Source organism: Miniopterus schreibersii (genome assembly GCF_964146895.1).
Source record: "Miniopterus schreibersii genome assembly, chromosome: 1".
NCBI lineage: Eukaryota > Metazoa > Chordata > Mammalia > Chiroptera > Miniopteridae > Miniopterus > Miniopterus schreibersii.
The window spans coordinates 195,605,052-195,746,300 of record NC_138101.1 but is presented as its reverse complement, the minus strand read 5'-3'; the positions used below and the strand labels follow the sequence as shown (position 1 = coordinate 195,746,300).

The window sequence follows — 141,249 nt, the reverse complement described above, 5'->3', positions numbered from 1 at the left end:
TCCTGAGCTACATGTGGCAGGTAAGAGCCCTCAGGGTGAGCAGTTCAGTACAGAGGGACACTCCACAATGGGGTAAACCGAGGGCAGTGATCAGGAATACAGGAAGAGCCCACTGTGGATAGGCCAATCAAGCAAGCAATGTCTCAGACCAGCAGGATGGGAGGGAGAAAAGGTATGTGTGTATAGGAAAAGCATAGTGTACATAGGGTTCAATACTATCCACAGTTTCAGGCATCCACTGGGGGTCTTGAACCATATCTCATGGATAAGGGGGACTACTGTAATCATTTTAAGTAGGGAAAACAATGCTCACTCTACCCATGACTAAGCTATTTGAAGAATCCATTCTTTTTCCACTGAACATGTTTTTATGCTTTGAAAAAACTTACTAAAAATATTGTGTCCAGGATTTTTTTGCATGCTTTATTTGGTGTAGGTATGGAAAAGACTTTTACTGTTCTCTATCAAAAATTTTCTGGATAACCTATTTCAAGATAGGTAGGAAATGTGTTTTATTGTTCGAATTGTTTGTGATGGCCTAAGTGGCACTTTTGATACCTGGGTAAGCTTTTATCAGGTCACATTGATAATTCTGGGTTAGCAGTGGGTCTGCTTCTATCACCTGCTTTTTCTCTTGGTTTTCAGTTACATAGTTTTTCTTCTTGGAGTAACTTTTAAAGAAATACCAAATATTGTGGTAAAAGCACAATAAAGGTTCTAGATAATGTTTTCTTTCCAGCCAGGTGGAGTTAACCCTTTCTTCTCCTGGGCAGATAGGGTGAAGTACTGCACAACTTAATTCCAATAAGGATAGGACTGAACCAAGGTTCAGTTGCAGTTCTGATAAGAACCAGGCTATCTCCTTCCTTGTCTGCCTTGTTTCTATAGTGTGGCTCTCACCCAAGAGCCTGGTAGGTCATTGTGTCAGCCCACAGAGGCTGCAGGAGATTCTGATCTGCCTTTTGGGGCTTTGGCTTTGCTCTTTAGCATCCTGCCCTGGGCTGCTTCCACTTGTAAAAAGCCCTTGGGGAAAGGGCCTTGTGTGTGAGGTCCCTCAAGTCTCCACATCTGTCCAGCTGCATCAGAATCAGCAGGTGTTCCCAGGAAAAAGCAGCTGCAGGTGGCAAAAGCTGGTGTCCCTTCACCAGTCCCTCCAGTGTCCTCAGCTCCTGCCAGTTCTCAGGAACTCCAATGCCTGGTGAGTCCTTGTCGTCTCAAGAGACACCAGAAAAGTCCACTCTGCTTTTCAGAGGTCTTCACCTCTCACATCATGTAGCTTTATGGTTTGACATAACTCAAGGTGGACCTGGCTGCAGCTCTGCCCATCAAGCCTCTAATTTTGTCACTTCACAACAGCCCTGTGACTGGACCCAGCCCAGATTGTGCCTCTAGCCTGTTCCCAGAGTCATCAATGACCCAAAGGGAAAAGCACCTGCAAATGTTCACCACTGAGCAGTCCTCCCTTCTCCAGAATTATAGTTCCTCTGGCCCTTATTACTTCCATAGCTCCCTGATGTTTTAGAAAATACAACTTTTATCCAGATTTTCCACCGCTTGTCTTACCCCAAGGAACAAAAGGTTTTTAAAGGTGGAAAGAATTAAACTATGTTTTTGTGCTGATGTAAATGATCCAGGAGGGAAGGAAGGAATGGTGACAAGTGAGGTGTAAAGGGAAGGGAGACCTTGAGGACGGCAGAGGGGTGAGTACCAGGTGACTGGCTTGTCCTGGAGGGGAGGAGGGGCTCTCTTTCCATTGTAGCTGGAGGGAGGAAGGGGAAGGGGGGTTCGGTGTATATAAGGGCTTCAGATCAGTGGGAGCAAGAGGAAATTTCCTCCCTCTACCCTTCACAAGATACAATTACAAATGGCTTAGAGACACCTAACCTTAGACAATAAATATAGGGGATTATTAAGAGGTAATTATAGAAAACATGTTTATGATCTCGGGCAGGGATGGTGCACAAAGCAAAAGGCAGTGGGAAGACTGGTTAATTTGCGATGCCCCAAAGTATAACTTCTTATGACAATACATTGAGTAAAAAAATAGTGACCAAAGTGGGAAAAAATGCTAACAATATATAGTATTCATTTTCAGAATATTCAAAGAACTCTTGAAAATCAGTAAGTTAAAAAGAACAACCCATTGAAAACATAGGGAAAGGCCCCAAAAATTTCACAGAAAAGAGGAATGTAAATGGCCCATTACCATATGAGAAAACAGCCTCCCAAGTAATCAAGAAAATGCACACTTTTAAAATGAGATACACTTTAAAAATCTATAATACTGGCCCAAAAAAGCACACTTGATAGTGTCAGATATTGACAAGTGGTGTAGTTTGCCTTACTGGCCAGGCCCCTTCTCTACCAGGATGGGGTGAGATGGAACCGGGTCACCCCACGTCAGTTTCCACAAAACTAGCTCACAGGCCAGGCAGGCAAACGCAGGTTTCTTTACTGAAGATCGGGTCAGTTTCAGAAGGAAAATTTTCATGCAGAATGAGATGAATGTTAGTGTTTAAGAGAGCGTTGCCTTTCCCTTGAGTTTTGCATCACAAGGAGAGATTCCCCAATGGACTGTGTCCCTCCAGCCCTTTATCCTACCTGCTCACCTGCAGGTAACCTTCTCACCTCGTAAGCATCCATTTAAGTCTCCCACTTGGATAGATTCCGCTCCTGACCACAGGTGAGCCCTCCCTTCCCACGGCCCTCTTACTCCCTCCAGGGTCTCTGTCTGGTCTGGCTATTGGCCTAGAGCAGGGTGCAGGCTTCAGCCAGCTGGGTGCCGTCCAGTCTTACAAGCCTGGAGAAAGGGGAAGGGGGGAGGCAAAGGGGGATGGGTGCAGTTGGGCTGATGGGCTCCAGTCTGTTGGCCCAGAGTAAGCTTGGCCTCTCCAATGTGAGTTTCCTCATAGACAAGAACTGTGAGCTGCCAGGTCTTTTATTAGCAGATCTATACAATTGGCATTTCTCCCCAGGACAGTTATTTTTTCCCCAAAGAGCAGGACGGTCTAAAGCCAAACTGAGGAGACAACACTTGCCCTGTTCGCACAGGGCCCAGCCTGCTCTTGCACACTGGTCTCCATTACTGATTTCCCCGCTCCGGTGGCAGAGTGTGGGGTGGCACAGCTGTGCTCATCCCTCAGGGCAGAGCTTTGCTGGAGAACAAGTGTTAAATTCATTTAGCCCAGCCATTCCCCTTCCTCCCCATAAAAACGGAGAGAGGGTGGCAAGGGTGCCCAGCCCTCCAGCCACACTAATATTTTCCATTTGCAGACGGGTAGGAAACCGGGAGCACACAGTGTCCAACCTGTGCCAGAGACTCTGGTCTCGCTTGGCCTTGACTTTCAGCATGTGGGCTTATGTTACCCAGCTGGACAGTATTTAAGGCTTTATATCTTTGTATCTACTTGACCCTGGGCCCTTGACAAAAAGGTAACTCGGAGTACGTGAGAAATATGGGGTTTGCTGTGAAACACCCCTGAATCTAAAGCTTAGTTCTAGCCCTCACTAGTTGCCTGACCTTGAGCTCACAACTTGACCTTTTTGAGCGTCCTGCCCCTCGCCTATAACACGAGGTGATATCCGCCTCATTAGGTTGTTGTAAGAATAAGAAGAACATTTATGAAGCCCCTGCCCTCTGTAGGGCCTCGGTCAATGGTAAGTTATTAACTAGAAGGTCAGATACCATTTCGTACAAATCTTTGCATTCCACTAGCAAACCCAGCGTGGGGAACATAGGAAGGGCCAGTGAATACTTGTAGAGCTGAAAAGCCCTTTAGTCAAATCATTTCTTGGTTCCAAACAGCTCCAGCTACATGCAACCTGCGCCCGGAGGTGTGCTGGAAATATAACTCATCCGGAGACTTTTCCTGCCTCGCCTGGGAGGAAATGCTCTTTGAATAGACGTGTTCACGGCCCAAGCAGGGGCCCTGGGTGTCGAGGGTTTGCAGTGAAATAAGAGGTCTGAGGGCGGCCCTGGGTCTCTGTAATTATCACGTCTAATTTGCAGGTCTGCTTTGTGCCTGGCCTAGTTAGCTTACAATTGCCCAGGTGGGTCCTGGGCCCCACAGGCGGGGGGGGGGGGGGCTGCTCTTGTGCGCCTGGAGCTCTGCCTGCCTTACAGAGCTTCCTGCACATGCACGGGGGCTCCACCTGCACCCCCCTCTGAAGCCTCCGCCTCTGGCTCCCAGGGCTGTGGTTTTAAATGGTTCCTCATTTACCCCATCAGAAGGACCCAGAAGGAAGCAATTGGCTGTAAGTGGGTCACTCCCTGAAGCCCCGTGGTAGCCTCCTTAGGATGAAAACGTTGGCTCTTTGCAAAGGGCAGACATCAAACCAAAGGCTGGGATGAGGGGAGGGGGGCGACCACGTGGTGAGCTCCCCGCGGAACTGAGCCGCCTGCGTTCTCAGCCTCATCTCAGAGATGGGGCGCCAACGCCGAGAGAGCTGCCATCGCTTGGCCAAGATCGCAGAGCTGGTCCCTAGAGGAGCTGGAACCCGCCCCCCAGTGCGTCTGATCCCACAGTCCGAACTCTCTTTCGCTATCCGCAGGGACACAGTGGGCACTCTGCAAACCATTCCTGGGCTGACGGAAACGCCGACACTCCCAAGCGGGCACGCCTGCCTCAGGAACTGGGCAAAGCTGTCGATCACGTTGCCAAACCCTACTCACTCCTGTATCCCCGCAGGGCGTGGGGCCCAGCCCCAGCTGCATCTATTTAAACTGCCCTGATAGCTCCCCCTTGTCCAGAACAGGTTCTGGGGGTGAAATGGAGGGGGCCCTTCAGCCTGAATTCCCATTCCCACACTTACTAGCTTTGGGCTGCTGAGCACGCTAATCAGCTTCTCCCTGCCTCAGTTTCCTCCAGTCACGCCTGCCCGGGGTTCTCCATAAATGGTGGTGTGGAAACAGAGTACTGTGACCTCCCCTTCCCACACCGCTTTGACAAGGGAAATAAATCAGAAATAGAAATTTTCTTTAGGAGATGAATTAACTGTAGTTTTTTTAAAAAACAACAATAACAAAAAACTAGGAACCAATCCCTTGGACCTTTGTTTATCCAGTGCAAAAAGTTGTCTGTGCTCTGAAGTATTTGCAGGACATTCTGGGTGACAAAACTTGTGAGTGGGGCCCTGGCCAGTGTGGCTCAGTTGGTTGAAATATCATCCTGTATACCAAAAGGTTGTGGGTTCGATTTCTGGTCAGGGCACGTATGGAAGGCAACCAACAGATGGTCTCTATCACATCAATCAATCTCTCTCTCTCTCTCTCTCTCTCTCTCCTGTCTCTAGAAACAATAAGTAATCATTTGGTGAGGGGAAAAAAAACACTTGTCAGCTGGACTATTGGGACTAAAATCAATAAAATCAAAGCCTCCACTCAGGTTGCACTACACTCCGCTCAGATCCTTCTGGGTGCTCGCTCTCCCTAAGCTGCCTGGCCCTTGGCCCAGGAATGCAGGCGGTTTCCCAGCGGTGTGCACCACCTGTCTGCATCTCTGGAAAATAGAGACCAGAGCCCTATATTCTGTAGACTTAAAGTTTTATGAACGCGTCTTACCTTGTGGCGCGTTCTAAAGTGTGGCAGGTGTGGATTACTGAGCCTGAACAGGTGAATCACTTATCATGGGAATGTTCAGGGTTTGTTTCAGCGTTGCCTTTTCCCCGTTTCCTTCCCTCTTGTCCCCGCGTGCTCTGCGTCCCGGCTTCCCCAGCACTCTGAGGGACTCCCCTGCCTTCGGGTCTCTGAGGGAGCAGCTTCCTTTGCTGGGTCTCCCCGTTGTAGTGCTTTGCAACCAGCCTCCATGGATAAATCGAGCAATTTCAGCACCTAAAACACAACCAAAACACAACAGTAGCAGTTGTTATTGTAATTACTATTGTTGGATCCCCAGATATTGGCTGTTCTCAGACAGTGGTCATCATACACCGGCTTAGGTGCCAAATTTGCCTCTTTGCTGGTCTTCCCTCGGCCTCCCACCACCTGCTTTTATTAATTCATTCAGTAAAGATGTATCAGGGCCCCTGCTTTGTGCCGGGCACAGCCCTGGGCGCTGTGGGTCCAGTGGTGAATCAAACAGTCACGTTTCTCTCTCCTCTCATCAACGTCCATCCTAGTGGGGACGGCAGATGACAGACAAAAGCCAACTGATGAAACTCTGCATGGTGGTCAGGGCCTAGGGGGAAATAAAGCGCAGTCGTGGACCAGAAAGCCATGGAGGGAGACACTAGGTGAGACCACGCGGCCAGGGACGATCTGTCTGCAGAGGGTAATTGAGCGACACACAGGAGCAGCTGTATGATCGGGGGAACGTCAGGACACAGTCAGCGTGAAGACCCCACGAGCAGGGTTAGCCTGGGGTGCTTGAGGAAGGGGGCATGAAGGCGACAGTGAGCTCCGAGGAGGCCAGGAGGCAGGGTGGGCAGCGGTTTACGGGAGCCCGCAGGTCAAGGCCCCCTTCCGAGGGCTGAGGAACCCAGGAGAAACGGGTTGGTTTGGATGAAGCTCCTGGGTGCTGTGTGGACGGCGAACCGTAGGGTTTGAGAGCAGAAGCCTGAGGCCACCTGGGAGGTTGCAGACATCCCGGCGGGGACACAGGGTCTGATTAGGGTGGCGGAGATGGAGGGCTCTTCTGGAAGTCAAGCTGATGGGACCGGCTGGTAGATGGAGGTGGGGGGTGGCGGGAAGAGAGGAAGGACAGCCGACCAGCACGTGCTCTGCCAGCCTCCTTCCGAGCCACTGAAACCAGCCATCATCTCCGCCCCAGCACCTTCTGGTTCTGATGCCCCCGAGGCTGGACATCCCGGGGCCCCCTCTCCCTCCACCCTCACCTCTCCGACTTCTCCTCTAGCTCACCCCAAGAAGGAGAAGTAGGGGAAAGAAGCGCGTGGCTAGATTGTGGGCAGCAGCCGCTCCTGCCCGCGCGAGCGAGCCTGGGATGTAAATCCAGCACCTCTCTGGCAACACAGGAAACAATTACTCATGCAGATGAAAAACTTTTATTCCTCTCCTTGACAGCTAGCAGCTCAAGGAGCCTCTCCTGTGTCAGTTCTCAGCTGAGATAGGAGCTAATATTTTCTAGCTGGAGTCTCTGGGAGATTACAGGCAGCTCCCGGGTTAATAATGAGCTTCCAATTTTTGGCAGGGCCAGGGAATTACAAGGCAGGGGGAGGAGGGAGGCACAGAACAGCGAGGGTGTCAGGAAAGTGCACCTGGGAACTGCGAGGGGAAAGTTATTTCAAAGTCAGGGGAAGTCAGACGCGGCACCAGCCTAGTTACGGAGGTGACATGGGGCTCGGGGACAGGCTATCCAGTAGACAGCCCTGGGCAGGGGACAGGGACCAGCGCTGGGAGTCGGGATCCTGGGTCACACGCTGGAGGTCACAGCTTCGTTTATTTACTCGCTCACCCGGCAGGTATTCAGCACCCACGATGTGCCAGGGCCTGTGTAGATTCACCATTGGCATGATGGGGTGGGGGGGGCGACAAGTAGATAGAAAAACTCCAATGCAGGCGAGAAGTGTTATGATAGAAGAAAGCAACACCGATTTGGGTGCTGCTGACAAGCCAAAGGAAATAATATCTAAGTAGAGACCTTAGCTGAGCAAAGGTAGAGGGGGTGGAATTCCAGGCAGGTGAACAGCATGTGCAACTCCCCGATTTCTGCAAGGCCCGGCCGGACACAAAGAGGCCTGCGCTCAGTCTCCACGCCAGAAGTCTTTGCCTAGTTGGAGCACTTCCAGATTTGGTAAAAGGCTTCTTTGGTGCTGAGCCCAAATATGGGACAGACGTTCTGATTCGATATTTTTTTTTTAATGAAAAGTTCTTGACCTGCTGTGTCTTTTAAAAAAAACCTGTGTCCCTTCCTCAGAATAGCACAACCTAATAAGGGGCTGGTACAGCTCCAAATTGCTGTCCACTTAAAATTCACCGGCAGTCCAAAAAGAGTGTGGTCGGAAATAAACCACAAAACACAAAACGTGCCCCCACCGGCGTCCCCCGTCCCCCGTCCCCGGCGCTCCGCACACTCAGGACGTCCCATTGCTGAGCTCCGGGGTGCAGCCAGAGAGTGAATGCACATAGAGGGTGGAAAGGGCGGCAGAAAGAGCACTGAAGCGGGAGCCCGGCTGCACTGGCATCACCTGGCTGCGTGACCTTGGACACATCGACCCCCTGTGTCATTTATAAAAGGGGAGTCGCAATACTCCTCTCTCAGTAATTAGAGAGGATGCATGTGGGATGGGAGCACACAGCGGGTGCTCCACGGCGCCCAGTCTGCTCCCACGTCGGTGGTTTTTGCTGTCCCGCCTTCCCCATCGCATGGCTGTAATGGAAGTCGGACGGGCACTGGCTAGAGGAAGGGCAGGTGGAGCTCCCGAGCTCGCGGGAATAAAGTACCTGGAACAGGAACAGAGACGGGACGCCCCGTATGCTGTAAGTCATTCTTGGCTGGAAATGGTACAGACCCGGGTCGGAAGTGTCGTTAGGAACTTGGACAGGAGGGGAGATGTTGGCACAGGAGGCCGGGCTGGCCTCCCAGCATGGCCCTCATGTCTTGTTAAATAGGAAAAGGCAGAGAGCATCGCCTCGCACCTGAGGTTTAAGTCAGCGCACATATTCTTTGTCCTGTCATAGAATTTCCCAGGCCACTTGCTAAGAGGGACAAGAGCTTTCCAGTAACATTGAAGGGTTTGTCGTAATAGCCTCCAAAGACTATTGACTTATAACCTGAGACTAGGATCTAGGTCGTAGGAACCACGCTTGTTAGAAATTTTATAGTAGAAAAACATGTTTGTGCACTTTAAGTGAAAAGCGTACTTTTTACAAGTGGTTGATTCCACCCAGTGTTCTTGGTGATAATTAACTCACCTTTACCTCCCACTGTCAGCTCTGATTAGTTCAACCTGCCAAAGAGGAGCCCACAGAAACATGGTAACGGCGGACCCAGAAAAGTGACCAGCAGGTAGCTTTCAAGTTCAGCTGCCGTGGCCACTGGGACTTTGTATAGCAGGACAGGGGACAACATCGGAGCCAGGCAGCTGCCCCTTTCCCCGGCCCCAAACCAGGCACGACTATGACTCTGTGTGGATCTATGCTGTGGCAACTCAACCAAGCTGGAAACGCATTTTCCAGGACTTTCTTTCCAGGTTAGAAACACTGGGCTTGAGGTTAGTGAGGCCCGAGCAGCAGCTGTGTTCTCCTCCTCAGAGGGTGGGTGCGGGCTGGAGGCGCTGAGCAGCCGGTGCTGGTTGTGGCTGCTTGCTGGTTCCCATGGGCATAGGGCAGCTTGTCCCGTGAGGCCCTGACCTGATCTGTCCTCATGAGCAACAATGGCTTCTGCCCAAACCCCACTGCCACTGGCTAGTGTCCAGGGGGGTGTTAGACTTAAAATTCTGGAACCATAGCCACTGTCTTATTTATGTCCTGCATTGGTCACTCTTATCAATCATATATTCATTTTATTTATTTCACAAACATCGTGGAGTCTACTCACAAGGCAAAACCCCTGTTCTGGGATCTGCAGGTGGAGGGGCCCAAGGTCAGGTCAGGTCACTGGCCAGGTCCTCAATACCTGCCGCCTGGTGGAGCAGTTGGCATGGGTGTGACCCCTGCAGCAAGCACACACAGGGGACAGCGTGGGAGGGGCTGAGGGCTGAGGTTGCACTCGCCAGTCAGTCAAATGGTTCCAAATTGGACCCCTGGGCTGGTGTGGGTGGCTGAATGTTCCCCCAAAGATATCAGTAATCTAGTCCCTGGGACCCGTGAGCCTCACCGTAGGTGGCAGAATAGACTCTGCAGATGTGATGCAGTTAGGGATGTGGAGATGGGAGATGGTCCGGATTACCCAGGCGAGCTCTAAATGCAATTACAGTCTTTATAAGAGGGAGACCTGGCTACAGAAGAGGGGAGCAGACAGACTGGAACATGCCACGCTGCTGGTCTGAGAGCTGGAGGAAGGGCCTGCGCCGGGGAATGCAGCTCCAGAAGCTGGAAGAGGCAGGGCAAGGGTTCTCCCCGGGAGTCCCCGGGGAGCACGGCCTTGCCTCGGTTTGCCACATTTATCCTTCTGACATTCAGAACCGCTGGAAAAGAAACATGTGCTGTTGGAAGGCACCAGCTTGCGTTATTTGTCACAGCGGCCGTAGGAAACTAACACGGTTGGTCGGGGTTCTGGCTTTTTGCAGATCGGGGTGGAGAGCAGACCCCATCACGGGGCTGCCTCAATCTGGCTCATTCACTTTCAGGAAATTCAAGGGATCAGTGTGGCAAAAGGGTGACCTCTAGATGCAAGACAATTCAGTGATGTAGCAGATGCCCATGTCGCAGGATTTTGTGCATGTGTTAAAAATGTCACAGAGCTTTGTGATGTAGACAAAGGCCTGCGATGTAACATCAAATAGAACAAAGGGTTTTTAGAAGTATATACAGTGTGAACTCTCCTGTGCATAAAACACCCAGGAGGGGGCAGCGGAAAGGAAACAAACTAAGATTGCAGCGTGCAAAGGATGGTGTCTTTGGGGGGAGGAGGGGTCTCCTGTGATTGCTGTTTCTTTCAGACTGTTTCACTTGGGAGGGTTCAGAGCTGTGCCACAGTGGTGACCAAGTGAACGAGCGACAGCCGGGTGGTTTTGAAGTATCAGCAGCTTCGGGGCTCCTGAGCGAAGCCAGGCCTGCCAGCTGCTCGGGGACCTTCGGGCAGATGGAGGCATGGAGGACAGGGACATCTGAGGAGGCAGATTGCGGACACTGAGGCGTCTCTGCTAAATTTCTCTGCTTGCCTGCATCGACTGTAGAGTCCCCTCTTGCACAGGGAAGGAGGAAACCCAAGGCTCCCTTTCCCGTTCTCACCCTAACTATTTGGAGACTCACCTAAGCCAGCAGCAGGCCCATCGCAGCAAGGCCACGTCTGGCTCCCCTGCCTCTCTAACACTGCTGCCACCTAGCCAGCCAGGGCCCAGAGGTGTGGCCGACTTCCTCCTGGCTCCACACCTCCCCTGGGACTCCTCCTGCCAGGGCTCCAGGCTGGAGGGTGGCTCTTGCCTCCAGAAAAGCGGCCCCTCTCCATGTTCAAGTGGCAGGAAGCCCAGGACCCAAGGAAGAGAGGGCAGCACCCGCAATCACTGGGTGCCGCTATGTGCCACCCTGGGCCACCTCCTGTGCCCAGAGGAGCTCCGGACAACAGGCTCAGATTGGGACCAGGACCAGGAAGGCTGGATCAGGGGCAGGGTCTCACCTGATGGTTAAGGAGAAGACGGGCTGCCTGGAGGCGCAGACTCGGGGAGAGGAGAGACCCAGGTGCTGGGAGGATGGGCTCTGGGCTGGGAATTGAGCTGGGAAAGGCCTTCCAATCCAGCAGAGCTGAGGCGGGAGGCCCAGAGCCGTGGAGCGGTCTTTTGGCACTAAAAATTAATAACGTGGAAAGCTGAAAAGAAAGACTGTGAGCCTGCCCACCAGGTGCAGATGCAGAAGTAGACATTTTCTATTTTTATCGAGAAGCGCCAGGTCCTATTACACTTCTCTAACGGAGATGCTCATTTTAACACGGCAGGGACCTGGGCAGCTCTGAAAGGAAAGGTCTGCGGTGCAGAATGTGTGTGTGCATAGCATGTGTGTGGGGGGGGTGTGCATGCATGTGTGTGCATACGAGTGTATGCATGTGCACGTGTGAGCACCCATGGAGCTGTTCAGAGAAGCCAGAAAATGCTTCCACAGCAATTTCTAGCCCCCGCACCAGGCTGGATCGGAGGCCTTCGCCTGCTGGTAATGTCTCCCAGCATCGGTCCCAGGGCCTGCACATCCGCTCCAAACTCCCCAGGAGCCCAGTCTAGTGCACCTTCCTCCCGGCCCCAGCCTGCCTCTGTGCCCTGCTCAGTCCTGCACAAGCCAGAGCACATCCCCGATGCTGGCTCCTCCTGCCGTGTGTCCAAACCTGAGCCAAGTCTTCTCAACCCCTCCTCACCTCCCTCTTCCAACCCAGCATCAAAATAAACAGGCTCCACTCCTGCCCACCCCCTTTCCTCATCCATCCCAGCCACACACCTGAGCACCCTCCTGCCTCCCCCGTCTGACACTCCCATGCCAGAGCGGCTCTCAGCTCTGCACGCCCCATACCCCACAAGTGGGGCAGACGCTGGGAAGCTGGTAGGACGACTGCCCACCCGACCCCAAGGAAATAACAGCAAGGGGGCGAGAGCAGGAGCTCAGGCAAGGGCAGACCAGGCCCCAACACACTGGGGAGCGGCCTTAGCAGGGTGGAGGGAGGTGTGTAATAGGGGGGAGGGGTATAGGGGAGCGAGGGGGTGGGATGAGAGTGAGCCCCAAGGGCAGAGGGTCCCAGAAAGACTCTGGGTTTGGAAGCACCAGGACCAAGAAGGCCAGGGCTGAAAGTGTGGGACTGGCTGCAAGTAGGTAAGACGTTACTAGGAAGAATCCGCCCACCCTAGCTGACCCCCCCTCTCCTGGGTCTCCGGGAGACTTGGCGATGGCGTGGAGACCCTGCACCTGCCCACCCCCGAGGGCGCCAGGTGCACCGGAGGAAAGGGATGGCTCCCAGCTGAACCTGGAGGGAGAACGTTCAGTGACAGTCCACCCCCTGAATGAACTGTGGAAGCCTCTGCTCCCTTCCCCCACAGGCCGATCATAAGCCCCGCGCAGGACAGAGACGGAAACTGGCTGCTAGAGAGGATCCTGCCCCCCGACTTCTGGGGCTACCCCTGCGAGAAGTTCTGCTTATCACCCAGCACCCTCCGATGAAGCTGCCCAGGTGACACCCGCGCACACGGAGAGCCTGCTCGTGAAACAGCCGTCCAGGGGGGGACTGAGGAAAACTTAGAGGAAAGGACAGCGAATTCGTCTCTCTTCCCCACTAGACTGTAAGCGTGTTGGGGACAGAGGCAGTGCCTTGCATTTATGCATCATGGGCACCTAGCCTAGATGGAAACATCAGGCATCGGGTGGAAACCTGCTAAAGGAATAATGAAATGACTGCACAGTGTCTCCAGGCTCCCCCTTTGGCCCACCCGCCCGAATTGTACCTTACCCTTCTCCTCCGACGCCCAACCTGTGGCCCCAGCGAAGATGCCCGCTGGCACCCCCTCTGATCTGTCTGGGTGCTCGGCTCTGCAGCCCCCTGGCAGCCATGACCCAGGACCTGCAGCTCAGTAGTTTTGCCCAGAGTCGGCTTGGTATGGCATTAATGCCCCAGGCATCACTTGATTTCTATGCAGAGCTTTGTAGGACCAAGTGCTCCACAGATTGATGTTAAAGGAGGGGTCCAGCCTGGGTGGTGAGTAAACTGCTATGGCTTTTCCACAAGGGCCAGGGCGATGCCTCCCCCGGGCTCCACTGCATCGGGCACACGCTGGATGCTCCCTCTCACACCTCAGAGAGGAAATCCTAAGGCCAAGAGGCCCTTTACCTATTCTAACAAAAAGGTCAGTCTCCCCATCCTTGTCTTCCCCCGGACTGTCTGCAGGTGTTGGCGGGAAGTAGAACTCTCTCCGGGCCTCCTGTGACCAGCCTGCTGGGAGGCCACCTTCCCGTCTCCCGGGCAGCTCACATGTCTGAAAACCAGCCCGGAGATGTTCTTTGCTTCTGCTGTGAGGTCAGGTGAACGCTGGGATGCATCCTTCGGAAAGCAACTCGAATTATGTATTATGAGCCTTAAGGTGTTTGTGTTTTTCGATCCTGTAATTTCACTTCCAGGAATCCACCCTAAGAAGATGACCTAATGCGAAGATTTATGTAAAAAGACATTCTAACAACATTATTTATAATAATGAAAAATTAGAAAAAAGCTAAATGAAAAACGTTACGGGCTGTTGAAGGAAATTATGGTAAATCCACTCAATGAAATACACTCCCCTTACAAAAAGAGTTTAACAATATGCAAAAAGCATATGATAGAGTAAGCTTTAAAAGCAGGATTTAAAGCCATGTGGTCATAACTAAGTGTAAATGTGAATAGGAAAATCACTCCACTATGAAAGAAATATGGCAAAATGTCAACAGCGATTTTCATTGGGTAATTGAACTATGAATTTTTTTCTGCTTTCTAATTTCTAACAGTTTTCCATTCCTATTTAATGACTTTTACTATTTTAATATTTTACATTATATTTAAAGAACCAGAATGTCATGATTTAAAATGGCATTGGTTAATAGTTCCAACGAATTCTCACCTAACTTCCTCCTAAAATGCCTCTGGAGACAATGCAAACATTGAAAACTCAAAATACCCTCCCAAAGTAAGACTGACACACGCTCTAATGCTGGGTATCTCTACGAATTTTAAGACACAAGGGGCTGGGTTAAGAATGACCTGCCCAGCCATTGCCTCATGACCCAGGAATCAGGCAGAAGATGTCTTACACACCTTTTCAGAGCCTTGGATGTGCCTTTTCCAGCCAGACGTGTCGGCCACTTCTCTCCTGCATGAGGACTACCTTTGGGAGATGCCGAGACCCTTCTCCAGCCCGTCTCTCCTCCCCCACACGTCCCTATGATCACTCAGGCCCGGCAGGTCCGGCAGTCAGCTGGGAGGAAGGGTGGGATGTCGCAGCCACAGCGGTCTGCATCCCGAGTGGGTAATCCCCAAGCAAAGTCCCAGAAGCTGGGGCAGAAACAAGGAGAACCCTGGTGGGCACTGTCACTGCCCACGGCCTCCCTCTGCACGGAACATCAGAGAAGCAGGGTGGTGTTTCCCCCAAACCTGAGTGACCAGTCGGTCCATGGGAGAAAGCCTTGGGTTTGACCCAAGGTGGGAGGCTTCGAAGACACGACTTCAACATCTGAGATGGTCCCTCACCTGAAAACAAAAGTCATCACATCTGCCTTGACAGGGCTGCCTCAGGAAGTCCAAAGGCTCACGCATGGCCCGGGAAATCGGCCTCACTAGTACTATAGTCAGCGAGGAAATGGGCAGGCAACTCTCAAGTAAAGGCTGGAGATGGCCAGTCCTTTCCAATGAGGAGGGAAGCTGCTGTCCTTCCTAGCGGGGCAACACTGGTTTTCACAAGCTAATGAGAATCTCCCAAGGACAGTCATGGGTGACTGAGCACCGCGACGGAGCAAATGAGCTGCTCCTACACCCTCACCCCCTGTCCCTGAGCAGATCCTCACACCTCACCAGAGCTCCAATCCCACAGCCTCTTGAGTGGTCCTGCAGACGTCTGCCCAGCAGCTTGTGCAGCCTGTCCCCACACCCACGACTACTGCATCTTTCGTGCATGCATTCAGGCATTCATCCATCCATCCATCCATCCATCCATCCATCCATCCATTCAAACATACGCTTTGACATCTCCTGTGTTTCAGGTTCTCTTGCAGGGGCTACAGGCACAGTGGTGGGCAGAGAGACCAGACCAGACCCAGAGATATCTGTTCATTTTCTCCTGCATCAGGGCGTGATGTCTGACCCCGAGTGGGCCTTAGTCAAGAGCCCAAGAACATGGTGCTAAAATGTTTGCTTCATTGCACTCCCATCACTGGAAACAAAACAGAGCAGAAGCTTCATGGCAGGGAGTGTCAGGTGTGGTGAGAGGGTCCAAGGCCTACAGGAACCTCCGCACAGGGGTCCACCCAGCCCCACACTGGAAGGCAAGACACAAGTCCTGCGAGCCATGGGGTCAATTTGCCTGCTAATTGGTACCAGGAATCACAGCTGCCCGCAAAGGTGCTACTTATACCCACAAGATGAATTGTTTTTCACAAATAATACAGTGTCTCTCTTAAATCAGCATTTTCTTCTCCAAAGAGCCTCCCAAACTCAGGGAAAAATTAAAGGTTTTTCCAGAGAATGTGGTTTATAAAAAAACTCCCAAATCCTGAGGAATGGATAAAGCTATAGCAAAGGTCTCAAAGACTGCAGCCACCTTTGCTGACCGGGGGGCTCAAGGCAGGTGCTGTCCATGGCCAGTGTATCAGATGGTGAAACCGAGTTTCATTTGCAAGACTGTTGTCAGGGAAACAAGACAATGGTGCACCGTGATGGGCGATCCCTCACTCACTTCCTCACTCCCAGTGAACTTCTTGCCTCTGGAAGGAGAATCCAGCTGTGTGACCTTGGATCGGTCACATACCTACCTTGTGGTGACCTTGAGTGCCCTGCTGGGTGCTTGGGCTTGGGTTGAAGGTAAATGGGGAGGGACCTCAGGAGGATTTAAGCAGGGAGATGACAGGTTAGCTAGCATAGCTTAAAGTTCCTCCTGGGAGGTTTTCTTTGGAACAAAATCTCATAAATGGCAAGAACTCTTGCTTTGGAGTCAGACAGACCTTGGTCCCCCTTGTAATACTGCCCTTCCCAGCTGGGTGACCTTGGGCAAGTCCTTCAAATTGGGGGAAATCTTAAAACACAGATTGGATTCAGCAGGTCTGGGCAAGGTCTGTGATTTTGCATTTCACACGAATTTGGCCTTTCCTCCCTGGTGATGCTTCTATAAGACCGCCTTCCCTGGGCATCCCCAAGCCACCCGTGAATCATGCCCACCCCTCTCGGGGCCACAGGCCGCACTTTGAGCAATGAGGCTTTACTATCTGAGCCTCAGTTTCTGCATCTATAAAATGGAATCCGTAAAACCCAGCTCATGGGGCTGAGCAGGGGCACAAATGGGGTCTGGTGGCGCCTGAGCTGGGCTGTGCAGAGCCCTTCTCGCACCCAGCTCCCTCTCCCCATGACCACCTCGTTCGGGATGATTAATGTCTATTCCAGGCTCAGCACCGCCTGCCTCATTTCCTCTCCTCCCTCCCCTCTTTTATAATTGGTGTACTCTGGAAGCTTGCTTGGCATTGGGCTTGCCTTTCAAATGCCCTAGAATTCTTCTTTTGGCTTCTCTCTCCTTTCTATTTAAATTCAAAACCCACAGCGCTCGGACGGAGCTCCTACCATCCCAGCACCATTAGGAGATTAAAATTTTTTTGCAGCACCTGTCTCTATGCTGCTCTCAGGGTCCCACTTTTCTCATCATGTGAAGCACAAGGCCACGCCATCTGCCACACACAGGCCATGTCCTCCTTCCAAGCCAGGAAGTAACTGTGGGGACAGGCTTTCTAATAATAAGGCTTATGTTCCCAAGGCACCTGGTTCCCTTCCCAGGCCCTGCAGGGGGCCTCGAAGAAATCCAGGGAGGAAGGGAGAGAGGGGGGCCATCCAGCACCCAGGACTCCAGCCTGGACTGTCCTGTGAACTCTGGACTCCCATATCCCCGCCGCCAAAACCACGTCTCCCCAGGGATGTCCCTGGGTGTCTCAGTGTGGCAGTGTCCCAGCTGCGCTCTTTTAATTTTTTTAATATGTTGTTATTGATTTCAGAGAGAGGAAGGGAGCCCGGCTAGGCCTGGCTCAGTGGTTGAGTGTCGGCCTGGGATCCAGGCGATCGGGGTTGGATTCCCGGTCAGGGCACATGCCCTGGTTGCGGGCTCAATCCCCAGTTGGGGGCGTGCAGGAGGCAGCCGATCAATGACTCTCTCGTCATTGATGTTTCTCTCTCTCTCTCCCTCTCCCTTCCTCTCTCTGAAATCAATAAAGATATATTTTTTAAAAAAAGAGAGAGAGGAAGGGAGAGGGAGAGAGAGAGAGAAAAACATCAATGATGAGAGTCATTGGTCAGCTGCCTCCTGCACGGCCCCCGACTGGGGATCGAGCGTCCAACTCGGGCGTGTGCCCTGACCCAGAATCGAACCTCCATCTCTTGGATCCTAGGCTGATGCTCAACCGCTGAGCCACGCTGGCCGGGCCCAGTTGTGCTTCAGATTGCCCTGCTCCAAATCTGCTCCCCTCGCATCTTCCCACCCCAGCTGCTCAAGACAGAAAGCCTGCAGTAGCCTGACACCCCTCTTTATCACGTCCCACCCGGTCCGTCCCTGCCCTGCGGGCTCTGCCTTCGTTGCAGACCCAGCACCCACTTCCTCCTCCAGGTCCCCTCTGCCCCACGCCTTCCACACTGCCACCCTCTGCCCGCTGGAGTCGCTCTCATCCCCTCACTGGCTTCCCAGCACTGGACTTAGTCCCTCCTCCGTTTAATTTCTGCACAGGAGCCAGAGCGATCCTGTTAGAGCTGAAGTCATACCCTATCATTTCTCTGCTCAAAACTTCTAATGGCTTCCCGTCTCTCTCGCACCAAAAGCCCAAGAAGTCATTACAGTGACCTCATGTGGTCTGCCCCTCCCCTCTCCTTTTCTCTCCTCAGTTCCCCTGCTTTTCCTCTGTCCCCTCGGCTTTACCCTCTGTGGCCTCCAGGCAAACCCTCAAACACTGCCAGCAGGTTTCCACCCCGGGCCTTTGCACTGCTGCTTCCTCGGCCCGGGCCCGGGGCCTGGGACTCTCTTCCCCTGGAAGCATTGCTCTTGCCCTCCCATCACCTCCTCTACATGCTCACCTCTTCTCTAAAGCTCTCCCTGATGTTCCTTCTTTAAGATGGACAAACCACCCCCCCATATCTGCCAGACTCTCCTTGTCCCGGTTTGTTTATTTAATTTTCTCTGTAACACTTAATTTCCCGTGACATACTTTACATTTATTTGTTTGCTGTCTGTGTCCCTCCACTCAATTTTAAATTCCATGAGAGCAGAAATTCTAGCTGTTTTGTTCACTGCTCTCTCTTCCCAGCATCTAGAGTAGTGTTTGGCACAGAGGCACTCAGTAAATATTTGAATGGATTATGTGATTGTGCCTCCAAATTGCTGCTATCAGAGTAATATGCCAAACAAACCAGCGCCCTCACCTAGCTACAGCCCTTCCATAGCTCCCCATCATCTCGAAGATGAAATGCAACCTCTTTCACCCTACACTTAAGGCCCTTTATGATCTGGCTCCTGCCTACCTCTGCAGTCCCAATTCTCACCGTTCCCTGCGTTGCACTTCACAACCCAGCAACGCCAAACCCCTTGAGTCATGTCACCGGGATGTGTCCCATCTCCTTGCCTTTGCCCTCGCTGTCCCCTCCTGCCTGGAATGCCTGCCCTGCCCTCTCTCTCCTGTCATTCCTTCTCATCTTTAGGATCCAGCTCAGCAGTCCCTTCCTCTAGGGACCTTCCTCGCCTGCCCTAGGCTGGATTGGGTCCCTTGGCTTGTTTCCTTGCCCGTTTTCTGTTCCTGTTTCCCCCCACTAGACTGCGGAAGATACAGAATAAAAAATGGCAGGAGCTTGTTGATTTAATGCATGACAAAGTCCAGGCATAAGGCTGGAAAAGGTCCGCTGCGTGGGTTACCTTGGATAAAATGGAGAGGAACTTGGAGTCAAATCTTGGTCCCTCATTTGGGGAAACTTGCCTTGATTCAAGACTGCTCTGAAGAACCTTCCAGAGCTCCCTCCACGGCAAATGCATCGCCCAGCAGCTCTCATCCCCGCCCCGCCCGCTCTGCTCCTTCCCCCAACACATGTCCTGCAGGGAAACCTCCCACCTGCCTGCTGGGGACAAGCCTAGGACATCCCCTCCCCCAAGCAGAGGAGATGCTCAGTGCCGAGCTCCCCCAGCACCTATCACACGCCTATGGACACTCTGGGAAGAAACGCAGCCCAAGTGACACCCTGACTTTAGCCCAGCGAGACCCACGTTGGGCTTCCAACCGACAGATGTGCGAGGTAAATGCGCAATGTTCCAAGTTGCCAACACAGCTGCCGAGACGGTTAGAAAAGTGACACAGCTTCCCAGATGGTCACATTCACGCTGTTGGCAGGAAACCCCAGTCCCTCTTCGTAAGGGCTCCCCCGTAGGCTGCCCGAGTGTCCTGACGACGCGGCCGCCGTCTTCCTCCAGAGCCCTTGATCCGAGAGCCAGGAGGAAGTCGCAAGGCCTCGGGGACCCGGAGTCGGAGGCCCAACACCGGCATTTCTACCACGTTCTCCGTAGAATCACCAAGTGCAGGCCACGCTCAAGGGGAGGGGACTCAGCTGCACCTCGGAAGGGAGGAGTGTTGAGGAACTTGTGGGCTTTTGTCGCACTATCCAAGACCACGCCAGATTAATTGGTAGGCTTGGAATTTAAAAAACAAAAACCCGCCCGGCTGGGCATGGCTCAGCGGTTGAGCATCGACCTAGGATCCAGGCGATCGGGGTTCGATTCCCGGTCAGGGCACATGCCCGGGTTGCGGGCTCAATCAATGACTCTCATCATTGATGTTTCTATCTCTCTCTCTCCCTCTCCTTTCCTTTCTCTGAAATCAATAAAGATATATTTTTTTAAAAAATAATAAAAAATAATAAAAAATAAAAAACAAAAACCCTCAAGTCTCTGACCCCAAAGTCTACAGTCTCTCCACTCCGCAGAATCTCAGAGCTGGTGCTAAGGGCCAGTTGCCCTGATCGTGCCACATCACCGGTGCTACTGGACTTGGGTCCCCAGGTGCGGTGATGGAGAGCCCAGGATGATTTCCAATATCTTTACATTCCAAAGGGAACATTGCACTCGCAGCCGAGACGGCCGCACCGGCATTTGCATGAAATGACATCAACCCAGCGTGCCAGACTGTGACCGGAAGCTCTGGGGGAAGTTATGGATGTCTTTAATAAGACACGGCGCACTGATGTTATGAAATGAGCGCTGACAGACAGCATCTTTCAAAAACGTGGCCCTCGGGGCATCCTGTGGGAGAGAGGTTGGGACTCGCTGCTCTGCGGCAGTCCTGTGGTTTTACCAATGGGGAAACTGAGGCTTGGAGAGTGGGAGGGCCTCAGCCAGCCACCCTGAGAGTTAAACAGAGCCAGGATTGGACCACGGCATCTTCATTTCCCAGTTCGTGCTCACAGCCTCCAAAAAGAAGGTTCTCCTTAATGAGCGAAGGAAGAGCAGGGAAGTTACTGAAGAATTTTCTAAGTGCTCCTCTGGGCAGACTTTGGCAGCTTTTAAGGTAAAATGCTGAGGAGGAGATGCCAGGAGTGCGTTTCCATGGGAACTAACGGGAGGGAGGTGATGCTTAATCTTGGAAGTGGGGCTGGGAAGGAAGAAGGGGGGCGGCTGCTGTCCAAACCCACCGAGCAGATCCTGGGAGAAGAGTCCAACAGGCAAGACCTGCCTCTGGGCTGCGTGTTCTTCTCTGTCCTGGCCAGTCCCAAAGGAAGGACTTCGCTGAGCTGGTGTTTTGGGTTCCTGGAGTGATTCCCAGGACCTGCTCCAGCACCTGCCCCCGGCCAGGCGCAGCCGGGCAGAGATCCAGGAAGAATCGGATCTCTGCGAAGACACTTGTGACCTTCCGTCCCTTCCGCCACCCACGCCACCTCCTGCCTGTCCCGGGTCAGCAGGGCCCACCTTCTGCTCAGCTGCCCAGGCCCAAAGCCTGGGGGTCACCGCTGACCCACCTCTCTCATCCCACACCGCCACCACCCTGTTGATTTACATCCCAGACAGGCAGGGCCGCAGAACCTGGTCTGGACCATTGAGAGGACATTGAGCTAAATGCAACGTGGGATCCTGGCTTCTATCCTAGTGTATAAAGTGGTGAAATCCAAACAAAGCTTAGCTAATAGTAATGTGCTGGTGTTGGTTCTCAGTTCTGTGTTAATGTAAGATGTCAGCCGTAGGGGACTGGGGGAAGGCATATACGGGACTCTCCACTATCTCTGCAACTTTCCTGAAAATCTAAAATTACTCCAAAACAAAAGGTTTATTTAAAAACTTAAGAAATGAATGAATGAATGAATAGTCCTGGCCGCTGTGGCTCAGTTTACTGGGCATCAGCCTGTGCACTGAAGGATTGCAGGTTTGATTCCTGGTCAGGGCACAGGCCTGGCTTGCAGGCTCGATTTCCAGTGGGGGTCATGCAGGAGGCAGCTGATCGATGTTTTTCTATCTCCCTCTCCCTTCCTCTCTCTCTAAGAGTCAAAAAATCTCAAAAAAAAAAAAGAATGAATGAGTGAATGGATAAACAGAATGTGGTCTATCCACACAGTGGAATATTACTCAGCCTTTAAAAGGAAGGACATTCTGTCACAGGTTACCCTACCCCATGGATGAGCCTTGAGGACTTTATGCAGAGTAAGATAACCCAGTCACAAAAGACAAATACTGTATGATTTCACTTAATGAGGGACCTAGAGCAGTCAGATTCATAGAGACAGAAAATAGAACTGGGGTGCCAGAGGTGGGGTGGGCGATGGGGAGTTAGTATTTACTGGAGACGGAGTTTCAGTTTGGGAAGGTAGAAAGGCTCTGCCCATGTCCCCCAGTTAAGGCTCAGGTCTCCATGGCCCAACCACAGAAACTGCCGGGGTGTCCGATGGTCCTGTTCCACCGCCTCCCTTCCTGCTCCCAGCCCCCCCCTTCCCTTTCCTTCTCACTGCTCCCGTCCCTTCCTCCCTGCTCCCCCGCCTTCTTTCTCTCCTCGCTCCCATCCCCAGGCATTTCCCAGAGCCATCCCACAGGGAGGAGATGGAGGGATCAGTGGATCCCAGGTGCCCACTCTTTCTGCCGCTGTGCTGGGCCTCCCGGCTGGTTTCCGCTCACAGCTTCTGATGGTGGGATTGTGACTCTGAGGAGGAAACTCCATTCATTTTCCAACCCTACTCAAGTCCCCTGGCCAGGGTTCAAGCCCTGCTCCAGAGGACACCCCCTTTTCCCACCTTCTCTACTCTGCCACTTTCTCCTACCCGAGGGCAGCCTGACCTTTCTGACCTTGAAGAGCTTTCAGCACCACAGTAGGGAGAGGCCCCTGGCCTCCAAAAGATTCAGACTCGGGAAGCTCAGAGGACAGGCACTCACTTCGCGCTGGGGGCTGGGGCTGGGCCTGGGCTTCCAGGGGGAAAGTTCAAGGGTAGGACAGGCAGGAAGGAGGGCTGAGCTACCAAACATGCAAACATGCCATCTCCAGGGCTCTGCCCTTGCGTCACTGGGAAGTGATACCCATCCCTGCAGACCACGGAGGGAATGGAAAGACTGGGCAATAATAAAAATAGCACCAGTAAGGTCGCCGACTTTTTTGGAACCACCTGGAAAGTGAGAGATGTTGCTGACACTCCACTGGGGAAGTTTCATTCAGATTGATCTTTACTCTTGCAGGGGGAGGTAGGGAGGCAGCGAGTGAACCCATCACTTCAGGTGGAGGGGAAAGCAAGGTCACCTTGGGTACCAAGGTATTTTCCCAAGTCACAGAGCCCAGCAATGCCTAAACCCCATCTTATAGCTTTAATAACTGGGGGCTAGCTGTCTGCAGTGAGGGTCCTTTAGGGAAACAGGGTCATTGTCTACACTCTAGGGATAGTAAAAAAAATTAATAATAATGAAAACCAAGCATGAGGACCCTGGAAGCCTCTTTGACAAATGATGACCTGCATATAGGGACCATACTCAGGACTGCACCAGCCCAGCCCAGGGTCCCCACCCCCGGGAAGCTGGACAGATGGGGGATGCATTTCCTGACTTACTACAGGTTTTGTCTTGTTTCTGAGTTTTCCTTACCAAAGTTCACTCTTTGTGGGGATGCTCACAATAAAAGAGTGACCTAGATTAACATGCTAATTACTCCTTGGTAATTAAATTAACTTTAACGGACTCCATAGGCTTCCACTTGTCAGAAAGGAAAGCTATCTGCCTGCCATGCCTTTCTCCTGTTGCTTTAGCAGCTAGCACTTAAAATCCAACCAGTGCCGCCTCCAAGAGCGCGCATCTGAGGGGCCTGGTAACGTAACAATAGTGCAGCAAAAATGAAAAGAACTAATACTGCGAAGCATTGTGTCCTGCCCGTAGCTGACCCTGGCTGTGGCTCTGTGTTCATTCCCTCTCACGTGATCCTCCAACAGCCCTGTACGTAGGTACCGCTCACAACCGGGGTGATGGGAGCACCAAGCCAAGGAACATCGAGGATCTCCGGGAGCCACCAGAAGCTGGCAAAGGCCCCAAGGATTCCTCCTGAGAGCCTTCAGAGGGAGCGGCGCCCTGCTGGCACCTGGATTTCAGACTTCTGGCTCCCTGAACTAGGAGACAATCCATTTCTGTTGCTTTAACCCCCCAGTTCACGCTAATTTGTTACAGCGGCCCTAAGAAACTAACACTGATTTCTAGGTCACACTTCCAGTTGAAAAGGAAAGAGACAGTGGAATGGAAGTGCGAGGAAATCAACAGCTAGAGAGGAAAGACAGGAGAGATCTAAAGGGCCGGGCTGCCCGGCCAGCATCCAGGCCCCGGGTGGGGTCACCGAGAGATGGGGGAGAGAGTTCAGAGCAAGCCCTCCCTCTGCCTTCTGTGTCTTATCAATGAGGGATTTTATAATAAATAAAATTTAAAAGAAATGCAAGGGCAAAATATTAACCTAGTAATAAGAAGTTTTACAAAGAAACCAGCATAAATGGCAGGAGACATAATCCACACTTTAAGAGAAGAAAAATGCCAGACCTCAGAAGTTTTACCTCCAGATCACCATGCCCAGTGAGCAGGCTCAGGAGGCCCGCCAGGTGCCCTCTTACAAAGGTGGCACCCCACGGGCTGCCACAGGCCTGCCAGGTTCCCCTCCGTCTGTGCTCCACCGTGGTAAATGACCCCCGTTTCCCAAGCACGCTCTTTAATGCCTCTTCATTCACCCGCCCCTCCTTTCCTAACACTGGAACCCCCTTGCTACTCTGCCCTCTGCCCTCTGCCCTCTGCCCTCTGCCCTCCCCTAACCCCGCTCACCCCTCACCATCTTTCGAGTGCACTCACTGTCCAGGTCACAGCCACGCTTCTTTGCCTCCACAAGCTGTCGCCATGGCTGTCCCCTGCCTCTTCGTGGGCCCACTGGCCCCGGATTCGTTGCTGTGGCCCCGTTTCTCACACGCACTGTAACTCGCGTTGCTGCATCTGTTCCTCCTTCTAAACCGAGCACTTCTTGGAGGAAAAACTTCCTCCTCCTCTGTCCCTTTATCTGCAGCCTCCTGCCCAGTGCTCGAGGCTATCTCAGCCCTGAGGGATAAATAAGCAGTATTTGGGGGCAGCTAAATTTTCCAGAGCTGAAAAAAAATGTTTGAGACCTGAAAAATAATAGCTCCAAATTTTGGGGGGGGGAAGTGCAAAATAAAAGTAATTAATGTTTGCTTATTAACCATGATGCTGAATCCATTTCATTAATCATTCACTTTAACATTCATAATGTCATTACAATTGAAAGATGTCCAGGGTGTGTTTTCTCTCTTTGCGAGAATCTCTCATACGCACAATGATCGCTGAGAAGCCAAAATCAATGAATCACTCACATCTAAATAATTTTAAAAGTGAAATTAAGGCTTTAAGGCCTTTCAAAATTTCTAAAACAAAAGAAAAATTGTAATGTAAGCTGTGTATCTTAACATATTTGATAAAAGGAGAGAAAGGGAATCCTGAGGTTCTACAGGAGAGTGTCTGAGGCCTATGAAGATCTTAAACATGCCTGATGGTAGAGATTCCATCAATGGGTATCGACTAAATAAACAGACACAACCCTCATTTCCTCCTAAACAAATCGCGGCCTGGGGGACACGATCCTTGCAAGGAGACTGTATGCCTACGCCAGGGGCCAGGAAAGGCCAAGTGCCAACGTGGGTCACATGCCCATGTATGTACCAGGAGGGAGCATGCTTTCCGCTCTCTGTTTCCATTTGGGGGGACACCCATTAGGGTGGCACTTTCGGGCCTCCTGCCAACCACTCACTTTGTGAATTCTGACTGGGGGGAGGGGGGTGAATTTCTCCAGCTTTGCCCCTTCTTCCTCCCTCCCTCCCTCCCTCTCCTCCTCAGGGGCCCAGGTTCCCACAGGAACTGTATATTTGGGGCTGCCCATCTCTGGCTGTTCTGTTTACTGGGGCAGGTCCCCGTATGCAAATGCCAGCAGTGGTCCAGCTGTGGCTGTGAGCGGTAGTGGATGGGACCTTCTGGTAAAGGATCCAATGTCTTTGTTTCCATGCACGCAAGCTACGTCCACATGTGGACAGTGTGGTTTCCTTCCTGTTCTTGGAAATATTCACTGTGGGTGAACCTGCTCCTCTGAGGCTGACCTTGGCCATGTGATTTGCTTTGGCCAATGGAATGTAGGTGACAGTGCCCGGTTCCAGGCCAAAGTGCCCAGTTCCAGGCATCATATGTGTCTACTGGGCCCTCGTGCAAATCTGCCACCTGCCATGAGAAGAGCATGGTCCCAGGACCAGAGACCCAGAGCAGAGAGGAACCCCCTGCCTGTAGCCTGAATTGGAGCTGCCCTAAGAGAGAGACCCACGAGTAAGAAAAATCAATGTTTTTTGTGGTAAGCAACTGAGCTCTTTAGGGTTGGTTGTTATGCAGCAGAGAACTAATAGCACTAGCTAATACACTCTGATGTTTAGAGGTGATAGTTTGTTCTCCATCCGCTGGACTCACCCTGAGGAAGAGAGGTATCGTTCATTGAGCCCCTCAGGCCAGAACAATATGTGGCACCACCGTGGAAAGGCCTGTGCGTGGGAGCCTCTTAGGATTAGATGGTCCCAAACCACTTGTCCACACCTTCAGGAGACTGTGGTTTGCCATGGCGGGTCCGTGAAGTGGGTAGAAATAAACTGATCTGGGACTATAACGCTGTTCTCAGAATGGAAGCTGGAGATGAAATCCAAAGCATCCTGCCACCCCGATAGGCCGTTTGGAGGAATGGATCAGAATCAGGGCTGCTGGGGGCACTTTCGAAGCTGCTGATTTTCTTAATTTTTGATTTCTCCCCTTGGAGTATCTGTCGAGGTGGGTCCCTGCCTGGATGGAACTGTGCCGCAGTGACCTTTTGGGAACTCCTAGAGGGTACCCACTGTGTGTGCCATCCATCATCGGGATTCCTCGAACCGAGCCAGCGCCTGGCTCCGGGCGGGTGCGTGAGTAATGGGAAGGCTGCCTGGCGTTGGCAGCGCGAGCTGGGCGCACGTGCCTGGTCTCGTAAGTGATGCCTCCCCCGGCATGAGCTCTCGCAGACTGTCACCGTCAAATGAGAGTGCTGACAGAGCACAGGTTCCCAGCTCCCCGCATCTGCTCCGCTCTGCGGGAGGTTCCCCGCTAAATGGATCAAGTTGAGCTCCCAGGGACCATTTCCACGGCTCCCCGAGAGCACGAGGCACAGCGATCGAAAATGAATAATTCTCTGCAGTAGGCACCCTGTTGGCGGCACGAAAGCAGTGTTTCTGAGACTGTGGCGTGCACTTTCTCAGGGGCAGGGGAGGCAGTGGGGAATGTCACCTCTGTCCCCACTAGCCCTGTGAGTGTAGAAGAGGAACATAATCTCCTTGAGAAGGACCAGCATGCCGCCTGCCCCAAAGGACTTAAATCACACACAAGAGATGCAAAATGTCCAGCTCCTAGCAGGCGCTCCTTACAACAGAGGGTCTTTTTTTTATAATGTTTTGGCAACGGCTGGGCTTTTAGCTGAGTGGGCTGGCTTTTTATAACCTCTTTGGCCCATAGGACTCGAAAGATAACTCTATTCTATTTCAGCACATCTTGGATCTGCCTTGTTTGAGGGGCTATGAAGCAGAGAAATGCTGATTGCTGACTATTTTAAGGATTTTTGAGAGCATGACACATCTTTCAATAGCATATATGAAAGCTTTGCAAATTGGAAATTAAAGTGGTAGCTTCGAACCTGAGTCTCAACTGGCGCCTGACCCCCATCTGCATTTCCAACCTTCCTGGCCACGACTGTCCTTCCCACGTGGCCTGGGCCCTACTCGCTGCTTCTGCCCTGCACAACACCCCCTCTGGGCTGGCAGCTCACCCTTTTCTCCATTGCAGATAGCAGTTCCTGCACTTTATCTCTGCTTATCCATCCTGTGTTCTGTCTTCAAGGGGGTGTGGATGCCACCTCCTCCAGGAAGTCGTCCCTGAAGCCCCGGTGCATTTGCTGTTCCTTTGCCTGTGCTATAATGCAAGTGGCTTCAGGGTAAGACAGCCCTGGTCTATAGCCTGGGTCTACCTCCCACCGGCTGGGTGACCTTAAGGCAAATATCTTAACCTCTCAGACAGCCATTTCCTTGTGTGAAAATAGACACATCACTTAACTTGTAGGGTCACTGTGGAGATTAAACGACAAAGATCTTTATATAAGGGCTCAGCCCACAGAGAGCACTCAATAAACCTGATTTCCTTCCCCTTCCTGCCACTGGCCTGTGTCACCATCTTCTCTGTCTTACCCTGACTGCTCAGGGCTTTTCTGACAAGTCCATAGCTTGTCATTCAGTCGATCGCCGGCTATTCGCCAGGCACCGTCCTGACATTTAGGTGCAGCTGTGAGCAAGGTAGTCAAAGGCCCTGGGTGAAGTGGGGCTTCACTTCTGGTAGGGGAAACAGAAAATAAACAGTAAGTGTAATAAATAAGTACATTATGTCGTCTGTTAGAAGGTGATAAGACCTGTGGCCAAAAAAACAAAAAGAAGGCAAGCAGGGGAAAGGGGATCAGAAGTGTTGGGGGGACCAGCTGCAGCATTAAACAGGCGGCTGGGGAAGCCTCGTGGAGAGGGTGAGATTTCAGCACAGACTTGAAAGAGGTGAGTAGATAACATCCATTTGTTGAATGAATGAATGAATCCAATCAATAAAGAACCACATTTTATTTATTTTCCAGGAAAAATGGCTCAACAGCAAGAAATTTTAAAAGATTTTTCCCAAACCCAGACTGTAGCTAATTAATAGAGGAAAGGAGAATTCTCAGGGTATTAGTCCCGGAAGCCACACACCCCTTTGTAAAGAGCCACATCCTGCTGGCAGCGGCGGGGGGCAGGGGCACAGAGGCCTGAGTCAGTCGGGAAAGTTTTAATTGACTTCCTTTTGTAAATGACACTTACAGTCGCCTCTGACAGGAGAAGTCTGTCTGTATAGTGAGGGCTCCTTCCAGCTGACCCTCCAGGAAGTCTGAGGCCTCTGAGCCGAGCGGTGAGGGGGCACAAAAACTCCAGCGCCAGCGGGGCACCTGAGGACCCAGCTGGAATGTCACCGTTTCCCTTCCTCCCACTGCCTCCGGACCACTGATAAAGGGGCTTTGGGTAGGTGGCATCTGTGTGCTGTGTGGCCTGCCCAGGAGCCACCTACGTATACACAGAGCCACTGACACTGTAGAAAGACCCTACAGATCAATCTTCACGTGGCCCTCCAGCAACACCAGAGGCTCAGAGAGGGAATGTGATTCCCCAACATCACACAGCCACACTGCCCAGCAGGGCTCGGCCTCACACTCAGGTCACCTGACGCCCCCTGCAGTGCTCTCTCTGACTCTGATCCACCCCAACTGGGGGGCTCTAGCCCATAGAGGGGGACAAGAGGAGAGGAGGGCTCTAGCTTATCCTGCTGTGAGCCTTTGCTTCTTCCTGGGCTGGGGAGTGGGCGTTCACAGGCTACCACAGAACAGCACCACGTTGCCCAGCTCCAGGAGGCCACGTGGAGCATCCACTGCGGTCCCCATGGGAGCCGGTCCATCTCAGGTGCCAAATGCCCCATAGGTGAGACTGTTAGGCAAAGAGGGGCAGGGAGGGCCTCAGCTATCCACCTTACCGCTCAGCTGGTTCAGCTCACAAATCTGCAGGGGCCAGGCATGGATGCAGATAAAACTGTCCGGCATCCCTGCTTTGCCCAGGTCCAGCCTCACCTGGAAAGTGAAAGACATTACTAAAACAGCTTTTGGACCTGAAGGGATCTCACTCTTTTCTTGATGGGACTTGATGTTTATTTGTTCGTTTATTCATTTGTTTACTCACCACAAACATCTGTTGAGTGCCAACTATGTGATAGCTCCTCTTGTGGGTGCCGGGTCCCAAAGATAACGAGATTCTCAGGCCGCCCTCACCTGTGGCCTTGCTTGAGGTACTAGGAGGGGTACACATTGAGAATTAAAGGAGCCCTAAGAGTAGTAGCTAGCTGTATCTGGGGTGGAAGCAAGTGGTCATGGAAGGCCTCCTGGAGGAGGTGAAGCCTGAGCAAGGCTGAAGGATATGGGCAGTTATCAAGGTGAAAGGAGGGAGAGTGAGAGCACAGCGTCAGAGGGCAGGAGCTAACACCCATAGGCCAGATAACTCTACAGGGGGTAGGGAGGATATTCGTATTATTGGAGTCCAAGGTTAGGATCCATCTCTGATGGAGTCAAGCCTTGAAGACCAAGAAATAAAGGCAAAGAGAGAGAGACAGGACCTTGGGAATCAGGCTGAAGGAGCTTGGACTTGATGTCCAAGGAAAGTAGAGAGAGCCAAAGAGGGGGTTAAGTGGGAAGGGGCCACATTTGCGTGTTAGGAAGGACAGGCTGGCACCCACAGGAAGGAGAGACAGGAGGCAGGAGGGAGGCAGGGAGACCCAAGGGGACTCTACGCCTTCCCAGGTCAGCCTCACGCACATTCTGGTGGTTTCCACCAACCCTCCCAAACTTTTGATGTAAACAACGGCCAAACCTGTTGAGAATTTTTGCGTTTATTTGTGTCAAACTGACGGCATAGGCCAGGAAGCAAAATCTCAATGGATCGAGGAGATGCTGCAGAGAACGGCCCTTTTGCTGATTTATACATTAGAGTCGAAGGGGGAGCCATAAGGAGGGTTACACGAAATCCACTGGTGGTAGGTTAAGGAGTGGGAGAAAGCAAAGAGGGGGCAACCTCCAGTTGGATTAAAAGCGAAACAGAAAGACACCCTTCTTTTACGTTGGTGGCTGCGGGACAGCTAACAATGAACAGTTACAGCGCGTGGAGATGGGAGGCTGGGAACAGGGAACAGTGGGTTCTGCGGCCTCCTCGTGGGAGGCTGTGCCCTGAGGGGTCTGGAAGAGATCACGCTGACCTTTCCAAGGTATCAAGCCCTAGATGCACAAAGACAATAGACAGGCTCACTTAAGATAAAGATTGACCTTTGCCAAAGGAGGGCAGGGCAGGAAGAGATTAACCAAAGAATTTACATGCGTATACGCCTTGCTCATGGACACAGACAATACAGTGGCGAAGGCCTGGGGCGGGGCGGGACCAGGCAGAGGGGCAATGAGGAAGGAAAGGGGGGACTTCTCTAACATTCTCAACAATGAAGATTAAACAAATAAAAAGGAAGCCACAGGCCTAGGACATAACTACCCGCCACGACCGGCTTTTAGTTAGGAATTTGTATGTTCAGACTCCTGTGTGGTTACTTTCAGTCTTTGAGTTTGTAAAGCCCACAGTGTGGGCCTCCCCCGAGCTTGTCAGGTTTGGTATGTGGCCCCTTTTTCACCCACAAAGTCCACAGGCAGGGGGGACCCCTGCGCAGAATCCATTCTGGGATCCTGGCAGCTGGGCCAGTAGGGAACCTCCTCCAGCACATCAGCTCTCTGCTGTCCCCCTCTGTCTATAGGAGGCAAACACACCCTTCCTGCAGGCCTGAAGGCTTTTTCTTAACCCCTTCCATCCTAGACCAGGAGTAACCAACTTTTTCTGTAAAAACGGAATAGTAAAATATGTAGGGTTTGCAAAACATACAGTCTCTGTCGCAAATACTCAACTCTGCCATTGTAGTGAAAGGGGGCCATAGACAAAACGTAAGCAAGTGAGTGGGCCTCTGTTCCAATGACATTTTAGTTATGGACATTAAAATCTGAATTGTATATAATTTTCACGAATCACAAAATATTCTTCTTTTGTTTTTTAACCATTTAAGAAAGGTATAAATCTTAACAACAACAAAAAACAATTTAAAAATGGGTAAGAGACTTGAATAGACATTTCTTCAAAAAAAGATATACAAATGGCCCATAAGCCCATGAAAAGATGCTCAATATCTCTGATCATTAGAGAAATGCAAATCAAAACCACAATGAGCTATCACCTCATAATGGCTACTATTAAAACAAACAACAACAAAAAACAAATTAACAAGTGTTGGCAAGGTCGTGCAGAAATCAGAACTCTTGCGCACTGCTGGTGGGAATGTAAAATGGTGCAGCCTCTATTGAAAACAGCATGGTGATTCATCAAAAAAATAAAAATAGAATCATGATAGAATCAGCAATTCCATTTCTGGGGAATACATCTGAAAGAACTGAAAGCTAGATTTCGAGGAGATAGTTTCATACTCATGTTCATAGCACACTAATCACAATAGCCAAGAGGTGGAAGCAGTCCAAGTGCCCATTAATAGATGAATGGATAAGCAAAATGGGGCCTATCCATACAATGAAATATTGTTCAGCCTTAAAACCAAAGGCAATTCTGCCCTGGCTGGTGTGGCCCAGTTGGTTGGGTGTCGTCCCATGCACCAAAAGGTTGCTGGTTCAATTCCCAGTCAGGGCACATGCCTAGGTTGCAGGTTTGATCTCTGGTAGGGGGTATGCAGAAGGCAGCTGATCGATGTTTCACTCTCAATTTGTTTCTCTCCCTCCCCCTCCGTTTCTCTCTCTCTATCAATAAAAAAAAAATAATTAAAAAAATTTTTTTAATGAAGGAAATTCTAACACCCACAATTTGGATGACTCTCATTGCAATTATGCTTAGTACAATAAGCCAGCCCCAGAATGACTAATACTGTCTAATTCTAGTGCTATGAGGCATCTACAGTAGTCAAACCCGCAGAGAGAGAAAGTAGACTGGGGGAACGGGGGCCCGACCAGCCGCTTCAGAGGGGTGGGCCACACAAAGGCAGAGTGTGGATGAGGAATGGATTTAACTTTGCTGAGCCCCAGAGATCTAGAAGCCTGTCTGTAACAGTGGCTCATGCTCCTGTAGGTGACATGTGGATGCAGGGGCACAGAGGAAAGCAAGCACAGCCTCACTTAGATGCTCACTTAGATAAAGAGGGACCCGGAGCAGAGGGCAGTGAGGAGGCACAAGCGCACCCAGCCCAGGCTCAGGTTGGGCTCAGATCTCAGATCTCCCACTTAGCACCCAAGTGGCCCAAGATATTAGTGTTCAGCCTCCATCCTGCTCATGCGTTCATTGATAGAAATATATACATAAAATAAACTGGTTACTATGCCCCTAAAATCTCTTTGCATCCAAAGCCCAACTTTTCAGAGAAACTTTCAACTCAGAGTAGGTCATGTCTGTATTTTTTTCGGCAGGACATCATCCTCCCGTGCCCCTTGACCACTGTGGCCACTGGGACCTTCTAGGTAGCCCCTGACTCCCATGCATAAGCAGGACAGCTGTGGCCAACGGCCACTTGGCTGATAGTGATGGTGTGTAGCACAGTGTTAAAAAATGCATTTTAAAGTAGGCCATTCATACGGGCCATTATGTGTCAGTGACTCCAAATTCACACTTCCAGCCCCAAGGCACCACTGGGCCCCGGACGCGTTTGCCTCGCTTGGCATCTCCACTGGGATGTCTAACAGGTCCTCAGGCCAAACATTTGATTCCTTGCCCCTCCACACACACACATACACACACACAAGCACGCACATATACATGCATGCACATGCACACACGTGTGCAGCACACACATACATATGCGCACACACATGTACACACTCCCATCCCACTGCCACTAATTCCCGACGAGACCTTAGAACAGCACCGTCTAATCGAGATGTAACGCAAGCCACACACATTTAAATTCTCCTAGGAAAAGAAAAAACAAGTGAAATTAAGTTGAATAATATAGTCTCTTTAACCTAAGATGTTTAAAATACCATTCCAACAGGTAATCAGTATTAAACACTCATTAATAACGTCCTATACCCCTTTTTTGTGCTCGGCTCTCCGATCCCTCCAGCGTGCACCTCACACTCAGGGCGCAGCTCAGCCCGGACACCGAGGTGGCCGCGCAGGAGCTCGGCCTCGGACAGGCCTGTTCCTCCTCTGAGCTTTGGGTCCTTCAGCCACACGTGCTGGGGGAGCGACAAGATCTCCTCTGACCTGCCCAGCCTGACCCTCGGTCCCCAGCGGCCGCCCGCGGCCCGCCTCTGCCTGCTTAGCGGGTCCCCGCTGTGGCCTTGCTGGGACCCGATGGGGCAGCCCTCCAGCCCCGGGCTAGCCATGGAAACACTGGGGAGCGCGCCAGGGGCACAGCGGCTGACAATGCGGCAGAGATGAAGGGACGAGCGAAAGCATAGAGCAGTCATTCTGGGCGGCAGCCCCTCAGGGGGACATGAGACACGAATTCTCCCTGTAACTGGTTTTAAAAAGAAAAAAAAAAGAGATACCTCACCAATGGCCAATACATATTTTTAAGAAAGTAAATCTGAATAGTCAGGGGAGGGCAGGCTGAGCTGCACAGTGTCCCGTCTTCCACGTACCAAGCTGGCAAGTCCCTTTTACAGTGACGGTGCCCAGCGTGGGTGAGAATGCGGTGAGATGCGCAGCCTCATGATTGCCAGCGGGGTGCACGGATGCGGCCTTGCTGAAGGGCCGCTTGGCCTCCAGGAGGCCTTTTGCTTCTCCCAGCCTCAGGAGTCAGCGCCCCTCCTCAAACCTGCACCGCGGTGTGTGGGGGTCTCTTCTCCAGCCCTTTCATTTGGCCTGGAGCTAAACTGTGTTTTTCTCTTGACCGCATCCTGACCTAATGGTTGTAAATGAATAAACAGTGGGGTCCCCGGGCTGGCGTTCGGCAGGACTGGTTGTGTATTTGCTGGGTTGCATTTGATGTCTTAGGCTCAGCACTGAGTCTTCCTCCCTCCACGGAGCTGGAAACCCTGCGCCAGCTCTGTAGAAAGGGATGGTGATGCCATCAGCTCCATGCAAACAGCAGGCGATCGATGGGCTCTCCGTGTCTGTCCAGTGTAGGTCTAATGGGGACGCTGACGGAAACTGAGCCCTGCTGTAAACCCGGCCAAGGCAGGTGCTCCTTTGTCACCAAGCCCCGAGGTGCTTCAAGACAGGGCCAACCCGAAAGCCTGCGGGTCCTGCCTGCATCCCACACGCGGCCCAGAGCTGCCAGGGCCGGTCCTCCAAGGAGCTGCAAGGTGTTGAGTTCTGGGGCCGGAGAGGCCGCCTGCCTTTCTACCACTGGACTCCTCTAATTTGATAATTGATTACTAGTCATTGATAAACAGTTTCTGAAAGATATGCTTTTTAAAAGGCCATTTTAAAGGTCTGACGTGAGCTCACCTCTGCACGCAGTGCGAGGCAGCTTGGTTAGGACTCTGGAGCTAACCTGGCTGATTCGAAGGGGCTTCATAGCCACAGAGCTCAGACCTGTTCCACGAGACTCCAGAAGGCAGAGTAGGGACTGAGGGCAGGAGAGGACTCACTCCAAGGCAGATTCGGCGCAGACCCGGGATGAATGCCACCAACCAACGCTTCTCACGCCATGAGTGGGCTGCCTACAGAGCGAGCAATCCCCCCACCGGCCCGCCACAAAGCTGGCAGAAGGTGACGCCACCAATCCTTTCGGCTTTGGAAGCTGCCAGTGTCAGCAAGTGCTCTGGGGTGTCCAGCAGTGCTCGTGCTGAGGGGAAACTGAGGCCCCGCCACCCTCCGGGCATCCTCATCAGCACTGTGATGCTCTAAGGGAGCACATGCAATTACTTCTGACCCTCTGCCATAGCAGCACATTTAGTAAACTCTGGGGGGACAGCCTCAAACTTTAAGTGCCCGGCCCCGGGGTCCAGACAATGGGAAAGCGGAGAAAACTGAGCGATGACCCCTGCCTTCGAGGAGCTCGCTGTCTAATACGGGCCCAGACGGGGGTGGAGAAAGGACATCGTGAGGGCCCGGGGTTCTCAGTGATGACTCTGCTGCCCTCTCTTGCCTCCTGAGAAACAGGAAACAGACAAAAGGAGATCAAACCATCAGCTCGATTAACGAACAGCTGGTTGAAGAAGGTGACCTAGGGCCAAATACAATCTGCTGCCTACGGAACTGACCACTGGCCCACCATCAGCTGCCTCTTCCTTCAGGGGACACAAGGGCTCCTCTGTGCCCGGCACACAGGGGGGATGGGAGCTCAGGGCCCTGCTGCTCCTGAGGGGAGGGGGCGCAGGCTGGCTGCACATGCCTGCTCTCTTCTCCCGAGTCCCCAACCTGAGCCGCGGCTCTCCACTTTCCCCAGGAGTTATATGTCAATTATATCTCAATTTTAAAAATGTTTAAAGAATATAGGCACCAAAGTACAGTAGCATTGTCAATAACTGAATTGATCATCAGTAGCAATCACAGATGTTTTCATGCCACATGACCGTGGTTGCAAATATCCCCAAATACCATATGCAATGAGCTATGGTTTGAAATTGCAGTCGTTTTTAGATTCCATGCAAGTCCTGGCTATTTAACGTGTTAATAAAGGAGCTCATACTAGTAATTATGTCATATATTTTTATACTTTGATGACTTTATTTCAATATGATTTTATAATTCAATGCACTTTATATTATGCACGTAAAACCTTGATTCTGAGAAGAGACCATAAGTTTCACCAGGTTGCCCTGGGAGATGGCGGCACAAATTAGGTTATCAGCCAAATTAGATTCATTTACTTAACTTCAGAGAGAGAGCCAGAGTTGACAACATCAGTGATGTCTGAAGACATGAAAAGGCAGGGATGCTGGCTGGATGCTAAGGTGTCTTAAATGTTTCATTGCTTTATGTATAAGCAGCCATTAGTCATCTAAAATAAATGTTTCCTTTCTAACATTTGTATAGAAAGCACATTATTGCCTAGGAGAATATACTCCTTTTCTTCCTCCCAACACCCCCTGATTTACATGGTTCTGGAAAGTGGGGCGGGGAGGAGACATAAGTCCTGATCTATAGTGTCACTAACGTCAGTGGCGTGAGTTCGCCCAGCACAGCTGATCTCCAGCTACCGAAGCGGCAGCGAGGACCACAGAGCCGGGGAGAGAGACACCGCAACACGCTGTTATAGAGTATTTCCGCCACGCGATACAACCGATGTACTCCCTTCCTGAGCATCGGTAACCGTAAAATGATATGAAATAATTAGGAAGCGATGAGTTTTGAATATATATATCTCATTTGCTTTTAAAATATTTTAAAACGAGGCACAGGGATGACAATAACTGACATGTGACATTTACCAACTTGTAAAACCTGACACCAACCTCAGTTTCCCCACAACTCCAGAGTATGGACAGAGCAAATAATACTTTCTCTTACCAAAGAGGATCAGAGAGGCTGAGCTACTTCTGCAGAGTAACCCAGCTGATGAATTCCAGGGCTGAGCTTCCAATTCAAAGATTCGTAGTCATTGGGGAGCGCCAGGACACCCCTGACCTACCTTCCGTGTAAGAACATCGAGCCCCGCCCCGCTTAAAGCAGGCAATAAACTGGATAGAGGGTGGAATTATAAACTGGGCCAGGCTGGCCTTGTTAAGTAACAAGGGGCAGTGATTGGAAAGCTGTGGGGTTTGCCAAGAGGTCGGTGGGGGAGGGTTGAGGAGGTTCAGGTGAGTGTGGCTGAGAGAAGCGCTGGAAGAAAACAAAGCCATTGGGGCTTCAAAGCCTCCAGCAAACCAACCGGTCCCCTCAGTCAGCAGCCTGTCCCGACCCACTCGGCCTGCAGGGGGCGCTCCGCCGATGAGTGTTCAATCAGCTCAGGGGACCAGGTCAGTGTCACACTGTTACGTGGTGGGTTATCTGACTTGGGGTTCCGAGCTCAGGCCACTATTACAGATCTAGAATTGGTTTCTCGGAGGTGATTCACTCCTCTGGTTAACAACTTGAGTAGTTGAGGGTTTCCATCTACCAACACTTAGATTGCCCCGGGAGACCAACCAGCCCTTCTCAAACCTACAGATTTTAAATGCCTGCAGCCAGTGTCCTTTGAGTGTCACCCCTGAGTGTCACCCTGCCTTACCCAGGACTGGCCCCTCTGGTGGTCCATTTAGCCTCTGTGCCCCTCAGGAGAAAGCTAAAACTTGGGGAGCCCCTTGGCTGACCCTCTTGGCACCTTTCTGACGAAGGGCACCAAGGAACAATCACCAGCCCCTCTCTGCCCTTCTGACAGCCTCACTGATCTAACACCTCCCCTCTCTCCCAGTCTTGGACCCAGGAACAAAGTAACAAAACATGCTTCTGATTCCTTTGCCTTCCAACCTCTCCCACCTCCTTTCTCCCCCACAATCTTCCAGGCCCCCCAACACAGCTGCTTTCTTTGCTTTTACTTCCCCAAATCCTCATGCTCCCTAACTCCATTCTCAGTGGTGACCTGGCCCCTCCAACAGACCTCTGGGGATCTGGAACAGCCTCTGGACTTTGCCCTTTATATGCTAAAGAGGGAGCTGAAGGAAGCCTGGCCCCTCCTCTCCTCTGAAGAGCTTTCAAAGCCAGGTCCTGCAAAGCCTCTCCTGCCTTGGAGCTGGAAAGCCCCCTAGCTCCCTGGAGGGAACAGCTGCTGGGAAACTGGATGGAAAAGGGGAACTGAAAATGCATTGGTTTAAATTTACAAAAAACTTATCCTAGGGACATTATGATAATTATGGCCCTTGAGTTGGGGTGAAGTCTCCGGAGCTCGAGAATGAACTTCAGGCAGATAATTTGCAAATCCATGGTCTTTGTTCACAAGGACAGCAAGATGGGAAGGGAAATCCACAACTGGGTCCAAGTCTTGAACTCTCAGGAGCTCGTGAGTCTCCTCTGTGAAATTCAGGGTTAGGAGAGGCCACCCCCAAGGGCTTTATACTCTGAGGCTCTCTGGCCAAAGGTCCTAGTTTCGTGTACTTCATATTTCTGATTGAAGCTGCCAAATACAATAAAAATCCAAGCCGTGTTAAAATGGGGTGGTGCTTAAGGAGCTGAGCTCCTGCATCCATTGACTAGGAGGAAGAGGGGTGGATCGGGGAGGGCTCATCAGCAGGAGGTTCTCTGGGGCAGATGGACAAGGGTGCAGAGCTCGCCTGCAGGGAGCCAACAGGGAGCAAGGAAATGCAGAGCAAGATGCCAAGATGTGAAGAACTGCCTGAGTTCATTCGAGAAAATCTAGCCGAGCAAGACCGAACCACCTACTTCTACCCATTTCCACCATGGGCAAGCCAAGAGCACAAGCCCTTAGCCGCCAAACAGCCTCTACAGGTCTTCCTGCCTCCACTCTGGGTCCCTCTAATCACTTTCTCATTCAACAGCCTGGGAGTCCACCACCCTCTGGATCTTCCCAGTGACCAGGGTAGAGACCATGGCTTCCCAGGACTCGAACGGCCTGGCCTGCTGGCTCTCAGCCCTGACTGCATATACTAATCCTTCCGGCTCAATCTCAAAAGATTCCGATTCAGCTAATCGAGGGTGAGGTCAGAGCACCATTTTCTTTAAACTCTCCCCAAGTAATTCTAACGTGCACTGAGGATTGAGAACCTCTGGTTTGGCTCTGCCACCTTCTTCAACTTCATCTCATGCAAACCCCCCCTCACGTTTTCTTTGTGGCACAACACATTGCCCAATTTTTCTCATGTGTCAATCCACCTTTCCCCTTGGACCACTTACACTTGCTTATCTCTGATATCCAGGAATCCTGCTCATTGATCAGCTCTCAGCTCAGAAGACCCTCCTCAGGGAATCCTTCCTGACTTGCTAGTCTGGACCATGCGGTACCACCCAAAGTTCCATTAGAAAAACACTGCAGGTGTTTCAAAGAGAGGGAATTTAAGTGTGGGAATTGGCTGCACAGGTGATGGAAATGGTGAGCTTACTGGGGAATGGTGTGTCGGCAGAGGGAGCCGCGACCTCCCCTGTCGCCAGAAGGGTAACATGCTCACTGGAAGTCAGAAGCTGGGGGCGACTGCTAGGAGCTCGAATGCAGTGAGGGCGGCCTACTGGGGGCTGAAACCACGGAGGGAGGGGCTCTGACAAGACATAGCACGAAGGAAGAGATGCAGCCATTGCAGGAGGAGCCACCCAGAGCAGAGAGAGGGCAAGAAAACGCCTGGCTTCTCTCCTCCTTCCCCCTCCCAGTCTCCCACCAGTGCCTTCTATTGGCCCAAACTGCTGAGAACCCAGAGAACAAGGTGCCTAGGAAGCTTAATTCTCCACGATACCAAGCAAAGCAGATGTTCTGGTTATTGACTGCTGCGTCAAACCACCAAAATGTAGTGACTGGATCACCCACGGGTCTGTGGGGTGACTGGACTCAGCTGGGCAGTTCCCGCTTGACGTGGGACCCCTCCTGCAGTTTCAGTTAGACGGTAGCGGGTCTGCAGCTGTCGGAAGGCCCAGCTAGGCTAGATGTCCAAGGAGGGGCACTCACAGGGCTGCCAGTGGTGCTGGCTATCAGCTGCAGCGGTCCACTGGGTCTCTGAAAGCCTTTCCATGGGCTCGGGGCTTTCTCACAGCATGAGGGCTGGGTTCCCACAGGGAATATATGAAGAGCAAGCTTTCCAGGAGACTCGGGCAACAGCCGTAAGGTTTCTTATGCCCTGGCCTTGGGGATCATCTCTAGTGTATCCATTGGTCAAAGCACAAGTTGAACTCAAGGGGTTAGAAGAATAGACTCTACTTCTCAATGGGAAAACAGTAAGTGTGCACAGGGAGAAAAAAGACTCGATGGTGGCCACCTTGTCTAGAGCCACAACAAGTCACAGCCCTTTCATACACAAAGCTCACTTACTCCCCTGCCAGGACACCCAAATTCTCATACTATTATGGCATCAGGTTCAGGTTCAAGATGTAGGACCCCATTGTATAAATCAAGTCCAGGTGTGGATGAGGCTTACTATGGTCTGAATGTTTGTGTCCTGGCAAAACGCATATGTTGACATCTTAACCACACTGAAGATGATAGTATTTGGAGGTGGGGCCTTTGGGAAATGCCTCAGTCATAAATATGGAGCCCTCATGAATGGGATTAGTGCTGTTATAAAAGAGGCTCCAGAGAGCTCCCTCGCCCTTTCCATCCTGTGAGAGCACAGCAAAAAGGTGCTAGCTGTGAACCTGGAAAAGGGCTGTTACCAGGATGTGGCCATACAGGTGCATGACCTTGGACTTTCCAGCCCCTGTAACTGTGAGGAATAAATTTCTGTTGTTCATAATCCACACAGTCTGTGGAGTTTTGTTATAGCAGCTCTTCAACACACTTCCTCACCATCTAAAGGCCTGAAAATTAAAGAAACAATGACATCCCCCCTTCATATTCCCACTCCCAGCACACAGTGGTGAGACAGGCAAAGGATAAATACAGTAACACTCCCAATAAAAGAAGGGGTGGGTGGGCTAAGGAGTGGGGGAAATGGGAAGTCCATAGGAGTCCTTGGTCTATAGTAATTCTGAAATTCAGCAGAGTGCATCATTAGTTCCTTGATTAAAGCCCAGTCTTAGTCCCCGGGAGTGCTTCTCTATGACTTGCCTTCTGGGTCATACTTCCTTTTTCTAAAAAATGTCTTATGTGTGCAGTCAAATAGCTTTCTCAGCCTGCCTCCTGCTTGTATTGTGTTCAGGGCCAAAAAGTATCTTGTGGTTTTGAACTATGTCCCTCCAGTCTAAGCTGATACATTTCCTTTGAAATTTGTATGGGTTTCCTATTATCAAATTGTAAACCACACATCTGAGGTGTGCCCTTCCTTATTTTGGGCTGCCTGTGAGGCTGCTGTGGTAGAGCTTTTAGGTTCTTGAAGATCCATTTGTCTAGCAGAGAGTTCTGGGGGAGGAAGAGAAGCATCTGATGGAGTTTGAGAGGGGGGTCGGGGAGGCTGGAGGGCACCGGGGCAGGGAGACCTAGAGGAAGGATGTTAAGAAGGCAGCGGGGCCCATGGCACACAGAGCTGCCTGGGGACATGCGCGGGCAGTTAGGGCCTCTGAGTGCGCAGGTCTAAACCAGCGCAAACAATGGCTGAGGACCCCGTGCGGCTCGCTGCCTGCATTTTTACATTCCACAAGCTAAGAGCATGTTCACATTTTTTAATGTTGTAAAGAAATTTTCAAGAATGACAGTTCATGACAAATGAAAATGTCCTAAAATTCAAATTCCACTGTCCAAAACAAAGATTTACAGGAGCACAGCCATATCTGTTTATCCATTCAGCATTGTGGGTGGCGACAGAGGCCATCTGACCACAGAACCTACAGTGTTGACTCTCTGGCCCTTTGAGGAGTTTTGCTGACCCTGTCTGAACCGTTCGTGGGAGTCTTTGGAGAACAACCCAGGTCTACATTTACTGCGAAATGTTAGAGACCAATGGAAGCATATGATCCCTTTGAAATCCAGAGTCCAAGTGTCGCGGACCTGGGCCCGTGTTTTCCTGTCTCCCCGGTTCAGATCCTGCTCTCAGTGGAGAGCAGTAAGCCCTGAGCCAAGAGGAAGGCTGCCTGCCTTTGCACCTGCCTGGAGGGATGTCACCGTGTGTCAGCAGTTCTCCACACCAGCTAATTAAGGTCACTTCCAGCAGCTACTGGGATGCACGGTGCTGGGCTCCTGCTCAGGGTGCCAGCCCTACCCTGCCATCGCTGGGCTCAGCCCGCCCCCTGGCCTTCCCCTGACCCCAGTGTGCACGGGGTGCCAGCTGGGGCTGCCCAGAGTCTCCTTGCTCTGCCTCACCCCTGCCCTCCTGCATCCATCCCAGCCGCCCTTCGTGACTGGCCTCGGGCCTTGGCACTGGTCCGTGAAGAAGTCTGCACGAGGCCAGCTCTCTGGGGAGCCAAGTGGGCCTGTTGCCCATCTGTAGCAAAGGAAGAGGGGGAAAATCAAACGCAATGATGTCCAAGTAGTCACTGCTATTTGCACATCCCTTAGTATTTCATGTTTGTTTTCCATTAGTTGTCCCTGTACCCCTGGGGACCCTGAACAGCCTTCCTCCTTGCTCAGGCACGCGGAGGGTGCTCAGAAAGGAGCAGACACAGGACAGTCCCCCCGGTCCAGGCTCCTGACACTTACTGCCTCATGAAACCCTACAGTGGCCTAGAGGGAAGTGTGTATGGCCTCTGCCTTTCACCCACGATCACGCAGCTGAGAAGTGACAAAGCCTGGATTTGACTCTCAGCCCTGCTCTTTCCACAGCAAACTTACGGGACAAATAAAGACGGGCAGCAATGGCAGACCGTGGATTGGAACACGGGCTTCGGAATCGGCGGGTCCTGGAGTCCAATCCTGGCTCTGCAGTTCGTTGTGGTAGAGGCTGCTGCTTGTCTAGAAGACTCCGCGCTCCCAGCGCCCTTGCCTCTGTGCGTGCCCATGCAAGTCCAAGGCGGCTGAGAGGCAGGCAGTGCTGAGTGCGACGTCCATCAAGCCTTTCACGACTGTGTACCTTCCTCCGTCCTGTGGGAAAGTGGATGTGATGACGGGAGCTTTGGCAGACACCTTGGACCACGAGGAGCGGGATTACACCAAGAGATTGTGGAGCGGAGAGCTTTGGGGGGCCTCCCACATAAGCCCTGGACTTTTTGACACAAGGGAAAAATAAACTTCTGTCTTAAGCCACTGCTTGTGTATATTTCTTTTTAAAGCGGAGGAATATCACCCTAACTGTCATACTTACAGTCCCTGAACCCAGTCTAACCCGGAGTCATTATGGGGTAACTGCATAGCAGCTAACACTTACGGAGTGCCTACTGCTTACCAAGCACTTTTCTAAGCGTTTTTTATGTGCCAACTCATTAAATCCTCAAAACAAGGGAGGTGCTATAGGTATAATCATTTACAGACAGGATGCTGAGGCTCAGAGAACGCATTAGTTAATTTGGGTTCCGCTGGGAGTGACACAGACCCCAGGTTAACATTGGCAATTGTCTTTCTCTCACATAACAGGCCAGCAGTGAGCTGGAGGCTGACAGAGGCTCTGCTCCACAAAGCCCGCGGAGCCCCATCTCCTTGTTGTCCGGGGGTGGCCCTCGCCCTCAGGGCCCACGTTGCAGCACCACAGCACCGGCAGCATGAGAGAGAGGCCATAAAAAACAGGGAGAGGGGCTGTCTCTGAGGGAAGACTCCCCAGAAGCTAACACAAGGTGTTCGGGCTTGGATCCCATGAGCCAGAACGAGGACACGTGGCCACACGTAGCCAGAAGCGGAGTCTTCACTCTGCGCCTGCTGTGGAAAGGGGCAGGGTGGGTGCTGGGGGACTATGTTAATCAGGATCCTTCAGAGAAACAGAATCAACAGGATGGATGGATGGATGGATGGATGGATGGATGGACGGACAAACGGGATTTGTTATAGGAATTGGCTCACAGGGTTATGGAGGGTGAGAAGTTCCACGATCATCAGCGGTCCGTAGGCTAGAGACCGGGAAAGCCGGTGCCGTAATTCATCCTGAGCCTGAAGGCCTGGGAACCAGGCGGCCATAGAATAAGACCCGCTCCGAGTCTAAGCCCGAGGACAAGCCACCCTGACGTCTGAGGGCAGGAGAAGAGGGACGTCTCAGCTCCAGCAGAGAATGAATTTGTCCCTCCTCGGTCTTTTCATTCTATTCAGGCCCTTAAAGGATTGGGCGGTGCCCGCCCACATTGCCGAGGGTGGGTCTTCTTGACTCGGTCTGCCAACCCCAATGCTCATCTTTCCCAAAGCGCCCTTGCAGACGCGGGCAGGACTAACGCCTCCCAGGCTGGCTGCGCGTCCCTTAGCCCGGTCAATGCGCATCCCTTAGCCCGGTCAAGCTGCATATAAAATGAACCCTCCTGGGAACTTGGGCACAGAGGTGAAATAACTGACCCAGGGCTACAGAGACAAATAGCGGCAGAGCTTGGATCAACCCCAAGCAGCCTGGTGCAGGAGCTGCCCTCTGAACCGTCCACTATCCCAGGGTGGCCCAAATCCAGCCCGCCCTGTGCTTTTAAAAACGACGCTTACCTGGCACCCAGCCACGCCCACGTGTGTCCATATTGCCTGTGGCTGCTCTCACACAACAGCAGGGTGGAGGGGTTGCAATCAGAACCATGTGGCCAGAGCCAAAAAAACTTACCCTTTTACAGAAAAAGGCCACAACCCTTGCACTTCCAAAGGAGAAGCAGGAGCCCCAGAGCCACGCCGAGGCTGGTGCGGAGGTGAGCAAACGCTCCCCGGTCCCCAGGAGGAGCCTGCGCAGGTGCCTGCAGCCTGAGGTCAGCGACCCCAGGACTTGTTCGGCCACACGGAGCCTGTTTTGCGGGGCTGGGGACAGTGTGAAATTACAGCTATTTTTCAATGCCTTGAATCTGTGCAGGGGAGCAAACGTTAACAGGAGAACCTGTTGACAGAATGATTCTCAAGTTCACGAGGGAAAGAATGCTGGAAAGAATATCCGAGAAAAGTTTGAGGAGCGTGAAAGGTGAGAGTCACTCTGCCCAGAATTTGAGGCTAGAACGTCTCCCTGGCCCCTCGCAGTGGCTGCATGAGGCAGGGACCCATTAGGCTATTAACCCATTTTGGAGATGAGTAAGCTGGGTTCGGAGTCGACAAAGGATCTCCGAGGGTGGTAGACTGAGGCCTATTTGTATCCACACACATCCCTGTACCTCAGTTCATGTTTGGGAAGGAATGTAAGTGAAAGTCTTTTCAGCCAGACCCTGGGAGTTTCATCCACGCAGGTTACCGGCGTGTGGCTCTCTCAGCGTGGAGAGTGGGCGGGCGGGGGAGTTAGGCAATGGGGACATGGTAGCAGGGTGGAGAGAAGAGAACCGACCCAAGGGATACCCGGGGCAGATGCCAACAGGGCCGTTTGGATTGGGAGAGAGGAGGGTGAATGATTTGAGCAACTGGTTGCAGGTGGGTTTAGACAAGACTAATTGTCATAGCATGTCATACATGCGTGACACCGTCACGCCTGGGAGGAAGGGCATGGGCACTGCTGAAGGACGTGTGCCAACCTGGAACATGGGAGATGGGCTACCAGGCACCCGGACAGACGCAGGCACAGCCCTCCCTGAACATGGTAGAGAGACCCCCCCGCCCCAGTTTTTGGAGACCCATGAACTCTAACTGCTCTCTGTGACAGCCCATCTGTGCACCAAGGGCTGCAGCCTTACCTCAGGAAGGAGAAAGAAGCTGACTCTCTCCAGATGCCCAGGGCCTCTCCCTCCCCCTCCCCTGTCTCAGATAGAAACCCTATCTCTGCCTTTGCTACTGTTGGTTTCCCGGTTTCTCACCTAGAGAAGCAAATCAACACCTAATTACTACCTGTGTCTGACTCCTTCTTTGACGGGAGACCCTGTGACTACCCCATTTGGCAGATAAAGACACTGAGGCTCAGAGAGCTGGCTTGTCCAAGGTACGTGGCAACCAGGATCCTGGTCCTGGGCTTCTGCCTCCCAAGTCCCTCCTTTCCAACCTCCCCCGGACCCCGACAGAACCACCCAAGTCTAGCCCGTTAAAGGAGGCGTTCCCAGCGGGAAGAAAAGGGCTTGACTTAAAACACTCTGATGACTGCTGCCTGGTGACAAATACTCCCCTGAACCCCTGCCGTGCCAGGGAAGGGTGAGACCCACTCCAGTGGGAGGAACTGTGGCATGTGGGGGAAGCAGGGCTCTACCTGGGGACATATAAACCTCCCTAATTTTCTTTTTCACGTAGAGGATACATCAGGGAGGATCCGAAGGTCTCAGTGTGGCCGAGTCCAAATTTTGAAACAGGGAGGGAGCCTGTCCAAGGCCCCCCTCAAGGGGGGGGCTCAGTCCCAGAGACACAGCGCCACCTGCTGGCCGGCCATGGTGCGACGCGCTCTGTGAGCAAAACCAAAGCAACTGGAACACAGCACCACAGAGACAGGGAAAAACCTAACCTGATGTCTTACTGCTTGGAGTTATACTGAAGATATGCAAAGGCTTTATCCACTTAGCATTGAAAACAATTAAATGGTTGTTAACTGTGCAATAAATATGTATTAAGCACCTATTAAGACAGTTTCTGTTGCTTTTGGCAAAGGGTACCTATAACACTTCCCTCTCTCTCTCTCTCGCACACCTACATACAGACGTATATGTACACACACACACACACACACACACACACACACACACAAGCTCATTTTAGGTGTACTCCTAAATAGATGTTTTATAATCTATATATGTAACTAAATTAATAGGTAGCAGTTCAGATTGTGGTGGGCCTTGGAGCCACTGCCTGGGCTTGTATTCCAATTCTTTTGCTTTTTTTTTAGCTGTGTGTCCCTGGACAACTCACTCAACTTCTCTCTGCCTCTGTGCTCCCATTGGTAAAATTTTAAATTAACAATAAAATATAATTAAGATAGCTGTACTGTATAGTTACTGTATTTGAGTGTCCCATATGTATAAAACTTCTTAAAAATTAAAACTTTTCAAAAGTCCTCTCATTGGGAAACATGAAAAAAGGTGGCTCGCCTCACACTTTGGAACACGAGTGACTCCGTTTGAGCAAGGGTTGTACCAGCCAATGTGGTTCATGTCAGGTCTCAGTTCTTAGGTGAATTCAGCCCAGGTCCCTGTTTTGCAGCAGAGTTTCTATTGAGCAACCTCAGTGTCAACACAGTGAAGCCTTCAAATGTAAACATCTGGTTAAACAAATATGATCCTGAAGAGGAGTGGTTTGCCCAGCCTCACTCTACATGGTCTCCCCGCCTCTGCAGTGCCCTGTCCTGTGTGTGGGTAACAGAGGAGGTGACCCCATGGTACAGGGGTCAGAGTCTGTCCCAGGGATATTAGTGCCAGAAGGAGGGTGGAATCCAGACAGGAAATCCCAGCAAATCCCAGCTCAGAGGTTGGCTCCAGGTAGGTGAGAGAGGGGCTTACAGCTGTCTCTCTCTGAAGTGTAGACCCAGGTGTGGGTATCCGGGGGTGGGGTGACAGGGGTTTGAGGAAGGCAGGTTCTGCCAGGAACAATGTGACATGTGCCAAGTACCGCCAGCCAGGGGAGCTCATCTGAGCCTTGGAGTGCAGGGCTGTTATTGGAAGCCAGTTGTGTGGGTGCTTATTACTCAGCCCCTCAGAGGTCAAACTGCTATAATGTGACCAGGGCCTGACAGGCAGGACATTCCAGAGGCTCAGGGCATCTCCCAGGACAAGGCCAAAGGCCAGGCCTCTCTGTGCAACGTGTAGGGTCTGAGCTCTCCAAGCTTTTACTGCACATGCCAAACTCAGAGGTTCCCCTTTTCAACTCAAGAGGACGGTGGCTGGTGACTGCTTACCGGCCAGGGGCTGGTTAGTGTGGCCGACACCCAGTCGGTGCTCCAGCCCGGAGGTCAGCCTGCGGAGCCCTGCAGATACACACGCCGAAGTTGGACCCATCCGAACGTGGAGGCTTTACTAAGGAATTGTGGATAAAATTAAAAACACAAAAAACCAGAATGATGGGTTTGTGATGCTGGGCTCCCAGGATTAGAGCCTGCAGATACAGGAATTGAACAACTGCTGAAGTTGCCCTTCAGATTCCAAGTACCCTGACGCCTGTTTCTGACCCAGCCCCTGCCCGTCCCCCAGGGGAAGGCTCAGCCCAGACCAGCCTGGGTCCAGAGCAGGAAGAGGTCCCATCACAGGGTCCAGGGCCTGGTGTGGACTCATGGCCAGCTCAGGACTGGCGACAGTCACACCAATGACCTGGAAATTCATTCCACATTTCATCACCTAACCTCCTGTCAATCGGGGGACACGTCTACCTTCTTCCCTGGCAAAATGCCTCCTGTGAACTTGTTAATGAGGTACAGTGGAACCCAGGACCACAGTCCTTGCTCCTGATAAATGGGAACTAAGCCAAAGTTAAACAGGGCTCTTTCAAACGTAACTCCGCACAGTAAAAGCCTAACTTCTCAGTTCTGTCAAGACTTCCCACTGGGCGAAACTGAAGTAATACTTAAAAAATAGAACTCAGTGGTATTAAGTCACCTGCAGTCTTAGGAGAGTAATCGTGGGGACTTCTGCCCGAGCGGCTGGGTAGTGGTACACGCACTCCGCCGAGACCATCGCGAGTATCCCATCTCGTCACCTCCCCTCGGGGGTGAGGCTCCGCGCTCCAGGGGCAACCAAACACTAGCAATGGTCTGTCAGTAACTACGGGCTTATCTCCACTCCAGCGAGCTTTAGAGTGATGGTGAGTGACACACGACAGTGCCCGGGTGAAGTCCAAGGCAACCGAGAGGTTAACTTATCCCGAGAGCTCGTGGGCCAGGATCCTGACGGACTCTCACGTCTGAGCGTCATGAGCCTGATGCAGGTCAGTGACGCTGGCCTTTCCCGGGCAATCCAGTAGGAAAGGAGGCTGTTGCCTGCGGCCGGTCACACAGCCGGGAAGCCGGGTGGGACCCCAGGAAGTCTGGTCCAGGTCCACGCTCTCGGCCGCTGCCCTGTGCTGTTAGCCTGCTAACCTGGGGCCTACCCGAGAGGAATGAAGGCAGGGGACTCCTCGCTCGTTTTGTGCATCTGTCTGTGAGCACTACGGGTGCCAGCCACAGGGGTGCCCGAGTGAAGCCAAGAAAAAGGCAAATGCAACCTGTGTGATGGCCAAAGGGAGGTCAGAGGTGGCCACCCCGGGGTTTGAGTGGGGCGTGATGGCCAGCGAGGTGTGTGCCGGAGGCCACTCTGCGGAGTCGGGAAGAGGTCTGTGAAGCCAGGCGCCTGTTCTGTACGGTCTCCCGACTCAGGTGGGATCTGCTCCCAGTTCAACCTCACCTGGCCCACAACTGCCACCACGAACAGTAAGGGTGCAACTCTCAGGACACAGGATGGGGACGTGACTTCCTCTATGTTCCCCCTCGGTCACCCTGCCTATCTTTGTACCTGGGCTTAAAACAGCTCTTCCCTCTTTCACCATCTTTCCGGCCCCCTCAAGTTGGCCACCAGAGTTCTTGGGCATCACTTAGAGTCATTTTTGAGATTTATTAACCAATTCTTAAGTGGAAAATGCAATTTTTTTAAACCTATCAAATCAACTACTTTTTCTGTAGTTGATCCACCAAAATCTATTTTTCCCTGTCAGTGACTCTCAAGGACAAACTTGGAAGACTGCTCACCTCTGGTTTAAATTCACTTCAACAAAACCCTGTGGCACAAAGGTCGTTCCTGTCACAAGTAACAAGGTATCCAACCCTCAGGATACAACTTCTCTAAATGGCTAACGGAGCTATTTATTAAATTCACAAGAATTCTCTCTCAAGCCAGCTGTTGTGGCTTTGATGATTACTGGAAAGCTTGATGTCCCAGACTGTACATGAGTGAATGTGACAGGGGCAATAACAGACCCAAGAGACTTCCTACAAGTTACCTCTGCTCTAGAGTATTCCCCAACTCAGAGCTTATGTGACATGTGATGACATTTATGTAACTATCGCTTGTGAAACAAAAACTCTCTGAAATCATACAGATGTTTCATCTCCCAAAATAACTTCACCTATTTCTAAGGGTCTAACAACAGAGCATTTTGAAGTTGTGACGAAGGCCCGATCTGTCACAATGTTGGGTCCTGGGAGGCAGGGAGGCAGACCCTGCATTTTTAAACAGACCGTGTGAGACACTGTTTGTACAAGGGACTCTGGTGCGGCTGCTCTCGCTATCCGGGTGAGTCCCAATTACGCACATCATTGCCCAGACTGACATCTGAGAGCATCAACGATATTCCGCTTGGTGAGGACTTGTCAGGCACACGGATGAAAGTATTAATTAACTTGTGGAAAGAGCACCTCCACTCCCTGTAGGGCTCAGAGATTCCTTAAACTTCTAGCTCTCTGTGGCTGATAGGATCTCTGACTCACCAGCTTCTGAGTCCAGTGAGTCACTTGGCCATTCTGCCCAAGTCCTGACATTATAGGGGGGTTTCTGACACTCATGTTCCCCTGCTGGTAACCTCCTCCTGTCTCATTTTTCAGATGAACCCTAGGGGTATAAAGGTAGATCTAAGAAAAAGCCAAAAGCAGCAAAATTATGGAAAAGTACGGGAAGGCGAGGGACGATTCTGTAGCCCTGTGTGCGTGCCCCGGCCTGGCATTTACGCAGGGACAGTGGCGAGCGATTTATTAACGGTATTCTTTGCAAAGGGCAAGGTTGCAATCTTGTCTGGGCTCCAAGTGGCAACAGCACAGGCGAGATCCTGAGCCCGTGGCCTTCCTCCCAGTGCCCACTTTCCCTTGTAAAACACAGTGACTCAGACGGGTGAGTCCCCGCCTCCCCCAGGTCCATGCAAGCGCTTAGCTAACAACAGACACAGAAGGTACTGATGGGATGCGGTGTGCAATGAATTCATGTAATGAAAATTCTTCTTGAGAGAATAAGCTGCTTTTCTTTGCCCTGAGGCGGTGAGCTCTGGGATTCCAAGGGCAGTCCTCTAATCTGAGAGGAATGTCCCCAGTGAAGTGGGGGTGGGGCTACCACTTTCCTCTCTTTTGGGAATCCCAAAACCTCCCGGGAAGGGATGGTGGCAGGAGCAGCAAGGTAGGAAAGGACCAGCGCAGGTCAATCCTACCTGTAATCAGGCTGTTTTCAGAGCTCTTCCCAGCAGCACTCAGGTGGGCTCAGACAGAACAGGCCTCGAGAAGCGCTCTGGGGGCATGAGCTGGCCTTTTCGCGTCATCTGCCCTTTCCATGGAAAAATGTGCCCCCTTCCCAGCTCTGCCACTGTGAAGACGCAATTCTAAACAGAGGCCCAGCTTAAGCCCCTGGAGAAGAAGGTTTCTGGGGATCCCAAGGCACACCCTACTAAGGGGGGCTCCCCTCCCCCTGCCCCAGACCCATGTAACCTCGCGTCCAGTCCCAGCGGTAGCACAGGGACGGAGACGCACTGGGCATCTTAGAAAAACGTACTGACGCGGCGCTGCTGTGACTCCAACTAGTCCTTCTTTTAGAAAGGCCTCTTTAAGAAATAAAATGCTCAGCGGACCCCATCTTCAAGGACTGTTGATGACTTCTCCTGATCTAACCGCCGTCAGCTTGCCCAGCACGGGTCTCAGAGGTGGGCAGGCGGGCTGCCTCCTCCAGCCTCGCCCCTCAATTCTTGCCAGCCGCCCAAGCCTCCACCAGGACCTTCGACACCACTCAGCATTTACAACTCTTCCTTCCCTGAAAGATCAGAGCACAGCTTGATAGCAATTTTGGTGGCAAATTTAATAGAAGACGGTGAAAATCATCTTAATGTCTAAAATCAAAACGTCACAGGAACTAAAAATCCTTAGACTGCTATAAACTGAATGTCTGTGTACCCCCAGAATGTCTATGTTGACAGCTAACCCCCAGTGATGGTTGTTAGGATGTGGGGTCTTTGGGAGGTGATCAGGGCATGAAGGTGGAGCCCCTGTGAGTGGGATTAGCGCCCTAACAAAAGGGACCCCAGAGAGCTTCCTAGTGAGGACACGGAGAAGACAGCCATCTGCGGACCAGGAGTGGGTCCTTGCCAGACACTCAATCTGCCAGAGCCTTGATCTTGGACTCCAGCCTCCAGAACTGTGAGAAATAAACGTCTGTGGTTTATAAGCCACCCAGCCTATGGGATTTAGTTACAGCAGCAGGAACAGACTGAAAACAGGCTTCTTGCTATTCAAATTAACAGCACACACCCCATATCCCTGGCAGTTTATTTAAAAACACCCCCCAGTTTTCATGTTGTCTTCCTTGCCCATCTTTTTTTCTTAACAGAACAAGGTACAAAAAGTTGGGGGATATATTATGTTTGCAGACCGACACACCGGCAGCGGACTCACGGATGGTAGTGATGACTCACAAGCTCCTACTTTCCCTCCGGAATCAGGCAAAGGGCAAGTGACTATCTACGACAGATTCTGTTTACAGCGATGTGATAATGCGACGCTCAATGACGACAGCGCAGTGGTTATAATTAAGTTCACAATTCTTAGCCCAAACACCAGACACACTAAAATCACCTGGCTGCTTACAAACTGGAAGGATCAGTGCCAGCAGCTGTCTGAGCAGCGAAAACCAAACTCAGTAAGGCTTCTCTGGCAGTGCGAGTCCGACCCCCGCGGTTCCCTCTCCCATCGGACGGATGATGGTGGGGTCTCTGCTCAGGGAGGACCCACACCTTCACTTTGAGTCCTGGTCTTTTGTTTCGTCTAAAAGGGCGGAGCGGATGCCCAGCTTTTTCAGTTCTTCCACCAGGTCCCCGTTCTGGTGCATCTGCAGGAGAATGTCACAGCCCCCCACAAACTCGCCGTTGAGGTACACCTGCGGGATGGTGGGCCAGTTGGAGTAGTCTTTAATGCCTGTGGGGAAAAAACACCTAAGTATCACTTAAATGGTCAGAGCTGAACTTTTCACAGCAAAATGCTTTTTACCCACCCCTAGCAGAAGGTCAAGTGTTCCTTCCTTGCTTCCCCCATCCTTAGGGAGCAAGGTGTTTGCTACAAAGAGCATTAGCTTGAGAGCCAAATGGACCGCTGTTTAAACCCCAACTCTTCCAATTACAAACTTCAGACAAGTTTACTACTGAATCTCTCATCCTGTGTCCACCCTTCTCACAAGGTTCTGATGAGAATCAGGTGAGTAAAGCTCCACTGGGCACTGAATTAAGAGCAGAGAATCTGATCGGCTATGGAAATCACACAAGATACCAGAGCCACATTCTCCATGTGTCTGCCAGGCATGTTTTCAGTAAAACAAAACCTAAAAGAAATGCCACAACTGCATTTCCAAGTGGATCACTTACCGGAGATCCATCACGGTGACACTGCCAAGTGAGGCCATCCTCACCCATGCCTGTCTGGGGTAATGAATGTCACCAGTCACTTATGCTCAAGAAGTTAGGCATTGGTTCTATCTTTAATAATTCTCTGACCCAGAGAAAACTCCCTTTCCTATGTCTACAGATGAGAGCCCTCATCCTGTTCACCCTCGATGGGCGCTCCAGGGGTCGGGGGATCTGGATCAGCACAGAGCTCACAGTGACTGAGTTAATGCAGGGAGGTCCAGGCGCAGGACCACTGGGTGAGTAAGACCCACCCCTGCTCTCAAGAGCTCACAGCAGACAAGAGACCATCCAGCATGCTTGAGACAGTGCAGCCATGCAATTATTCTGTTTTGTTCTGAGCCACAGGATGATGGTTATAACAATAGTAAAAAGGAAATAGGGTTTCAATCCTAAGACATAAAAATGACTCTTTTCTAACCTTCATCTTCACCATTCTACTCATATGTTGAGATGAAATATCCTTTTAAAAACATACCTAGCCAATAAACATTGGTTGGTTATGTTAAAATAGGATGGTCAAAAGCATGACCTATAATAAATCGCTATAGATTATTATTTTTATACTTATATAGATAGGCAGTTATTTTTAAATGGCCAAAATGAGCACAAAATAAAACAGAAAAGTCAACAGATTCTGCAAACAAACTACATTATACAAATTACAAAGATGGTCAAGTGGTGGTTTTTATGTAAACAAACAAAATATAAGAACTGGCTCTTGATACCCTATCACTTATTATCAAACATTTATTTTCCAAACAAAATTACTAATTTGAGTTATATCACAAATAACCATCCAAGACACAATGTGTTTTTCTCATTTAAAAGTCACTGCCTTCTAGCCTGGCCAGTGTGGCTCAGCGGTTGAGCACCGACCTATGCTCCAGGAGATCACGGTTCGATTCCCGGTCAGGGCACATGCCCAGGTTGCGGGCTCGATCCCCAGCGGGGGGCGTGCAGGAGGCAGCCGATCAGGGACTCTCTCATCACTGATGTTTCTCTCTCTCTCCCTGCCTCTCTGAAATCAATAAAGATATATTTAAATAAATAAATAAGTCACTCCCTTCTAAAAAACAGCCACGTTGCTCTAAATGACGGCACTAGAGAAGGCCCCAGGGCGGGCGAGCTGAAGGCTTTATCTTTCTCCTCCAGACCTCACACGTGAAGAAATGGTTACGATGTCACAGCCTCTCTCTGAAAGCACACTTCTCCTTTTTCTTAACCCCTTTTCAGAGGTGTACTTGACATGAGATATTAATTTCAGGTGTACCACATGATGTTTGCATATACTGCAAAATGGTCACCACAAGTCTAACATCTGTCACCCACAGTTACAAATTTTGTGCGTGTGTGTGTGTGTGATGAGAAATTCTATAATCTACCCTCTTAGCAACTGTAAAGTATATTTTTAAGTCGCTCTGAGTGTCCAAAAAAAACCACCAAAAAACCTGTGGTGTGGGGGTAACCAAATAAGGGGCAAATTCCATTAGGCATGAGAGTGTCCGTACAGTACCGCATCCAGGTACACTGGGAAACCCTGATGGAGTCTAGCTCTTCCACATTCTGACGCCGGTGCTACACGATGACTTAGCAGACAAGCTGTGTTTTTGTTTTTGTTTTTAACTCTATCCTCAAATACTATCTATCAGAACTTATTTTTACAATGATGTCAGTTACAAATCTTTTTTCACTTTTATGATGACTCAGAGTGGGTTGTGGGAATTAAGAAATGTTTAAAGTAAATATGAACTTCTTTTTAATTCTTAACTTTCTTAAATGTCTAGTACACTTATGTATGTGAACCATTTATGTGCATGATATTATGTTTGGGTTTTTCTAGTTAATAAATATTATAGGCAATGCTGCAAAGAACATCCTTACATATGTCTCCTAGTTTACATGCAGGGTCTGTCTCTAGACCACGAGGTGACATATCAGTTGTGTTTTTAATAACAACACACTACGTAGGGCCTTTGGGCCAAATCAGGTCCACTTCCCGCTGTGGTAAAGTCTCACTGGAACTTAGCCACGCTTACTCATTTATGAATTATCCCTGACTACCTTCACCCAGAACAGCCAACGTGAATAGCTGCAACAGAGACTGTGTGGCCAACAAAGACTGAAGTATTTACTCTCCGGCCCTTTACAATGGAAGTTTGTCAATCCTGCTCTAGACTGCGCAGGAGTGAAGCAGCTGGGTCCTCCGCTATGTTCACCTTCAACTCTCCTAGGTACTGACAGCTATTCCTCCAAAGTGCTGGAAACTATTTTATACTCTCATCTTCAGCGTACAACGTGTCCACCACACAAACACATGCCAACAACTCGTTATCCGCCTTCTAAAGTTTGTGTGTCACAGGTATTGTTCTCTTGCCCTAAGTTCCCTGACACCAAAAAGGGTGAACATATTTTCAAATGCTTAATGAACACTTGACAATAGGGGTACTGAGAATTCCTTCAAAAGACACTGCTCCCAAAGCAAGAAATACAATGGTGACCTGAACAGGCAGAAATTTAAGTGTTTATAATGTTTTTAAGAACATGGAAGAGGGTTTACGATATGATAAATAAAAGCAGCATTTACTTATTAGGACAGTCACTGAAATCTTGCTCTGCATAAGCAATATACACAGCACCAGGCAGTGGCACAAGACATGCTCCCTTCTCTCAAGAGGGCAAAATACTATGTATATCTACAAGGTACCCCCCCTCCCCAAGGTAGACACACTTTAACAGCTGGTAACTCAATTCTGAGAATAAAATGTATTTTAATAAACTTTATAATTACTCAAAGCGGGTGTATACATTTTGGGGGACACCCTATAGATATGCATGATACCAGCTGTGTTTTTAACAACAACAAAACTTTTAGAAACCAGATCCAAGAGTTGGCCACAGAAGGATTCCAACCCAAAGCTTTTCCAGGACACTGGCCTGTCTCATCAATGTAAGAATGACATGATCGATCATTTCAGAAGCAGGACAACGTCATAAACACAGAACAACAGAATGAAGAATTCTACGTGTCAGTGAACAGAACCCGGTGCTTTAAGACTACTTTAGAACACCGTAACCAAACAGCACTAGGCTCAGGGAGATGCCAGAACTCAGTCATCACAAACTTCTAACTGGAATGCAGGGGACCTAAGCCACCCTCCCTGCTTCTCCACCAAGCCATCCTCCCCCTTTCTCCACCAACCCCACCAACCTTAGCCAAGAAGCAGACCCATGGAGACCCCTAGAAAGGTTCCCAGCCTGGTGCTCAGCAAAAAAAAAATGCTAATTGGTAGTCAGGGCCTCTGCCTCCCTCCACTCCCCTGGGCCACTGAAAAGCCACAGGTCCTGCCAGGCGCCTGGCTCCTCAAGCTCCAAGCGTGAGTTAGCGAGGGACCCGGAGCGGTCCCCTGCCCCTCTCCGGACAAGCCTCTCCAAGCCCTAGCCCCACAAGTTCTCCCCTGCCCTTGACTTCATGCCTTTTTCTTGCACACCACCAGATCCCAACTCAGACCGATGCGAAAGCTGCGCCAACCACTCCCTGGAGCAACAACAGGGGATGGCCTCTGACGCCCTGCGCCTTGAAGCTCCAGGCCAGCCTCCGACCCCACCAGCCTCAGGCAGCAAACTCGGCCCCACCGCTCCCAGCACCAGCTCCTAATCGATCCTCGAGACAGGCCAACGCCCTCAAAGTACCCCCAAAGGTGCCTACCCCCTAGGTTCTTACGATACCTCTCCCCACTTCCCCAGCCCTGCTGCGCGGGGAGCCGGGCTGCTGACCGCTGACCCCGGACGCAGCCCGAGGGTCGGCCAGCCGCTGGGGCTCGCCCACTGCCCGAGCTGACAAGGGTGCCAGAGCCCAGACCCTCGGACCCTGCTCAGGTCACCCACGTCCCCGGTCCCAGGCCCTCTGACGCGGCAGAACCCCGTGCCCTGCCCCGGCTCGAACCCCAGACACAGCCCCGGCCCCGCCGAGCGGCCTGGCCCGCCGCCCCGGCCCCGCACCCGGCGGGCCTGACCTTGCCGCAGCTGGGGGTCGTCCAGCACGTTGTAGGCCGCGTAGTCGCTGACGCCGTGCAGCCGCAGGATCTGCACCACCGCGTTGCTGAAGCCGCACTGGGGCTGCTCGGGCGTGCCCTTGAGGAAGACCACCACCTTGTCCTTCTTCACCAGCGCGTCCAGCTGCTCCGCAGAGCCGCCGCCGCCGCCCGAGCCCGCCGCCCGCACGCCCGGGCCCCGCAGGCCGCCGCCCGCACCGCGCCCCCAGCGGAGCAGAGCCGCCGCCGCCCGGCCCAGGGACCCACTCATCCCGCACGCTCGCCGGAACCCTCGACGGCCGGGTGCCTCGGCCGGCCCCAGGGAGCCTTTCCCCGCCCCGCAGCCGTCCGGCCCGCCCTCCTGGGTCCCCCATTGGGCAGGCTCCAACCTGCTCCCCGTGATTGGAGAAGGCTGGCTCACAATTACTCGAGTCTTCCAATCCGGTTACTCGCCCCGCCCCAACAGGTTGAAGGTGGTCTTACGCCGGAGTCGCATCTTACAGCCTTACCATTGGCCCTGGGCAACCGCTTTGTCAGTTGATTGGAGAGAGCGGATGTCCATCAGGGTCACGCTCCGCGGCGCCTAGAGAGGCGAAACGCCGGGGCAGGCGACTTACCTCCGGCGGAAGACGGGCGGCCGGGATAATCCGGCCGACTGGGTAAGGCACTGGGCGGGGCCCCCTGTGCCGCTCCGCGGAACGCCGGGAAGGGGTCACGTCCAAAGGAAGGTTCCGGTTCCGGTGTAGGTGGCGGTAGAGTTTCCGTGGCAACGCGGGTGGCGGGCGCCTGGTTCCCCGCGTGGCGAGCGGTAACTGGGCTGGAGGAGGCGCGGGTGCGTCCTTCCCAGCTTAGGTGAGCGGCTGCGGTGCCTCCCTGAGGCCCCGGCCGAATGCGGCGGTTCGCGGCGGAAGCGGGCCGGGCGCTGGCCCACAGGCCTGCCCGGGGCTGCGCCATCGAGCCCGGGCCGCGTATCCCGCCCCTGCGTCGGCCGCGCCGCCCACGTGGGAGCGGAGAGCGCCGGGCCCGGCCTGTGGCTCCGGCCTCTGGCGCGCGGGTCTTTCTCCTAATCACCTTTTCTTGTAAAAGTTTCTTAAAGCGCTCTCGACTGTGTGACCCCGTCGGGGTGTGGGGTTCGCTGGCTTTCCACCCCCACTTAAGCCCTTGGGTGACTAAGATGTAAATTGGTTCGTTGGACAAGCGTTTGGTGCGCAGGCGCCGCGCGCTCGGCACCGAGCGGGCGCGGGGGCCCCGGGGGACCCGACGACCGAGGCTGGTGGTCGGCGCGAGAAGCGAGAAGCAGGTACAGAGCAGCGCGTGGGGCCCTGAGCTCAGAACGAAGGGCCCGTCGCTGTCTCTAGTCTCCACCTTAACGCGCGTCATTAGATGTTGATTGAATGCGCACCCGCGCCCAGGCGCTCGGCTTCATTCTCTGTGCTTTGGAGCGGGGCCGGCGCTCCTGTTGGTCGCACGAATGGTTTGGGAAGGGGGGGCCTCGGTGGGATCGCCGCCTGCTCTGTGGTCTGGAACCCGCGCCGGGTTGGCGGTACCCTGGAGCACACCAGACTTGCAGAAAGAGCATACTCCAGAGGGAGCTGAGGCATGACTGCTCGAGGGCCAGCCTTCCGTGTGCAATTTTCCTCTGATAGTTCCCGCGTGCTGTTGCCACGGTGATGATGACTGCCCCGTGTCATTTTCTATCCACCAACAGTAAGAGCAGCTTTGCAGTCGAGATATTGTTTAACAGATGGAGCGGTTTCTGTTGGACACTTAAGTACTGCTACACGTTATTATTATTATTTTTTTAAGTATTTTTGAAATGGTTTCTGGGGATGACCTGTTTTGTGCTTTGGAGGTGCCCAAATTTAAAATGAGAAAATTAGTACACGCCCTGTCAGCAAGCGAATCTTCCAGGTAATCCTTTGGCGTAAAACTTGAGCTGAACAAACTGAAAATGAACTCAAGATGTTACTCAGAAGTGCTCCCCAGAAACGTGTTTCATCCAGTCGATGGTACTGATGTTTGGGAGTCTTCTAACGTGGCACCCAAAATTGACAAGCTTCTGAAAGAATCTCTTTCCTCCCCAGATTCGTTGATTCCAGGTAAATCAGAGGAACAAGCCTCAGAAATAGACAGGAAGCGCTGTGATGCAGAAGCAGACCTGTTCCAGAAGTCCAGCCTGCGGTGCACTTAGCAGAGAATGTATTATTTCCAAAATCACCCTTTACTCATGCTTATGTTATAGTAAGTTGTGTTTTTAAAATAAATATTGGTGATTTGTTCTTGAAAATGTAAGTTGCTTATTGCCTACTCCAAACTGTCTAATTGGGCCTCTGTGTTGAGTGGAAGAGGGAGAATTTGCACACTGGGGTTCTGAGGATGGGAGACGGGGACAGTAATGCTACCTCTTACCGAGAGTAATGTTGGCTTCGGAAATGTACTTGCTTTTCCAGTCGTGAGGTGTTTTGTTAAGTTGAGAACACAGCTGTCACTAAAGATTAGGAGTAATCCTTGAGCAGGAAGATACAAAGCCTGTGTTTCTCAAACGTATTAAGTGGAACTGCTGTGCACAGAGTCAGATAAGAACCCAAGTGAAATGTACGCTGTGGGAAAGCATGTCCATGCTCTTCAGGGAGCTAAACGGGTGGCTTTGGTAGCGTGATCAAGGGAAGAAAACAAACCACAGATCTAAACCGAAGAAATTGAGACAATACACCTAAGTTTAAGTTTTTAATAAAGGAATCAAAATGATAAAATGTTGTATATGTTGAACATAGTAATTTCTGTCTTTGAGTTAAAACCACGCTTGGAGTATAGGCTCCAAATGTCGGTGATTTAAAGAAGCAGAGAAAATAGTATTCAAAATAAAGATTTCTTCCCATGCAGCCAACCCTTATATATGATTTGGCATTTTAGTTTTGAGGTTTCTCTTTAGTAATTCTATAACGAAAGCATGACACAAGCATACTCTTTAAATAAACACTTGTCGGAAATCTGCATTTATACTCAAATAAGTTTGGGTGTTTTGAACCCAAGTCAATAATCTTGATCAATTTCTGATCTTTCCCCTGTGGACATTAATGGAGAAGTAAGGGAGGGAAGTACACAGAAACCTGCGAGAATCCTGGCATTTTGGTCACAAGAGATAATTAGACCCCTATAAACATGCTGACTCAGGCATTCTGACAATGTTTCTTTCCTGCACTTATTTATAGATAAGGCTTTACTATATTTGGAAAATTTTTCCTTTCCATCCACTGCTCCAAAAGTAAACTCATGTGGAAACATAGTTAAAAACCTTCCAAATTTGCCTGGCTGGGCATGGCTCAGCAGTTGAGCATCAACCTAGGATCCAGGAGATTGCAGTTCAATTCTTAGTCAGGGCACATGCCCAGGTTGCAGGCTCAATCCCCAGTCGGGGGCTTGCAGGAGGCAGCCGGTCAATGATTCTCTCATTGTTGATGTTTCTCTCTCTCCCTCCTCCCTTCCTCTCTCTGAAATCAATAAAGATTTATTTAAAAAACAATAAAAACAAAAAACCTTCCAAATTTGAGATCGGGCCTTCCGATGCATTAGCCCTAAATGAAGAGTCGATTGTGGAGCCAATATGATGCTTTCTTTGAACTCAGCTTTTGTGTTTCTGTGCCTTGACTTCCATGTTGGAGTCAGTGGTGCGTTCTGACAGAGGGCGTGTTTCTGTGCACAGGGCTTGCGATACAGAAGTGGCAAGGTCCAGGCTGGTCAGAGCATTCTGTGAGTGTCATTTTAAGAGAAGAGTGGCTGCCTGGGTTGCACAAGGGGTTGAGCCAGCAAACATTCCTGAGTTAAAATAAAATAGCATTTGCGACCCAGAGTTCCGGCTGGAAGCTGAAACCTCTCTCTGGTGCATTTAGCTATTATCCGGTAATTTTAGAGTGTCACTGAGACCCTAGAATGAACTTGATTCCCCAACTGCCCTAAAAATAATGTAATGTGTGAGAAGCCAAGGCAGTGCCCTGCCCCCCCAGGAGAATCTTTGCTAATCCCTAATGCAAAGATAGAAATGCCTTCTGGATTTTACCACCTCTGTCTGACAGAGACAGCTGTTTTTATAAGCACTCCTCTGGCTAGGGGAGTGGCCGCAGTTTTGCTAGTTGAGGTTTCCAGTGGGCTCAGCCTGGAGACAGGAAGGAAGGCCTTGCTAGGGCTGCTCTTGCTGGATCCTAGGTCCTGCTTGCCTCTCTGTAAAGTGAAGAGAAATGGTGTGGTGCGCTGTAAAGTGGGTTAGCTCAGTCTAGACCCAGCTATGGGAGAGGCTGTGAGAACGTAGTCTCCAGAGAAGCATTTATGAAAGGCCCGGAGGCCACAGCAGAACCCGAGCCTGTTCTGGGAGGTGAATTGTAGATGGGTGGTGTGAGCCCTGGGTTCTCGTCCCGAGCATCCCTAAATACTTGGGAGTTCTTGATTCTCCGGGGAGTTTTCCACCCCTCCTGCCTTCCTGGGTTTGTGAAAAATGTGTGATGTCTGCAAACGGTTATTGTTATTTCAGGAAGTCTCTATACAGGGGCTGCAGAGCCTAAGGGACTGATTTGTACTCTCCTCTGCTCCTGAACATCTGCCCCCAAACAATAGCGTCTTGTGTTTGGTTTTGTGTACACGCGTTCATTTGGACCTTACCGCTAAGTCTAAGGTAATGCTTCTCAGATATTTCGGTCCCCGAATTAGGTTCTCTGTCCAGTGTTTGTGTGTAAGGTCTTTTTGACAGACTTGAGCGTGTTGAGTCCCTCCAGGAGTTTTGTTGCCTTCATAAGCACTCTTTGAAATTGTACTGCTGAGTCATAACATCGCCAGCAAGTCCCACAGAAAGTTCAATATTCCTGAATCTTTTTTTTGGCTCTGCATGTGAGTATATTAGGTACAGATGTGATGTTTATGCTTTGTGGAACTAAAATGACACTTTAAATCTAAAACCCAATGAGAAAAACGGAAACCATAGATTCCATTTCTGGAAGTTTTATTTTCCTTCGTCCCCATGTGTCCTTTTTTGCGTTGAGGCCCAACTCCAGACTTCTGCTGGACTCTGTTCTGTTTGAGAACCTTATTTTATTCTGAGGAAAATAGCCCAGGTCACATTTCATACAAGGTTAGATATTAAGGATTAAGTGGTAATCATAAAACATGCTCAGACTTGGTTATAGGTGATAGGAGAATAGTTGGCTTTCCCCAAACTGTCTGTTCAATGAAAGGTTTCAATGTTTTGCATTATGTGTTTCTTTTTCCTACCAGCGATAGTTTCTGTAACTCATACTTATTATAGTTCAACAACTGTTGAGAAAGTGCCTAGACCACAGAGTATAAAAAGCCAGGAGCCAATGCTGTTGTGGGTCAGACCTGTGAGGGAGATTTATCTGTTAGCAGAAGTTTATGGCTCCCTCTGATAATCACTGGCTTTGCAGCCAGATGAACAGTTAGGCAGTTTTATTATTTTCTGTGAATGAGTGCTAAGATGTATTGCCAAGGCCCTAAATACTCTTTATGATGAGTCAGAATTCCACTGGGTGCCTCCACCATTGAGCCTTAGTAATTTACTGCCTTCAGAATTAACCTTGCTAGCGTCAGGACCCATTGCTCCACATTGTTCAACGATCCACCTGGGAAAGGAAGTGAAATCCACCGATTTCATGGAGGCGAGGGAGGCTGGAACTGGGATGAGACATAGTGTTCACTGGAGGATTTTTAATAGTTTTCTGCTTTTATGGCCTGAAAAATTCCATTTGTTAATTCTAACTTGAAACTTTTTGAAAGTGTAGCCCACTGAGATATTTTAGTTAACTGTTACCAAATTTCAATGAGCCAGAGTTTCAAAGCTTTAGTAAAAGACCGTTATAAACTATCCTCTAATTAAAAAGCAAAAGTAAGGGGGGTCATTTGCATAACCTCACTTGCTAAATTAGGTGACCAAGAGAATTCGGTATTGAAAGCCTTGAAGAGAAGGTGCCGCCTTGGCAGGCCCCCCCTGCGGATAGTGCAGTGGCAGTCCTCCTCCGACGGGGCCGATGCCACCGATGCCACGCCGGCCGCCCGAGTGTGTCAGCCCAGTCGGCCCCACCTTCCCATTGGTTCGTCTGCATCCCGCGGCTGCAGCTCTGACGGTTCACACGTCCCGCTGGCTGGCCCTGGCCAGTAACATCCTCTTACTTGAAGGGATTTTTGCTTATGTTAAAAATCAACACGTCATATTTCAAAATCATTCTGTCCTGAGGATCTTGGAGCATTTCCTCATGAGCCTCTGCCTTACTCTGCAAGGCAGGTAGGGGGCACTAGTCTCTTTTACTTAAGAAGCAGGGTCAGGGACAGCCAGCACATGCTGTCCCCGTCATGGCAGTGTCTGGGAGCAAGACTCTCAGTTCTCATCCAAGTCCTGTTCTTACTTTAGGGAATGGCCAAGGCTTAGTTTTCTAATGTTACAGTCATTAGTGTTAAACAGTTTAACACTAAAAGCAGGAGGAAGCAATGGCTAACAGATTAAGGGGAGATTTTAAAAATTAAGACATTCTGGGGATTTTTGTTTGTTTGTTTGGAAAGCAGCATTCTGGGAGCATTTGTAATAAGCAGGGGCCACCAGCCCTCACAAGACACTATTCTGTGAGCTTAGAGCCTTGTATCATAATATCAAGTCACCAGGAAAGGAAATTACATTCCACGTGCCCTGGCTAAGAAGTAAGGGAAATGTCGTATATATCACATTGCCAACAAAAATTACACACATGCATGGCTCAAAGAGGTTATGTCACAAAAAGTAATCCTGAGGGACACACTCTTCCTCATTATGCCTGATAAGCAGTTTTTTCCTGCTTGTTATGGACTTCATATCAGTCCATGGTGAGGGACTGGACAACATTGGCATGAAGTTCATTTTTTTCTAAGCTGCATGAGCTAAATGTTGGGCTTGAGAGAGCGTGGCTGACGTCAGGCAAGAGATGGCCGCCCAGAAAGCTGTCCTCTGAGTGCTGACGTCCTGCTCACCCGGGACGGGCAGTCAGAGGCACTGAAGAATAGAGCCAGCCTGTTTCACGGCTGTTGGGGACCAAACCTTTCAGGGGCCTGTATGTATCATAGTTTCATTTTTTATGTTCCCCCTCCCCCACTGCTAGACCGGCAGCCAGTAGCCCAACTGAATTCTTTTTTGCCGCTGGTCCTTAGCACTATACCCAGCACTTTGTATGTACTCAATGCATAATTCCTTTTTTAATCCACACCTGAGGATATGTTTATTGAGTTGAGAGAGAGAGAGAAACATCGATCGGTTGCCTCCCATACAGGTCCCTACCAGGGATGGAACCTGCAACCTTTTGGTGTATGGGGACGAAGCTCCAACTAACTGAGCCACCCCGCCGGGGCTTGATGTGTTATTAATTCTTGAATGGAGATCACATAGCATGGTGACAGTGTAGGCGACAGCTCAGAAATCCCAAAATGGGTGAAACTCATAGGCCTGTGCCGTGGGGGGGAGGAAACATTCGCCCATGGGGCACCCACCAGCTCTGGGCCGAGTGAGTAAGCCAGCCCCCCCCTCACCCACGGACCCTCAAGTCATGACTGAGACTGACAAATGCGAGACTGTCAGAGCACTGGAGTAGGGTGGGGGTGGGGCCAGTACAGCAGTCAGCACCACCCGGCAGGGAAAGCACAGTAGAGGGGGCGGCGCTTTAACTGGATGTTGCAAAAAGGGTAGAGCTGCTGCTTAAAAGGGGAGTACTTGGAGCAGGAGGAAACAGCCAGGCAGAGGCCCGTGAGGACTCAGACGCATGGACAGTGCTGGGGGCCCTAGGATTTCTCCCGTGGGATGAGAGGAGGTCACAGAAAGCGTGTAAGCTGCAAGTCCTTGAGAGAGGAGCCTGGGAGGATGGTTGAAGATGGACTGGGGGCAATGAGACCAACAGGCAGGTCTGGCTGGCGGGGTGCAGGTGTTCCAGACCTCGGAGGTAGGATTGACGACATTTGGCAACTGGCTGGATGTGGGGAGGGGCCCAGGAAGAAGAGGGAGGGGTTCGGGCGGGTCCCAGGTGCCCAGCCTAGCCGCTGGTGGCTCCTACATGCTGAGGCAGGGCAGGCGGGAAGGAGGCTGGAAGGGGTGAGTCAGTTACTTTTGGACATTCTGAGTTTTGAGGAATTGGCGGCATCTAAGTGACCAGATGGTATCTGAAACATAGGGGGGTTGTATTCAGATAATTGCATCTACAGGTCTGGACCTAATGAGAGAGGTTTGGGCAGGAAGAGCAAGGAAAAGAAGACAACAGGGAAGACCCCCAGGAAGGTGCACAGCTGGGGGAGGACTGGCCAGAAGACTGAAGAGGCAGGGCGGGGGGCAGAAGCACGAGCTCCCAGGAGAGGGCCTGGCCACGGCGGCAGGAGCCACACAGGGGCCGGGAAAGGCCTGAGTGTCTCCTGGATTTGGCCGTGCAGGTGAACACGGCTGGGGGGTGACCCAGTCAGGGCTCCCGGAACCTCTCAGGGTCTCTGGAGCGGGGAGGAGCGGCGCAGTGAATTTGTAAAGTGTGTTCTGGCTGGCGCGTGTGCATGTGTGCATGGGCGTGTAGGTGTGTGTGTGCATGTGTGCATGGGCGTGTAGGTGTGTGTGTGTGCATGTGTGTGTGTGTGTGTACCTTTGCTTTAGGGCGTCATCGAGTTTTAAACTGAGTAGACAGGGCCCAGTCCTCTTGCCCAGGTTCACCAGTGACACAAACGTTTCCGTTTGGGTGATGAAGCAGCCTGGATCGGGAAGTGGAGAACTAACCCCCGGGCACAGTACCGGCAAGGACCTTCCAGACACCGAGGGCACAGGCTGTGTGTGCTGCCTCCCTCCTGCCTGCCTGGGGGCTGCGTCTGTCTGCTGAACCTGGCTCTCTAACTAGCCACGAGGTGCCTCCATGGCACCTGCCTGCCGTTTTTCTGGGCACACCAACTCTGCAATATCCAAAAAGACACCTAGGATTCACGTTCTTTAAAATCTCAGTCCAGGGGCTGTGGCTCCAGCAAGGACCTAGCAGGCACTCTGGAAAGCATTTGGTCTCCGTGTGTCTGGGGCCCGCTGTTTGCAGCGAGAGTCTACGGTTTTGTCCATGAGGCTCCAGCAGTGAAGGGTCCTTCTCTGCTCCAGAAGCATCTTCACCATCAAGACTTGTCACCCAGAGCAATGGTGCATACAGACGCGGGGACCTACTGGACACAAGCCCCTGCCCCTCCAATAAAGGGGTCAGCTGTACCCCAAGTGTGGGCTTCCCCAAAGAGCAGAGCCTGCCCGCCTGCAAGGCGATGGTGGGGGTGACACTCATGGCCGGCCTGGGTCCTGCTGCCCCAGCCTGGGTGGCAAGGCCCGGCCTCTGCCAGCCTGCCAGGCGGGGCCCTGGCCTCCCCCGGCTTTCTGGGCGCACTGCCTATCACAGCGCTGCTAATATTATCACATGGGCAGGACGGCGTGTCCGCTCAGAGCAGGCGAGAACACTCCTGCGGATTTCAAACCACGTCTCCAGGGAGCACAGGGAGACAGGGTTTCTCTCCTCCCAGGGAAGCAAGCCTTCCTTACTCAGCCTCGGGCTGAGGGGGTGTCTGCTGCGGAGTTTTGTTCGGAAGTAGTAATCGGAGGCTTTCTCTTCCCACGGCAGCTCACATCAGCACAGAACTGCAAGCTTGTCTGGCATGTTGCCCTTCTCTGATCCTCATGGCAGCTCCTCCAGGGGAGACAGGGCAGGAAGTGGCCCCATCTAGACCTGGGGAGGGGATAGGGCTCACCCAGCTCAGCCAGCTGGGGAACCCACGCTGGACAGAGAGAGACCACCAGCTTTCCATTCAGTGAGCCTCTCGCTCTGCCAGCCCCCAGCAGGGCTGGCAACACTGACATTATCAAGGCTGCATTTAGGTTTCAGAACAAAAATAAGCCAGGTTCCTAAAATGCTACTGTTTAAACCCAAATGGTGAAGCTGGAAGGGCGAGCAGCAGTCAAGGCTGTGGCTGGAGGGTAATCGCACAGCTCGAGTGTTTGGTAACCAAGGAAATAGCTGATGCGACTTCCCTGGTACAGTGCACAGCAGTTCAGAGAACACGAAACCGCACTCGCCCTCTGAAGTGGCCCAGCAGCCCTAGCCCCTTACAGCTGTGCAGCTCTGACGCTCTCTCCGCCTGCAGCAGACGCAGGGCACAGGCATAGCTGGAGCCCTGCTGCGCGCACACACACACGCACACACACACACCCCCCCACACACACCAGGCATCTCGCCCGTCACTAAAGATGGGGCTGTTCTTTGCAAAGAACTTATTTTTCATCGTAACCTTGACCACAAAGAACTCATCACGTGAATGAAGCCAGGGCCTAACATTTTGGGTTCAGTGTAGCTCTGTGTAAAAATATAACCTAAGAAACAGACTGGACTTTCATCGTGACCAGAAAATGGCCCTTCACTGTTGCTCCCAGACAGGATGCACAGTGATTAAGAGTGTGGGCTGAGGCCAGAGTGCCTGGATTTGTACCCTCGGTCAGTCACGTGATAGCTGTGTGACAGTGGGCCAGTGATTACCTTCTCCCTTTCATCATTTGTAAAATTAGATGATAATTATACTCAACCTGAAGGTGGATGGAATGAGTTAATATAAGTAAAGGTTTAGGACAGTACTTGGCACTAGTCACCCTTTAATAAAAGCTAAATATCATTATTATGCTCCATCATCCAACACGTAGCTCACATCTTGCCTTGTCCAGAACACCTTTCCCCAAACACTTGAACCTTCCCCCCTTTCCCCCCCCCATTTCTGGACTCCTCTAGGAGTCACTCTGTCCCATGCAGTCTTGCATCCGATGACCTGCAGTATTATCTTGTCATTTCTGTCTTAATGTTACTTCCCCTTAGATTGCAGGTTCCTGATGGTAGGAACCACATACTTTGCTTTTGTTGGACTTCCGAGCTCATGGCCCAATATCCTGGGCAGTCACTGGACACTTACATATCCCTGGGATGTGTTCATCACTGTGAGTAAGTAGGTAAAGATCTGGCGGTGTGGTATTGTATATGTGTACTCGAGCTAACAGTTAACACTTACAGTGCGAAAACTCGCATCGACACAAAAGCCTGTACCGAATGTTTATAGCAGCTTGATTCAAAGTAGCCCCGAGCTGGGGACAACCCAGGTGTCCTTCAACGCGTGAAACTGTGATTGGTCCATACTGTGAACTCTTGATAAAATAATGTGGTGGAATCTCCAGTGAATTATGCTGGGTGGAAACAGCCAGTCCCCAAAGAGTACATACTTATGATCCCAATTATATAACTTTCTTGAAATGGCAAAAGTATAGAAATGAGAACAAATTAATGGTTCAGGAAGGGATGAGGGCAGGAGGGAGGAACAGCCTGAGGGATTTGGAGTGATGGAGGTGCTCTGTATCCTGATGGTGTCCGTGTCCCTGTCCTCACTGGGACTTTGTTTATATAGTTTTACAAGACTGGAGAAAACTGGGTAAAGGGTACAGAGGATCTCTCTGTATCATTGGTTACACCTGCACAATCTACAGTTATCTCAAAATCAAATGTTTGGTTAAAAAGAAGCCACGTAAGGTGTTCCCGGCAGAAACAGAAAGAGGAGACTGGGCTGCCCGCCTGCAGGAGAAATAGGGCATGCCCCTTTTACAAGGGCTTTACTTTTTAGGAATAAAGTTTTCCATTGTGCTTTAACATTTTGGGGTTTATTGTACTTATTCCTTGGCATATAACGATAGCAGTGTTTAGTCATACTAAATGACATCATCGTCCAATGCATTAAGATTCACATTGTTTTTTTTTAAATTGGGAGAAGTAACTCAGAGGCGATTTTTTCCAGTTATCTGATTTCACAGATCCAGGAACCCAGAGGTTACCCGAAGTTACACAGCTAACAAATAGCGTTAACAAACGCTGGGACCCGGTCACCCCAGGACCCAGTCCTGTGCCTCTGACACACTTTATACTCTTATTTTTAAAAGCAGCATCATAAGTGTATCCGGAGGAATATCCTGAATTCCTCTGGTTCCCAAGCTGAGTGCTTGAGCTGACTCATCGCCATCCAGCAGGGGTGGCCCGGCTCAGTTACTGGGTGGCAGATGCTGGCGGGGAAGGCGACCCATCCAGAGAGGCTCATGAGCCAGGCTGGCTCATGGGTTCATCCTACAAGCACATCACAGGACCCGAGTGGGAAAGGACAGACTAACACTTGGAGAATTGGCAAAAAAGAAAACAAAGAAGCCCAGAGCGGAGCCAGGGTGTGAACCAGCTCTCCAGCTCAAACCAGGACTTCTCTGACGGGGCACCCCAGAAACGGCCACCACAGGGTGAGATTTTCATTTCCGGCTAGCCAATGGCACTTATTTCATCACTAGGGGAAAGTCAGTCTAAGAGAGAGAAGTGGGAGCATAACTTCCCAGAACACCAATTACTACCCTGGGGCTCTGGGCAGGGTCCCTCCTTCCTGCCCTCTTGCCTCAGTTTACCCATTCACACAGCACGAGGTTGGATTCCAGTTGAGCCAATCCAGTTTTTGCTCTCATCTTTCTGTAGAGACTGAGCACACAAACGACTAAAATCAGGCTTACAAAATACAATTTCTACGAAACCACCGTTGAAGCCAGTTAACCAACTGCAAATGTGAAACAGACCTGAATAATTTCCCCGGGCTTATTAAATTGGCCCGTGCTTCCCCGTGAGTGGTGGTGGAGATGCTGGCTGCAGGGAAAAACGTGGGGAAAGCGCAGTAAAAATTCTGCTTTTTGGGAGACCTTTGTACACTGCACAAACATCTCCCACTGCCAAATGAGTCAGAATTTCCAAATAGCATAATTTTAGGGCTTCTTGTGGTTCCCTCTCTGGGCCACTTCTGAAAGGGAGGCCTTGGGGTGGGGTTTCCTGTTCTCAATTCCAGAGATGATAAAGGGGCTCTCCCCCCACCCTTTGCCAGAATTTTCTTCTAGATAAGTTTTCATTTCCCCTTCTTTCTGCAGCAGCGGGTAACGCTGAAGACGAGCTGAAGTTTTTATGGTCTTGCTAGTTGCGAACTCCCCCGTTCTGCATTGCTTCCTTAGCTTTTATCCCTTCTGAATGGACTATTTTCGAGTGGCAAAAGGCCGCCATGTAATTGAGAAAATAATAAGGTCCTATTTTTATGTCAGCCTTAAGAAAAACAACAGGAAAGTTCTGAAAAGCATCAAGCCTTGTAAAAATAACAATAACAATAAAGCTTTTAATATCTGCATGCCATTTTGCAGTTTATAAAGTATTTTTATCACATATATTCTCACCTATGAGATATTATTGCTATCGCCATTTAGTGGATGAGAAAACCTCTTAGAAAGGTTCTAAGAGATCGTGTGGCTTCGATTCATGCAGTCAAGTAGCAGAGCTGGGCCTGGAATTCGGGTCTCTCAGCTCTGAAACGGGTGCTGCTCTGGGTGGCATGAGCAGTGAGAGTGACGGTTCATCTCCATGGGCCAACACTACCCTTGGACACAGAATCATTGCACTATGACCTCCATGGGGATGGCAGTCTATGCCACATTCTCCTCTGTATAGTAGGTGCTCAGGAAATGTTTGATGGAAGACCGAATAGCTAGCCGTATGCCAGAATCTGTGGTGATCACACTGTACCCAGGACAGCTCACAACACCAGGAACAAAAACCATTCAAGGGAGGTTCCTATTAGACCCATTTAACAGAAGAGGAAACTGAGGATAATAAATGAGCTCAAAGTTGCAAACTCCAGCAGTTTGACACCAGAGCTTGAGCTCTTTACTCCGAACGACACCGAACCTAGAGCCCGTTGAGAGCAAGGATGGGAGAGGCCCTTTGTGTATATCACCTATGACCCTGTGAGCAATTATAACTTAAATAAATGGGTTCTGGCTGACACTGGCATTTTAACTCAAGCTAGATCTACCCAGTGTTAACTCTGGGCTTTGGCACCTGTCTACCTTCCCCCAGCGTGGAAAACACACACACACACACACACACACACACACACACACACACACACACCCATCTCTATCTGGTCTTGTTTTACAATTTAACCTTTCTTTTAGGACACTGATTTCTACTCTGATTGATTCAACACGCCTTGGTAGAGGGCCAGCCAGCCTCGCTAACAGCCTCTGGGAAGCATCAGATCTGGGCCAGCGGCTGAACTCAAGGCCAGTCCCCTTCTCCCCGCCTGCAGGATGGGCGCAGCCACACCTGAAGTGTGATGACAAGTCCACCTGGTACATAGTTCGACGCGCAGTTTCTCTCCTTGGCGGCTGCCAGCCTGTCCAAAGGAGGCGGGACAAATCCCGCAAAGGAGTCCTTGCGGGGATAAAGATGGGGCGGGGCAGAGGGCAGTGCAAAGGGCTTGACCCGGCTGGGCGCGCCAAGGCCCAGGGCAGATAAGGTTTAGATCTCCTGCGACGAGGCTGGGAGCTGGCGGAGCCTGGGTCACTGGTCGGAGCTGGCGGCCTGATGGGAGCCCCTGTCTGCTGCGGGGAGGCGCGCGGGGAGGGGCTCGGGGAGGCGCGTGGGGAGGCGCTCCCGTGGGCCTCAGGTTTGTGGGAGGTTCGGATCAAGCGTAGTGTTCACATTCCTTGTGGCTCATTCCCAGTCGCCCCCGTTCCTCGGCATCCTGGGGACTCCCACCCGAGCCTGGGGCCCAGAGATCCCGTGCGTGGTGGCACCGAGGACTGTGGGGTGAGAGGGGCCGGAGGGCGCGCCCCCACGGCCAGGCTGGCTGATAGGTGTCGCTTCCTTCTTGGATTTCGCGCCCCCGGGAGGGGTGCCCCCTGCCTTTGCCTCCCCCGGGCTCCGAGAGGGCGACCCCGCCAGCCCCCAGCCTCCTCCCCAAGTCCGGAGGCGCGGAGGAGCTCCCTCCCCAGGCTCAACGTCCCGGGGCGGGAGGGAGGCAGCTCCGCGCCAGCCCGAGGGCGAGACCCGGGCCGGGCCGGGGCGAGGCTGGGACGAGCGGCCCCCGCGCTCCCCCGCCCCGAGAGCCTGAGGGCGCCCGCCGGGCCGGGCCCGCGCCCCCGGGTCTCCGCGGGGCGCAGGGCGTCGCGCGCGTCCCCTCGCGCCAGCGCGGCTGGCGGGGCCCCGGGGCGGCTCCCGCGTCTGTTCTCCACGGGACTGGGCGGGGCCGGGCGACAGCGCGCGCCCCGCCCCGCCCCGGCCCCGCCCCGGCCCGGCCCGCGCCGGAGACGCCCGGGACGCAGGGAGGAGGCGGCGGCTCCGCGCGAACTGCCCGCGGCGCCCGGCGCCCGGCTCCCGGCTCCTGCGCGCTCTGCGCCCGGTAAGTGGGGCGGCCGGGAGGCCCGGCGGGGGGCCGGCGGTCGGGGCCCCAGCCCCCGTCCCAGCCGGGACGCGTCCCCCGGGGATCAGGTCGCTGAAAGTCGAGGGGACCTGGGGGAGCGCGCCCGGCGCGGGGGCGGGGGCCCGGGCGTGACAGCTGCGGGCGGGCGGATATTTTTAGTTTAAACCCCGCGGTTCTGTGCCGCCTGCGAAATCCCCGGGTCTTCCGCTCCCCAACCCTGGAGGCTTGGCCCCCAAGAAAAAGCCCCTGAACCCCGGGCTGCGCGCCCGAGGCTGGCCGGGCGCCGCCTCCAGCGCGCGCTCTGCCTCCGCGCGGGGCGGTCGGACCTGTCACCGCGGCCCGCGCCCCGAGCCGCGCGCCGTCGGAGGGGAAGTGGCATCGGCAGGCTCGGTTTCATTCACACGCTCCTGGCTGTGCAGCTTTGGGCAAGCCGCTCACCTCCTCTGAGCCTCATCCCACAGTTCTAACGGATGGGGTGGCGAGGCCAGAGACCTGCCGTGCGGCCGAAGGAGCCCCGAGTGGGTGCTGACGCCCTTAGGTCTTCACATCTTGACTCCAAACGGTGGACCTGGTGATGTGGCCCAGCCCTCAGTCCAGGAGCAGGGAGGGCACCCAGGGCGGCCCAGCTTACCTCTGCTTCAGAACTCCAACCGGGGGACTTGAGTGATAATGAACGTTGTTATTTTATCACGTTGGCCCTGGAGCTCTGGCCCAAGGCTGCCTGGGGACCCTCTCCCAGGCTCCTGGTCTCTTTCGCCTCTGAAGGGTTAACTTACTTCAGGCACAGTTAGGGCAGCCAGTGGGGGAGCCTGAAGTGCCCAGGGGACATGCCCCAGTCCCACCTGAATGAGGGCAAGAGGAGGCAGTGGGGAAAAGTGACTGCCCTCCCAGAAAAAGGGAGCATGCCACAAAATCCCTGGACTTCTAGACTTGGCGGGACAGTCTCCACAAATCGCTGGGAGGAGAGGAGACTGGCCCAGAGAGGGGATGTGATTTGCCCAGAGCCACACAGCCAAGAAAGAAACCCGACTCTCTTGAGGGGCCGGGCCCTGCCTCCTACGCAGCCAACAGGCCCCAGGGTTCAGGAGCTGGCAGGCGGGAGGGGCGTGATGGTGCCAACAGGCTGTTTTGCTCCGTTTCCTGTAACTGTGCCCCACGGGGCTCTCTGACAGCGTGGGTCTGTGCATTCCTCTGGCGGGACTGACGGGGCAGCCAACGGCCACAGCTGTGCCAAGCCTGCTGGCCCCGGAGCTGCTTGCTCTCAGCCCAAGAGGCCCCCCTAAGGGCAGCTGGAGCAGGGAGTGGGCTGGGAAGGCTTATTTCAGGAACTCGTGTCTTGCTGGAGGTCCTAAGGAGAAGTCCTGAGTGTTTACTGGTGGCACCGAGGGGACCGATGAGGGGAGTGGTGAGAATCCCAGTGCAGGTTTCTGCCTCAGGGTGCAGGCTGGCCTGGGCCCCTGCAGGCATCCCTCAGGGTGAGTTAGAGCACCTTCCATCTCCATGGGAACATCTCTCTAGCCCAGGTGCTTTGCATGTTCTCCCCAAGCTGTGGACTTGTCCCTGCCTGGGCAGTCCCTCCACCTCCTGACGCAGAAACCTGGGGCGGGGTTGTTGGGGATCCTGGCTTGGCTGCAGGGTGACCTCCCCTCTGGGGAGGCAAGACTGGGAGGGTCAGCCCAATGTCCAAAGCCCCTGGGAGCCCCTGGGAGCCCCGAGGGCAGCAGGCCTCCCTAGCCACCAGCTATTGGGTGGAGATGGCCAGGGAAGAATACCTGGTCCAGTCCTGCAGTAGCCCTTTCCCAGCTGTGTGACCCTGGGCAAGTGGCTTCACCTGTCAGAGCTTCAGTCTCCCCGCCCCCAGGGGGAAAAACCGTGGCACCTGCTTCATAGGGCACATTAAATGGGACGTTCCACCAGCAGCGTGTGTATGGTGTCAGACATAGCACGTGCAAGCAGTTGTCACAGTTTGGGGTGATGGAGTCTGGTGGGGACACCTGAGTTCCCTCCCTTTCCCTCTCTGCCTTGATGTTCCCCTGTCTGTCAAAAGGTGGTGGCCTTGCCTCGCCAGTGTGTCTCAGTGGTTAGAGGGTCAGCCCGAACACTAAAGGGTCTCGGGTTCGATTCCCTGTCAAGGGCATGTACCTGGGTTGCAGGTCTGATCCCCAGCCCCGGTCAGGGTGTGGGTGGGAGGCAATCAATCCATCTCCCTCTCTCTGCTCTCTTTCCCTCTCTCCCCTTCCCTCTCTTCCTTCCACTCTCTAAAAATCAATGGAAAACATATCCTCCGGCCAGGATTAACAAAACAAACAAACAAAAAGGTTGTGGCTTATCCTGGTCAGTGTGGCTCAGTTGGCTGGAGTGTCCTTCAGGGCACTGAGGAGTGGTGGGATCAATTCCCAGTCAGGGCACACGCCCAGGTTGTGGGTTCCATCCTGGTCGGGGCACATGGGGGAGGCAGCCAATTGATGTTTCTCTCTCACATTGATGTTTCTCTCTCTCCCTCTCCTTTCCTCTCTCTAAAAATCAATATAAATTTTTTTTTAAAAAAAGGTGGGTGGCCTTGAGTCACCTCCCTCAGAGCCCTTCTAGCACTGAAGGCTGGTCCTTGACCCAGGCAGAGAGACCTGAGGGGCTGCAGGGGGCCTCCGTGCGTCTGCGGGCTCCTTCGCAGCCTTTCCCGTCTCGCCTCCTGTGATTCCGACAGCAGGCAGGGCTGCCATCTCAGCCCATTTACAGATAGAACAGTTCAGAGGCAGGAGTGGTGGAAGCAGCATTTGAACTCCCCTCTTCATTGCACAACACAGGCCGCCCCAAACAGTGCAAGGACGGTGTTATACGTTAATCATCGGGAGAAGAGTACGGATGAGGCAGGGTCCCGGTCATCACTAACACATTGACATTTGCTGGAAAACATGGGTTCCAAACAGTTTTCTTCCTGTAACATCTGAAAGTAGCTGAGGATTCACCAAGAGGAGGACCTGGGTGGAGCCGATGGAAGTTGGGGAAGTGTCTGCGGGCCCCTCCCCCCGCCCCTGTCCTGAGGATCTTTGCTTCAGGACCTAGAGATGATGTTCCTGGGGGTGAGCAGCTAGGAAGCAGCTAGGGGACAGTCCTGGCAGCCGAAGCCTCGGTTTTGTCATCTCTAAAATAGAGATAAGAGGCCCCAACACCTCCCTGTGTGTTGGGAGGATAAGTGAGACAATTGGGGACAGCGCCCAGCAGAATGCCCAGTGTGGCGGGGACACGCCGTAGAAGGCGTCATCGTGGTTTTTATCAACACCAGTCCTAGTGGACCTGTAACACGTGGTGCAGCCCGAGCCTCTGGCCTGCACTGCCAGGCTCCAGGTTGTCCAAGGGAGTCCCAGCATCTCCCAGATGCTTGGAAAGAGACACAGCACAGAGCTGCTAGGGAAATGATGAAGCTCAGAGCATCACTACTGAGCTGTTTAGTGAGACGTACATGAGGAGTAAAACGATGGCAAAAAGCAAGGAGGGGGTTGTGTTAAATAAAAGTCAAATTTCACTGTGGTGGGGGGAGGAGATTGGGATTGGGAGCGTCATGGGGGGCGGTTACTAAGGAATTCACCTTGTAATTATTCATAAGTACACCTATGTTCTGTGCACAACCCTACAGATAGATCCTGTTTCACAAATTTAAGCAGGTTAAAAAAAGCGCAAGGGAGTGATTATGCAAAATCCGCACGGTTATCTTTGGTGGGTGGGAGGGTGCAAGCCTGGGGGGAGGCCTGGCCCCCGTCAGTGGGCTCCATTATGCTCTGTTTCTTTGAGTGGTGGGCTTGTGGACCTTATTTTAAAATGTCTTTATGCTTCATCATTTAAAAATAGGAAATATATATACACATTATATACTATATATAAACATTGTATATATTCTATTCTATGTAATATATAAACATTGTATATACTCCATTATATATGTCAAATCTTACATACAAATAAAATTAAAAGATAATAGGGACCATTTTCACAAAGCTCTCTTAGGAAATCAGACTCTATCCACAGATTCAAGTGTTAATCTGGCTGGATTTAAAAACTCAAACAAATCCTGTTGTATGACAGACACCCGATTTTTCATTCAGGAGACATAATCTCCCTCTTCCGAAGTCATACAAAGAGAAGATAGTAACACTCGAGAGCGCTGGTGCCCAACAGGATTGTTTAAAGTTCTAGCCTAATGATTTATGCTTCTGGATCAGAAAATTCTGGCATGTTTGAGTTGGGAGGGACTCAGGTCTCCTGGACCAATCTGGCGGTTTCAGGGCGAGGAAGTGCCCTGACCAAGGCCAACAGTAGGGAGGACAGTGTCTTCTGGCTGCCACACCTGCGTGATTCTCGTCAGGACACTGCCCACCACACCTGCGCCACCGCTGTGACGAGGGCCACGGCCGCCTCCTTGGGACAGGCAGGGAAATGGGTGAGATACCCGAGATTAGACTGATGTGATCATTTTAAAAAGTCAGAAGAGAGCCACAGCCTCTGGTGACTGCACACTTCTGGAATGTACTTGAGCAGAAACACCGTGAAGGGAAGCATAGGACAGAGCCTAGGATCCCCTTTCCTACACGGAGCCCCCAGGACAGTGGCTGGCACTCCTCCTACTCTTTGCCGGGCAGGCTCGATGCATTTATAAGTCATCCAAGGGATGCAGTGCCCTGGGGATGGTTATACCTGTTTTTCAGTTGGGGAAACAGGTTCAGAGAGGTTCAATGCCTTGCCCCAGGTCACACAGCAGGTAAGTGATGGAGCAGGACTTTTACCCAGAGCAGGAACCGGAAAATGAGCAGCTGTTTTTAAGCGAGCTGTGCTGGGAACACATCCTTCCCGGCCCAGCGTTGGGGCCATGGGGACCTGCCGAAGTTGAGGGTAATAGGGTGGGGTCCTCCCAGCTGTCAGATCCTAGGAGACTCTTATGACTGATGGCTCCAAGGTCCATGCTTCCCTCCTGACCGTGACCGAACTTGCTCTGTGACAAGGGCAGGGGTGCATGGAGAAGGGGCCGGCGAGGGGGGGTGGAGTGGGGGCAGAAATCTATCCCATTTGGGGCTCTGGTGCTTTCAGGGCTCTGTTTGATTTCTGGCCCCCTTCTCTTTGCCCAAATCTGCCTTCTCGTTGCCCAAATTTGAAGTGTCCTTCAGGCCTTCTCTCCGCAGAGGCGCCTGTCACCGGGCTCAGACCGCGGGTGTCCCAGGACTGACGCTTCAGGTGGCGGTTTTGCTGATGGGAGGTGGGCACGGAGGCAGCCGTGGTCCCTGGCGCACGTGCTCACCTGGGCAGTGGAGCCCTGGGGCCAGGTCCCAGCCCTGCTCTGTGTCCTGTGGTCGGTCACAGCACTGTGAACCGTCTCCCATCTGTCTGATGGGGCTGTGATACCTACGACAGGGCCGTGGCTGAGAGAACTTTCCACAAGTAGGGAGCTTCCAGAGACTAGGAATCAAACTTTCACTGCGTGTAGGGGGTGGGACTGCGAGCGCCTGGCGGGCTTGCGTGGGCCGTGTCCAAGAGGTGTTTAGGAGCAGTAGCTGCCGTGGCAGATAGGCATGCTGGAGCCATTCGGAACCTTCGCGATGATCTTGCCCGAGCCTATAGCTTCCCCTGTGGGGAGACAGCCTTCACAAGCAGAAATGACTGGCCACAGTCTCTCGGGTGTCTCTGGGCCCCCCTGGGATTTGAGACCATGCCTCTGGTCCCTGTACCAGCATCTTTTCCCTTACAGCCACCTCCCTAAAAGTCTGCCATCAGCATTGATGGTATTGCACTACTCGGGATGGTCACCCGGTGACTACAGGGAGGTTGATCCAGGCTCAGGCCCACCTGTCTGCACCAGGGCATGGATGGGGCAGGGTGGGCCACCGTCGCTGGTTAAACTCTAATGAAGCCAAGCGTTTTATTGAGATCTGAGAAGGGATGAGCCCCTCCCAAGTGGCATTTGCTGGAAATAATACAGCAGCTGACTCACTGGGTAGCCTCTTTCCTTATTGTTTCCTTCTGCGGTGATGGGAGGAGCTCGCAGTTTCACTGCCGCCTCTGACCTTCACCTGGGCCGGTCTCTGTTTCCTGCCCTTTAAAATCGGGGGGTTGAAATGAGATCTCCAAGGTGCCTTGAAGTCTGATGTCCTCTAGCCCCAGGACAACAGCCTCGAAATAGGTGCAACCCGCCCAGGCCCCCAGGAGGAGCCAGGTCACTTAAGCAGGTGACTCCCTGCCTGTCTGTCCCCAGCGGCTCCCCCTTGCTTTGAGGATTCAGTCCCAAGCCACCTGCCTGCCCAGTGGGCATCTCATGCTTTTTACCACCTGGTCTACCTCCTGGTCCCCCATCCCCTGGCCCCAAACTCATCCTGATCTTTGCCACCTCCAGACCTGCTTTCCAGCTCTTACCTCTGCCATGTCCTCCCTGTTGCTCCTCCCTACACCTGGCTGCACAGCACCTCCTCCTGGAAGCCTTCCTCGGGTTGGTGATTAGTGTTTTCACGTTCCCGCTGCACTTGGCACATGATATTTAATTTCCACTCTCAGTGTTTGAGTCCCCACGAGACTGAGACCTTGAGGGTGGAGATACAGGGTTATGCATTCTCCCACCCCAGCCGAGAGCAGTGGTTATTATTACCACCATCATTATTGTTTCATTCAGAGGCTTTACACTGTAAAGTAGGATTTTATGAACTTTAGGGTCGCTGTGCTCACAGCACCCCGAAGGTAGTGGACAGAGCAGATCCCAGGGCACAGAGGAGAGAAGTGGGCTCCAGGGGCTGAGAGAGAAGGTGGGACACACGTCACCTCCCTCTGGGGCCTTCCGGAGAACTATCCATTTTCCTGGGCTCTCCTGGGGCTGGCCCTGGAACCTGGAACACACCTCTCAGCCTTCTCGGGGACTTGTGTCTGCCATTCCTTCTCTTTCCAGAGCGCCTCCCTTGTTTTCCCCACTCGGGTGTTCCTCGTGGCTCTCCTCTCTGCCTAGAGAGTGCCCCAACCCCAGGCCTGCCCACAGCTGCTCCTTCCGTTACCCAGATCTCAGCTCACAGTCAGCCTCCAGGGAACCTTCCTGCCCACAGAGCGGCCCCGATCCCATCCCTGCCACTGTGCCCTGTCCTATCCCCCAGCTTCATTGTCTGTCTAGCCTTCATCACTACCTGAAATTATATTATTTATTTTCAATTGAGTGTATAGTCTGTCTTCTCTACTAGAACATAAACTCCATGAGGGCAGGGATTTTTTTCTGTCCCCAGAGCCTAGCCATAGTCACTACTCACTCAATACATATTTATAGAATGAAAGAATGAATGAGTGAGCAGGTGAATGAGTGTATAAACAGATGGGGCGGGCAAGGCGCCACCTAAGATTTCTTGCCCAGTGTATCTTAACAGCTGGCATCTGTTTGGCATTTACCAAACGCCAGCATCACTCTTAAGAGCTCCTTGCGTTTTCTCTGTTCTCCCAACTGCTCAGTGAGGTACGTGCTGATATTCCCATTTGACAGCTTGGGTAACCTGCCCTCGGCTGCTTAGCAGTGGAGTTAGGAACTGCGCTCAGATGTCTGACCCGGAGCCCATGCCAGTAGTACCAGCTTACACCAGCCTTTCCAAGCTGGGCGTGCGCTGGGCAGGATGTGGTGAGTCAGACCTAGAAACTCCGCCCCCTCACCAGGCATCTAGTTTTTTCTTTGCAACCCCCAGTGGCCATTCCTCAAAGGAAATTCTTTCTGTGTGGCCAGTGTCACATGGGCTCAGGAATGCCACCGGTTTTTAGAGCCAGGCCCACCCTGGAGCACCCCACCCCGTCCACACCGTTTCTCACTGGGTCCCCAAGAGCCCCGCCTGTGGCTTGCTCACTGGCTGTGGAGAGCGTGGTGACCACAGGCCGGCGGTTGCAGGTTGGAAGTGAGCCAGGTGGGGTTGCCAGGTTAAATTCCTTTCCTCAGCACCAGGCAGATGGGACCTGGCCTGCTTAATTTGCCTATGTATCTGTTTGCTGATTTCAAACTCAACTTTGCTCAGAAATAACTTCAGAAAATCGATTTAAAAAAATTCCCATCTCGTGGTGTCTCTTGTCCCCACTTCCTTCTGGGTAAAACCACCCGAATGCCTGGGGGTGGGGGTGGCTCGCCAGGTGCCCCTGGCGCAGGCTTTGCCCGTGGATGAGCTCCTTAGAGGAGGCTGGGGGGCGGCCCCGTAAGTTCCTACATTTGTCCCCTACAGGAAGCAGTGGGGTCAGTCACACAGCTCCTGGCTGGAGCCGACTTTGGTTTGGGAGCCAGGGAGGCTCATGTTTGCGGCCGGGACCTGGGCCCTTCCGCCTTAGAAGCTGCCAGCCTTGGGCAACCACATTCCTTCCCCAGCTGGCAGTGACCGAGATAGACAGGAAGGAGGACATCAGAGGCTCGTCCCTGCCCGGCAGGTGGGAGGAGCCTGGTGGGCAAGGTGGGCCTTTCAACAGACTGATCCATCCTGGGGACAAAGAGGGGAGCTCGGGGGGCGGGGGAGGGGCTGGGAGGGGACCCAGGAAGGACTCTTGAGTTTTGTCAGCGGGCAGTTTTTCTGGGCCTCAGCCCCTTCTGTAAGGTGCGGGGACTGTGCTGCACCCCTCGCCAAGCCATGGGAGCATGCACACTACACACCCACCGGGAGCTAAGGGGTCACTAGTATTGCTAGGTCAGCCCACAGAGCAGGTGTCACTTGTTTTCCTTGCAAAGGACGGTTAGACCGTCTAGTTAGGCTGAGTTCCTCTCTGCTCCCGGTGTGGGGCCGCCAGCCTCGAGTGGTGGGATCACACAGATGTGGCTGGGACCCTGGTTCTGTCACCTGTGCTGCGATCTGGGCAGTCACATAACCTCCGTGTGCCCGGCCACCTGACCTGTTCAGTGGGGCTGGTCACGGCTTCCCTGCAGTCACTGTGAGGAGCAGGTGTACAAGGAGCTCCCAGCGGGTGCTTGGTCTAGAAGTCTGGCTCCTCCATTCCCAGCTTCTCTGAGCACTCCCCATTTTCCTGGGCGCCCGCCCCCCCCCCCAGCTGGGGAGGTGAGTTTGGTGACAGTGTGGGTCACTTGGAGCTCTTGGCATTTCCGCCTGCCTCTGCCCTCAGTGCTCCCAGGAGCTGAATCCGGCACAGCTGTGGGTGAGTCAGCCTTGGCTCAGGTGTTCTTGGTGGAGGCCTATGCTCCGGCAGGTCCAGGGGTGATGGGCCAGAGTCAACCCAGCCAGGCCTGTCCCCTTTAAAATATGTCTTTATTGATTTCAGACAGAAAGGGAGAGAGAGAGAGAAATATCGATCGGCTGCCTCCTGCACGCCCCTTACCAGGGTTCAGGCCCATAACCGGGGCATGTGCACTGACCGGGAATCGAAGCAGCAGCCTCTCAGTGCGTGGGATGGTGCTCAACCAACTGAGCCACGCTGGCCAGGGTCAGGCCGGTCCCCTTTAGAGGACTCTTCTATTGGGGTGCACAGGGTATAGACCACACACCTAGATTACTCATTTCCCTGGCCCAGCCATCCCTAGTGACTAATGCGACTTTCTTCTTTTACAGACGACTATGGAAAGTCCCTGTCATCCCACCAGGCCCTTTTGTCTTACTCCCAGCCCTGACCCACGGGGCCCTCCTCCATACAGTGCGGGGCTTGAGCAAGGTCACATCTCTGTGTTTGGACCGGGGCTACTAGTAATTGACAGGATGAATGTGCCAGCACAAGCTCAAGGTCTGGAGGGACAGGGACTCCTTCCCTCTGTCTTCCTCTCCATTGTCTTTTTCATTTTCCTTCTAATCCTCCCGATTAGGCGATGTTCTCATAGCCGCTGGGCTTCACCCTAGGGCCTGCACCTGGGGCGCTTAGCTGCAGCTTTTAAAGCTTCCCCGGGGTCATGCACAGGGCTGGCTGGGGACCACTGGGTTCTTCCAGGAGCGCGGCTCTGTGGGCCCCGTCCGGTTCTGACAGCTCTCGGCCACTTCCCGTCTTTAACGATGAGAGGCCTCGGGTGCGAGCCAGCAACAGCACCAGGTAGCGTTCAGTGAATGGTATTGTGTTTATTTCTGGTGATGTTCTGCACATGGCCATTGAGCCTTACCCTGGTTTTCTGTGTAAGGTAAAGATAAAAAATTTTCTTTTAAAATAGATTCAAGCTTAAATGATCGATTTAAAAAAGTAAAACTAATGAGAAAAAGTAATAGTGCAGGTGTCCGCACATGTGGCCAAAATCACAGGGATACACAAATGGCCTAAGCGTGTTGAAAGCATGGAACTAGATGACCTCTAAGGGCCCCTCCAGGCCCCATATCCTTCCTGGTGGACCCAAGGGGCACTCACCATGGGATGCCTAACAGGATGGACAAATAACCCAGGACTGTTCATACCGACCAAGGAACCCCCGGGGTGAGCCAGGGCTGGTCAGGACTGTGCATGGCAGAGGTTTCCCAGACTTGCTTTCCTCAGCTGGTCCTCTGTTGCGAGGCACCTGCCTGTTTCCATCCTTCTGATCACATCAAGCGGCAGCCCAGGAGGCGCCCTGTCCAGTATTCAGGGCTATTTTTCTGGAGACATTGCTGCAGAAACTCATGGAATGCAAAGTCACAGGATCTCAGCATCCAGGGCCCCAGCACCCCCACTGGCACATGACAAACCGGGCCGCAGAGGGGAGTGAGGAGCCTGCTGTCGAGGGTGCTGGCTCGGAGCATTGCCATCTCAGATTGAGAAGGGCCCCCATCCCCTGCCCCAGACCTTAACTCTCCAGAAGGGAAGTGGAAACACAGTTTTAGGTGATCAGACCCTGCCTGGTCCAGGCTGGCATTTTCTGCTTGTGTCCGTCAGCACTGACCTGGCATCACTGGAGAGATGGCCCGGGTGCCTGCTTTCTGAGTGGTTGTTGGAGATTCCTATTACTTTTTCCCTGGAGATGTCTTTTCACTCAGGATTCACACCACGGCCCACTGGGGAGGGCGGAACCCAACCCAGGATCCAGATACTGTCTCGGAGGCCATGGGTAGGTGGCTCTGAGAGTCCTGACAGTGTGCAGAAGACCTCACTTTCAGGCCAACGCCACCTAAATGTCTGTAAGTAAGGCACACTCCAGGGGGCAAACCAGATGGATGAAGGAAGACACAGCTCTCAGCATTTGGAAAACTGCCTGCTCAGCCCATTCTGCGTATCAGGGATTGTGTACTATTTGCAGAAGGACTAGCATGGAATCTTCTGGATTCCCAGACCTGGAGGAGTGCTGTGCTGATAGGCAGGGTTGGGGCGAGGTATGTCCCTTTGGTCCCTAGCACCTCTAGAACAGAGGTCAGCAATTTTTTTTCTGTAAAGAGAAAGTAAATATTTTTGGCTTTACAGGTGGTATGGTCTGTGCTGCAATAATTCGGTTCTTCCATGGTGTGTAGCAGGCAGCCAGGGACACTATGGAAATGAGTGGGTGTGGCTTGTTCCAGTGGACATTGCAATTTGAATTTCATGCCATTTTCGTAAGTGGTTTGTGGCCCCTGTTCTAGAAGCACCCTCTGTGGTGGAGGGCGGGCCTTGCAGATTCCAGCAGGTCACTGTTCTTACCATTTCAGTTTTTAAAAATGTAGTTCTGGAAGGTCTCAGCCTGTGGCTGCTGGTTACACTAGAACCTAGAGTTAATTAGTTCATTCGTTCAGCAAACAGTAATAGTCTAGAGGCAAAGAGGGGAGGAAACGGGAGGGAGAAATCTGGTCCCATGCCGGCTGGGGAACCTCGGGCAGGTGGTTCACCCTCTCTGAGCCTCAGTTCTTTCATCTGTAGAGGCAGTAAGCCTGGCACCTACCACATCAATGCGGCACTTAGCCCAGTCCGGGCATGAGCATGCGCTCCACGAAGGTTAGCTGTTTCCTCTCCCCTCTGTGTGCAGGGAGTTCTAGAGTGAAGACAGAGGGCAATGGGTTATCCCCTTATCTGAGGCCCCTGCACAGATCTTATTTGGCATTTTAGACAAGGAGCCCCAGAAGTTGTGGAGCTTGTCCAAGGTTACAAGTTAATGATAAATGGCAGAGCTGGGAGACTGTCTGACTCGAAGGACCCAGCTCTTTCTATGTGGTGCCCTTGCAGGGGACCTGAGGGGAGATGGTACCTGGTTTATCTCGGTGTTTGCAGGGCTGGGAGTGGGGGGTGTTAATTTAATCATCAGCATCTTTCCCGTTGGATCCAGCTTCTTGAAATTACTCCATAATTTGCCTCAAATTCTTGGGGAGACCAGCACCGTTGGGGGGACCTCACAGATCTCTAACAGCTTGGGGAGTCTGGGCTGAGGGTTTTCTGTGAACAGCTTAGTGGAAACTTTGTTGCTCCACATAGAACTGTGGTTAGAAACCCCAACCTAGAAACAGCCACCTGGGGAAGACTTTTCCAGAGTCCCTTTGGGGGAGAATGTCTGTGGTATCAGTCTCTGCAGTGCTACTGGGGAAGGCTCTAGATGGTTCTAGAAAATAGGGTTCAGGTTAGCTGCTTTTGAGGAATGAAATCCTCAGGGTCTTGGCCAACAAATACTGCAGGCGAGTTCCTGACCAGTTTTATGCCTCGGTTTTCCCTTCGGTAAAACAGGAATGAAATGTCATAATTCATCGCCTGTTGCTTGAGCCCAGCGCATGCTAGTTTGGTGCCTTCGATGGGCCTCCCTGTGAATGTACAAAGCGAGGCTGGGGAGGAAGGCTGACCTTGGACCGTGGAGGCCCCAGGAGATAAAGCTCAGACCAGGGACACAGAGGAGGGACCGGAGCCTGCAGCCACTGCGATCGGGAGCAAGCAGGGAAGGTGGGCCGAGCCAGCGTGTCCTGCGCCCCTGCACTTGTGTGGAGACTCAAGCAGAGCAGGGAAGACACGCAGGCTTTGGACTCACCCGTCTGCTGTCCCGTCTGTGACCTGCAGTGTCTCCCTCGGTCACCTGGGGAAAAGCTGCTCTCGACACAGGCTGCTGGGCTCCCAGCCCCTACCTGTGAGTAGCTGAGAGGTTGGGGCTGGGTTTGGGAGTGTCAGGAGTGGGGGGCAGAGGACATGCAGGTGGAAGTGGGTGTGGCCAACTGTCCCCAGTTTGCTCTCGACTGAGGGATTTCCTGGAACATGGGGCTTTCGGGGCTAAAACCAGTAAAGTCCTGGGCAAACCAGGACAAGTTGGTCACCGTAGATCAGTCAGTCATACCCCTGCGACCATGGCCTTGGGTGGTCTGGGTCATGGGTGGGCAGTGTAACGGGTCCGCTGTCTCCAGCTCCTTCAGACCTGACTGCCTGTCCTCCTTCCTCCCAGAGCCCCTGTGCTGTCCCCCAAGTCCGTCAGCACCCCGAGGCAGAAGCCGTGCTTGTCCTTGGGCCAACCTCCCCCTGTCCCAGAGCATTTAATGAACGCTGTTGGAGGAGCGGATGAGGGTTGGGGGTACCTTCATCTCCATCCTGGAGCAAATTACCCAGATGCTCTTTGTGTTTTGCCACTTTGCACATGCTGTTCCTTCTCATACATGCCCTTCCCTCCCATGGTCACCACCAAGGTGACTCTTCCCTTGACTGTCCCTCCAGACAAGCAGAGGGCTCCCACCCTGCTGTGTCCCTCTGAGGTGATGGCACTCAGCTCCCTGACGGGGCTTCTTTGTTCATGTATCTTTCTCCCCCACACACTGTGAGCTCCCCAAGGGAGGTCGTCAGCTCAGTATTTTCTCTGCTGCATGTGGCCCCTGGAGTCCCCACAAAGGTTCTTGAAGGAATGAATGACTGAACCCACAGAGGAGAGATTCACTCATTCACTGACCAGCTCCTAGCCGAGGCCCTACTGTGCTCCAGGCCATGGGATGGGAGCAGTGACCGCGCCTGGCAAAGTCTTTGCTCTGGGGGAACTTACATCCTGGAAGGATCTAGAATCATCTAAGGTCAATAAGAAAGTGAAAAGTAAACCAGACCTTATCAGAGGGTCTCCTGTGCTCTGAAGAGAATGTAAAGAAGGCAGTGGCTCCGTTGCTTGCAGGCTGGGGGTGGGGGTGAGGGAGGGCTGACCCCCGTGGAGGGGACATGGCTCAGGCACCTCCTATGGCGTCTGAGAAGAGGCACCTCCCCTGGGCGGTGGCAGCCCCGCTGGAGTGTGATCAGCGCAGGGACGGGGCCTTTGCCTCCCATGCCCAGCCTGTGAGCCATCGGTCCCTTCGGGGACACCCATCAAAGCCAGCATTGTGTGCGAGGAGAAAACACGTGTTAGAGAGTCCAGCGTGTTCCGTGCCTGGTGTGGGAAGCCGAGTGTGTGTCTGCCTCCCACGCCGCCCCCCCCCCCGGGGTACAAAGGACAGACTCACGTGCCGGCCGCCCCTCTTCCCAGCTGGTGGGCGACCGCTCCGGGGGAGCTGCAGTAAGGGACATGGGCTCTACTAACGGACTGGTGGGGAGACCCAGGAACCCAGAGTCCCCCAGTGGGAATGGGCTTAAGCTCTCTCCTGGCCCTGGCGGGGGCACTGTCACCAAGAGGGTCCAGGGGTTAATGAGGGTGACAGTGCTTGGTCAGCCTTCAAGCGCTGCACACAACAGTGGAGTATTGTCCACGGGGACTGACGGGGAGCTCAGCCCCGCACACAGGCCCCTCCTGCAGGGAGGAAGCACCTTGTGCTTGGGAAACACACCCCAGAGCCCCAGGGCTGCTTCACCCTGCCGCCTGGTGCCACCTGGGGCCGGCTGCCCGCCTGCTGCCGCTGGCCCTGCGGCTGGGAGGTTAGGGCACCACCTCTGAGTCTACAAAGATATCACTCACCTGTGTTGGCAACACCCTCCTGTTTCCACCCCAGAGAGCAGAGGGCAAAAGTCAGCCCCAGGCCGGGTGCCCTTGTCTCCACACAGATACCTCGTAAAGCTGGCGTTGCCAAGCCCTGGCAGGAGCGGGCATGTGCTAATTATAATCCGCACAGCCTGCTGACGCGAGGCCTTGGACTCCAGGGAGGCGAAAGTTCCCAGAGGGAAGGTCCCGGGGGTGCTCTACGGCTTCCAGGTACATGGATGTAAAGCAGGGTCAGTGATCCAGAGCACAGACTTTCTAGATCGCTCGGGGGATGTCACCTTGCACTCCAGCAAAATGGGGATGATTTTAAATAAAATCATCCTGGGCTCATCCTGGGCTCTGCTGGGATTGCTTGCTGTGTGACCTTGGGCAATTTACTTAACCACTCTGAACCTTGATGTCTTTATCTGTAAACAGAAGACAATCATTCCTACTTCACAGTGGCTGCAGACCTCAATTAGCTGGTGTGTGTAAACTCCTAACACAATGCCTGACACCTGTAGGTACTCAGCAACGTTAGTCCCCAGGGGTTACCCCCTGAAAAATCCTGAGGGGCTTCCTGGAGGCAGTGATGCCAAAGCTGATGGAGAATGTAGCCAGGCAAAGAAGAGCATGTAGGGGGAAGAGCCCCGGGGAGCTCCTGCTGCAGGGAGAGGAGGTGGGAAATGTTGGGGGGCGGAGCTGCAGAGATGGATGGGGGACTTCAGAGATCCCAGTAAGCATCGTGGGCTTTCTTGGGTGGGGGCTGTGGGACACTGGAGGGTTTCTGTCAGAAGGCTCTTGGCCCTCATCTCTTAAATGCCCCTTTCTGCCAAGAGGATTTTGGTCCCTCTGGCTCCTGCAAGGTTGGCAGATTTCCTGGGGAAGGAGTCAAAGAGCCCTGGTTCCTGGGCCTCGGAGCCAGGCATGGATGTGGCTCTGCAGGGCTGTGGGTCGTCCCAAGAGTTCAGCGAGTCCAGCCACAAGGACTTGCTGCGACCGAGGACTCCTGCGTGGAATGCACCTTGTCTTCCTTGGGCTGGAGTGCCTTTATTAATTGAAGAGCCAGGTTCGAATTGTTCTGTGTCATTTTATAAACCAAACCTGAAAACCCTGAAAACCTCGCGAGGGCACTGTTCTTAGCTGTAAAGTAAAGCATGCTGGGTTTTCTAGTCTGTCGGGTTCCTGGTGGTGATGTTGGCCTGGTGTCAGCAGGATCGGCCCATGTGGGTTCATGTGGGTCTGAGAGGCCGCTTCTTTGCACTGAGGGCCTGCTGTGCCCCAGGCTCAGTGTCCGGCCTTCGTGTGCTTGTTGGAGCCATTGCTATTCTCATTTTACAAACAAGGAAACTGAGGAACAGAGAGGGTAATAAACTGTCGCCAGGTTGCACAGCTAGTAGATGGAGAAGCCAGATTTAGTTCCAGACGAGCCATACTTCAAATTCTTTACTTTTTCTATACAGCGTACTATGAGCACTGGATGTTATTAATACTAATTATATTCATTTTAACTTATTTTGAAAGTCTAATAGAACTGAGAAATCTCTTAATTTGTTATTAGAATGTATGTAATGTTAAAGTCCTTTAATTTTTAAAGAACTGTTACTACCACCTTAAGGAAATTGAAATGTTAAAAATGTACCTATGATGCTACTGCTCTAAGAGAACTGTTTCCCAGATTCCCTTCAATCATTATCTTTTTGACAGTTTTTATATAATTTGTACAGGAGGGTTTGGCAAACTAGAGCCCTATGGCCAAACGCCCCATGTTTTTGTAAATAAAGTTTTTGGAGCACAGCCATGCTCATTTACATATTGTCTCTGTTTTCACACCACATCTGCGGATCCGAGTAGCTGTGACAGAGACCATAAGGCTTGCACAGCCTAAAACACTCTCCAGTCCTTTCCAGGAAAAGTCTGCGCGTGGACTTTTACATGTTTTTATTTTTTTCTCGTAGCCACAGCATTAGTCTGTGGTGTTAAATGTCACATTTCTCACGGTAAAAGGCCCAGAATATTTCGTGGACTGGATATCACCAGCTTTTCTTAACGTTTCTTTTTTGCTGGATGTCATACCACATCTTCATTTTCTCAGAACTGTCACATTTGCAAGTTTGTTATTTATTTAAAACACTCAATGACGCCTACTTTGAACACCTTACTGATAGACCTCACTTAACGCTCAGATCAGCGGTAAGGAGGTCATGTTATTACGACCCCATTTTACAGATGAGAAAGTGAAGTCAGAGGAGTCATATCCGCGTGGCTAAGGCCTCAGAGATATTCAGCAGTGGAGTTGCTCTGAACCTGCTCAGCGGGCTGGCTCCGGAGTCTCAGCAGCTCTTAGCCAGAGTCAGGCCTCTGTGACTCTGGGTGAGGGTCGGGGTCCAGGGCAGTGACCCCCCAAGGAGTGAGCCCTGCCCTGCCTGGTCCAGCCCAGCTGAGCCCAGCCGAGCTGCCCCACATTCCTCAGATCTGGTTCATTCTCTGGTCCTCCTTAGTACAAGCCAGGCAGTGAGGGCCAGATGACCACAAACTTGATTTCTTTGTGGGAAACGGCCCGGAGAGGAAGGCCGGCTGCTGATACTGAAGGGAACACGAGAGGCCTAAGAAAATGATGTCTCCTGGTCAGAAGATACCATTTGGGCGTAATAATACAAGAGTGGATCAGGGCCAGAGGGGTCCAAGCTTGTAAATAAATGATACATTCGCCAGTGTTCTAGTTGGGCCAAGAAAACAACAGTGATAAAAATGCAACATTACTGTCCAGCAAACTGGAAGTAGCTAAGGAAAGCTTGTAACATCCACCTCATGGAATATTCTGGGTCATTTACAATGAGCAATGTTAATGATTCACACCATGGCTCGCCCGTGGCGAGTTTGTGTTCAGTCTTCCCCGAGTCAGGGGCCTCTGGGAAGCTGATGAGACCCACAGGCCTGCCCGGGAGACCGAGCACACACAGATTTCTGGGGTTCGTGGGGCCCTCGTGCCCATTTAGGCCATGCACATGTTGTCAGAGGAGACAGGTCGAAATCCCCAGTCCATAGACACATTTTGAAAAGTGAATTTAGTGAGTGCTGCCCACGGGACATTGTGAACTGGTGCGTTCTAGGAGGTCTCAGGTGAGAAGTGCCGTCTTGCGGAGATTGGGGGTGGCAGGGAGACAGCTCTTGTTGAGCATGCTCGGAACGCTGGGCCCATCTCCCAGAAAGGGGCAGGGAGACTGAGGTGCCAAGTCACCCAAGAGCTCGGGACCTGGCCCGTGTTCATTCATTGCTATGATCTCCAGCTCTGACCACAGCATCTGGTGCAGAGTAGGTGTCGAAACAGTATTTGTAAGAAAGAAATTAAGCGTCTCCCACGCTCTGGTCTGGAAGGAAACCGGGCCTGGTGTGGTTCTCAGTGAGAAGATGAGAGGAGGCCATCCTGACTCTCCGCCTGTTCACTCTGTCTTTGGAGGACACACCCTTCATCTGGGCGGATTGAGTGGACACAAAGGGGATAAGTCCAAGGCAGCTGGGTTTTTCTCAGCAGTTGGTTTCTAGGACCCCAGGCCCAGGGCCCCCCCTGCAGCTGGGCTGGGGGCCACTGTCCGGCCTAATTCATTCTGAGCCACACACCGGAGAGACCTACTGGGGAGGCGTCACCAGGCCCATCAGCAGAAACCCCAAGCCACGCCTGCCTCTTGGGCTTGTCCCCATCTTGGGCATGCTCACCCTGGAGGGGCTGCCTGGGCCCGGCTCCTGTCAGTCTGAGCCACTGGGGTTCACTCCCCCACCTCTGCAGGCAGCCGGGTGTGTGATGGGAAATCCTGTTCTGACTCAGAAAGGAACCCCCCTTCCTTCGCCTTCCTGACTCACTTCCTCATTTTACTGGCCATTCTGCAGTCTGGCTCAGGGCTGGAGCCCCACGGGCCCGAGCTTGTTCCTGACCCTGTGCCCCAGCAGCTGTCTGACCTGGGCAGGGGAGTGGGCCCCTCCAAGCCTCAGTTTCCCCACCTGCAAGGTGGTGCCATCACCTCTGCCTTGGTGGGTGGTGGGTGGTGGATGGTGGGTGGTGGGTCAGGGATGCACAGCACCTGCCTGGTGCCTGGCACGTGGGACCTCACGTGTAAGAGTTTTGGTGACATTTTCTTCAAACCACAGGAGTCTCCTTTGGTGTCCAAAGGTCAAGACCCATAGTGACCTTCACACCCATCGGGGTCAGATGAGCCTGGGGTGGGGACAGAGTAGGAGCAGGCAGGACACTTGTTACCCACCGAACAGCACTGACCCCGGTGCTGGCTGGGTGTTTGCTGGGAGAGGGCCCCTGAGGACAGGCTTCAAGGGCAGACGCCCGTGGGAGGATGGTCTGCTCTGCACAGCTCATCAAGTGTCTGCATGTTCAATCAGCTGATGAGAAAAGATCCTTCTTTTTGACCCCCTGGCCTCTTTTTGAAGAGCAGGTTTCCAAGTAGAAGGATGCCTTTGGGATCAATGGCACTTTTTGAGGCATTTCCTAGCATGTGACCTAAGGTGTCCGGTTGCCAGGAGCCTGCTGGTCCAACCTTGTTCCCAGAAGGTTGATCGGTTGCTGCCCGGCTGCCTGTGGGTCTGTCACTGACCAGAGCACACCACTCCCTTGCTCCCAGACTCTCACTTTATAACTGGGTTATTTATCTTTCTAGACACAAGTGCTTTATTATATCATTTTTCAAAACTTTTCTTCCATTCTATGGGTTGTCTATTCACTTTCTTGTGTCCTTAGAAACACAAATATCTTAAATTTGATGAGGTCCATTTCCTCTGTTGTTTCTTTGGTTGCTTATGCTTTTGGTGTCACAGCTAAGAAATCATTGCCTAACCCCAGGTCAGGAAGATTTATACCTCTGTGTTCTTCGAAGAGTTTTATAGTTTTGGCTCTTACGATTTGGCTTGGTCTGTTTTGAGTGAATTTGTTTGTTTGGTGTGAGGTAGGGGGTCCACCCTCATTCTTGCGCATGTGGGTGTCCTGTTGTCCCAGCACCGCTTGTTGAAAAGACTGTTCTTTTCCCATTAAACTGTCTTGGCACCCTTGTTGAAAATGAATTGTCTGTAAATAAGAGAGCTCATCGTTTTTTTATCTATGGGACATTTTGAAGAAATATATTGCTCCCCATTAGAGGCCCAGAACGTCTTTATACCAAGATGAGTCTTGGCCACAGGCCTGGCACTGAGCTGCTGCAAGGCCCTGGGGGGGCCTCTTTCCTTCTCTAAGCCCCAGTCTCCCCATCTATAAAATGGCACAGCTAGATAAAAGGATTCCTAAGAAGTGGTCCAATTGTGACGTGCTGAGACTCGACTCAGGGAGGTTTCTGCAAAACCTTTCGTTGGTTCCTTGGGGTGTCCCATCATCCGTGAGGCCTCGCCCGGCAGCCCAAGACCGGGAGCCAGTCTCAAAGCTGGGGGCAGTTCTGGCAACTCCCTACCCTGGCCTGGCCCCGTGAGAGCCAGCCCTGCCGCTCCAAGAACATCAGTGCTGTGCTCATTTAGTGAGCAGCACTGTCCCCCAGCTAGCTGTGCTCCAGGCCGAGGTTTCCTGACAGATGAGACGCGGCCTCCGCCCTGCGGGCAACAGTGTAATGGAAAACAAACACATCAACAATAGTCATGGAGCTGAGTGGGGCGTGCTGGCTGGTGCTGGGTGCCCAGGGCTGCAGGTGCGAGTGGGCGGGTGGCAAAACACAGCTGTGCGGACAGGGCCCACTGTCCCGAATGTCAGCATTTGCTCTGAGCAGTATCTGAAGACTGTCAGGTTGAGCTGTGGGGGACAGCCACTGAAGAGAGCCCTTCCAGCTCCTGCATCTGCCCCCCGGCAGTGGCCATGACCTCACTCACTCCTTTAGCCCCTCAACCAGCCCCAACACGCTCACCGGGAGGGCGCTGTGGTCAAGGGGAGGCCTCTGGAGTCAGGCTGCCCGAGTTTCGCTCCCAGCTCTGCACGCTTTGGGGAAAGGTATTTAACGTCCCTGTGCTTTGCTTCCATATTTATAATACCCACTTAATAATGGCACCTACCTTGTAGGACAGTTGTTTCCAAAGTACTAGGATGCTGGAATTACAGCTCGGAACAATGTAGCATTTACTCCAGCATGCCGTGTGCCCACTGTTGGTTATTATAGCCCAGGGCTCTTACATGTTGTAACATGGTAACACGGCCCATTTGCCTTTAAGTTGCCAGGCCAGAGGGTGATCATTACAGCCCTGTACATGTGATGGAGCAGGGCTCCTTGGCAGAGTACGTTTTTCTTGCCAACAGCCCCCCCCCAGGAGGGACTCCATTCATTTATCTGTTTTTACAGGCTCTTGGCTTTTGGTTCAGGGTGCCTGGTTTTGTCCTCAGAGAACCAAGGCATTCTCTGGCAGCTCCCTTGGAGTTGGGGCAGGTTCTTGTCACTGGCACGTCTCCTTGTCGCTCAACTCCCACTCCCATCGCCACCAGCCAGCAGGCTGGCGCCAAGCACACCCATAGCCTTAAAGTGGGAGGGGCCTGGGAAGCGCCCGTCGCAGAGCCTGGGCGCCAGTCAGGGTGGCCAGTACACCTGCAAGTGTCAGTCAGACGGTCACCATCTGGGACTGCCAGTTAAAACCACCGCGAGGTATCGCCGCCCGCTGGTTCGAAGGGCTGAGATAAGCAGGCTGACCACAGGAGGGTGTGCGGGGGTGGAGCTCCCACGCTGCTGGTGGGAATGTAAGCGGTGTGACCGCTTTGGAAGACAGCCTGGCAGCTTCTTAAAAATGTAAACAGACTCCTCCGGCTGATCCGGCCACGCCGCCCCTAGATGCTTCTGTGAGAGAAGTGAAAGCACGTGTCCGCACACAGTGTTCAGAGCAGCTCTCCGTGGTACCTCCAAGAGCTGTCAGTGGGTGAGTGACAGGCGGAGGGGTATCCCTTGGCAACAGAAAGGAAAGAGCCGCGATACAGGCAATGGCATGGCCACGTCTCAAAGTCACCTTGATGAATGAATGAAGCCAGACCAACATGGGTACAAACTGTACCATCCCATTCACGCTCAAACCTCCAGAAAATTCAGACTCGTCTCTAGCGACAGTGAGCCGTCGCCGGTGCCTGGGACGGGGCGTGGGCAGGCGGGAGGGACTCGAAATGGGGTGAGGGAGCTATTGGGGTGATGGGTGTGTTCTTCGTCTTGACTGGGGCGATGCTTTCAGGGGTGTGTGTATATATGTGAAGCCTGACAACTTGTACAGTTTAAGTGTGCTGCTTGTTCCTCAGTTTACCCCCAATACAGCTGTTAAGAGTAGAGGCAACCCCGTCTCTGGTGCTCCGGTCCCCGAGATGACCCGACTGTGCCCCCTCTCAGGGAGCTCGCTTGTCTGTGCCGGCAGATCAGAGGGTGCAGTCCAGGCAGTGCAGTCAAGGTGCTGGGCCCACCCCACTGCCTCCCTCACGCCCGTTTTTTCACTGGGAGGTGGGACCAGGGATTGTACCTGCCTCCTGTGGCTGTGGAGAGAAGGTGGGGGCATCCACGTGAAACACTGAGGAAGCGTGCGGGGCATACTAAACCACTGGCAGCTACGCGGGGCCCGCGGGGACCCAAGGGACGGAGGGGCTGTTTCTGCTGGTGGTGGGAGCTGGAAGCTTCCCCCTTGAGTGGCTGTGAGCTGACTCTTGAAAGGGGAGCAGGGAAGCATCTTCTGGAAGGAGGGGTGGAGGGGTGGGGTGGGGGAGGGCTTAGCAGGCTGACCTAAGCTGGGGGGCGGCACCCAGACCCCAAGCTTCTAGAAACATCGGCAGTGTGGTGCCGCTGGGGCGTGGGGACCAGGAGCACCCGCCGAGCTAGGGCTGTAGGATTAGGTGGCCCCGTCCTCGAGGGTCCCAGGAGCTCCGGCTTCACCCCCCGGGCCAGGGTTTCTCCAGTTGGGGCCTGAGGAAGATTTCTCCGGAGAACACGAGTTCTGTGAGAAGTTTTGAAATTTTTGTCTAATAAAAACCAACCAAACATTACACGCACTATACTTTGGTGCTGTGCTTTTGGAAGGAAAGCCGTGACATCCAGTAGACAGCTCTCATTTCTGAGGTCCTCAAGAAGAGTGGATTCTGAGAATATGTTATTCCTTTTCAAAGGTCTGTTCACACGTTATTTGGATCCAGGGGCCACAGGAGGAGTGTGGTGAGGTGTGTGTGGTCAAACCTGCTCCCCTGGGCTGTGGCCCAGTCAGTGCAGGGAGGGGGTGCTGGTTCCGGGGAGATGCTGATGGAGGTGAGGCCGGTGGCCAGGCAGGTCTGGTGGGTTCAGGGATGGCTGCCTTTCAGGGATAGCTGACTGTGCCTGTGGGGACAATTCCTACCTGAGCCAAGGTGTGAGGCATGAGGCCTGGCATGTGGCTCTGATACTTGGGGCCAGTGAGAGGCACTTGCTGTTGTGGACACCTGGGAAGGAAGGTGAGGACAGGTGCAGGGACAAAGTGATAACATTCTGGAGGCTCAACCACATGGGGCCAGATTGTCTAGGGAGGGGCCTTGGGAGCTGGAGTAGGACTGAGATGGGCCTTGTCACAGGCCACATGGAGCAGTCAGCACAGGTACCTGAGAGTGCAGGTGGGGTTGGGCCACAACCCACAGTGCGAGAGCCCAGCACTGTCCCAATGCTCGCTTTTCTGGCGGGGGGCGGGGGGGGGGGCTGACTGGCCTGCCCAGCCTCATGCCTGTGGTCTGAGGCTCTCAGTGTCCCCCAGGCCCAGTCTGGTTCCCTGATGTCCTGCCCAGTGCTCTCTGACCTGCAGCTGACGGCCAGCCCCTGCCTCCCAGACTCTGATCGCCCCCACCCACACTGCCAGCAGCCGGCTGTGACTGTGGCCAGGGCCCCCGTCAGAACCGCAGCCAGGAGCCCTAGAGCTAAGGCCCCACCCTTTGGTTGCCTGTCTTTTCTGGGCAGTCTAGCCTTCTGCTCCCCCAGGGTCTCACCCCCTTCTCTCTTAGTTGTACTGTGCCCCCTCTGCCCTCCCAGACATTCATATTTGAGCATGCATTGCCAAGGACGGCATTTCCAGGGTAGAAATCTTGTCTTCCAGACTCTGCCTTTTGATGGAGAGCTTGGGTTTAGCAGATTTCAGACCAATTGGAAATGCTGTTTTATAGCCAAGGTACCCGGGGAAGTCACTGGGCCAGAGAGCAGCTGGTTTTCACCGCCAGATACCATTTATCGGTGATGGAGAGCTGACGGCAATTCACTCTCAGACACTCGAAGGCAGTTGCTGGCCTGTCCCCTTTGTGGCTGGATTGTAGAGTGGCCCTTACAATCCTGTTACTAAGCAGGTCTCTTGCGTAACCGTTTGCAAGCCAGTGGACAGAGGGTGGGCTGTGGCGCCCTGCAGTCGGTGTGGCTTTGGTGCAGCCTGTGGTTACCTCAGATGGGATGCAGCCCCGTAACTGTTCCCAAGTCTGGATTCAGCTACCTTGGAGGGATGTTGTCAGATTTAATGCGATGGTGTGAGATCCTGGTCCAGTGGCCAACTTGGATGCTGCTGCCAAGAGTTCTTGCCTTTTCTTTTTACACACTTTGCTCTCAGAATCCCCTTCTGTAAACACCATGTAACAGAGACTCACCCAGGACCGTCCTGTGGTCTGAGCGATGCTCTGAGTGGTTGCCTCTCCCAAACACTGTTATAAGTAAACAGCGGCGAGTGGTCCCAGAACACACTTGGATCAAGTGCCAGGATTAAATCCAGCTGCCTGCTGGGTTCCTGGAATTCCATCCTCGTGTATACGAGCCGTTGGAACTGGTGTGGGTGGAAACTGTGTGTGGCAGGGCAGGAGGGAGTCACGGGAAAGCCGAGTGAGTCACCCTGGGCCTGGCCTTGGGCTCAGTTTGTGGTGAGGGCCCCTGGCCAGGTTGGCAGAGCAGGCTTGCCAGGCTGTCACTGCCTATAAGCCTACTGTGGGAGCTGGAGTTTACTCAGGTCTGAATCCTGAAGCGTTCTGGGTCCCAGAACAAAATACCATTGGGCAGCAGGGTTGGCACAGGGCCGGAGTGGCCAGGCCTCGTGTGACTGAGGCTGCCTGGCAGCTGGGGCCTCAGTTCTTGTCTCCAACTCTAGATTCGTGAGCTAAGGCCCCAGATTTATGCCCTGGAGACAGCTTGCTGGAACTTCGATGCTAATGGATGGGAGATGACCCCTGGAGGGCTGGCTGCTCCAGGCTCCCTGCACTTGTGAGCAGCTCTCAGTGGGTTCTGGGGGGTACAGGCCGGGGTGTGGAAGCCAGATCCTGCTATGATATTTAAAAGCTAAAAATAAATAAGTAAAAGCTAAGCCTCTGGACTCGGACTACCCTGAGTTCAAGTCCTGCCCTTGCCACTCAACATCCCTCTGGCTGCAGTGTTCTTGTGTCATTGATCCTCAGCTCCCTCAGCACTAAAGTAGGGGTAAGAATTCAAGTCTCGCTGGGTCTTTGCAGGATAAATCAGTTAAGCCTTTATCATAGAGTCAGGCGCACACAGGATGCTGGATGCACGGTGGCTGTTACAAGAATTACGGTTAATCCTGGATCCACCACTTCTGGCTGGATGTTGGCTTAGCTGAGTCTGTTTCCACCTTTATGACGTGGTACCGACAATACTAACTACGTAACAGCCACTCTGTGAACCTGACTTTGACCCTCTCCCTGCTTAGAAGGGTTTTTGGTGTCATGTTTTAGGGGCGTTCCCTCATGGGGTTTGGTTAGGTCCTACACAGGATTCTTGGAGAGTCTGGCTCACTGGATGGCAGTGGTGTCCCGATATTTCCACATTCCCTGAGAACATGTTGGAGGGATTGCTGTGGGCCCTTGCTGGCCCCTACGGGGTGTCTGCCCCTTCCCGGCGGCACCGCGGAGCTGGTAGGGACCTCCACCTGCAGCCTCAGCTTCATAGGCTCAGATGGAGAAGGCAGGGAGAGGGGTCCATGCAGGCTGACCCCCAGGACACAGGGTTTTGAGCCCCGGTTGGCAATCGTGGCTGATCCGGCTGGCGGTCAGTGGCAGGGGATTTCTGTTGGTGCCAGTCCCTGTTGTTTTTCCAGCAAGGCTGGTTCCCCAGAGACTGAACTGCAGCTCAGCCAGTTGCTCAGGGGGCCGGGAATCAGGGCAAAAGGAGCTGCGTCCTTTGAAATTTCCAGATGGACGGCCTGTGCTGTCCTTGCGCAGGGGCCTCACATCCACTCCTCCTGTTCTTTGCTCTGCTCCAGGTCGCAGGAGGGTCAGCCCCTGTGGTCTGCAGAGCCTAGGCTCCCAGCCACAGCCTCTCCACCCTGGCTGGGGCTGTGTCTTCTTTGAGGCCCCAGGTCGAGCTGCTCAGCGGCTCCCAGCCCGGGTCTGGTAATAACACCTCCTCCTGTCATCCCTCCAGCCTAGGGAAGGGGCCAACCTCTGGGTCCCTTTTCCTGCCTCCTGGCTGCTTCTCAGTCCCTCTGGTTCCCAGCTGGACTCAGAGAGGATTCACTCAGCCTGGTCGGACTCTGACCATGTCTTCCCAGGTCTGCCGGGTGCGGAGTAACAGGCCAGGGGACACAGTGACACCGTGGCAGCATTATGATCTAAACCTGGTTCCGTCAGATTCCAAAGCCTGTGTTTGTCTCACTGACCACACTGGCGTCAAAACCAAATCCAACTTGCGAGCACATTTTTTTCTTTTTGCCCAAGTGGTTGGGCTGGGACCACCAGGACCAATTCCAGGTCCTTCTGGCCTCAACGCTTGCCCTTTCCTGGGACACACGCCTGTGAGTCACTGAGCCAGCTAGCTCTGCCTGCTGGCCGCTGCAGCTCCCTGAAGCTGCTGGTTATGGCCTTGGACCATCTAAAGCAGGGGTGGGGAACCTTTTTCCTGCCAAGGGCCATTTGGATATTTGTAATACCATTCGAGGGCCATTCAGAATTATCAATTTAAAAATTAGCCTGCTATATTTGGCCCAGCATTTAATGAACTCACCCCTAATGTGATGGCTGGAACTGCTTCTCTTTGGTGAGGCCCTGGCAGAGCCAGACCAAATGATTTCTTGGGCCCCATACAGTCCACGAGCTATATGTTCCCCACCCCAGATCTAAAGCCAGGGCAGCAAACTATAGCCCACTGGCCACGCTTGGCTAGCAGTCTATTTTACTACAGCCTGTGAATATAGAATGGTTTTTGCATTTTTAAAGGGTTCTAAAACCAAAGAAGAATCACAACAGAGACTGTATGTGACCTGCGAAGTCTAAAAATAGTTTCTATCTCACTCTTAACAAAAGCCACCATCACCCTCGGAAGGCCCCTGGACCTGCCTTAGAAGGGCCTCGGAGCTGGAAGCAGTGATCTGAGCTGGCTGAGGAGGGGCTCCCTGGGGAGAGAGGGGCCAGAGCCAGATCAGGCTGACAGTCCAAGCGCCACTCCCTAGGCCCAGCTCAGGGCCTGGCTCACAGATCTCAGCTCACAACCTCAGAGTTCCCTCGGATATGCTCTGTGCAACACTCAGAGGGTACAGATGGGGAAACTGAGGCCCAGAGAGGCAGAGGCACTTGCTCCAAGTCCAGGGCGCCCTCCTCTCACCCTGTCTGATTTTGGAAGGCCCCTCGGCCTCCCTCACCCCGGCACTGCATGTAGTTTGCTTTGCTCATTTGTTTCTTTAGTCGATGTTCACGAAGGGCTGGTCACTTTGCCCACTAGCTCTGGGTGCCGAGCGAGGAAGGCACATCAGGGCACAGAAAAGGGTGCTGGTGGTCCCAGGTGCTCTGGGGACCCTCATCGGATGGCAATGCTTTGGGGAGGGAGCGTGCTTCTAGCAGAGGGGACAGAGGTCATGCATGGTGCTGGCTCTGCAGGCGAGGATGCTGCTCACTAAGATCCACACGTCTGCCGTGGGCTTGGTTGTGAGGGGCTGGAAACAGGGTCACTCTGGGGGCTTGGGGCCAGTGGACAGGCCACACTGCCACGGACCACTGTGTTAGGGCCCCGGCCGGCTGGTTTGCATTTTAGAAAGCCCCGGCTGGCTGCTGCCAGGAAGAGGCGTGGGAACAGGGCCAGAAGCTGGCGGCAGTTCATTGAGGACCGAGCTCCTTTCATCAGAGAAGGTGCTGGCTGCCTCCCTCTGAGGGAGGGCCTGGCACCACCCAGCTCACGTGGCCACGTGGTCATCTGTCTCCCTGAGGCCTTCTCTGCCCCACCACCCGGCTCCCACAAAGCTCCCAAGTTCCCTGGCGAGTTTCCTGAAGGGACCCTGGGAGGTGTCTTCCTCTGTGCGTAAGGAAACAGGCTCTCCTTTTACTGGCTGGTAGGAGGCTGAGAGCAAGGTTCCTGCTGGGGCCCCTGGACGGACAGGGAGCCATGGATAGGATTTAGGGGCCCATGAACTTGGGCAGGAAACTAACTATGTCCTTACAGCTTCTAACATTTAATTGTTAGCAATTCCTTCACTTGTGCACCAGACAAGACCAAAACAAAGCGCACTCTGGCCTCATCAGTGCTTTGGCTCCTTCACGTGTATTTTTATGTCACCTTGCAGTCGTAGGTTTCCTGAAATGTCTTTGATGCCCATCACTCTTTCAAAATTAGTAGACCCACTGTTAGACCTTGTGATTTATGTGTTAATAAAGGAGTGTGTATGTGTGTATGGGGGGGTTCTCATGAATTTGGTTTTCAGTATTTTTTTTTTCATTTTTCAAGTATGATTTACTTTATAAACACTAATTGACAACTGTTTTTATCTTTGGAGGTAACCTTAACATTTTCAAACCTAATGACCTAATTTTCCCCCCAGTATTTTGATTTTCAGGTCGTCAGTTTCCTCTGTAACCCTTTGCATTTCAAGCCTTTAATCCGAGGCTTGAAGAAGCAGAAAAAGTGCAGAGCCCATCCCGCCCCCCTCAGAGCCCCCACTGGCGTGCAGCCCATTCACCTGCAGCCCCCAGGTGTGTTCAGGGCGCACTTTCTCCCCTGGGAGCTTCTCAGCGCAGGGGTGGCGCCCGCATTTGCTGTCGTGGCCGTAGCATCAAGCGGAGCTGGGAGCACGTGCTTAATTCCTGTGTTGAGCTGGGAGGAAATGTGTTGTCAGGAAAGGACAGGAAACCCGATCTCTTGAACTCTGCCCGTAGCCTCACCAAGCCCACGGTTAGTGGGCATGTCAGCTGGGGCGGATCCGCGGGTCCGAGGCCCACCCAAGCCCCCTGCACCCGCCGGATCCTGTGTTGTTTGATGCACTTCTCGAGGCCCACAGTCTCCCCCGCCTCCCAGGCCCTGGCCCGTCCCGCTGGGAGGGCTGTCCAAACCCTCACTGCCTTTGGGAATAGAGCTCCCCCACTGCAGTGCCTTCTGAAGCTCTGCGAGCCTTGTTCCCTCCACTCCCATTTCGTGCTTTATAAAAATAAAAGCCGAGTTTTTGGAAGCCAATCAAGTCACACACTGGACAAAAGATTAAAGCCACAATGAACCAATTTAGACGCCTGCACATTCTAATGCGCTTTTCAAACAAAGCATTCAAAGCCTGGGAGTGGCTATGGGGAGCATATTAAATTGTTAGAAGAAATTAAAATAGCTCAGAAAGGAAAACAACACGTTGGGAGACTGGGCCCCGAAGGGTGGCTGGGCCCAGGGTGGGCAGGCCTGGTCCCAGAGCGAAGCCCATGAGCTGCGGGCATCCCTCCTCGCAGGGCCAGTGGCAGAGCCCGCCCAGAGCAGGCCCCAGGAGGGTGCCCAGGCTCCCGTCAGTGCTTGTTGGACAACCCACCGGTGATTGAAAAGAAAGGGCTGGCGAACAAGGCAGCCAGTGTTAAGAGCTGTTTGTTTGTTTGAAGTGATGATTGCCCTTTCTGGAAAATTCACAAAGTTCCTAAGAGGAGAAATGAGGAAACAGAAAAAGTTCCACGTGTGGTTCCACCAACCACAGACAATTGTCCTCAACCAAGTGGCCTGCCAGGGAAAGAGAGGCTGAGGTCACGTGGCGTGTGTCATTCTGCCCACATCCACCAACCACAGACAACTGTCCTCAGCCAAGTGGCCTCCCGGGACACCGTGCCAGGGAGAGAGGCTGAGGTCACGTGGGGCGTGGCATCCTGCCCACAGCCCCTCACTCCGGTTACCATGTGAACACTGTAATGACAACACCTCCCAGCCTTTTTCTACGAGCATAGCTTTCTGTGTTGGTTGTTTGGTTTTGCTTTTATTGGTTGTAAAGTTGTGACTACTAAATATACAATTTTGTCTCATTTTTTTTTGGCATTATCATTATAGTCTAAGAATTCTCCATCACAAATTCATTTGAAGGATCTTTTTGTTGGCTGCATAATATTCTGGAGTGTAAATGTAGCGTACTTCATTTAAGTAACCCCCTATTATCAGGCATTTGGATAGTTTCTGGTTTTGTTTTGCCATTTTAACTAACACTGTGGTCAGTTTGGGATGCATTAAACTTCACGCCAGTTTTGGGCTGTTTCAGCGACATTTGCTTACTCTGTGCAAAGTGTTGTGGGAAACTGGAGGGTGAGCTAGACACAATCCTTCACACAAGATGCAGATATAAATAACTCTAATCCAAAGTAGCTTAGCGTTCCCATGAACAGACAGCAAGGCCTGGCGTACAGAAGAGTTTCGCCTATGCTTAAAGGGGTTTTGAGAACGTTACGGGAGAAAATCTGAGACTCTGGTAAGGGTAAGGAGGGGTGGGCAGCATAGCAGAGGGGCTGGTTTAGGCGGGAGACCTACCAGCGGGCGGGCGCAGCCTAAAGCGGGTCCTCAGTGCTCTTTGGCAAACACGATCACCCCTGACTGTGTCGCCCAGTCTGAGCACAGAGGCGGAGGAGGGACCTGTCCGCAGTGTCAGTCCAGTCCGCACCTCCTGGCCCCCCATCAACCTGCCCCCGGGGCCCCCTGCATTCTCTCCCACCCGCCTGATCTCACGTGCCCTGCCTTCAGCCCCTGCAGGTGCCATGACTCAGCAGCCCCAGGAGGGCTTCGACAGGAGCGTGGAGGACGCCTGGGAGTGGATGAAGGCCGTGCAGGATCAGCTGCAGATCAACGACAACACCCAGGGGCCCCGTGCCGCCCTGGAGGCCAGGCTTCGGGAGACCGAGGTATGCAGAGGCCATGGCCTTAGTGCCCTGTGGCCTGAGTCGGGTCTCTCCCGCTCAGGCCTCGGATTTCTGGACTGTTAAATGGCAGGGGTGGACTGGACCAGTGTTTCTCAAACTCCCGTGTCTTTAATCTCCCAGGGATTTTTGGGCTAAGTGCAGATTCTAATCCTGAAGGTCAGGATAGGCCCGAGATGTGGCATTTCTGACACTCTCCAGGTTATACCATTGCTTCCAGCCCTTGGACCACTTTCATAGTAAGGGTCTAGAGCCCCTACTGGCCCTCCTGTCCTGGTAGGGCCACCATGCAGCCGGGTGGGTCCCTGGCCCAGTTGGCCCAGGCCTGTCTCCCCGCTTCCCTCCCAGGCCTGGGAGGTCCCAGGTTGGCCTTCAGGGGAATGGGGAGGGGATGTGTCCAGTGAGGAGTGACTCCTTTGGCTCCTCCAGGGCTGTGATCCAGCTTTACCCTCCGCCTGGCACAAAGCAGGGCTCAGTGCATATGGAGCTATGCTGACCTGGCCAGAGAGGTGGGCGGGGGTCAGAGGGTGACAGCCTGGAGCACTGAGCCAAAGAGCTTGGAACTCTCTTCTGCAACAGAGGGGTCATGGGCTGGAAATGTGGAAGGTTGGGCATTGAAGGGGCTGGGCAAGCCTGGAGGCAGAAAGGAGTTGGCAGCCCAAAGCCCGTTCCCTTGTCAGACACGTAGCGTCATTATCGATCAAAAGATTATTCCACCCAGGTCCCTGGGAGAGGGGACTGGCATTCATTCCACACCCATTGTGTGCTCAGGGCTGCACTATCGGCTTTCATGTTTCCTTTCACAGAAGCCCTATGAGTGTGGTCTTATTGTCCCCGCTTTTCAACAGTGAAATGCATTCCTAGACACAGTGACGGGCCAAAATTCAAGTAATCGATCTGCTTAAGGCTTGAATCCCGGGCTGAGTTCAGAAGGCCCCTGGCCATCCCCGTGAGGGGACCTGGGCAGTGGAGGTAGATGAACCCTGCTTTCGGGTTCACAGGGTAACGGGAGACAGGTCTGCACATAGTCCAGGTGGCCCACAAGCATGTATTGAGGCTCATCTGTAGCGTGGACCTCACGATGTCATTCTCGTCTAAAAGTTTGCATGACTCCCTATTGCCCAGCAAAGGAATGCCAAACTTCGCCTGGCATCAGAAGGCATTCACTATCTGCACAGCCCTGTGTTCCAGGCTCATTCCCCAGCCCCACCCCTGTAATCCCACCTTCCCAGTGCATATTCTTCCTATTGGCAGAACCTGCCTAGATTTTCTATCACTAGGCCTTTGTCAGTGCCATTGCCCCTACTTGGAATGCCCTTTTGTTTCAGTCTGGGGGTGTGACTGAAATGAAACACTGCCTTGTCCCTGAGTCTCTGCCGACCCATCCCAGCCACAGCTCCTGGCATTCTCTGCCTGGCAACACCTCCACCCTGCTCGTGTCTTTGCTGTCTCAGGGCTCGAATCCCTTTGGAACTTGCCCCCTTTGCTGGCAGGTCTTTACCCTTGGCTGGTGGGTCTGGTTTAAGCGAAGGCAAGGGTGGTCCTTAGGAAGAGCCATTGATGAGGCCAGGGGGAGTGGGCCCTGGAAGCCGGAGGGAGCACATCCAACAGGTGAGCCCTCAGGAACTTGACCTGGAGCCTCAGAGAGGGGACTCATGGCCTGGGTGCTCCACCGCTGTGCTCTCCCACGGGGCTCAGGCACGCTTGTTTTCTATGTGCTTTCACATTTCAAAACCGATTTCACAATTAGAAAAATTTCACTCCTGTCTGGTGTAAGGGAGGGGCTGGTGCCTTTTGGGGACTCACCCTGGGGTCTGGCGTCTCCCTTGTGGTCTCTCCACCAGCTCGGTGGCTCACATCCCAAATGCCTGCTTGCTGGGTGACCGGGAGATGAGTTTCCATCCACGCCCTCTCAAGACCTCATTTTCATCAGTAAAACGGGAGAAGGACCCCCTCACCCCTCCTATGCCGAGGCTCAAGGACCCTCATGTAGGTGGAAGTGTCTGTGAAGGGAGACTGGAGAGGGCGCTGCCCCTGGGAAGCAGGACTCACAGAGGCTGAGCGCTCGGGCCTGGGCCACAGGCCTGGGTTTGGTCAATTCCCCGCTGTGGCCGTGGCACTTTGGAGGAGCTTCCTGACCTCCAGAGCTTCAGCCGGCTCCGGGGAAGGAGAGAGTTGCCGCCTTGCAAGAAGGAGGGAGGATCTCGGAGAAGAATTTACTGGCGTGCTTGGCACAGCGCAGGCACCGCTGGCAGAGCTGGCCCAGCGGAGGGGGTTGCCTGTGGCTTTGATGCAGGGATACGGGCGTGCCCGCTGTCCTGCCCATGCCCGGGGCCTCGGGAGCTGCTCTCCTGAGTGCAGCGTCCCAGCTCTTGGTCCTCTGCTTCCCAGCCTCCTTGGCCCCGCACATGGGGCCCGGCCGCAGCTGGGCCGCCTCCTAACTGGCTTCCAGCCCCTCGTGGTCAGGGGACTGGCAGCGTTTCCTGGAAGCTGACTCACTGTCCCTAAGTACGCTGAGCCTCGCCTTTGTTCACACCTCCTCTCAAACCTGCCCATCACCGAGGCTCGGGGCCAGTCTGCCTACTCAGGAAGCCTTCTTGGGTTTCCCCACATCCCTCCTTGGAGCTCCTACAATACTCTGTGGCCTTGTGGCTCTTCTGCAGTCATCGGTGCTCTTGTCTGCTGACCCCCCCACAGCCTGCAAACACCTGGCCGTGTTTGTTCATCCTGGAGTCAGTGCCCAGACCTGTACCCAGCACAGTGCCCAGACCTGTACCCAGCACAGTGCCCTGACCTGTACCCAGCACAGTACCCAGAACTGTACTCAGCACAGTGCCCAGCACAGTGCCCAGCACAGTGCCCGCCAGGTCTGGCCGTGTTGAGGGAAGCCCTGACTAGCCCATTCCCCCAGCTATCCCGGCCCGTTGCTCCCTGCAGAGGTTCCTACTGTTGCTGTCGTCGGCTCCTTCACAGAAGGAATCGTATCGTAGCTGCGGTTCCAGCTCCCTCCCAGCTGGCTGGCGTCCTTGCCAGTGATGTGCCGTAAAAGAGCCTCGCACCAGCCGAAGGGTGCAGTCACCAGGGCAACGAGGAAGGATGGGATCTGCTTCTGAAAGGGTGACTCTGCCAGCCCAGTCACAGCCTCTGTGCCCTGGGCCCGTGCCCACGCTCACACTGGCTGGTGTTTCCAGGCACATGCGCAGGTCAGGTCTTGGGTCTTCTGTGCCTCTCAGTTCAGCCCGACTCTCCCTGACCTGCAGTCAGGAGGGCAAAACCTAGAAGCCTGGAGGGGGCCACACGATTGGGACACTGGGCTTTGGGGAAGGGCCACCCCCCACCCCCCGGGGACTTTCCAGGCCTGGCGGGCTCTTTCTGGGTGTGGCAGAGAGAGACTGAACTTTTTGGAATCTGTTTACTTTATGGAACTGGATTCCACCTGAGCTTCATTATGGCCGCAGGTGGGAGAAGGCTGGCTGGCTGCTGCAGAGAATCGTTCTGTGAAGCTCAGGGTTTCCGGGGGTCCCCAGCACCCTCATTTGTAAAACGGAATTACCGTGGTGCCCGTCTCACTAGCTGGCAGTGGACATGCACTCCACAACTCGGTGTCAGGAATAGCAGGTCCTTATTATTCTGATTTCTGATCCAGTGAAATCTCACTTGACGGCAGGAAATTCATCCTTGGACACGTGGTGGGACCCCTGCTCCTGAGTGGCGTGAAGTGTCCTGGGCCGGGGGCGGGTGATAGTTCTGTCTCGAACGTTCCGCGGGGGCCTCCCATCTTCAGTCCACACTCGTCACTGCAGTACCGTTGTTGTCTACGTTGCCTCTGGCTGCTGAACAGGACGCGGGGTCCCTGCTGGGTGCCTGCTGCAGCCGTGACCTGGGTGGCCCTGCCACATCCTGCTGCCTGGCCCACCCCGAAACCCAAACGGAGCCTCTTCTCCTGTCTGGGGAATCCCCCCGATCTTCACCCTACCCTCTCCCGCTCCCCCACCCACCCACAGCTCAGAGACGGCCATCGAGAGGAGCCTGTTCCGGGGAAGCCCCCCTGTCCTGTCTGTCATCATCGGTGTTAACTATTCTCACATGAAGTAACGACGGGGATTGGGGCCGCTGCCATTTGCACCTTTGGGGGGAGAGTCTACATAATTGCTCATTTCCAAGCTGTATTAACTGATATCAATGTTTTAATTAACAGTATTTATAAAAATTAATATTATGTCCCTATGAGGTAGACAAAGCAGAGAGTGTTATCACTATCTCAGGGTGAGAAAGGGAGGCCCAGAGTGGTCGAGTGACCTTCCTGGGGTCACACAGCTGTCCATGGGACAGCATTTGACATGGCAGGGACCCCTGTCCTATCCCACACACAGAGAAGGGTCAGAGACAGCCAGCCCACTGGGGACATCAGTCTGTGAATGTGACTGCCACCCCCTTCACACACACAGGCTGGGAGGGAGCGGGAGCTGTAGGCAAATGCTGTGCTGTCAGTAAATGCAGATTAGAAGGTAAGGAGATAATGAGAGTGAACAGTTAGCCTTGAGAATGCCCTGTGAGCCAGGCCCAGGGGGATGGCTCTCCCTGCACCTCTCATTGCTCACGGGGCCCCCGAGGGCATAACTGTTATTTCCCCTTTCTCACAGGCCTGGAGAATCTGAACCATGACAGCTAGCAGGGAGTGGCCTTGGACTTGGACCAAGCTTTTGTTGCCAGAGAACTGGAATAATCACAGTTAATAATGACAACAGCTAACACATTGTCTATGAGTCTTGGTCCTTCAAGCAGCCAAAGCCAAGGGGAGATTAACTGTGCAAGATGTTTATTAGGGAAACACCTATGAGAGAATGGGGCCGGAGCCTGGAGAGGCTGGGAGGGAGGAGGTTCGTCCAATGGAGGCCCAACCCCGAGTCCAGAGGAGCGGAGAGCATCTCAGACTGCTTACAGTTCTGAGGGAGTTTGGCAAGGCCATGGGTCAGCCTGGACCAGTCACCCCTCACTGGAGCCCAGTGTCCCCCAGGAACGGGCCTGCCTTAGCGTTCCTGCTTGGTCACTGGTGGGAGCAGCTGAGGGGGCAAGGCCTTGGTGCAAACTGCAAACTCAGAGATAATTCTGGAGCTTTGGCTGGGTTCCCGGGTCAATCCTGCTCCCTGCATAGACCCGGGAGGCAGATTCTGATGGCCCCACACTGTGACACGTACTTTATGTGCATTTTCTCATTTAATTCTGAAAAAGGAACTTGAGAGCTAAGTACTATTAACATCCTCATTTTACAGATGATAAAAACCAAGTCCAGGGAGATCATGAAACTTGCCTGAGCTCACACATCGAGAAACGGGCTACATGGGGAAGGGAGGGAACTAAAGTCATCAGACAGCTCTGGTCCTTTTGCGCTGGTCCGTCACTCCATGCCCACCCTCAGAGCCATAGCAGGCTGCTGAGGTCACCGGAGAAGGGTGTGGTGGCCACTCTTCGAACCCCAGCACCTCTGCTCTCAAAATCCTGGCTCTGTCCATCACGCACTGTCTGTGGCTCTGCCCATTCTCACTTTGTCTAACTCCCAGAAACCGGCTTTTGTGCCCACTACAGAAAATATGCCAGCTAGAGCCAGAGGGGCGCATGAAGGTGGACCTGGTGTTGCAGGCGGCCGAGGCGCTCCTGGCATGCTGCGACGAATCCCAGAAGCCTGCCATCCTGGCCCAGCTCAGGGACATCAAGGCCCAGTGGGAGGAGACAGTCACCTACATGACTCATTGTCACAGGTAGGGCTGCTGGGGACCTTCCCGGGGCTTTGTCCGCAGTTACCCCTGACCCTGCTTGTCCACCACCAAGCTGGCCTGGGGCCTCCACCCAAGGGCCACTTCTCCAGTGCTGGGATTGCTGGGAACAGCGTGTTCTCTTGGCCTCTCAGCCAGCCCTGCCTGCCTCTTTCTAATTATAATCAAGCTTAATGATGATAATAGACAGTGGGAGCCCATCTTGTTTTGCCAACAATTAATTCTTGGTAGACTTGCCCCGCGCACATCCGCTAGCAGGATGGGAGGGTGGGAGGAAGAAGGCCTCTTTCCTGCATGTTAGCCCAGATTCCCTGCCGGTACTGGGGAGCCACGCAGAGGAGGGATGGGCATTAGACAGAGGGGTGCCTCTTGCTCTGATGGCTACTTGCCATGTGGCCTTGAGAAAGTTACTTGACCTCGCTAAGCCTCGGGCTTCTCATCTCGACAGTGAGTATAATCAAATGTTCCTTGAAGGCTGTTAGGAGGCCGGGAGGGGGAGATCGCCAATATAAAGAGCAAGGCACACAGTAGGCCCTCAGTAAACAGCAGCTGCCCGCCTCCTCTCCATCTTGATAGAACCAGCATGTTGAGTGGGCTGGGCGCACTTTGCACAGTGCTTTTCAAACCTTTTCGCTTGGAATTCCAAAGCAGCTGATGTGGCTGGACAGAGAGGGCGTGTCCACGTTACAGATGGGGAAACTGAGGCAAGTGAGGAGGCAGGGTTATGCAGCGAATTTATGGCACCCCTGGATCCCACACACAGGCCCTCAGCCTTCTGTGCCCACTGCGCAGTGCAAATCCACAGACACTACTGTTCTTGGCAAATTATTAGACACACTCCAGTGACATTTCTGGAGGCTATTAGTGGGCATGCATGTGGCAAGAGTCTGAGTGACTGTGCCTGTCCCACCACTAGCGAGAAATGACTGGGTTCCCTGTATATTGACAAAGGGCATTTAGGGCGAGAACTGGGGGTGCTGGTAGCTAAGTCTCCACAAGCTACATCAGCAAGGCTGGTGGTTCTCAGAGCAGGTCTGGGGTCTGAGCCACCCTGATCCTTAGCCCCACCCATGGGTCTCATCCAGCAGGTCTGAGGTAGGGCCCAGAATCCAAGTGTCAGCAGCTGCCCAGGTGACTCTGAGGCCCAGAGAGGACGGGATGGTCTTGCCCTCCCACAGCCCCGTGGTCCCAGGAGCCAGACGGTGGCTCGTTCACTCCCCGTGGTCTCTGTGCCCACAGCCGCATCGAGTGGGTGTGGCTGCACTGGAGCGAATACCTGCTGGCCCGAGATGAGTTCTACCGCTGGTTCCAGAAGATGATGGTGGTGCTGGAGCCCCCGGCGGAGCTGCAGCTGGGCCTGAAGGAGAAGCAGTGGCAGCTGAGCCACGCCCAGGTGCTGCTGCAGAACGTGGACAACCAGGCCGTGCTCCTGGACCGGCTGCTGGAGGAGGCGGCCTCCCTGTTCAACAGGATCGGGGACCCCAGCGTGGATGAAGATGCCCAGAAGAGGATGAAGGCCGAGTACGACGCCGTGAAGGCCAGAGCCCGGGTGCGTGAGCCGCGGTGGGCTGTTTTCACCCATCCATCCATTTTCCCGCCTCGTCTCCCCATCCAGCCACCCGTTTGCTAACTAATCATCTATCCATCCGTCTGCTGTCCACCCACCCAACACGCACCCACCAGCATTCATCCGTCTACCTGCCTCCCTACCCGCTCACCCATTTATGCCCCCACTAAACTACCAAATCTCCCGCCTCTCCATCCATTCACCGCCGCAGTCCTCCGCTTACCTACCCAGCCATCTGTCCAACTACCCACCCTCCCTTACATCTGTCTACCCCCTGCTGGCCCATCCGCCTTCCCACAACCTAACTAACCTCCTATCCATCTAGACAGCCACCACTTAATCACCCACCCAGCCCCCATCTACTCGTCCACCTACCCATCAACCAGCCCGCCTCTACCGACTCACTACCTAACTACCCATCAATTTTCCATCTACCCATCGACCTACCCCTCCACCACCCACCCTTTACATACTATCCATACACCCAGGTCCCTCAGCGCTGTGTACACAGTGGGCGCTTAATGCCTGTGTGGTTGACACCCCCAGAGGGAGATTCTGGAATAGGACACCTGCCCCAGCCGGTGGGGGAGCGGGGTGCGAGCAAGAGCTCACCGTGGAACCAAAGCATTTGAAAGTCAAGAAGAGACGGAGCGGGCTGGCAGCCTTGCTTACTTTGCTTGAGCCGTTTCCGTCCAGCGATCCCGTTCCCTGAAGGGCGGGGGATAGGAGCGCCCTCTTTGCCCCGCTTCCCCTCGAAGGGGGCGCGTGTGTCCCGCCTCTGGGCATGCGTCAAAGCCGCCCTGCAGCCCGGGCCAGCGCATATCCTCGCCACCCCTGTGAGTCGGTCGGGTTTTGACATTCCCAACAACTCCGCCGGCCACAGATGGTTTAATTGTTTGGTCTAAGGAGGGAGGTTGTGCACTCTCCCATTTGTCACCCCTGTCACCCGCCGTCGCAGCCACAGCCCGGCAGCGGCTGGACCATGCTCTGTGATCGCTATGCCTGGCACGGAGCTTGTCTGGATGGCTGCCCTGCTTGGCCACGGGCCTGTCCGGCGCCTGCTCCCTATCACCGAGCTTTATTTACTCTGGGTGTCCCCGGTGCCAGCACCTCATCGCTCACACACACGGAGCCACCGGCTGGCCCGCTCATTGGAGAGGTTGCTTTACTACAACATCTGTAACCATCAGAGTTGCCCGGAGCACTTACTCTCTGCTCGGTGCTCCTGACCCACTTTGTTTCATAAATGAGCCTTTCCTGTGGGTGGAGGAAGCCGTGGATGGATGCAGATAATCCCGTAGGAAGGGGGAGCCAGCCAGGGCAGCATGGAGGAGTGGCCACTGTCCCTTGGTCCACTTTTGGAATTGAAACAGGCGTGTTTTCGTCCGCTGTGTGCTCCTGTTGAAGTCCCGAGCTTCACTTCCACCAGTGAGAGGGTTCTTGGCTCTTCCTGAAGGACTTGGTCCTGGACCTCAGTTTCCCAGTCTCTAAAATGGGGATATTTTCTCCTACCCACAGTGGTTGTAGCAAGGGCGTAAATTAATTAATGAGTGTTTCTAGATTTGGCGAGGAGCTTCTCAAATGGTGGGGCAGGTGTATACAAATAGCACGGAAGTGTTTGAGCCTGGGTCTGCCCACGTTTTCCAGTTGAGAACGTCCGACTTTGTTTCCTACGTGCTCCTGGACAGGGCCAGCTCCACGCTGAGAGGCGAAGTCGGCAAACTGCGGCCCACGGGCCAAATCCTGCCACCTCTTGATTTTACATGGCCTGTGAGCTAAAAATGGTTTTTATATATTTGACTGATTGTGGGGAAGATACAACCAGACTATTCCATGACGTGTGAAAATATGAAATGAAAATACCAGCTTTATTAGAGTGCGCCCAGCCTTGGTGGGTCCGCCTGGGGCTGCTGTCTGAGCGGCGACACCAGGAGGCGGAGCCGCTGCAACAGAAACCACAGGGCGGCAAAGCAGAACCGTCCGTTGGCCACCCCCTGGTCTAGAGCCATGACTTGGAGTCCAACACGGGCCGGTTCCAATCCTGTCTCTAAGGCCCTGAGAGAGTTGTGTCACCTCCCAGCATCGATTGGACATTTGCATAATGGGAAGGTTTTGTGGTTGTGGCGAAGGTTACATAAGATAGTGCTTGTCCAGGCCCGTTGGTGCCTAAGAGTTTATTACATGCGCATTAAATGGAAGTCCTCCCTGTCCCTTTCCCTGACTCTCCTTGGAAAATCCCGCTGGCAGACACTCCATGTGTGTCCTTCCTGCCGTTCAGGAACGTCCACAGAGCCTGCCCTGAGCTGGACCGGAGACGAAACCAGCATGGGCAGCCTGTCTGGGGGAGCTCTCGGTTCCCCGGCGGGAGCCACAGCAGAGGGAAGGCCGTTCGTTCAGCCTGGGGCAGGGGCGAGTCCTCAGGAAAGGCGGTGCTGGAGGTTAGCACTGCGGAGCGCAGAGGTGACATTAAACAGTGGCTCAAGGTTATTTAGCACTCACTAGGCTGCCTGGGGCTGTTCCTGGGTTATGCGAGCTCTGACTTATTTAGTCCATGGCACCCCAGTGAGGCAGGTACTGTTATTAACACACCGTAGAGATGGGGAGACGCGGGCACAGAGGGGTCAGTTATGTGCCCAAGGTGGGCCAGGGTTCAAGTCCCAGGCAGTAGGCTCCCAAGCCCAGGGTCTGGATCGCTGGGCCCCAGGGCCCAATCATGGGGTCTGCCCTTGACCTCTAGGCTGTGGCCCTTGGACCTGAGCCTGGGGTCAGTGGGGAGCCATGGAGGGCTTTAAAGAGATGGTGCTGTGATCAGGGGTGTATTTGGAAAAACATGAGTCCCTAGGCGCACATTAGGTCTTATATCAGGAACGCTGTTACTTTCCCGAAGGTCAGTCACCCTCATAGTACCATCTTGTCCCTGTGTGGTTAGAACTTCAGTGGGATTGTCTGAAAACAGAGATGACTCCAGCCCACACAGGTGACATCACCACACTCATGAGGAGATGGGGCAGCTTCCCAATTATTCTCATGCCCATAGACACCATTGTAATGGGGCAGAAACCCATGGGCCCAGTCTTACCTCCTGGGTTTGAATCTTGGTGCTTTCCCAGGCAGGTGATGACCTTGGGCAAGTCATTCGACCTCTCCGGGCCTCAGTATCCTTGTCTGTCAAACTGGATTAATGATACTGCATGCGACGGGGTGGCTGGGAGAGTTCAGTGAGATGATAACGTCCGTACAGCTGTTGGGGCAGCTCTGGCACTGTGGTGAGCTCTCGGACTATAATGTCAGGTAGCAGGAGGTGTTACCAGGCCCGTCGTGAGTGCCGTTCTCAGGACAGGGTAGGAAAGAAAGCCAGCTGTGTAGTTGACAGGCCCGGCACCGACACCGTTTGGTCTCCAAAGCCAAGAGTCTCTTGGCTTGTTGCTAATGAGGTGGAGAAGACGGTTCAGAATCTCTCTCTTTTTTTTTTTTTTTTTTTAAATATATCTTTATTGATTTCAAAGAGAGGAAAGGAGAGGGAGAGAGAGAGACAGAAACATCAATGATGAGAGAGTCATTGATTGAGCCCACAACCCGGGCATGTGCCCTGACCGGGAATCAAACCCCGATCTCCTGGATCCTAGGTCGATGTTCAACCGCTGAGCCACGCCTGGCCGGGCTCTCTCTCTTTTTTTAAATCCTCACCTGAGGATATTTTTTCCATTGCTTTTTCAGAGAGAGTGGAAAAGAGAGAGAGAGAGAGAAAGAGAGAGAAACATCAATGTGAGAGAGACACATCAATTGGTTGCCTCCTGCACGCAGCCAGGGCTGGGGATCGAGCCTGCAACCGAGGCACGTGCCCTTGGCCAGAATCAAACCCGGGAGCCTGCAGTCCTCAGGCTGATGCTCTAACCACTGAGCCAAGCCGGCCAGGACTGGGATCTCTTTATTTCCAGCAAAGGGCTGAGGGTTGGTTGTATCCTGTACCCCTATGTGTGTGGGTGCTCACACACACAGACACCCTTATGGCCGTGCCTCTCCTCCCCTCCCACAGGACAGGGTGCGCCTGCTGGAGCAGGTGGCCCGGGAGCACGAGCATTTCCAGGCCCACGTGGACGAGTTCCAGCTGTGGCTGCAGGCGGTGGTGGAGAAGGTGAATGGCTGCATGGGGCGGAGCTGCAAGCTCACCACCAAGCGCCGTCTCTCTGCGCTGCAGGTAACCCGCTGTGTCTCCACCGAGGAGCCCCCGGGAGCCCGCACATGTGGCGGGTTCTATGGTAGAGTTTATTTAATAGGGTCCTGCTGGGCCAAAGGACATACAGACACCCACGGCCCTCAGATCCCACGTGAGAAGTGTGGAATGTAGTGAATGCACCATGTTGGGGGCCTCGGCTGCCTTATGGAAACCCAAGGCCACAGCAGCACGGTCTAGACAGTGGGCCTCAAATGGGGGACATTTGGCAATGTCTGGAGACATCTTTGGTTGTCACGACTGGGGGTGAAGGTGCTACTGGCATCTAGTGGGCAGGGACCAGAGATGCTGCTAAGCATCCTACAATGCCCACAGCACAGCCCTCACAACAGAGAACTGTCCGGCCTCAGATGCCAACAGAGCTGAGGGTAGGAAAGCCTGGTACAGGCATCAGGCCTGCAGGGGGCAAAGCTGGGTCCTCTCTCACCTTCCTCACTGGCCGTGACCTTGAACGAACTCCTGACTCCCTCTGTAAAGTGAGTGGGCGGATTGTTTTTAGTAATTCAAGAACCACTTTATAATGTTTGCTGCAGCTCTACAGCACCTGCACCATTTATTTAATATTTGTATTTAAATGGACTCACTTTTAAAAAAAATCAATGAACTATGATCAGACAATTCTTATGTGACTTATATAAGGATGTTCATAGCAACCTTTTTCATAATAGCCCCGTACAGAAAACAACTCAGATTTTGTCAGCTGACTATTGGATAAACAGTCCAATAGAACATTTATCAATAGATAAATGTTCTATTGGACTGTTTATATATGAAGGGATAATCTTCACCATAAAAAGAGATGAAATGACATCCATGACAGCATGGAAGACTCTAGAAAAACATTATGCTGAGTGAAAGAAGCCAGTTTCAAAGGGTAATATATTCTGTGATTTCAAATAAGTTCTAGAATCTTCCAGGATGTTAGAAATGCTCTGTTTGGGTAACAGTGTGGACTACATGAGCATGCATATTTCTCAAAAATATAAACAGTAACACCTAAGGTCTGTATACTTTACTCCATGTAAATTACACTTCAATGAAAATGTTAAAAAAATATTTAAGGCATTTTCAAATAAAATAGGTTTAAAGGTGTTTATATAACAATTTAAAAAAAATTAAAAGCCAATGACTGTTGATTTAAAAAAGAAACTTGATCTCATTGTCATAAATGGATAATCAGTCTTCATTCATAATTAGGAGGTAGCCATACAAAGTAATATCACGAAACAAAATGGGGGCCTTGGGTTCTATCTGGCTCCCCACTGTGGCCGCAGAAGACTGTGCCTGAGGCCACCTCCGTCTTTGTTTAAAAGGCAGAATAACAAATGTCAGAGTGTTAGGCAGAGGATCACCCCCCCCCCCCCCCCCCGAGTCTTGCTCCTTGACTCAGCGCAATGACCAGGGAAAGCTGTAGGCGGGGAATTACCTCCCCATGTTGTGAGTCAGGGTGATTAAGGCAGACAGTCCACCCCTTGGAAAGGGGCCTCTGGCTCTCACCCCAGGATCTAGGAATCAGTGCTGAGCAGGACGTTCCCCTCATTTGTTTTCCTTCCACTCTTCCCTGTAGGACATCGCCAAAGAGTTCCCCAGGGGTGAGGAGTCTTTGAAGAGACTGGAGGAAGAGGCTATGGGGGTCATCCAAAATACCTCTCCTTTGGGTGCAGAGAAGATCACTGAAGAACTGGAAGAGATGCGGAAAGTTCTGGAGAAACTTCGAGCCCTTTGGGAGGAAGAAGAGGGCCGGCTCCGGGGCCTGCTCAAGTCCAAGGGAGCCTTTGAGCGGCAGAGGAAGCAGCTGGAGGCCGAGCTGGGAGAGTTCAGGAAGGGCCTGCAGAGGCTGGCCGAGGAGGGCCTGGAGCCCGCTGCGAAGGCAGGGACTGAGGACGAGCTGGTGGCCCGCTGGAGACTCCACTCGGTAAGCAACGTTTGGCCAAGCCACAGCAGTGTAGGTGGCGTATGCCCCTTGGGGTGTTGCCACCTGGAGCTCCTCTGTGTGGTGGGAGTATCTGGTGAGCCTTAAGCACACTTACTCTGCTTTTCCTGGATCTTTGGGTGTTGCCTTAGTTGAGTGTTTGCACCCATTTTCCAGACAAGGAGACTGAGGCCTGGAGAGATTTTTTTTTTTTTTACAACATCCCTAGGATCACATGATGAGTCAGTGGGTAAATAAGACCAGAGGTGGATTGTCTCCAGGTCTCCCGCTTGCCTGGTGGTAGGATGTGGGATGGGCTTCCTGAGCACAGAGCAGAGAGTGTTACATCAGAGGGAAAGCTCTTAGTGTGAAGACGATGCCCAACAAACACACTGGGACCTCTGGGGAGGCCAAGCAGACATGCCCATCCTGGAGAGGGTGGGGTGGGTTCCAACCCAGACATGGCTGCCAGTCAGAGCACCCTCCCTCCTCCCACCCCCATTTGCACACACACAGGAGGTTTGACTTGTGGACAGAGAGATTTTTAAAACAAAGGTTAACACCCCCCCCACGCCTATCATTATTTATTAACTCAATGGGCTCACTCAGTGTCAGTTCCAGGAGGGGAAATATTGGAAAGAAACCACCCAGACCCACGTCTGCTCTGCATGGTGGTTCTATTTTTTCTCTTCGAATGTTTGCCCACATGCAAAACTTTTTTTGTGTAGGTAGGAGCAAGGCACACGCGTACCCTTTAGGGCCCACTCCCCCTGGCCTGTGAGGCAGATCCCCTGCCCTGATGACCTTCGTGCCCAGGGAACCACTCTCCCTTCAGTACCGTTGGCCTTGGCACTGGTGCAGGTGCGGTGCAGTGGTTCAGGGCGGGGACTTGGGGATCACACTGCTGGGTGCAAGTCCTGGTTCCTCTCCTTGCCAACTAGATGTCATTGGGAGAATTACTTGCATCTCAATTAAATGTGAGATGGGGGTATTGATAATAGGACCCCCCCCCACAATTCTTTATGAACATGTGAAAACAAAACATGCTTAGAAAAGCACCGGCCAGAAGGTCAGCGATCAAAGCTTTTACTGTGAGTTCCAGAGAAGGAGAGGTCAAAGGGTATAGCGTGGGAGGGAGAGTGTGGAAAGCCCTGCCATGCCCCTGTCACCACAGCCAGGTGCCTCTCCTGAAGTGAGAGGCTGACCACATCCCTCAGGCTCCCTGCCACACCTGATTCAGGTGTCACCTCAACTCCGATCAAGTCATGACTAACCGGAAATCAATAAAAGGAAATTCCAGAATGTAATACTAGAGACTTTTGTCCTTAGACCAGCCAGTGCTCACGTACTTACTGTTTGCACTTCTTATGATATGTTCTGTAGCAAGGAGCAGCCACACCTGACCAGCTCAGCCCAGGTGTGCGCGGGGACCAGGCTGGGTGTGTGGCTGCAAGACAGCTGACCTGGTGTGGACTGGACCACCCCGGCCCAGCGGAGCAGGGGAAGGTTGAGGGCACTAATCCCACCTCACACTGAGAAAGAAGTGCGGACCGCTGCCCATCTTAGAGAAACTTGATGGCAGCAGGTGTGTCAGGGCCTTGGTGTAAAGAGCCACCTGTAAAGGAAACATCCTTGAGGGACAGGCTCACCTTCAGAAGGTCACAACGAGGTCATCACCTCCCCAGCATGTGCATTCTGAGTGCTGCACAGCCCTGTGCTGGGGGGCACTACCAGGATCCCCTTTTATAGACCTGCAGACAGGCCCTGAGAGGTTCCACAGCATGCCCAGGGGAGCAGGGCAGGGCCGGGTCCAATGTATCAGAGTGCAGTCGAGGGGCACTGTCCTGGAGTGCTCCATGCAAATCTCCTCGGGCCTGCCAATGACAACTATAGGTCACTGTTCCCTTGGGCACTGAAGAGGCAGGGACAGGGCCAGAGGGCCCGGCTCCAATGTCAGGTCAACCTTTTTCGGGCCCTGCAATGTCAGAAAACACTTAGACGGAGTTTCCTTGCATGTGAAACGGGGACACAGAGACTTACCTTCCAGAATCCTTGAGAGGCTAAACAAGTAGGACACACAGAGCCCTCAGCATGCTGTCAGTGTTCCTAGATATTCGTCATTTATATTACTAGGTGCTAGTGTTCATGACAACACCGTGAGGCAGGTGGTGGCAAGGGAAAAACCAGCTTGGCCATGGAGGTGGGGGAGCAGGGGCCGAGTCCCTGCCCTAGGTGACGGCTTTCTCCCTGGCTGGCCCACTCCCACCAGCCATGCTTATCCCCCTGAACACACACGCTGTCCCGTCCCAGAACCTCACCCCCCCCCGGGGGTCATTTGTGCTGCAGGCCACGCGGGTGGCACTAGCCACAGAGGAGCCCCGGGTGGACCGGCTGCAGGCCCAGCTGAAGGAGCTCATTGTCCTCCCCCATGACCTGCAGCAGCTCCCAGACAGCGTCATCGCTGCCATCCAGGAGTTCCAGAGGTATGGGGGTGAGGGCGGGACCCCGCGGCCTTCTCTCCCCATCTAACGCCATCTGCAGGAGGCGGCTTGCTTTCTCTTGCAACCTGGTAACTTAAATAATTCTTGCACCTCTCAGTGACTGGCTGTCACAGGGTCTTACTCGGTTTAGTGACTATCCCTTTTGACAGTATTTTACATTTCATTCCCCAAAAGAGGCCTAAGCTTTGGTTTTTTCCATGTTATGTGGCTCATTCACCCATTCCCATCAGTCTCCATTGCAGCTTAACACTGGAGCTGGTCCACGTGTGATTTCCCAAGGGGAGGGCTTTCCCATAGACAAACCTCACGGCCCTGCCTGCTGGTGGTGCTGCGGGAAGCCTCCGAGCCGGTCTCCACGCCAGCCTCAGCCCACCCGTGGCCCAGTCTTGGCACAGGGCTCCCCACTTTCCCTGCTCAGCGTGGTCCAGCAGATCAAACATCCCCGCCCTGTGGAACTAAACACAGTGTTCCTAGCCCCGCCTCTGCACCTTTAGAGCAGTGGCCTGGATGCCCCCTGAATGCCAGCATGGGGGTGGGGGTGGGGGTGGATGCTGACATCTTCTGTCACAAAGCCAGCCAGGGGACAGGGTGGCCCTCCAGCTGCTCTTGCTGAGGTACCTGATGCTGCTTATCTATGACTGGGTGCTGGACATCGTATTTGAAAAATTATTCATATAAATTTTTGGGGCCTAGGACAATGGTCTCTTACTCAAGAAAGGATTTTGTTTGCTTCTGCGAGGTGCCCAGGGGCAAGCAGTGCCTGTCGAGGGACTCTAATCCTCTTTAGAGCTAGATGCTCCCTGGTTGTGACACTGGGCTGCAAGTCTGTTTGGGGACTGGCTTATTTTTGGTGCACTTATAGACCTCTGAGGTTCCAGCCACTCCCAGAAGCCCGTGCGATAGGAGAGGGACCATCCTGGGAGCAACACATGCTGGGCTCCCTGGGGGCCTGGGCAGAGGCCACACCCTGGACTGACCCACTCTCTCCTCTCCGGTTCTCCCGCAGCATGAAAGGAAAGAGTTCCAGGCTGCGCAATGCCGCGGGCGTGGAGCTGTGGCAGCGTTTCCAGCGGCCGCTGCAGGACCTGCAGCTGTGGAGGGCGCTGGCCCAGAGGCTCCTGGATGTCACCGCCAGCCTGCCAGACCTGCCCTCTATTCACACGTTCCTGCCCCAGATTGAGGTAACCGAGAGGGCTGACCCAGGAGGCTGGGGGAGGCCACCAGCCCACTGGCATTTCAGTCATTGTCACAGGGCAAGGCGTGGCCCTGAGGCCTCTGATATCCAGGTAGAGCTCATTGCACCGTGTCAGGCATGGGAGTCCTGTGCCCAGGAAATATCAACACCTGTTATTGGAGGCAAAGGTCCTCCTCAAAGGCAAAGCCTGGCGCCTGGTGTGACCCTAGGACCCTGCACTGACCCTTCCACACCTTTCCCTTCAGGATCCAACTGCAGAAAGAGTGAGGGTAGGCTGGGAATGTGGTCATGGCAGGCTTCCTGGGGGAGGTGGGGCCTAGGCTGTGCAGAGTTCAGGCTGTGTGAGAGCAGCTGCCCATTACAAGGAGACTTCTGAGTCCCCTTTAGGTCCCCTCTTTGCCTGGTGAGCTCCTACATATCATGACTCCATTCAGGCGCCACCTCTTCTGGGAAATTATTTGGGCCTAGGGCAATGGTCTCTTACTCAAGAAAGGAATTCTCCCTGATTGTGCTCCCATAGACCCTTAGCCCCCTGAAAATGTCCCAAATACCACCTGGGATGTAGCCCACTGCTGTCGCTGAGTCACTGCATAGCGGATGAGACTGGTTTGGTTTGGGCTCAGCTGCAGTGGGGATGGTTGATTCTGGGGGAGGCTGAGGCCAGCAGGCAGTTGGGAGCTGTTGTGCTCCAGGTGGGAGAGGCTGAGGGTGCCCACGGTCACTGACAGTGGGAATTGAGAGGAGACGAATTTCTGAGACATGTAGGTGGTACAGTTCTTACTCGGACTTTGGTAATAAGATAATGTGGGAGGTGAGAAAGGAATCAAGTGGACCCTGAAATCCAGGGCCTCCCTAGTGCACTCCTGCCAGCCTGTTTCTCATGTTGGCCGCGGCCTCAGAACCCAGCCCAGAGGCGCAGCTGCCGGGCAATCACAGCAGAACAGGTGTCCTCGTGGCACGGGTTCGAGCTCTGGCCTGCCCCGGCCTGCCCTGCCCTGCCCCGGCCTGCACTGTGGTTAACAGGGGCTTGTCTCCGCAGGCGGCCCTGGCAGAAAGCTCCCGCCTGAAGCAGCAGCTGACCATGCTGCCGCTGAAGAAAGACCTGCTGGGCAGTGTCTTCGGCCAGGAGAGGTCCACTGCCCTCCTGGAGCAGGTGGCGAGTTCCGTGAGGGACAGAGACCTGCTACACAACAGCCTCCTGCAGAGGAAGAGCAAGCTGCAGGTGAGCCCCCTGCTGTCAGCCCGGCCTGGACTCAGCCGGCGGACGGGGCACCTTCCTGGGCAGGCAGCCCTGCATTCTGATCTGAGCTCCACCACGTGCCACTGTGTGGCCCTGGGCCATCCCTTTGCCCCACGATCTAAGGCTCCTCGTCTATAAACTGGGAGGGATTATCGTGTGATCCTTTTAATTAGGCCACCTGTCTGCCCCTGCCCCTGCCCTCAAGTCCCCTCTCTACACTGCAGTCACTGAACTATATTCTGCAGAGGGCTGGGGGGTGTCCAATAAGAAAATGCAGAGAAAGAAATGTAAGCATTTAAGAACCGGTTAACTGGAAGCTGTTATCAGGGACACATTTCCAAATGATTACACTATGCTGCGGACAGTTTATTCTTTATGTTATCAGTGTTTGTTGAGCATCTGATGGTGATGATGGTGATAGCTGTGGTCTGTGGGGCACTGACGGGCTGGGCACTTGCTGAGAGCCGCACATCTGTGATCTCACTGATCCAATTAGCGAACATTCTAGGGTTTGCAGGACAGATGTTCTCTGCTGCAGCCCCTCACCTCTGCCACTGTAGCAAGAGAGCAGCTGCAAAGAAGTGGGCGTGGCTGTGTTCCATTAAAACTTTATTAACAAAAATGGGCCTCTAGGGGAATTTGGGGTGTGTGGTCTGCCAACCCCTGTTCTAGTGGGCAGAGCAGCTGTATGTGAGGATACTATGGTGACTCCAAGGGGGGTGTTGAACCCTCTCAAGAGCTCTGGGAAGGCTTCCTGGAGGCAGTGACGCCTGGACGAGCATGACCGGGCCAGCTGAAAGCTGGAGAAAGCAGCTGTGTTGTGAGGAAAGCTCTTCATTTGTGTGCCTCCCCTTCTGTGCCTCTCCAGAGCTTGCTTGCTCAGCACAAAGACTTCGGGGCTGCTTTCGAGCCCCTGCAGAGGACGCTCTCGGACCTCCAGATCAGGGTCCAAGCCGAGAATGAGCTTCAGCGGGACCTTCCTGGGAAACAGGCCCAGCTTTCAAGGTTGCAGGTAAGGGGTCTGTGGGGCCGAGTCGCTTCTTCTCAGGTGCTCAGCTGCACCTGGAAGCAGCCCCCCTCCCTACCAGTAACAGGCCCCAGCCAGACCCTTGGACCCTCCCTGGAGACCTGACCTTTCATCTCGGCTGAATCTCTAGATTTGCTGATGGTTCAGGGCCTCAGCAGGGCCTGAGCACCTCCAGACTGCTGGTTCTCAAGCTTAAAAACATACTAAGCTCTTTTTGCTTACTCCATGGTTCGAAAGTCCGACATTGATCTTGTGTTGAAAGTCAGTTTGCTAAGTGTTTCTAATGAGTCCGGAGGCCCTCAGTGAAGTAAACCTATCTGGTCCCTGAGAAGAAATGCTTTAGGGCACACGTGGACGGTGCTTCAGCTGCGCGTTGGTCCTTGTCGGCTGGATGAGGAGCTGGCTGGCTTTTAACAATGATCTTTTAAGGCCCAAGTGTAGCTCACATGTAAGTTGAGAGTGTTCTTTGGAAGATGTTAAAAATGGTGCATGTGGGGCTTTAAAACTAAAGCTGGGATGAGATTCCTCATAACGAGAGGTGGTCATCAAGTAAGAGTTTAGATGGGAGTGTCTCCCCCGGTTTAATCTCATGGTGTCTCAGAGTATTGTCGTCTCCTTAAAAAAACCTCTCACCAGTCCTGAGAGTGCGCCCGTCAGACAGCCATGTGGTGCAGCCTCTGGGGTTGGGGAGCCCCACCATCCGGGACCCTCCAGTGTCTCCCACTCAGAGGCCCCCCGCCACGACCAGCACCCATGATGAGAGGCAGGAAGGACAGTCCCACTCATTGCTTCCTCCACTACAGGGGCTGCAGGAAGAGGGGCTGGACCTGGGGGTACAGATGGAGGCCACCAGGCCTTTCATCCAGGGGAACCCCAACCACCAGCACAAAATGGACCAGCTTTCCGCCAACTACCAGGCCCTGCAGAGGTCTCTGGAGGTAAGGGGCCAACAGGGACCCGTGCCCGGCAGACACTGGACCCTGGAACCTGACCCTCCGGGGCGTTTCCCCTCTTTCTCCCTTCATTCCTGCCAACTCTCCTTTCTCTCTCGCTTCTTTCCCTCCCTCGTTTACTTAGCGGATGGTTACTGAGCGCCTCCTGTATGCCAGGCTGTGTCCGGGGCCCTAAGGATGGGGCAGCATGAACCAGATAGCCAAGGGCCCTGTTCTCCCTGGGGTTGCGCTCGGGTGGGTAGATGAACCATTAGTCAGCAGCCAACAAGTAAATATACAGTTACCCCTGGGCTCAAGGGCCAAAGAGCTGGGCAGGCTGCTCAGATCCGAACAAAAGCCCAGCGGGCAGCAGGCCCATCACCTTTGCCTTTGCCACCTTTGGGAGGTTGGAAGGTGCAGCCTGGTGGCCCTGAGCCTCGCCTGCAGTGCCCTCTAGTGGCCGCCTGGACCTTCCTGGTGTTCACATAGGATTGACTCCCTTTTGAGCAGTGGGAATGGAAACTGAGGGTCCTTCAAAGTTCCCCTGAGGACAAGTTCCCAGGCAGGCTCCAGCCACCACCCGGACGCAGACTCAGATGGATTCCTGGGCCTGCATCTGTCACAGGTGCCCCAGGAGCGCAAAGCCAGCTCTCAGGCTGCCTCTCTTCAAGGAAACTCGGTCTAAGGCAGTTCCCCCCTCATGGCCCCCGGCCCCCTCTATTTAATAACAAGCATTCCTAACATTCTCTTCGCGGTCCTGCAATTCATAGATAGTATAAGTAGCCACACCCTTTAAAATTTTAATATAATGCCCTTTCTATAGCAGAAAAGATAAATGAAAGTAATTATAAAAAATAATGCCTTTCAAACTATCAGTGCTCCATGGTGGCTACCCAAAGGCAGGAGGAGGTGGTGACAATGCCCCCTCTCTGCGGGACAGCCTCAAATGTGAACAACCCGGAGTGCAGCCCTCCCTCAGTTTACAAAATAGCTGCATTCCTGGGAAGTTAATGTGTTTATGAAAACTGCCAACATTTCTGTGTTTGTGTGTTAATGAGTCAGATTCTAAGCTTAGGCCCCAATAAACATGTAGATATGGGTGGGGCATAAGAAAACCCTATCCTCCCCCGAGCAGGATGGGTGTACCCCACACTCTCACTACATGTGCTGGCATCACCCCCATCCTGTCATTAGCACAGTACCTGAAACCCCCATGAATTTTCAGGAAACACAGCTCTACCCGTCAAGACCCATTGGTCAGAGTGAGGGCTAAGGTCTATATGAATTCATTCATTCAGTTTAATAAATTAGCAGCTAGTGGTCCTGTTGAGGCAGGGGGAGTAGAGAAATAGGAATCTCTGTCCCTGCCCTTGAGGACCACGGAGCCCATAGATGCAGCAAACTTAAGCTTTAATGCCGACCGCCAATGAGGACCTGGACTGATCATTAGAATATTCCGAGCAAGCGTTCACGGAGCACCAGTCGGGGCTGCAATTCTGCCAGACTTCTTTATTGTTTAAATACTTCCCTACAGAAGTCCATTGTCCCTCTTTTATCATTTTGGTACTCAGTGCTTTTTTTTTGTTTTTCAAATGTTTTTATTGATTTCAGAGAGAGGAAGGGAGAGGGAGAGAGAGATAGAAACATCGATGATGAGAGAGTCATTGATCGGCTGCTTCCTGCACACCCTGTACTGGGGATTGAGCCCGCAACCCGGGCATGTGCTCTGACCGGGAATCGAACAGTGCTTTTTAAGTCTAAGACATTCTAGTCAGCCTTTCCCATGCAGCCCCGGTGATTTCCCTGCCCCCGTGGGGAGGCATGTACCCCATTAAGCAATGGGGCCATTGAAGACATTGGGTCTGACATGGGTGCACAGGGCTCAGGAGGGGACAGTGTTGGGCAGAGTGCAGGGAAGCAAAGTTTTAGATCATTTTTCAGGCCGTCGTCAGTGGTTTGTTGAAGGTACACACAGTCACCCTCTCTGTCCCAGCTCCTGGTGGGCCTGGCACTCGCTGGTGTCAGCCAGTGTCTGTGGGATGCAGGAAGGCAGGGCCTGTGGTTACCCAGCAGAGAGTCACGAGGACCTGAGCCAGGGATCAGAGCATGAGAAGAGGTGACAGACCCTGGGGTCTGATTGGCCTGTGGTGGGCTGACAGGGAGGGTCCCAGGCTGGGTGACCAAGAGGACAGAGAATGTCTGCTCTGTTGGATACAGAGCCCACCTGTCGTGGAGACAGAGAAGAGCAAGGCGAGAACTGATCCATGACTGACCCAGGGAGGGCAATAAAAGCAAGACTATTTTTCTAAAACTTTTTACCAAAGTATAAGCATATACAGAAAAGTGAACATCTAAGTATGAAGCTTGATAATTTAAAAAAAATGGAACATATCCATGTTACCAGCACCTGGATGACGACATGGAATAATACCAGCCCCGCCCCCCCAAGCTCCTCCTGCCCCTATAGCCACTGCCCACCACCCTTGATGGCGGGAGGTAACCCTGACTTGGGACTTAGAACAGGGTAGGTTGTGTTTGCCTGATGGCTGCTCAAGTTGAATCAGACAGAAGGGTTTCTTAGGTTATGGCTTCTAGCTCTCGTGATGGCTGTAGATTCATCCGCGACGCTGCTTTAGATGGTGGTGAAGGGCGCTCCTTCTCACTGCTATAAAATATTGTTGGATGGCTGCACCTCAACGCATTTCTCGCTTCTGCTATCGATGGGCACTCGGGTGGTTTCCAGTTTGGGGCTGTTACAGGCAACACCACACACCTGTCTTTCGGTGAAGACGTGTTCGCATTGCCAGGCATACACCCAGGGTGGAAGGGTTGGGTCATAGGGCGGCCCGTGTTCAGTGTTAGGTGATAGGCACCTACTGTTTTCACAAGTGGCTGTGCCAGTTCACACCCACACCAGTGGTGATGAGAGATCGTTGCTCCAGACTCAGGCATGAAAGCAAGACAGGCTCAGAGGCCCCTCCCACCAGAGTCTGTCCTGCCAGGGAACGGGGAAGGCACCTCTCACAGAGCAGCGCTCCCGTTCCTGCTGGGGGGAGCCTGATTGGGAGCCCCGGGGGCCGTCACACCCCAGTGCCCAGGCAGGTCTGGCGGCCCTGCAGGGGGGGGGCCCAGGGTCTCAGCCTCGGCCAGCTCTCAGGGCCCCCGGGGCTGTGCCGCAGGACCTCGTGGATGGGTGCCAGCGGAGCATGCGGGAACACTGCACCTTCAGCCACGAGCTGCTGGAGCTGCAACAGTGGATAGCTGTGGTCACTCAGAAGCTGGAGTTGTACCTGGGGGACACGGGCCCATGGGATGCCCAGTCCCGAGAGGCTGAAGTCCAGGTAAGATGGCTTTCCCTGCAGAGACGGTGCATCCCCAAAAGCAGGCTCGAGAGGCCAAAGCTCCCACACTGGGGAGCAGAGAACCCCCCAAGGACCTCACTGTGTGTGCGTGTGCGTGTGCGTGTGTGTGTCCTTCAGCGGCTGCTGGCTGAATTCCCCGAGAAGGAGGCCCAGCTGTCCCTGACCGAAGCGCACGGCTGTCTGGTGATGGAGAAGTCCTCCCTGGAAGGGGCCGCTGTGGTCCAGGAGGAGCTGGGGGCGCTGGCGGAGTCGTGGCGGGCCCTGCGGCTGCTGGAGGAAAGCCTGCTGAGGTGAGGGGGCCTCTGGGCCCTAGCCTGGTCGGGGACATCACCCCTTCCCATCCAGGGGAGGGCTCAGTGGTGCCATGGAGCAGGGCTGGGGTTCTACTGTGTGGCGGATGTGGTCCAGGGGCCTGTGGGCATCTCCCGTCTGGCCCAGGTGGCCTTCTAGCAGGGGCGGTGGGAACAGGGAGATGTCCCCGCTCAGGAGTTAGCCTCCAGCCCCCTGGGGATTGGGCAGCACCTACATCACTGGATACCTGCCGAAAGATGCCCCAATTCTGTTACTTCTCTCGTGACCTGGTGAGTCCCAGTCACGTCCTTCCCCACACTGACGGCCAAATTTGTCGTCCCAGCCTCATAAGGAACCGGCAGCTGCAGGGGACAGAAGTGGACTCAGGGAAGAAAATGATTTTCACCAATAACATCCCGAAGAGCGGGTTCCTCATCAACCCCACGGACCCCATCCCCAGGCGGCACCGTCAGGTGAGTGTCTGGTGGGGCTTCCAGATCCCAAATCGAGGGTGAGCGTCTCCAGCAACCCACCCCCGAACTGGGGGCCACACGCTCAGCTCAGAACTTGGCCACATCCTGTCTCTGGTGGGCCGGCCCTGCTGTGCCATGAGCATTCCCTGTGCCACTGGACAGAGGGACTCAGAGGACCCCAGACCCAGGCCCCTGGGGAAGGTCCTGGGCACCCCTTGGACGGACAGGCCCTCGAGCCTCAGAAACACCGCGCCCTGCAGAGGGGAGAGGGTGAGGGTTAAACGCTTCCAGCTGGCTCCAGGTGGCAAACTGAAATCAGAGAAGATGGGCATTTTTTTGTGCTCTAAGTTGTATTTTGTGGAAGGAACTAAGCTAACTGCACTGTATCATCCATCCTCTCCCCTGACCGCCTTTAAAGAGGAAGCACATGGAAAAGAAACTCCTTCAAAGCCCGCGTGCCACTCCATCCATCCTCCCGCTCCCACCCAGGAGGCACTTATGGATGCCGCCCGGCTCGGAGCTGGGCCTGGGCTGGGGCACAGCTGTGGGTGAGACAGACGCTTCCCCAGCCAGAGCCAGAGCCAGAGCCAGAGCCAGGACCCGGCGCAGGGCCCCTCGTAGTGTGACATGTACCCCACTCCCATTAAAGTGCAGGTTCTAGGTCGGTGGGTCTGGGGGGCCCACGAGTCTGCATCTCTTTTTTCTTTTTTTAAAAAAAAATATGTTTTTATTGATTTTTAGAGGGAGAAGGAGAGGGAGAGAGATAGTAACATCAATGGGAGAGAATCAACATTGATCGGCTGCCTCCTGCACACCCCCTACCGGGGATCAAACCTGAAACCCGGGCATGTGCCCTGATTGGGAATGGACCCGGTGACCTCTTGGCGCATGGGTCAACGCTCAACCACTGCGCCACACCAGCTGGGCGTGAGTCTGCGTTTCTCCAAGGCCCGCTCCCTGCTGGGACTCAGAGCACAGTTTGAGAGGAAAGGACGTGGGAACCACAGGCAATGAAAGGTTCCAGAAAGCGCGGTTCGGGATGGCAGAGGGGCCACATGCTATGGGATCCTGCTGCAGAGTGACCATGACCCAGTTCTGGGGTAGGGAAGCCCTCCCGGGAGAAAGGCAATGCGAGGGGAGCCCTCAGGCTGAGTGGGCATCAGGGAGAGGAGTGGAGGGGGTGCGTTCCATGCAGAGGAGACGGGGTGTGCAAAGACCCCCGGGGAGAGCACAGTCCAGGGGCGGAGACGTGGCTGTGCGCTCGGGCTCAGAGAATGGGGGGGGGGGGACGACGAGCTGCAGAGTCGGGCAGAGCCGGAACCTGAGGCTCTCGGGCCACATTGAGGCGCGTGAGAAGCCACCGAGGGGCATGAGTGAGGGCTCAGCTGGATGGACGGCAAGCTGGACAGACCACTCGGGCTGCAGGGCTGGAGGGGACAGCGTGGCTAGAGGACGGCCACGATTACAGCTATCCTGGTCGGGGGGGGATGGGGCCGCCCCAGGGAGGCCAGGAATGTCCCTGACCCCTAAACACTGGGGCACACATCCAGTAGAGACGTTCTTTGTCCCGCCAGGCCTCCCTCATCGCTTTTTGGGCACCCTCGCCCCCAGCCTCTGCCTCATGGGATCCCCAGGACACGTGGCCCGGAGGCTGTGTTCCCCTCTGATGCTTTGGCCCCGCTGTGCATTCCCGCAGGCAGAGCCGCTCCAGGACGCAGAAGGCAGCGGGGAAGGCTTCCCCCAGCTCCGGAGGCGCTTCGAGCAGTGGCTGCAGGTGGAAAACGCTAAGCTGGTGAGAATCATCGCAATGAGAGCTGCCACGGCCAAGGACGCGAGGACCAGAGAAACGAAGCTGCAGGTTCGTTCCCAGGGGCAGGCCCCTTGCCGTGGGGTTTGCACCATCGATGCGTTTGCCACCAGGGAGCACACACCTCGCTTGTGAGCTGTTCTTGCTTGTGTATAAATAACGGTTTTTAAATTTGTCTGGTTCAAACATTTTAGAAGAACCATTCATTCATTCATTCATTCGGCCTGCTTCTGGGTTCCCCAACTTGGAAGATAGCACCACCAGTCACCACTTGTATCGCTTAGCTGTTGCTGTGTAACAGGCCACCCAGCAGTTGGTGGCTTCAAACAGCAGCTTCATTTCACTCGTGACTCTCAAGGTGGGCAGTGTGGGCGGAGCTCCGCTGGGCAATGTATCTACCACAGATCTTGCTCTTTTGCTCCCATGTGGAATTAGCCACCAAGCCCTCCTTGATTCCACCTCCTGGATATTTTTGTTTCTGTCCCCTCTCACTATCCCCGTCTAATCTAGGTACGTATCATTGTCGACCTTCATTACGGAGCCTGAGGAGTCTCAGCTGCAGGGGAATGGTTTTCAGAGCCTGCACCTCTGCAGGGCCCAGACTTTTACCTTTGCCTGCAGAGCCCTGAGGGGCTGCCAAAGGCATGCTGTTTCACCACGATGTCCTCCAGACTGGCCAGTGTCCTGTTGGCCTGCATGCTGGGCTCATTTCCCTGGGTTTCATCCTTGCCCTGGTTTTAGCCTGATGTGCCTCGCTCTCTTGCTGACTCTTTACTGCCTTTTATTTTTGTTGGTGTTGTCAAACCTTATATTTCTATTTTTCTTTTTACTACCTAGTTCTGCATCTGTAATGCCTTTTAGATGTCTTTAATATTTTGGCTTCTGTAAGAGGTTTGGTCCAATTACCTGGCTGACCATGACCGGGAAGTCCTTCCTGCCCACCTCCTTGGGCCTGCTCAGTCCCTCCTCTCCCTTCCTGCCACCACCCCCCAATTCCAGCCAGATCAGAGTCAACCCGCGGCTCCCCAGGTGAGCCCTCCTTGTCTTTGTAGAGCTCACATTCTAGGGGGCTCTGAGAAGCTAAGCAACTTACTGTCATCACACAGCTGGTAGGATGGGGCAGAGCCAGGATCCAAAGCCAGACTGTAAGTGCAGGATCTTGGATTCAGAGCCCTGCTCAAAGCCCCACATCACACCACTTCTCAGGAATCCTGAGGGTAAAAGGTGCCACCCTGGGGGACACATTGCTGTATTTCGGTAGAAAAATCCCAGTCCCAACATGACTCCGCCAGGCGTAAACATGCCAACCGGAAGACGTTCAGCATAGGCGGCTCTGAGGATGGTACCTCTGATGCCAAGCCCTCTGGAGGACTTGGTTCTAGAACGTCAGAGTTGGACGCGTCCGCGGAGGGCAGCGGTGCCGCTCTGTCCTGCAGGCAGCCATTCGGCGACATTGCTGAGAGCAGTCGCCCGGCCTTGTCTTAAATTTGCACGGATGGGATTCTCACGTAGTAGCTTCTGTGCGCTCCTCTCAAGTGGAATTTGACTGGCTGCCCCTTACCTGCCGGGTGGGGCTGCCTGGGTCATTTGGGAGGTGCGCTTGACATTGTCCTTCCCCCACAGGAACTGGAGGCTCGGGTACCAGAAGGCCAGCATCTCTTTGAGAACCTCCTTCGTCTCGGGCCAGCAAGGGGGACCCCGGAGGAGCTGGAGGACCTGCGCTACCGGTGGATGCTGTACAAGTCCAAGCTCAAGGACTCCAGCCAGCTGCTGGTAGGTGCTAAGGACTCGCGGTCCCAGGCCCGGGGGATGGGACTATGGCTGAGCCCAAGCTCGCCTGGGAAACCTGAATGGGCCCACATCCTCTCTACCCTGTGTCCCCAAGGACCAGGCTGAGGGGACCACTCAGAGGGGGGAGAGGGAGACTCCCATGTCCCAGGTGCCATTCATCCATCCTGCCACCCTCTGAGGCCGGGGCTCCAGCAACAGCAGCAGTGACTGTGACCGTCATAGTTGCTGCCTGAGCAGCGCTTCACTGCCTCCTAAGCTGCAGCTCAGTGCTTGTCATTCCATTCAGTCCTCACAGGGGCCCTCTGCCCGAGTCATTGTATCTCCAGTCCCCAGAGGGGGTCGGAGACTCTGAGAAGTTAAACTGGCCCCGGGTCCCAGAGCTAGTGAGCGCAGAGCCACACTGACAACGCACCCTGCTCTTGGAGGCGGGGTAGCCGGCGCCCTGGGGTCCGGCCCTGCTCCTGCACTGCCCTGCCCTGGGACTGAGCAAGCATCCTCCCCTGCGGGCCGTGTCTCCTTACAGGGAACAATAACAGCTAAACTAATAAGAGCCTTTATTAAGTGCCATGTCCTCGTAGCAACCCTATAAAGGAGGTCCTGCTATTATTCCCTGAGAAGCGATGCGGAAACAGGCTCCGAGGTTAGGCCTGGGGGGTGGTTGAGAGGGTCCTGGCAGCCTGCAGACCCCAATGAGCTCCGGCCCCACAATGACCGAACCGGCCACTAGGTGTCAGCGCAGCCCCAGCCGGTGGCCTGCTCGCCGGGGCCTGGGCCCCGCCTTCCCAGACGGGGTCCCACCTGGGCCTGAAGTGCGTTAAAAAGCTCATTAAATCGAATCACCTGCTGGCTCAGCCTGTCCAGATGACCAGAGTTTTAAAGAAACGCTCCCCTGACAAAATGAATATTCCATTACGGGCTCTGCTGGGATTTAAGTTTCACTCACTTAACTTTTTTTTCCCTTTTCCTCCCCTTCCCTAAAATAACAGACGCAGAGCTCTCCAGGGCAGCCGACTGGATTCCAGAAGGTATGGAGCCTGCCATCTGCTCCACGGGGCCGAGGGCAGGGCGTCTGGAGGCTCGCTGGGCCGGGGACGCTGGGGTGGGACTCCTGGGATTTCTGGAAGGTTCCTTGAGGTCTGAGGAACGTTCCTGCTGGGTCAGCTCTGGGCTGGGCCCCGGGCCCTCGCTCCCAGGAAGCCCCAGGCGTGTGCAGAGTGGACTGAGCTGTGACAGGCACGTGGTAGCAGGGGACCCTAGAGTTTTTCATTGGAAACCAGGACCAGGTGAAGAGGCAACAAGGATGCTCTTAATAATTATGCTGTGACAATAGGTGTCAACCTGGACCATTCTGAGCTGGGCTGTGCGGCCACCTCAGTGGGGGACAGAAGAGGAAGGGGCGGGCGCCTTTTAGGTTCTCCAGGCAGGTGTTGCCACTTATGCCCCCTGGGACGTGCTCAGGGCCACTCCCGTGGGGCTCACAGGTCAAGGCAATAACAATAATGGTGGTGATTATAATGAGTAATAAATATCATTACTCCAGGGCAGGGGTGGGGAGCATCCAGCCCTCGGGTAGTATATGGCCTGAGAAATCATTTGGCCTGGCCCTGGCAAAGTAACCGCAGGTGGAACTCGGAATTCAGTAAATCTAGGAGTGTTTTTCATAGCTAATTTTTAAGTTGATAATTTTGTATGGCCTGCGAATGATGTTATAAGTATCCAAACGGCCCTTGGCAGAAAAAAGGTTCCCTGCCCTGCAGATGCTACCTACTGACCAGCCACTATGTGCTGGGAGCTGTGCTGAATCGTGGTTCGGGTGTGTCATTGAACAGTCCTGGCCACACCCCAGAGCTTGTCACCTCCATTCTAAGCAGGGGGAAGCCAGGTTGGAGTGACTTGTTCAGCGAAGGCTCCTGAGTGCTCTCTAGCCTTGTCCCCAAAGCCCATGTGTTTGCCTTTCACATACGCCTTGGAGAAAGCACCCCTGGGGCCCAGCTTTCTCCGGGCTTCTGGAAAAGCCCAGTGTAAATTTGTGTCCCCAGTGTCCCCCTTTTCCAAGGGAGCACATTTGTTTTCCTGCCAAGCGTTGCCCATGAGAAATGAACCTGTAGCCTGCTGTGCTCCAGAGCGCTCTGGGTTCTTCGAGGTCTCTGTCATGGAGTCTGTTTCCAGATGCTTTGCTCACCAGATGTCTCCTTGGTCTCCTGCTGGTGTTACAAGTCTCGCATTTTTGGAAAAGAGGATGTCCCCTGGACTAGGCAGGCAGTTGAGAAACGAAGGCTGTGCTCTGGGCCCCTGGCCAGTTAGCTCTGTGGCCTGGAACAAGTTGCTTTGCCTCTGGCGTTCATTTTCCCCATCTGTGAAATGGGACTATTAATGCTGACTTCATTTACTTCATGAACTAGTTTTGAAGATCATGTGAACTGCTTTCTGTAGAAGTTCTTTAGATAGCCCAAGGCCCTTGTCCCCCCATCCCAAATTTAGAATAACAAAGAGACTCCTTGTGAAACAGGGAGGAGCTTGGGAAGGACCAGGTGGCCCACACAGTCCAGCCTGGTGGCTCCTGATGGGACATGGGGGACACGGGGCCAGGTGTCTAGGCTGCCTCTGGCTCTCACACTGAGCCCCTCACTGGTTGGGAGTCCTCATGTATACAGCTCCCAGGCTGGAGTCCAGGGGGAGCTGTGTCTGGGTCCCCTGGTATCTAGCACATAGTAAGTGCTTACTAAATATTTCTGAGTAGGGGGCTCTTGGCTGGCTGACACCAGCCCTACAGCGCAGGCTCAGGTTCCTGGCAGTCTGTAATTGGGTTAACTTGGAAATGTTCACAGCCCTGTATTTATCTGCTGTCTCTTCATTTATTTATTCATTCATTTGTTCATTTCACAAATATTTGCTGAGTGCTGACTTTGTCCCAAGCACTGCTTTGGCACTTGAGATCCATCAGTGAACACAGGGCAAAGCCCTGCCTGGCAGACCGCATCCCGGCCGGGCGGGGCGGGGGCGGCGAGAGGGCGCACGCAGCCAGCTGGGCTGCTCAGCACAGTGGCAAGGCCCTGGAGCAGGGAGCCTCGAAAGGCAGCAGCGACTTGGGGCCTTTATAGCTGCAGGTTTCTCTTATCAGATGGCTGGCAGCTGTCAGGCACAGTTTCACGGGGTATGCAAAGCAGACAGGCTCTAAATGGCCAAAAAATCTGCTTCTTTGGGTTATGTTTAAAAAAGTGGGTGTGTGAAGATTTGAGTCTAGTGCTAGCTGGCTTTTGAGCTAACAGGTCTGAGCCCACTCTGAAGAAGTCAGCACCTGGAGGCCGCTGTACAGAAGCCACCTTGGGCTCATTTATGTGACAGCTCGTTTGTGCACAGTTTCTGTCCCTCCCCCAGAGCTTTGGATTCCGTAGGTCTGGGGTGGCCCAAGAGTCGGCACTTCTAGCTCGTTGCCAGGTGGCACACAGGCTGCTGGCCTTTTTGAGAACTGCTGCTTTGTGCTCTGTATTGGAATCAGGACCAACCGTTAGTGCGTATGATTGTTGGTGAGTCACTTAGCCCCAGTTTAACAGTGAAGAAAAGGAGGTGGGCAGGTTTCTTGCAACAACCGGCACACAGTAGGTTCTTAATTGCCATGTAAAGGTAGGCCCTGGCGACTTCCGCAGACACTGCCCCTGCTTCTCTTTCTGAAAACACAGGGATCAGTGACACTTCTGTTGGGGGATCCTCCCTTTAGCCTGGCTCTGGTGTTCATTCTGCTGGTCTGGGTGTGTGCATGCATGTGCGGGGGGGTTGTGCACATGCACGTACACACACATGCACACACACACACACAGGCCTGACAGGTAGAATGTAGACACCGTCTTCAGAGGTTGTGATCTTGCCAACTTAGAAACATTTCATATATTATTTTTATCCCAAAGGGAAGGGGGAAACCTGCCCCAAAGCTAGTTATTTATGAGCAGTTGCTTTTTGCTTTTTTCTCTCCACGCGCCAGGCTCTGACTGCGTCAAGGGCTCCAGCCTACTTGTTTGTATAAACAGAGTAATTAAGATTTATTAAATTCGCAGCTGCCCACACACTTGCCAGATCAGTGCCACGAGATATGTTTGCCTGCAGCGCTCAGACACGTGAAGTGTAATTGCTTTTCAGGTTACAGCTGGACCGTGAGCCAGCTCAGTTCCCGCACTGGCCCAGGGAGGGGGCCGTCCCACCTGGGACAGACCGTTAGCCCGGGAGCAGCTTTGCCAGCACGTTGTTTGCCTGGGTGGAGCAGGGCAGGGCCTGGGTGCCAGTCGGCAGGCGTGGAGAGCGTTTGGTTCTGTGACCCTGGGATGTAGATTCAGATGCAGAGCAGCCCGGGGGTGGCATTTAATTTATTTCATCATTTTTTATATGTTTTAAGGCTCCTAATTTTTCGCATTTTCACATCTCTCGGATTGGGGTGTCTTATTTCAATTGAGTTTTTCCAGTGAGGATGTGGATTGGCTTCTCTCCACCCCAGGACACTAGCCACCTGAGGTTTCTTTGCATTAAAATCTCTGCTGGTGGGGTGTGTTTCCTTTTGTTTCCCTTTGGACCACACTGTGTAAATTTAGATGCCAACCCCTGGGAGCTCCAGCCTGTGGCTCAAATTTTCAGGGAAGAGTTTTGTTTCTTGGCACCACCATCATCAAGATTCTCACCATCTCCATCATCACTACCATCACGATCACTACCATCACCAGCACCAGCACCATCACTCCTACCACTGTCATCATCATCATCACTTGATTATAACTTCTGGTGTCTCGGAGAGGGGAACTTTTGGTCCTGTAGGGAGCTAGCAGATTTATTCTACAATAACAGTCCTACTAATAAGAGCTATTTACTTTTTAATTGCTGCATAAATACACTTGGCTTTGAGTCCTCACCACAACCCACAAATTGGGGGTAGTTGTTTTATCCCAGTTTTGCAGAGAAGGAAACAGATGCTCAGACGTTATTAACTTGCCAAGGCCACGTAGCTAGTGTGTGACGGAGTCTGCATGGCAACGTGGTCAGCCAGGCTCGAGGGCTGGGCCCTGCCTGCACCACGCTGCACTGTGACGGGGGGGGGGGGGGGCTCCACTTTCCTGAGCAGCCAGCTCTCGGCCCTCCCATGAAGGCACAGCCCAGCCAGTCCTTCTAGAATTTAGAGTGTGTCCTTTGGCCACTTTTATGGGCATTGAAGCAAAGACGTCCATGGGGCATTTGGACTTGTGAGACTGATCTTCACGTGGTATTGACGGTGTTGGTGATGAAGGTGGAGAGAGAGCGATGGTGACGAACGTGATGTTGGACATGGCGGCGGTGACGATATGAAGATGACGGTGATGGTGGTGACTGTGGTTTAGATGATGATGGTATTAATGATGCATCATAATGACAGCAGTTTGGGGTACCTCGCTTGGGGTACCTGTTGGGTAGGTATCATCATCATTACCCCTTTTCATAGATGAGAAACGTGAAGTTTAGAGAAGATGAGTGACCTTCTCAAGTCCTTCACCTAGGACTCAGAACCGGGCAAAGGCTTGCGTAATATCAGGCAGAGCCTGTAACTTTAGCTATTTGGTCTTCCTTTCGTGCCTAGAATGGTTTGAGAAAACTAGAGATCTTTGTTTCTGGCAAAATTGGCATTAGGCCCACTTTGCAGACGGGGAGACTGAGACCCGCGCGGTCAGTTAGCCCAGAGCCGCGCGGCCCCTGGCGCCCGCCCCGCCCCCCCCGCTGGGCGCCCGCCCACTCACGCCTCTCTCTGCCCTGCAGCCCCGGTGGTGGCGCCGGGGGCCCCGCGCCCTCCTCCGCAGGGTGTGCTGCGTGGCACTGCCCCTGCAGCTGCTGCTGCTGCTGCTCCTGCTGCTGCTGCTCCTGCTCCCCGTGGGCGAAGACGACCGCAGCTGCACGCTGGCCAACAACTTCGCCCGCTCCTTCACGCTCGTGCTCCGCTACAGCGGCCCCCCGCCCACCTAGCCCCCGGGGGCGCCCGGTGACTCTCTCCTCCAACCTCCCATCGTCCCGAGCTCCCCGAGGGTGCCGGGGACGCTGGAGACGGGCCGGCCAGGTGGCAGAGCCGCCCGGTGTAGACGCCGTATCCACGTTTCCAGCGTAGAGCTCCTTTTTATACAGTGTCCTCTCAGTCTGTTTATACGGAATGTATACTGTGTGGCCAGGAATGATGTACAGAATTTTTATATACTCTGTGTAAATGCTCAGTGTGTACAGTCTCATAGATGGCATCTATTCGTGGTTGGGGGAAAGCTGAGGCATTTTGGCCTTGGTCTGCTGTCAGCCCTGGAAACCCAAACGTGCCCCTTGGATGGCCACCTCTTATCCAGAGGCCAACCCCAACCCAGATGTTACTGCGAAGGCCCCTGAGCCGTCACACGGATGAACAGCCCAGGCCCTCCCTCACCGCCCAGTGACTCTTGTTTTAGGCACAAGGAGAACAAACCGGCTTGTGTAGTTTTAAAAATGACAGCAGGTTCGGTGCTATGGGTTAGAAGCAGAAATGGTGATGACCAGTGGCAGGCCCAGTGACAGCAGTGAAAAGTGACAAGTGATAGAGTGACATGAAGGAGAGGGGAGACCTACAGAGAGCAGACCCAGGAAGGACTAAGAGGCGCCGCAGAACAGGGGCACCGCGTGCAGGAGCCCCGGCAGCAGGGACCGTGACGTGTGTCCGTGACCACGCTCGGAGTCTCCGGGAAACGGTTAGATGGCCGTGTTCTGTTCAGGGAGAAAATCAAGGAGAGAGACGTCACCGCTAAGATCTCCGTGGAGCGAGGGGAGCACGCTCCGTGTGCAGCAGCCGCCTGACAGTGACAGTCACGGGGAGGCTGTGTTACCTCCCAGTCACTCTTGGTCTGAGCTTGTCAACTTCTCCAACTCAAGCTGAAGGGACAGAAGGGGAGCCCCTGTCACACTAGGGAAGAGGGATTGAGTGTCCAAGACAGAGACGAGAGCTCGGCCTTGGAACTCGGCTCATCTGAAGGGCTCTCCCTCCTGCTCCCAGAAGGGACTTTGGACAGAGGCAGGTCCTCTGGACCAAGAATGTCCCACACGTGCTCCCACAGGGGAGCCAGGCCCCAGGTGCCCCAAACCTGGCCCTCTCCCTCTCCGCCAGAGCTAGGCATCTGGGCTCCATGTACCATCCGGGCAGGGGACTCTGTGCTGGGTCCCGAGGCCAGAAACATGCCCTTCCTCCCCAGGGCACTCGAGTGGTTCCTAAGCGCTGTATAACTGGATCGTGTTTCCATTAAACCAACACTAAGTTTTCCTTTTAAAAAATGCTTAGGGCCCCCTCTTTACAAATTGATTTTGTCTGCTCAGCTACAAAGAGACCAAGAGCAGTTCCTCAGGCCTTTGGAACCATAAAGTGTTATAGAAGCAGGAAGGCCCTGTAAGCAGAGGGGAAACTGAGGACCCATTCCCCTCCCCCTTGCCCTCGCATACACCGACCCCTCCCCTTCTAGCGCAGGCCAGGCTGGGCACAGCTCTCACGGCCAGGACCCTGGCCTCCCAGGAACCAGAAGGAACTGGACATTCACGCAGCGGGAAAACGGTGTTGCGGAGAAAGCACGGTTTTCTCCAGCTGTTTTAGAAACCAGCCACAAGGCCACACCCTCAGGTGACCACCTTACTGGAAAACCAGGGGCTGCATGACCCAAGATCCCAGGCCCAAGCAACTGAGCCCAGGTGCTCACTGGGTCATGTGGGTCCCACCCTGAGTCAGAGCTGTGACAGGGGCCTTCGAATGTTTCCATTCCCACTCTCCCACTCCACAGGCCAGAAGGCTGAGTCCCAGAGAGGGAGAGGAACTTGCCCAGGGGCACACAGGGAGGTGGCAGGGGCACCCCGCCAGGGGGCGCCCTGCTCAAGACAGCGCATAGCAGGTTTCCCAACTTCCCAGTCAGTAACTTCAAACTGATTTTGTAACAGAGAAAGGAGAGGAGGGGGGAGAGGAGGAGGGGAGGAAGCAGAGGAGGGGGGCAGAGAAAGGAAAAGTGTTGAGCAGGAATGTGGCTGTGTCCCATGTGGGGAGGGACAAGCTGCAGTATGTGGGCTGGCAGGTGGGAGTGTCTGTGTATTTTTTAAATGTTAATAATGATGCCATAGTCTGTGTGTTTGCATAACTGTTTTTTTAAGAAGAGAACTGATATTTTCATTACTTTATATAAATGCAGTTGTAATACGATCTCACAGCCCATTTACTCGTGCTTTTCAAGTGTATTCTCTTTGCTTCCAGTGCGTGCAGACGATCATGATTTTTATGACTTTCTGGCTCCCTGAACGAGAGCCCTGAAGAGCCTTGGCGTGCGGTGTGAGAGAGGGGCCCCGGGACCCGCGTGTGCTTGGTTTCCCTCTGTCCCCAGAGTGTGAGGTTTGGGGAGAAAGGTGAACATCACGGCTCAGCCCAGCTGTGTGTGTGTGAGAGAGAGAGAGAGAGAGAGAGAGAGAGAAAGAAAGAGAAGGGGGAGAGAGGGAGGGAGGGAGAGAGGGAGAGAGAGGGAGGGAGAGAGGGAGGGAGAGGGGAGAGAGAGGGAGGGAGAGAGGGAGGGAGAGGGGAGAGAGAGGGAGGGAGAGAGGGAGGGAGAGGGGAGAGAGAGGGAGGGAGAGAGGGAGGGAGAGAAAGAGGAGAGTAGGGGGCAGAGGAGAGGGGGGAGAGAAGCACAAGTGAGCATGGCTGAAGCTGCTGGTTACCCGGCTTAGCCCCTGCCCACTCCCCTGTCCGGTTTTCTTGGCTCCCTGAGTGCAGAAAGACACGTGTGGGAACCGAAGGGTGTCTATGAAGAAAACACGGGAGGTGTGGGCAGCAGACAAGGCCAGGGGACTGCCAGGTGCTGGGATTCAGGGGGCAGAGGGAGCGACGACCTCAGAAACAAAGCCTTCCGTGGGTGCTACAGGTTCACGCTCCACATTGGGTTGAATTCCCACAACAGCTCTCGGGGTTGGGTGTTAGTTTACTCCATTGGAGATGAGAAAGCTGAGGCTCAAAGATATAAAGACGCCCCTGCAGAAGTGGGATTTGAACCCAGGTTTGTCTGCCCCCCAAGCCCATGCTGGGAGGAGGGTTCCCCAGGTTCTCCACATTTCCCAGGGTGCAGCCTCTGGGATGAGTTTGGTGAGCGGGTATCTCTGTCCTGCTTGGTGTCGATGGGGCCGGAGGCATCCCTGAGGTCAGCTGCCCTCAGGGCTGGCCCTGGGCTCTGGGAAGTGTCACCACCAGTGTACAGTCAGCGCCAGTTACTTCATGTGCTCAGCTGGGAGCCGAGCAGCCCTGTCCTCCTGTGAGGTCCCAGGGCCTGGTCGCTGTACCTGTAACCCCAGCATCCAGCGCGGGGCAGAAACTTCAGCTGTGGTTTGCCGAATTTCATGACCAACCCCAGAGGCGTGTTTCCTGACCCCCGGCTCCCCTCCTGGATACAGAGAAAATGGGTCCTGGATGAGGGGACCCACTTCCATCTCTGCAACTCTTTCTCTCAGGCAGCTGGCGGGAGGCCCTCAAACACCGCACTTTGCTCTTCCCTCTGGGAATCCAGAGCAGAGCACGTGGCATCATTTCCTCAGCTCAAGGATGGCAGGGCCCAGGTTTCTGCAGTGAGTTCTTCAACTCCCATGGGCATCGGGGGCTGGCAACACCTGGGTGAA

The 141,249-nt window shown here is 53.3% G+C and overlaps 2 protein-coding genes and 1 long non-coding RNA gene across 3 annotated transcripts; 2 read left to right on the top strand and 1 right to left on the bottom strand.

Moving 5' to 3' along the window:
* Window positions 1–52,182: 52,182 nt before the first annotated feature.
* Window positions 52,183–57,674, bottom strand: GLRX5 (glutaredoxin 5). The gene is made up of 2 exons (XM_081152500.1): window positions 57,342–57,674; window positions 52,183–52,843 (listed from the first exon to the last, which is right to left on the bottom strand). Exons 1-2 carry the CDS (start codon window positions 57,628–57,630, stop codon window positions 52,665–52,667), a joined length of 468 nt encoding a protein of 155 aa, XP_081008626.1. The 5' UTR covers window positions 57,631–57,674; the 3' UTR covers window positions 52,183–52,664.
* Window positions 57,675–58,110: 436 nt separating this feature from the next.
* On the top strand, window positions 58,111–59,640 carry LOC308564367. The gene is made up of 3 exons (XR_013999934.1): window positions 58,111–58,211; window positions 58,446–58,659; window positions 59,444–59,640. It is a non-coding gene; the product is annotated as an uncharacterized lncRNA (long non-coding RNA).
* A 12,937-nt stretch (window positions 59,641–72,577) lies between these two features.
* On the top strand, window positions 72,578–139,795 carry SYNE3 (spectrin repeat containing nuclear envelope family member 3). The gene is made up of 18 exons (XM_081131833.1): window positions 72,578–72,659; window positions 103,320–103,477; window positions 109,079–109,251; window positions 110,506–110,815; window positions 114,870–115,031; window positions 116,635–116,982; window positions 119,326–119,462; window positions 120,487–120,661; window positions 121,715–121,897; window positions 122,784–122,927; window positions 123,746–123,880; window positions 127,054–127,215; window positions 127,354–127,526; window positions 127,871–128,000; window positions 129,697–129,858; window positions 131,431–131,580; window positions 132,585–132,623; window positions 137,368–139,795. Exons 2-18 carry the CDS (start codon window positions 103,334–103,336, stop codon window positions 137,569–137,571), a joined length of 2,931 nt encoding a protein of 976 aa, XP_080987959.1. The 5' UTR covers window positions 72,578–72,659; window positions 103,320–103,333; the 3' UTR covers window positions 137,572–139,795.
* The last annotated feature ends 1,454 nt before the right edge of the window (window positions 139,796–141,249 follow it).

Coding starts and splice junctions, on each gene's coding strand:
- GLRX5 (XM_081152500.1), bottom strand. CDS start 57,630: ATGAGTGGGTCCCTGGGCCGGGCGGCGGCGGCTCTGCTCCGCTGGGGG. Junction 52,844..57,341: donor CGACCCCCAGCTGCGGCAAG/GTCAGGCCCGCC, acceptor TTTTCCCCACAG/GCATTAAAGACTACTCCAAC.
- SYNE3 (XM_081131833.1), top strand. CDS start 103,334: ATGACTCAGCAGCCCCAGGAGGGCTTCGACAGGAGCGTGGAGGACGCC. Junction 109,252..110,505: donor TACATGACTCATTGTCACAG/GTAGGGCTGCTG, acceptor CTGTGCCCACAG/CCGCATCGAGTGGGTGTGGC. Junction 129,859..131,430: donor CCAGAGAAACGAAGCTGCAG/GTTCGTTCCCAG, acceptor CTTCCCCCACAG/GAACTGGAGGCTCGGGTACC.